A 141,887-nucleotide genomic window follows, 5' to 3' on the forward strand; every position below is an offset into this window, starting at 1 on the left:
CTCTGGCTTCTCCTGTGGGCAACCCACGTGTGTCCCTGGCAGCCCAGGGAGCACACAGCTCCTCCCACAGCTGGGCAGGCAATTTGGGAGGGACACATTAATACCAGGGCTTTTAAAGGATGCTTTAAATCCCCTCTCAGCAGGTGTTGCTTAGCTGAGACTCCCCAAGGCTGAGCCTCCACCTTCCATGGGAACAGCAGGATTTGGGTGTGAGGCTCTTGGCCTGTTGCTGCCACACTGGGGCTTGTGCAGAGTTATTCCTGGGGGCTGAGACTTCTAAACTTGTGCTCTGCCTCACACAGTCTCTGATCTGCTGTGGCAGGTGGGACAGACTGGCTTGTTCTCCATTCTCTGGATTCCCAAATTTTGGACATGGGAGGTTTCTGCTGAAGCAGACATAAAAGTGATGCACAAATCTCACACTCTGTGTGACCCAGGTACACGGAAGTGATACTGTTCAGCTCTTGGTGTAGGTAAAGGCATCAAGCTGAGCTCAGCACTAAATTAAAAATAAAAAAAATAATCCCTTCAGTTGGTGCAGTCAGGGGACGGTGCTGCCTGCAGAGAACTGCTCCCGCAGCCTCCCCATTTGGTGCAGCCAGGGACGTGTGTGTGTATTGCTTAATAAAATCCCAGGTATTTCTCAGTTGACCCTTTACTGGCAGCACCAAGCCTGGTTTCTGCTTTCCAGTTGTGCAATCCAAGAGGAAGCAGGAGCAGCGAGGCCTGGCTGCTGTGGAGAGATGCCCAGAGCTCTCCTCTGCTGTCACAGCTGTGTTTGAAGCTGCTCTTTCCCCGTGGAGCTTGGCTGGTTCCTGGCTCTTCCCCTGCACGTTTCAGTGAGAGCACAGCTGTGGCTGGGTGTGCTGGGTCACCTCAGTGCCTGGCACCTGGAATTCTCCCAGCAGCTCCTCACCCATGGAAGAGCTTTGGAGAGAGACGTGGTGAAACTTTTCCTTTCAGCTGCCAGGATCAGGTCACTGGATCCCTCTGACATTCAGAAAGCAGCTCTGCTGCAGCCTGGCTTTTGTTCCAGGTGCACTCGGGTTGCTCTGTATCCAAAAGTGCCTCTTTTCACACTGAATATTGCAGAGCATCAGGTGGGTTCTCCCTGCCCTGTCCATGTGGGCACCACCTGGCAGGACTCCCCTCCAGGAGGCTCGAGTGCCTCCAGCACATGGGATTGCTGCTGGAATTGGGAAGGGAGTTTGATGGGGCCATGTTTGGGCACTTCCAGCAGGTTTGAGATTGGAAGCTGGGTAGGATTCTGTGAGGAATGACTATTTTCCCAGAAGGGATCCAGTCTTGGTTATCTGGAACTGAGAGAAAAAGAGTCACTTCCAGGATGTCACATGGAGTTTCTTCTGTGCACGTTGGAGAGGTTCAGAGGGCCCATCCCTGTGTGCTCCTGGGTTTTGATGTGGGGCTGGAGGCTCCTTGTCAAAGTTCATCAGCTCCTTCTGGCTGTCTGAAGGGGTTTTTTCCCTTGTGCCAAAGGCTTCAGCTTTTCTGAAAGCTCCAGCTGCATGTGCCTCCCCCCCTGGGGAATACCTGAAATTTGGGGTGTCTGTGTGGTGAGGCCACCCCGCTCCCTCTGCATTCCCCACTCGGTTTCCAGCTGGCACTGCATGCTCAGATAGTCTGATAATGCTCTTCTGAAATGCTCCTTTTTGTCTGGCTGTAATTAAAGCCAGAATTTGCCCTTTCTGAGTTGTTATTTCGGGAGCTGGAGCTCGGCCTGTGCTGTTGTCACTCGTGGGTTACAAATGCCATTGTCCCGGGCAGCCGGGCCCGGCCGGTGCTGCTGGAGGCAGCTCTGGAATCTCACTCCGCTATTTTTAGTCGGTGGTGAAAAATTGCTCTTCCAACACTTTTGAATCGCTGTCAGTGCTTAAATAAACCAAAGGGCAGGTCCTGGCTGCTGTAAAGAGCAGGATGAGGAGGTGACCTGGAGCTGCTGCAGGGCTGAGCTGCCAATGGGGGAGCTGGGGGAGCCCTGGCCCTGCCTGGGCTGGGAAGGGGCTGGGAGGGGTCAGACATTGCTGCCCTGCCACTGCCCTGCCACTGCCCTGCCACTGCCCTGACACAGCCACAGCTCTGCCACTGCCCTGACACAGCCCTGACACAGCCACAGCTCTGCCACTGCCCTGACACAGCCACAGCTCTGCCACTGCCCTGACACAGCCACAGCTCTGACACTGCCACTGCCCTGACACAGCCCTGACACAGCCACAGCTCTGCCACTGCCCTGACACAGCCCTGCCACTGCCCTGCCACTGCCCTGACACAGCCACAGCCCTGCCACTGCCCTGCCACTGCCACAGCTCTGCCACTGCCCTGACACAGCCACAGCCCTGCCACTGCCACTGCCACAGCTCTGCCACTGCCACAGCCCTGCCACTGCCACTGCCACTGCCCTGCCACTGCCCTGACACAGCCCTGACACAGCCACCGCTCTGCCACTGCCCTGACACAGCCCTGACACAGCCACAGCTCTGCCACTGCCCTGCCACTGCCACTGCCACAGCCCTGCCACTGCCCTGCCACTGCCCTGACACAGCCACAGCTCTGCCACTGCCCTGACACAGCCCTGACACAGCTCTGCCACTGCCCTGACACTGCCACAGCTCTGCCACTGCCCTGCCCTGCCCTGACACAGCCACAGCTCTGCCACAGCCCTGACACTGCCCTGCCACAGCCACTGCCCTGCCACTGCCCTGACACAGCCACAGCTCTGCCACTGCCCTGCCACTGCCCTGACACAGCCACAGCTCTGCCACTGCCCTGACACTGCCCTGACACAGCCACAGCTCTGCCACTGCCCTGACACAGCCCTGCCACTGCCCTGCCACTGCCACTGCCCTGACACTGCCACTGCCCTGCCACTGCCACTGCCCTGACACAGCCACAGCTCTGCCACTGCCCTGTCACTGCCCTGACACAGCCCTGACACTGCCCTGCCACTGCCACAGCTCTGCCACTGCCACAGCTCTGACACTGCCCTGCCACTGCCACAGCTCTGCCACTGCCACTGCCACAGCTCTGCCACTGCCACAGCTCTGACACTGCCACTGCCACTGCCACAGCCCTGCCACTGCCCTGACACAGCCACAGCTCTGACACTGCTCTGACACTGCCACAGCTCTGCCACTGCCACTGCCCTGCCACTGCCACAGCTCTGCCACTGCCACAGCTCTGCCACTGCCCTGCCACTGCCCTGCCACTGCCACAGCTCTGACACTGCCCTGCCACTGCCACAGCTCTGACACTGCCCTGACACAGCCACAGCTCTGACACTGCACTGACACTGCCACAGCTCTGCCACTGCCACAGCTCTGCCACTGCCCTGCCACAGCCCTGCCACTGCCACAGCTCTGACACTGCACTGACACTGCCACAGCTCTGACACTGCCACAGCTCTGCCACTGCCCTGCCACAGCCCTGCCACTGCCACAGCTCTGACACTGCACTGACACTGCCACAGCTCTGACACTGCCACAGCTCTGCCACTGCCCTGCCACAGCCCTGCCACTGCCACAGCTCTGACACTGCACTGACACTACCACAGCTCTGACACTGCCCTGACACTGCCACAGCCACTGCTCTGCCACTGCCACAGCCCTGCCATAGCCACCTGTCTGTCCCCTCTGTGCAGGTGTCCCATGGTCACTGCTATGGTAGGGTGGCGCTGGGCTCCTTGCTCATCTCACTGTGCCCCTTTTGGGGTCAGTTCTCCCCCCTTCCCTCTGTGTCCCCAGGTGTCCCCATTGGCGCTGCTGCAGCTGCAGCTCTGTGGCCATGCCCTGTGTGCAGCTCTGCTCTCCCCAGAGCCACCACGGGGCCCACCCTGGACATGGAAGCTCTTGGACAGCTGGGATGGAGGCAGGAGCTGCTGAAGGACTCTGTAAATCTAGGCGAGTGTCCCTTGTGTGGGAGTCTCCCCTTCCACCCCAGCCACCTCCAGAGCTGTGAGACAAAAGCTGTTGCTCGCCCAGTTTCTCCTTTTCAGTGCCAGGGCAGGAGTTTCCTGAGAAGCTGCTTCCCCTGTTTGGCCACCAGGTTCCCACATGGGCACAAACCCCTCCTCCCCAGCTAAAGGATCCTCACAGCTGAGTTTCCCTGCCTGGTTGTTCCCTGCCATGTGCCTGGAGAGCCCAGGTGGCTGCTTTGCTTCCCTGCTTCGGCTCCAGGACTTGCTTGGAGTGGGGAACCTTCAAATCAGCTTGGCTGAGGCTCCTGGGATCTCCAGTGTCCCTTGAGCTGCTCTGCTGCCAGCCTGTGGAGGGGCTGTGGCAGTGGCTCCTGGAAGGACCCTGGTGAGACTGGGCTTGTCTGGGCAGTGCAGCTGTCAGGGAATCTTGGCCAGCCTCAGGACAGCCCAGTGTGGGAGGGTGTCAGGAGAAATAGTTCAGCTCATTATCCAGAAAAGATGTAGTGAGAGAAAATCCAAGGGCATCACTCCCAAAATCCTGCCCCAGGTGTGCTGTGGTGGTGCCAGGGCACGTGACAGACAGACAGACAGACAGAGCCTGTGTGGGAATAGAGGTGGGGATGACCAGGGAGCAAATCCTTCCCTGGGACAATGAGTGGGCAGAAAACATGGACAGAACCGATGGCTGAGTCCCACTGGAATCAGCCCAGGGGAATGGGGGTTCCCAGGGTTTTTCTAAGCACAGGATTACTTTGCTTCCATACAGTGAGGCTGTGGTGACCCTCCAGGAATCCCTGCCCTGTTGCACAACACGAAGATATCTCCAGGTTGGTGGCGCCAGGACTTTCCCTTCCACTCCCCCCCCATCCTCATCCTCGCAGGAAAACTGGCAGAGCAAGTTCTCTGGGACACGAAACGGCCCCACCTCCCTGTGTGCCTCCACCTGAGCAGGGGCCTCATTAGCATTAATTAGCAGCTGTGTCCCTGCACGGCTGCTGTGCAGATGTGACACAGATCTGTCACACACTGGCACAGCCTTGTCTGAGCAAGGCACACCCAAAGACTGCTCCTCAAATTCCTGCAGCCAGGTAGGCATGGGAATATTGTGCTTGAATCATGGAAACATTTAGGGAGGAAAAGACCTCCAGGACTGAGTCCAAGCTGTGCCTGATCCCCTCCTTGTCCCCAGCCCAGAGCACTCAGTGCCACCTCCAGTCCTATCCAGAACCCCCCTGGGCAGCCCCTCCCAATCCCTGAGCCCCCTTTCCATGGGGAAATTCCTCCTGGTGCCCACCCTGAGCCTGCCCTGGCCCAGCCTGAGGCCGTTCCCTCTGCTCCTGTCCCTGTTCCCTGGAGCACAGCCCGGCCCCCCCGGCTGTCCCCTCCTGGCAGGAGCTGTGCAGAGCCACAAGGGCCCCCTGAGCCTCCTTTGCTCCAGGCTGAGCCCCTGCCCAGCTCCCTCAGCTGCTCCTCCTAGGACTGACTCTTTCCCAGTGAGTTTCTATCTCAGAACAAATTTATCAAAACCTGTTTTTTCATCTTATTATGCCTTGGACATGTTGCTCAGTCCTCATGAGGTTTTAAGTTGTGAGTTGGTCAGAAGCAATTTTAATTTACAGGCATAGGGGTTGATATCCTCACTCTTGCTTTCCTTGGTGTTCCACACTAAGGGCTAAATATTTGATATTTTTATAATGCTTTCCTTAATTATTTTCTGTGTTTTTCTCCTTCTCACATCATAGGAATTGCTTTTATTAACCATTAAGAGCAGATTACAGGAACTCCAATTCCATCTGACATCTCCTGCCAGAGTGAGGCCCATCCTGATGTGCAACATCCATTGCTGTGCTGCAGGAACCCTCGGAACTGCCGGGGTGGCCACAATGATTTACCCTTTGTACAGAATCATGGAAGATTTCCCCCCTCCTTTTTTCTCGATTTCATTTTCTCCTCATTTCCTTTGCCCTAGGAATCCTTCCCATACTCAGAACACCAGGCTGTGCTTGGGAAAGCACTGGGAGCCTTGTGCTGTCAGCAAATCCCTGCCCTGGGTATATTTAGACTGAGACATGCTGATTTTTTACTTTGGTGTCCCAAACAAATCTCTGCTGCCTTGGTTGATGTCCAGAGCCAGGGACAGCAGAATGGAGCTGGATTTTGTCCCACCTTTCTCAGTGACACCTGTGTGGGGGTGTTACACAATGGGTATAATTCCACTGCAATCCTTCCTTCCTTAGGGGCTCTGATGGGAAGGGGAAGGATCCAGCCCAGCTGCCAGCAGGGCCCAGTGTGGCAGGAAAAGGAAGGATTGTCCCTGGCAGGGGGGTGTCAGGGTGAGGGGCAGTGCTGCTGGGGGCACCCTGGGGGGTTTGGGGAGCCTTGCTCGAGGCACTTTGGGCAGTGGCATCTCTGGGTTTGGCTTTGTCCCCACAAATGGAAATGGGGCAGCTTTTGGGGCACATCAATTTGTTATCCCCAGTTGAGCAGCAGCAGGGGTTTGATGCAGAGGGGCATTTGCAGTTCTTGTTTTGCCTTTTAAATGCTCTAAAAAGAGTTTAGACCTCATGTTAAGTATTGTTCTAAGGGATTTTGTGTGATGAAGGACATTTCTGACTCCACTGTCCTGTGGAGCAGGTGAACTGTCAGTAAGAAAGGACTTTGCACCATTTCCATTTGTTCATCCTCCATCTCTTCACCATTTGGCAGAGATGTGAACAGGTAACAGAAAAAAATGCTTAGCAGGAAGCTGCAGGTCCATTTTCATGGCAAGCCCAGTGCTGTGCTGTCAAGCAGACTGCTGCTCAGCACAGGTTTGCTTCCCATTTCCAATGCCTATGGCTGCAGTTGGTCCCTGCTGCGTGGCCAGAGGGCAGCCTGGGTGTCCTTGGTCCCCAAAGCACCTGAGCTCTGGATGGCTCCTGGGTGCTCTGTGGCTCCTGTGGCAGAGGCACAGTTTGCCAGCAGGATCCAGACCCTAAAGGCTGAATAAGCTGCTCATTGCCAAGGGTTGAGGTCAGCTACATGGAAATGCTCTGTGGTGCCAGCAAGACCAGGCCTAAGGCACAGATCAGGACTTGTTAAATAGAACTGTTTATTAAGTGAACAGTACAACATGCAGAGCCATCTCGTGAGTCCATGTACCACAGAATCCCAGACTGGTTTGGGCTGGAAGGGGCCTTAAAGCTCATCCCATCCCACCCCTGCCATGGCAGGGACACCTTTCATCATCCCAGGCTGCTCCAAGCCCCATCCAGCCTGGCCTTGGGCACTGCCAGGGATCCAGGGGCAGCCACAGCTGCTCTGGGCACGGCAGGAGCCGATAGGGGCGAGTCCCAAAGGCGCTTTCCAAGCTTCCGATCCCGCAGCGTCTGGCAGCAAACCCGGCCCTGGCCGTTCCCACACGGCTCTGCCCGCTCGGCAGCCCCGGCAGCGCGGGACAGGAGGCCCCGGGCGCTTCCGCCGCCCACGGAGGCGCTCGCTGCCACTCCGTTCTATTCCTGTTCTGTTCTGTTCCGTTCCCGTTCCTGTTCTATTTCTATTTCTATTTCCATTCCCGTTCCATTCCTATTTCCATTTCTGTTCCCGTTTCCGATCGGGCCCCTCAGGCCGCCCCCCCCCCCGCATTCGGCGGGCGCGCGCCGCTCCCGGCACCCCCCGCGGGCGCCCCGTGGCCAATGGGCAGCGCGGGGCTGCCCCGGGGGGCGGGGCCGGGCCCCCGCTCTTTCCGCGAGCGCCGTGACATCACGGCGGACGCAGCGCGCGTGCGTTTGCGCGTGCGCGCGGCGGGGGCGGGCGGGCCGCGGCGGGGCCTGGCGGGCGCGGGGCGGCGGCGGCGGGGCCGAGTCGGGCCGGGCAGGCGGAGCGGAGCGGCCGCCGCCGCGATGGAGCCCGACTCGGTCATCGAGGACAAGACCATCGAGCTCATGGTGAGTCACCCCCGGCCCCCGCGCACACCCTCCCGCCCCCTCTCCCCCCCCGGCTCAGGCCCCGCCGGCGCGCCCGGCCCGCGGGGTCCGACGCCGCCGCTGCGGGGGCTGTGCCGGGCCCTGCTCGGCCCCGGCCCGGCCGCGCTCTCCCCGCGGGGGGATCCGCTCGCTCTCGCCTCAGCCGCGGCCCCGCGGCCCGGCCGGGGCGCCACGGGCGCCTCCGTTTCATTGAAAATAAATAAATAATTCCAATTAACCCCCGCAGCGGGCAGGGCCGGGCCGGGGCACGAACCGAAAGCGAAATGCCCCGGGCGGGGGGGGCTCCGGCTCCAGCCCCGGCCCGGCCGGACCCCTCCGCGCCCCCGGGGGCGGATCAGACCCCGCAGGGGGGGTTCGGGGCCCCGGGCCGGGGCAGCACCGGTGCTGCAGCTCCGGTCCAGCACACACGGAATTACCTAACGAGACCTAATTGGTGTATTGGTTATACTCCTAATTAACGCTTACGCCGCTAAATTCGCGTTAGTGGAGAGGCAGCCAGGTGGGAGCAGTAGAAAGAGGTGTTGATTGGTTTTTTTAAAATATAAACAAATAAGGTTTCTATGGGCAAATATCGGAGGCCTATCGTTTTACTGTTTTTAGGCATGAATAAAATTAAGTTAGGAGTTGAGATAAAATACTAATCGGTAAATATATCCTAATTTATTTGTTATAAACATAATTGCTTTTTCTCCTAAGCATAATTTGCTCTCATATACAAAATTTCATACAGTTCTCCAGAACTGAGGGGCAAAATGCAAATAATTTCCCTTTAAGGCACTCTGAAGGTGAGCTGGGTTCAGTGGAGACATAAATGGGTTTTTTAGCCAGTGGAGTTGTTGCTAAACTACCTGCTCCAGAATATATGAACTTTCTTTAAGTGTGCCATCTGGTCTCAAAAAGCAGAAATAAGATGAAAAAAAAAAAGGGGAACCTACAAAGCCTTTGTGTATCTTTCATTCTTTCTGCTGGTTACTGAGAGCAGGGGCTTAAAAGTCATTCCTAGGAGCCTCCTCCCCCGGTCTGTGATCTCACACTTGCCCTGGGGGACATCAGAGCCATCAGTCCCCTCAGCAGGAAGGGCAGGGCTGGGGCAGCTCTGTGGGCAGCCGGCTCAGGAGCAGCCTCCCAGAGATGCCTCCTAAATTCCCGAGGTGGGAAGTGTGCTCTGGTGGCTTTCTTCTTCCGTGGAACAGTCACCAGCGCTCCTCAGCTTTGGGTTCTGTGAGGTGTTCAAATAGCATTTGGAGCTGGAAGGTTTGGCTTCCTCAGTTTTCAAAAACCCCCACTTCTTTGTCTTTTCACAAGTGCTCTCCCATTTTAGTCTCTCCTCTTTGCGGCCAGGTTGTATCAGGAGGAAGCAAATGGGACTTTTGCTGGTGAGTGTTGTATCCTCCACTTGCTGGAGCTGGGAAATGTGCTAATCCATGCAAACATCAGTGGGGCTTGTAGGAGTTTTAGTCTGTTGTAGGAGGTTTTAGAAATACACTTTTCTCTCTTTCACAAGAAATGGATAAATGTAAAAATTGAATAAGATGAACAATTAATTCTGTCATTTCAAAGAGAAAATGGTGCTCTCTACAATGTAATTATTAGTTGAATTTAATGTTAACCTTAGTAGAGGCTTGCATGGGATCACTTGTGTTTGAGTGGAGATGTTTCCCTAAAAGCTTTGCAAATCACTGCTGGATGCAGATGTGGAGGTTTTGCCTTCTGGTGTGGTGCAGAAGGGGAGATTCTCCAGGAGATTTGTTTGAATCCACAGGGTAGAAGCTGTTTGGGCTGAGTTCCCTGTTAGGGATTTCTGTGTGATCTGGAAACGTGGGAGTTGGTCTGTGGGAAACATCCCAAACCCAGGATCATCCCTGGCAGACTTAGGGGGATGCTGCTTTTATAAAGTGTTCCACATTCCTAAAAGCAGATGTTTTATACCCCTCTCTGATCAGGGAGATGGGGTTTGGTGCATTGCTTCCCTCCGGTGCCAGGGATGAATCTGTAGTAAATGCAGGAGCAGAGTGTGATCTGAAAGTTCTGAGGAGCAAATACACCATAATTCTGAGGGGCTGATGGGCATGAGGTAATGTGTCAATATGTTAATTGCATATACGTTTCAGAACATGCTGCTCTACCCATCAACTGTGCCTTCCCTGGATTGATCATTTGCATTTATTTAAAGGAAAATCAGTCATGGAAATAAAACTGTTCTATTTTTAAGGCTGGAATCTCAGAGAAATATTTCAAGGTTTCAGAGTGACAACTTTGATTTGCTGTGTGAAGTTTTAGTGAGTGTTCCAAGCCACTGTGTCCCTCAGGACAGCTGAAGGCTTCCCGTGCCTTGTGCTGCTTCTGTGGATGCTGTCCTTAGTCATTTCCAGGGGGATGAGTGTTGAGTGATGCCAGTCCAGGTGCAGGTGGTGCCCACCTGTAGGGTGGGATCCCCAAGGGTAACTGGGGCTGACTGGGCTGCCCAGGCTGAGCTCACGGTGTCTGGCAGGGTTGGGGCTGCTTCACTATGGGCTCAGGGAAATGCTGGGTGTGAGGAGGTAATCCAGAACAGATGGAGGGTCACTCACTGAAAGGGCTCTTTCTGCCCCTGGTTTTGGTTTTCTCAGTGAAATTAGATAACTGTGACCTTTTTGCTCTTTTAAAGAACCACCTGCAATGCTTTGTGAAATAAGTTTTGTTGCCTGCAGATTCGAGTTGTGTTTAAAATCTGTGTTCAGTTGCATCAACCCTGTGATTTGCATTTACCTTCAATATCTGCTGAAAGCCTTGTGCTCTTCATCTCCCCAGGACCCTTCCCATAATTGTTATTTAGTCTTACCAGCAGCTTTCACAGTGTGGAGGGTTAGCTGCTTAGGTTGTACTGAGGTGGTTGTAACCAAATACATCAGTGTGGCGAGTAGTTTGGGGGGCTTTTTATACATTTGTGGGGTGAACTGTGTGCACCATGAGATGTGGATGGCATAACAAAATAAATCTGCTGCTCCCTGGCTCCTGTACCTACCAGCCACCTACGGGAGATGGCTCCTGAGCAGGAATCCAGCTGTGTGGAAATTCTCCCACTCACTGAGCTTATGCCCCTCATGTTTCACTGTGGCTTTGCTGCCCAAGCCGCTCTCCAAACACAGGTCCCTGTGCTGGCAGGTTAAATTCAGCATTCACTGCTCTGTGGTAGGAGCATGAAAAGGTTTGGGAAAGGCCATGCCTGGCAATAAAATGGGCAAGCACTTGTTCACACTGCTATAATTTGTATCTTGAAGTTGTCTGTACGGAAATAATCTTCCTAACACATGGCCTTCAGTGTCTAGAATGCTTCTCTGGCTCTCCTAAAAGCATCCAGTGTTTAAGTACCTTGGTAAATAATAAATGAAGAATTATAATTTATTATCTTGCCAAAAATCTTTCTGTTTCTCCTGGTAGGACTTTGATGTGAGGTGGAGGTGTTCAATTCAGAGGTACCAGTCTGGGAAGGAAGTGTTTCACACAGGCCTGCTGAGCAGCAGCAGCTCCTGCTGTAAATCACTCCAGGGGTACCTGAAGTTCCTTGGGTCACTGCAACTGGAGATGGTTGTGCCCCCAAACTATTTAAAGCTAAAGTGCAAAATAAATCCCAACATTCTGCTTGGAAGCTGAAGTACAGCTGCTGTGTATATATATATATCTATCTCAGTAGGGCTGTAGTGCTCTGGCTTTTTTCTTCCCTGTCTCAGTCATTGCAAGGTAAGCAGGCAGTTGGATTTGTGTGATTTTTTTTTTTTTTTTCCGCATACTCTTGGAGGAATCCTTCATAGAGTTGACTTTTGTAGCGACACAGATACAGGAAATGATCATCTTTGCAGCTGAAACAAAGGAGATACTGTTCTAGCTAAAATGTGACTGGTTCTTAATTGAAGCCTGGGAGTAGATGGAGTGTTAGTAAGGTATTTGTAAACCTGTGTGTAACTTGGATGTGCTTTCTTCAGCAGGATAACAATCCGTTTGCTTTGCTGGCATCTTTTTTAAATCTTCAGGAGCTAAATGAGCAGAGTTGAGAGCTGCATGTTGGACAGTAAAGCATGCAGGGTTTTATACATGGGGAAATAAGCAATGGCTGGAGCATACAGCTAAAGAGGTGGTGGTGGGATGGATTTGAGGAAGGCACAGCCTTGGGATTAGCCTTGGGGCAGGGGATGTGAGGTATGTGCTGCTGCCAGGCTCTCAGAATGACAGTCCCGTTTCAGAGAGTGCCTTGCAGAGGAAGGATGCAAATCTGAAGAGAAGAGATTGCTGTGACTTTGGCAGCAGTGCAGAAAATGGGAAGGAAGAGCTTAAGAACATGAATTAGAGCAAGGCAACTGCACTCAGAGCCAGCGGAGTGGTGAAAGGAGGGAAGTGGACAAAAGAGTGTGGAAAGCTTTATCTTTTGGGAAGGGTTGGCTGGAGCAATGGCCTGATTGGGGAAATGAGATGGCAGAGAGAAGGAGGCTACAGAGATGCAGAAGTGTGTAAAGTTACCTGAGGCTTCTGATGATGGTGGCAGTAGCCATCAGATAAGTCAGGTGAAGGAAAGCTGCAGATGTGCCCATTATGGGGGAACTTCTGAAACTAAATTGCTTTTGGTTCTTAATGAAAGGAAGTTACCAATTATTGTGGAGACTAAGTCCTGGTGTTTAACCAGAGGCTTTTTAAATCTCATTCCAGACTCAGAGATTTCTCACTTCACATTGCAGTTACATTTTCTGACATAACAAAGTTCTCCAAGCTTTGCCTGGTGCTGAGCTAGTGAGGTGCAGCAGAGGAAGTTCCCTGCAGTCTGGAACACGTGCAGGGCCCATCTGGGGGAGTGTGACTGGGCGGCTGTCGGCTCCACGGCTGCCCCAGAGCTCTGCCTGGGGGCCAGCAGCTCCCAGAGTGAATCCCTGTCCAGGTGTCTGTGTGGAACGAGGTCCTGTCTCTGCAGGCAGCTGCTGTGGGTGCAGCTGCCCTCTCTGAAGTGCTCTGGGGCTGCTGCTTTGAAAAACCCATCTGCCTTTGCTGCGTGTCAGACAGTGCCGGCTGTGTCCCTCGGGATACAGAGCTTTGAGCACTGCTAAGATTTGGGTCACTGAGGAGTGTTGTGAGCAGCATCGCAGCAAAACAACCTGCCTTGTTACAAGCTGTACCCTCAGAGAGACCTGGGAATGTTCTTTGAAAGATGGATGTACCTTTTCATTTCATGTTTTCTAAAACACCTCTGCTGCTTGTTAAATCAGCTTGCCGTGTGTCTCTGGGTCTGCTGGGTTTATTGCCTCGCAGTTTAAAGGTCGCTGGTGCTTTGGCATTTCCAGTTGCCCAGCCCTGGGCAGCTTGGAGTGCTTGTGCAGCAGCATGCTCAGGGATATTGCTGATGGCTTTCAGATGAAATGGATGTTGCAGCAAATGTGCCAATGCGAGAGGAATGATGTGTGGGAGAGAACAAGAGGCCGTGCTTATGAGAGGGCTGCTCCGTGACAAGGAATTTTTTTTTTGTTGCAGGGCAGAAAATGAATTGAAAGGAAATGAGAATATTGACTGAGTTGTTTAAATTAATGCTGATGGATAACAATTCTTTCCTTCTAGCTTTTTCCTTGGGCGACGTCTTCTTTATACAGATGCCACTGTTTATGTTGTTACATAATCTAATTTTGTGGTTTGATTTTTATGGCATCATTATTCACAGAAAATCCACTTTTTCTGGAAATTCCCTTCCTTCCCCAGTTTATTGATGCATTTATGAGCTCAGTGGTGTGACATCTGACAGCCTACTCCATTTTCCTGTACCACTTCCATACATTTCCCAATACAAGCAATGCATGACCCGAGAGCAGATAATGCAAAAATAATGCAATGCCATTGGTGTTTTAACAACGAAAAGCATTGACTCTTTCTGAAAACTCAATTTGCTCCTCATGCAAGCTAAATTAACAGTGGTAACATTTGAAGGCATGTTGTTTCTTTGGTGCTTTGTTAATCCACATCCCCGCAGGACTTGCATCCTTGTACTTCCACCCCAGGAAATTAACAGTTTTGTGTGGGATCAAAGAGTAGTTCAGCTTCCTGGGCCCATTTGTAGGGTGAATACAGATGGAAATTTGTAAGATGTAGGTAGGGACCCATTTGCTAGGAATAAGGAGTGATGTGTTTTCTGGGTAAAATGACAAAAAAAGCTTTTTGGGTCAACTTCAAGCTGTTGGCAACACTACAGAATTTTGGTTTACTCACTGACTTAGAGGAGAATCACTATATATATATATAAATATATATATTCAGTGTTACAAGTTTGCTCTGAGTTTCATTCTGTTGAGTTCTAGAATGTGGAGTTTTGGTACAAAAGTTGTGCCAATCTGCACTGTTTGCCTTTTTGAGGGGTGTGAGCTTGTGTATTTCAACATGGTTTGCATGATGGGGCTGTTTTCAAGTCTTCCAGCCTTTGCAGTGAAACCAGTTTTTGATTTTCAGACAAAAATGCCTAAATCTCTTTGAAAATCTATACTCAGAATTTGCAGAACTGAGTATGTTCCAGCTTGGACTTGATAGAGAATCTCATTGGCAATTCTCTTAGGGCAGGGGAGGACTAGCCAGGGAAACTTGTTATTCAGGCTGTCTCCAGCACGCCAGGCCTTCTGGAGACAAAAATCAGACCTGTGCTGTTGCACTTGCAAATAATGTTAAGGTTTGGCTTCCTGGAGAAGTGCCTCTCCTTCCAGCACCCTGCTGGCTCTGCAGTGACTTGGCAAATCAGTACATTTATATAATTTGATAGCTGGCTTCTTGCTGAGCTATATTGTACTCTGAAAATTCTGAGTCATATGCCTTGACATCCTAGCACTTTCCTTGGCAGCCTTAAAAATCATGCATTGGACATGGTACTGGGCCTACAACGCTGCTTTGTCCTTGAAACACTGCCCTGGGATTGACTGCCTTTGCCAGTGGCTGAAAGCAGGAAATCACCCCACCATGAAGATGCTCCTTTCTTTAAGGAGCTGTGGGCACTCAGGACAGTCCTGTCCTCATGGGGACGGTTTCTTGGCACACCTGGAGACAGTGGCATTTTTTCCACCCTTCTGTGACTTGCTGGAGCTCGAGATGTGGGGCACAGCAGTGGAAGCTGAGGTTCAGCTCTCTGGAGGGGCTGCAGAGCAGAGAGGGTGAGAGGTGGTGGTGATGTGTTCCTCTGGGGATGTTGCAGCATTTTGTTCTCACTGCTGGTAGGGGAAGCTCCATAGGCCATGGCCTGAAGTTTTTGAAGGTCTCGGTGCAAGTTGCATGGTTTGGTCTCTGCAGGCTGAGCTTTCTGTTGCACGTGGAGTATGAGTTTTCTGTGGACCCCATCTTCTCTGAGGTGTCACTTCCTAGCTGCTTTAAAGTAGTCACACTCTCACTGTGCTGCTGGCAGGACTGGCTGGAGGCCTTTTATCTCCCTGCTTAGCAAGAGGTGACTTGTCTCAGGAGTAGTGTACAGTGTCTTACTCTCTTCTGGTTCTAGATTGTTTTCCAGAGACACAGCAGTACTGCAAATGTACTGAATACAGTGCTGTGTTCCCATCAGGAGTGTCTTGACAACTCCATCTTTGTGCTGCAGACGTGTAAGGCAAATGAGGTCATTTTGAGCCTGGAAACGGGGAAATAATCATTGGAGTAAAGTGCTTTAGAGGATGTTTATGGCAGACCAGGAGAACTTCATTGAGCTGTCGTGCAAACCTGTGTTCCTGGAGCAGGCCTGTGAGGTGTGAGCTGGTGGTTGAAGCTTTAGGACTTGGCTTTGTTATTTGCATTGTAGCTTCTTCTCATCTTCCTTAATCTTAGCAAAGTGAGCTGTACCCAAAACCACTTGTTTGGGTGACCAGGGTAAGGGAAGGAGCAATTTCTTGTCTGTAAATGCGTTTCTCTGTCTTAGATCCACCAATCCAACAACCCCACTAACGTAGTCGGTCCCGGGCTGGGCAGGTGCCTGGGCTGCCTTGTCTCTAACAGCATTAGCAGTAATTGGGATTTCGTTCAAGAAAGAAGTAGATACACCAAGCTGAAGATGATTGGCTGCTCTCTTTTAACAGACAAGTCTGAGAAGGAAAACCCATTCGAATCCCCTTTCATTCTGGATTGGTGGATCTGAAGCCCAGAAACAAAGTTTCAGGTAAGAAGTCACCCTGTACTATATCTTGCTGCTTCTGCTTAGATGAGTTTGTCCGCACATTCAGTCCCTCGCTTTAACTGCTTCATGTCCCCAAGTGTTAGGGCAGAGTCAGACAGGGCATGGCCCAGAGATACAGGAGCAATACTGGAGGGCATTGCCAGTCTGCTGTGGAGCATCAGTCTGGGAGCACGAGGTGAACTTCTGTGTGTGCAGGAACAGGCACAGAGCCATTGGCTGCCCCATCCTGTTTCTGGAAGGGGAGAGCAGCCTTGTCAGTGACTGTCTTGGGCTCCCTGTGAAGTTCAGGGAGCTCTGAGTTCAGTCCCTATCCTTCTGATGGATCCATCAGAACTGGAGAGAACTTCTCTGGTTATTCCTAGGACAATTTCCTGCAGCTTTTCCTGCTAAGATACCATTTGAAATCCTGTTGTGGGCAGCACTTGGAGTCAGTGTCCTAAACCCTTCCTGAGCTGTCAGTGTGAAGGTTTGGCCTCAGCTGTTTTGGGACAGGTGTAGGGCTGGGGTGGCAGGAGAAGTCTCACAGTGACAGTGGGTTTATTTCAGAGTAGGGGTGAGCCATTTTACTTGGAGTCACATTCCTCTGAGATTTGGGATGGCTACAAAAAGTTATCTTAGAGATGGGTTTGGAAGGTGTTTCTGTGCCTCAGGAAGGCAAGCTGGGTCCCTGGCTGGCAGGAAAAGAAAATTATGTGGGTTCAATATCATATCTGGTGTGAATGGGAGAGCTGCACCTCCCAGTGCCCAGCTTTACTGTAAGCTGGTGCTTTGATGGACTTGGCAAGTTATTTCTAAAGTCACTGTGAAACAGTGTACCTGGATTCCTGTGGACAGTAACAGCAGTAATGCTCAGCCTTTGTGTGTTCTCCTTTGTAGGCAGTTACTGCAGTGACTGGTGAGGCCTCTGTATTTAACCTCCTGTAGCAGAAACTCTGTACGTGCTGTCGATCTCATGCATGGTTTGAATTCTGCGTTTGTTTTCCTGGTGTGGTGTTTTGTGCCAAAGTTATATTTGAATTTAATTGATAAGTACATTTATAATTAATTACTTGTGCAAAGGTTTCCTGGTTTGATTTTTTTGAGTAGTTGAATTTTATTTGGTTAGGGTGGAGAAGTCTGTTTTAATGTGACTCTATTAAATAAACCAGAGGGAGAATGTATGGGCAATACTTATTAACCTTAGACTGACACATTTCTTGCATTCTCATCTATATCAAATTGAATTTGTTCCACACAGCCATCAGACTCACTTTGGAGTTAAAATTGTAAAATAGTGTCTCTCTGTGGAATATTTGCTGTTCAGGGTGTGCCTTTTTCTAAAAACGAGAGAACAGGGAGGCAGAAGCAAACTTGGCATCTTTAGTGATGAAAACTGAAAAGAGGAAATAATTTAAAATACACTGAGCAGGGAAAAAAAAGAGGAAGCATAAATGAGTGCTCCTGCTGATCAAGATCCTCAATGTTATTTAATATTGCTTAACTTTTGGAAACATCAGCCAGCCCTACAAAGGCAGCAGTTGAGCTGAGCAGGTTGGAGGCTTTGCTCTTGCCTGTGTTTTGAATGTTACATTTCAGAAAGTGCCATGTGAGGCAGCTCTCAGAGCTGTGGCAGTATTCCTGTGCAGCCCTGCCTGGCAATCCTGGGTGGTTCTGGCAGCCCAGCCTCCACAGGCATCAAAACTTGAGTGCTTCTACCCTGCCTTGGCTGTCGTAGGATTTATTGTTAGCTCTGTTAGGCCTCAGCCTTGAAAACCTAAGGGTCTGAGACAGCTTTTAACATGTTAGACAAGCTTCAACCATGTTTTTCTCTGTGTTTGATGCCCTGCAAGTTTCTCCTGTGTGATGGGCAGTGCTGGGTCTGTGTTGCCCACTCAGGATTTGCCCTGAGCTGCTGGCTGGAGATGTCTGCAAGTCCCTGTTCTGCTGCAGGGGAGCAGAAGAAAGTGTTTTGCTTTAGAAATGGCCTTTTTAATGTAACACAGGGGATGTTAGTGCAGAAAGGTGTATCATACAACTGTGGGAGTTGGGGTGTATGTACATGAAGGAAGCAAGGGCTAATCTAAATGCTGTGTTTTGGAAAATTGAGATTATTTCAGTTAATGATCAGAGTGGCTTATGCAAACATCTTAGAATTTCTTCCCAGTCCTTTGTATCTTCTTGAAAATGAACTGCTGCATCTCATGAGTCTTATCCTGATTAATAAATTATAATGGAGTAAGATGGTTATTCTATTCAAAGAAAGCATTTAATCTTCTCTCCACTGAACCCATATTCCTTTTGTAGCATTGACTGTGTGTAGCAAACACACTTTGATCTTCAGGAGCAGAGTGGGACAGCGTTATCCATCAGCCTCCTGTGAATTCAGTGTCCTATCTAGAGCATCGCTGTGGTAATAAGGAGAATTTCTCTGGTCAATTCTTTTCCCTTGTCTTGCTTTAAATTTCCTGATTCCTCACTTAGTGTTTTTCCCCAAATGCAAGAGCTTACGTGCAGATCTCGAATGGCTGTTGGAAGGTTATTCCATTGAGCAGTTTGAAAAACTATTGTGAATGGCAGTGATTTGGCTAAATTGATTTTCCTAGTGGCACTGTGACTCAGCTATTGGTTACCTATTTTTTTAGAATTATCTAATAACAGAATAATAAAAGAATAATAAAAAAAATTCACAAGTTAAAATTAGTTTTCCACTCTGTGGGTATTCATTTTTGAGAAATTAATTTTTGCATTTGTAGCTCATGGAAAGAGAGAAATAAATGCAAGAGTAAATTACGTCTGAAACAACTTTGTTGACCTGGGAGTCCAGTTCTGCTGAAATTGAAGCAGATTGCTGGAATGCACACGTAAAACTCCCTGGAGTGTGGAAATGTGTTGTATGGATGGTGCTCCAACAGCCTTCCGAATCCCCCAGGCCCGGTGGGGTTGCATTGGCCGTGGGAAAGGCAGTGATGTGATGGCACCGAGTCCAACAGACTCGCGTGGAGCACGTGGGCACAGGGCACGTCCCCGGGCACAGCCTGGCTGTGGGGCGGCAGCAGGAGGAGCCCAGAGTGCTCCTGTTGGTCAGGCAGCGGTGTCTGTGCCTCCAGAGGTGTGCAGGGATGTCCCCTGCCAGCCGGGCTGTCCCTGGGGAAGCGCGTGTCCCCACTCCCTGCATGTCCCACCCAGTGTTCACACAGACCTTGGATGTTCTGCTTCCCCACCTGTGCACACTCATTCCCAGCCCAGGGCTTCACCACTGCTCTGCTTGGCACTGTTTGAAGCCTGAACAGGAAAAGCACCAGGTAAGATCTGGAGGAAATCCCAGCCTGCAAACTGGGAGGGAGTTGGAGTTGGCTGCTGTTCCTGCCGAGCATAAAATAATAATGAAGGCCTTGAAACAGTGTTACTGCTCATATTTTTTATGTCTTAGTGTGGTTAATGCTGATTTTTGAGGAGATCTGAACTTGCCATTAAGTTGGAGGTGGGAACATAAGGCTTTCCCAGACTGTCAGACTGCCCTCAAATCCAAGTTGGCTTTTCAGAGCACCTCTTGGGCTGCATTAAAGTGAGCCCCCAGCCATGGAGAGGGGTTTAATTAGCACCACTTACCCATAAAATTATCAATATTAAATGTTGGTGGAAATAGATACCAATTGTGTTGGTCCAGGCCAAAGTAAACTAGCCAGGAAGTCACCATTGTTGAGTAGCATGTGAATTTCTTATAGCTAAAAAGCTGGAAATAATTGACAGTGAAGGCTGAGGTTATTTGGTTCTACCTTTTTTGCATGTTTTTGCCTTAAGACCAGAATTTCCCAAGCTGTAAACACACCAATAAATTTGGATTCTCTAAATTATCTTGTATAGATAAAATTAATGCAGTGAAAAATTTCGAGGTCATAATTTTAATATTTTATAAAACTTGCAGCATAAGTCTGGGTTATATAAATGCTGTCATTCTTAGTTGTGACACTGCAATATTGCCATGCCTGGGTTGCAAAGGTGTTCTAATTCCATCAGAAATACAGGCTATAGGCATTTCTTGGGCAGTTTAAAGGGCTTTAGAGGATAAATATATGAGGTTTTTATAAGGGATACAAAAGTGTGAGGATTTCTGTGTTACAGTATCAGATGCATTAGAGGAAATGATTTCTGGGCATGTTACACTGCTTTAACCAGGCTGTGCTGTAACCTGGGAGAAGTCCAGAGTGAAGGAAAACTTTAGGATAGGATAGTTCAGGGCCTGAGGAGGTGCTTTTTATACCTCCATCTAAAAGTTCCCAGCTACAAAGTTGGTTTATTGGATGCACACTGCTGTGTGCTTAATTAATATAAGAAGTTCTTAACATTTGAGTTTTAAAGACATTGAAGCATCTCCCCTTTTTACTGAGGATTTACAGGTTTCTCTGGGAATGCAGCATTTTGTATAGGCTGCTTCAGTTTGAGATTTAAGATTGAAATGTAAAGCTTGAAATGTAATTCCTGGGGCTAGACCACCAAAGCAGTTCTTTGTGTATGGAATTAGCATCAGTCGTCTAATAATAAAATTAAAGTACAGAATCTTTGCAAGCACAAGGCATTGAAGTGATCAGAATGAGAGTTTGTGTCTGTTCCTGCCTTGCCCTGGGGCTCAAAGCCCCTTTCAGCTCTGCAAATAGGACCTCCAGGTGATCCACTGCCCTCAGAATGTGAGGCAGTTAAAGCTTGCATTGCTAATTACCTTATTCCTTAAAATCTGAGTTTCACTTGGCCTTACCTTAACCTGTGCAGTTCTGAGCTCTGTGTTCTCATTTAATTCTGTGCCTGTTGGCCACTGGCACTTTCTCCTCCCAGACTTTATTAAACAGTGCTGCACCTCCCTGGGCTCCTGGTGAAAGAAGGGCCAGTGCAAAGTGAAGCCTTTGGAACACTTTTAAGCTTTTATTCATGACAGGGTCAGGCAATAACATGTCAGGGAAGCACACAAATATTTGCACGTTGCTGTTTTGGTGTGAAGTGGGACACAATATTTAATTTGTAGCATTGTGCAATAGCAGTGCTGCAGCTGAGTGTCCAGGGAGTTTTTGTAAAGCCTTTCATGCAGGTTTCGTAATGCTGTGAAAAGGTTTTTGTCTGGCTTAACCTTGGCATGGAAATGGCCTGTGTCTAATGCATTTTGAATTAAATTTTTTAAAATGTTCTCAACTTACCCATTTTTCTCTTAAGCACTTAAAATTCAGTTTGTTTAGCTAGAGTAGTTCCTAAACTCCCCCACATGATAACCTCTAAACCAGTGATTTTTAACTTATAATTTGTGGACATCTACAGGTGTAGATTCATTATAAACATTATCCTCAGCTTTGTGTACCTAATCTGAACATCTCAGGAGAGGAGTTTGCTGTGATTTTTATCAATGACTTTTATTAAGTCTAGTGAGCAAAGTGACTTTTTTTGATCAGGCCTGTATGTTTAAAAATGTTTTTGGGCTTTAATGAACACCTGCAGAAATACCCTGAATTTTGCTGGTTCAGTGTTGCAGAATAACCATGAAGGTATTGTCCTAAATAGGAACAAAGAACAAAACAGATTGGAAAGGGAGTTTCTTGAATTATACACTCATTTTTGAGAAACAGATCTATAAAAGTATGTATCTTCAATCAGTGGGTTCTAACAGTACATCCCATCTTTTTTGAAAATATGAAAACCTCTTTTTTTGTGTGTCTTCTTGAAGTTAAGGTAGTTTCCCTATTGTCACTGATTGACTGTCTTAGAAGGTGTCCTGCAAACTAAATTTCCAATGCTAATGTGAGGACATGTCAAAGTTAAGTAATGCAAAGTAATGACAGATACAGTGGAGTAATTACTTAATAGCTAAATCCTATTTCTCTATAAACATTAAATAAACTTAAAAACTTTTAGTAATTGAAAACTATGGATTTGTTTTGCTATTAATGAAAGAATAATACAATAAAACATAGATATGACTATTTTTACCCCTGTCCATAAGAGATATGCTCCCACTCTTGCCATTCCAAGTGTGTAGCACAGGACATCCCTGTGGAATCAGCACCTTCCTGCTGGGTAAGAGAGGGAAATTCGATGTGTTTTGGTGCTGCTAGGGCCATTCTTGTGCTGGTTTTGCTATAATTTCTCTCCTTGGCATGGATGAAAATACGAGTCTTCCTTTTGTTTTATTCATAAGATAGGAAACAAAAAAAAGTTTTTTACCCTTCAGGTGCTCTGGGCTCTCTCCCCCTCCTTGATCCTGGCACAAACTGCTTTCCATGAGGCTTCTCCTCCAGTTATTCCACTTTCAGCTTTGACCTGTGTGGGGCTTTTCTTTCAAAGTTTTGGTGTCCATTGTAACTAAATTGGAAGCCTGTGTGGAAAATAGTGAAAGCTCAGTCTCTGCCAAATATTGCAGCTGGGTTTGTGCTCTGCTTGATGCTGAGAAATTGAATCCTTTTCCCTAACTTTATTTGGTGTATGTACTGCTCTGTCCTTAAAAAGAGCTGGGAAATAATATTGGGGAGCTACAGAAGTTTTGGGGAGTCTGTCTGCATCAAATTTCTTTAGCTTTCTCCAAACTTTTCCTAACTTCTCATGTCAGCAGTGGGGAATTTGGTAGTTAAGCTTTGGTGGCAGGAAGAGTATTAAATGTAGCCAAGGGATGATTTGGCTTTAGGATATCTTCAACTCTAATTCCAACATTTTTCCCCAGGTCATTAGGATTCCTTGATTAAGCAGAACTTGGTAATGTAATTTGAGCTTAGTGTGGTTCCTCTCTAAAATGTGCTCCCATTGTCGGGTTGTCTGTCCCAGTGCAGAATAAAGAACCACAGTTTGTTTGAGAAAGCTGAGACACTGGGGAGTGTCAAACCTTAATTCCCAAAGCTCCTCCAGGTGGATTCTAAAGCCTTGCCACCCCTGTGGCACCTCCTGGCCTCGTGTCCCCAGGGGGACTGTGCAGGACACAGCTGGGCAGGGATTTTGGCCAGGCTGGGTGGCTGGGTGGGCTCTCTGCCCCAGAAGCTCTGCTGTGGGCAGCACTGTGGGTGAACTAAAACTCTCCTGCTGCTGGGAGTCAGTTAAAGCATGCAGCTGGGCACTAAAGCCATGGGGTTACAGAGGGGGAAAAGGAGCTCAGGCCAGAGGGGTGGCTTGTCCTTGATCGCTGCACAGCATCTTCAGTGGTTGTTTTACCCCTGGCCGCTAACTATGGTGAATGTAGAAATAACATAGATAAGTACCCACATTAACATACTAATGAGTTGCCTGCCTTGAGTGATTTGTTGTGGCATCTAACTGCTTCTTCTCTTCCTTCCTTTTTGTCACCCTGCAGTGTTCTGTGCCAAGGTCTTTGTGGCTAGGCTGCTCCAACCTGGTAGAGAGCATGTGCGCACTGAGATGCCTGCAGAGCATGCCCAGTGTCAGATGTCTCCAGGTGCCTTTCTTCTTTCTTGTTGTAAATGTTATGCTGTTGAACTTGTGTTAAACTCTCAGGACTCTGTTTAATCAAATTGTTTAGTCTGCTAAATGTTTTTTGTGCATCCTTTTCTGAAATCTTCTACTTAACTGCATTGTAGGAGTGACTCTTTAAGGGCTTTCTGTGCAGTAGGGCTGGGGGGGAGCTGTTGTGTTTTATTGCCTGTTTACTGACGTTGTGATATCAGTAGCATAGTTCTGCATGTTGCCTGCTACGTTTTGCTTTCTCGTTTAACTTAAAAATAACATAATGAGCTTTGCTGTTAATGAACTGACCAGCCTGTGATATTTGTGTGATTTGATTTAGAAAGGATAAGCTTTTTATTTGCTCCTAAGCGTGGGCCTGGGTGTAGCCTTACCTTAGTCTTTGCACGTGGTTGAACGCAGAATAGTGAGCATGGAGTCCTGGGCTCTTTGGGTTGCCCTCTTAACTCAGTTTTTTAACTTCTAAGAAGTGGAGAACGAGGGATGGGGGTGGGGGGTTGGTCTGCATAGAAAACCACTAAATCCTAAGTTGTCTGTTATTTTTCTTCTAGTAAGCTGTTGGAGCTAAGCCTGCATAACTTATAGATGGGGAATTGCTGCTTCATTGGTTTGGGAGGGATTGAAAATGATAAAAAGGGAACTTTTGGGACCAGTTAACAATTTTTCCCAGGGTATTTACCTTGGAAGGAAAATGCTGAACATGTGGAGTAACTGTGTGGCACTTCCCAAAGTGTTTCCGAATGTAATATTTTTTTAGCAGAAAACAAGGATTATTTAACATAGTCTGTTTGCATAAGAGCATCATTCAGTGGTTCAAGTCTTTCATGTGTATAAAATGAGTAGTTAAAAGAAATTGCTTTTTTGTGAATGAAAATGAACAATTGAGTTTTGTGTCACTCCATTTGAGGTCAGCCACTGGAGAACATCAGTGACTTACCTTAGAGAGTAACCAGTTATTTTAAAACCTCTCTTCTCACCTGCAAAATATGGCCACTTGAAATTCAGCAAATGTGAATTTCAGAACCAGAAATTCCTTCAAAATTTTTGTTAAAATACAAATCTGTTTTTCCATTTGAATGCTTTATGTTTCCAATTTTGAAATAGTATTCAAAGAAAGGACAAAAACTCATGTCCAAGACAAACTCCTAGATGGGTAATTCAGTTTTATAGAAATGAACAGTCTCATGGCCAAATCATTGCTTATAGAAGAGTGCCTACAGTCATGCCAGGGCAGAGTCCCAGAGGTTTGGTGTCTGTCTTGGCAATTATCACAAGCTACTTCTAATTTCGACAGGGTGGGATTGTTGGGGTGTCTGCAGGGCCGGGGGTTGGACTTTGATGATCCTTGTGGGTCCCTTCCAGCTCAGGATATTCCATGGTTCAGTGAAATATTGTGCCAAAATAAAGACTTTTTTCTTATTATTAAGGTTTGATTGTTTCTGTAGAGCTGCAACCGAAGAGGCTTTGAGACTTTTGGAAGTGTCTGTGAAGGTTTATTTTTTAAAAAAAAAGTTCTTCTTTTAGGTGTGTGACTCAGTGATGTCGTAAGGGGAACTTGGAAGCAAAAGTGACACCAGCTGCTTTCCCCATTTATTATTTTTGGCACTGTGACTTGCCCTTCATAGTTTCCTGAACTCTTAAGCCCACATAGAAATCAGGTGGGGCACAGGTAGCAGGAGCTCTTGGTTCCGTAGCACACATTAGTTAGAGTGAAATGATTAATAGGAAGTGCTGGGAGGGAAATACAGAAGCTCTTGGTGATTGACAGAAGTTACCTGAGATTGTGTCTGTTGTGTGTGGTGTGTGTAGAGTAACCAGTGAACAGGCCAGAAAGGGGGAAGAGCAGTCTTCACTGGAGCCTTGGAGAATCTCTTCAGGAAGCTCTTACTCAGTCCTGGGGGTTTCCAACCTTTAGGCTTCAGCAGTCACCTGCCATCCACCTAAAGGAAGAAAGAAGGGATGAGGTTTGTTCTGCCTTTCTGTGAGGTTGTTAACAATCATCAAACCTAACAAGGCTGTTTAAAATCAAGCTGCAGCATTTCAGCAAATCCCCTCTGCCCATGGATGGGGAGGTGCTCCAGTTCTCAGTCTGGGTGTGTACTCTGTGCTTTTCCTCATGCAGTAAAATAGCCTCGCAGTATTTTAAACCTTAGTATTTTAAACCTTGCAGTTTACTGGAGAAGTATTTGCTTTCTGTATTCTGTGAGCTGTTAGTGAATGCAGAAGAGAAACAGGTCATTTATTTTTAAAAAAATTATTCCTGTTTGTGGTACTTGAGGTTTCTTCTCATCTACACTGGCTTTTGGTTTAATTGATATTATTAGGAAATACAGTCCCTGGCACTTAACACTTGTTTCTGTTGCATGGAGAAGTACATATTAAGTGCCAGTTCATATACTTGGAGCTGCTGCAAGGCCTTATTTTTAACTGCTTAGTTACCTTTAATGATGTTTTTGTACATGAACACACTGGTATCGAGTAGCTCCTGTTTTCATTTGCTTTGATACGGATTTCTCTGCAAGATTAAAACCAAAATTCTTGTTTAGGTCTTTAGAGAAACTGGTTCTTGTTAGAGAAACTTGTTAGCAGGTGTGTGATGCAACCCTGTGGGTACAGCACCTTCCATGGCTCCATCCTTGGAGCAGAGCAGGATTTTGAGAGTGTTTTGTGGTGCTGATTTGGGAAGTGGCTCCAGCAGGGCTGCCAGGCAGAGACAGGCAGGGTTCTGGGCTCTGTGAGTAAACATCTCCAGTGTGATGTGAGCACTGCTCATTAAGCAACAGAAGATAAGAGCCCAGGCATCACTTTGAATTATTGCATAATGTAGGAGATGATGAAATAAGTCTTGGGAAATGAATTATTAGAGAGATATAAATGAAATTAACCCAGTAAACAAATACTGCCCCACCAAGTTTCTTCCCTGTCTTCAGTTATGCCTTTCTTCTGCTTCTGTTTTTAAAAAAATAATTTTATCTCTTTTAAAACTCCACTTAGGTTTTGTTTGGCTTATTTACACCCTCCCAAGGTCTTTGGGGTTCTTAGAAAAGGTTCTTTGTTACACTCTTCCATCTATGCTTGAAGTTTTCAGCTTAATTGCATGCAGTGCCCTGCTCCTCTTTGCCTCCGTGTTCAGACATGGCCTGTGTGGCCTGGAAGCTTTAACAGAGTTCATTCACTGCAGGAACAAGAAATGTCTCACTTCCCAAGCTGCCAGTGGGAGATCTCAGCTTGTTCCTCCCCAGGCCAGGTTGTAAAGTTCATGCAGTGGCATTTTCAGACTCCTCCAAGCCCATTCTCCCAAGTACTCGGAGGCTTGGGGCAGCACCTCTGCCTTTCCTGTCCTTTATCCTTGCCTTCTGCCCAGTGGGGTGTCCAGCTCCAGAGGTGCTCCTGGTCCTGCATTTTCCTTTTCATGGAGTCCCCATCCCCAGAGATGGCACTCAGTGCTCTGGGCTGGGTATGTGACATAAGTTTCCATTCTTTCAGTTTAAACAAAAGTTTTCAGAAGGAAGTTTATTTTTTTATTTATGGATGTTACAATTTAGTATTAACTTGCTTAAGCTTCTGTTTGTTTTTCTTTACTAATTTTGAGCTTCTGTTTCTATTCTGATACCAGAGGGAAGCACAACAACAGAAAGTGTAGTTGGAAAAACTTGTAGTTGAAAGCTAAGAATTGAACTTGAAAACTACTTCATCCTCTTTTTCCAGTACAAATTGAGGCACAGACATGATGCAGTTTTCTTAAAACCACAGAGTGCTGGAGATGGGCTCTGCTCAAACCTTCTCCTCCAGAGCATGAAATCACAAATGGGAGATGATGAGTGGCCTGTTGCTCTGGAGCTTGCATCCCTTTGGAAATGTTATTCTCTGTAGCTGTTGAAATGGGTTGTGATAACCAGACAACTGCTTTGCTGCTTCTGTTGGGTCTGAAGTCATTTACAAATACCTTTTTGACATGTTTTCTGGTATTTTGCCTCAAAACAGTGGAACTGTTACCATTTCTTTTTGGAAACAGTCCAACAGCTCCATTAAAAAGAAATACATATTTGATTCCTTTTCTTTAAAGGAACAGAATGTTCTGTCCAATATCTGAAATATTTCTGCTTGTTCCCTGTGTTTAAACAGACTTTTCAGAGACACAGAGCTTTCAAACCAAGGCCAGCAGTGTAGAAGCAATTAAAACTACCCATGATGGGTCTGGGGGCAGTGTGGCAGGGGGATGGCCTGGGTTCCCCAGTTCCTTCATCTGAGGTAAAAATGACCAGTTTTCCCTCTGGTAATCAGCAGTGGTGCTTTCCAGTGTGGTTCCTTCTGGCTGGAGTCTCCTCTCAGTGAAAAGTAACACCAGTTTGGGGTTTGTTTTCAGCAGTTTCTTGTAATAACTTTTCTTTTTTAGTTCTCAGTGTGGGTGTTACAGATTTTGAGGCCTGATCCAACAGCTCAGTTTGGTGGCAGTTGCACATCCTGCAGGCATTTGCAAAGGGTAGCATTGCATTTTATTCCCCCTGGTGCTTCAGTGCTTGGCCAGCCTTGTCATCTCCACCATATCCCAGCCTGTTTCCTTTGGAGAGCCTAAACTGGGATGAGCATTCTGGATGCAGTCTGGGCATCCCTTCCAGTCACAGCAGCTTCTTGTGGTGCTTCCAGGTGGTGTGGCCAGCCATGCCTTGGTGCTGGATCCAGATACCTCTGCCCAGGAGGATGGGGAAATGTGAAGTGCAGGGATTACTTTTTCCAAGTGTGATTTATTCTCCAAAGGGAAGGGTTCTCATAAGCAGTTCTCTGGTGTCCTTCATGTATCTGAGTGCTTTGGGCTTTATGACTTCAGGTTTTAACTGAGCCTGTTCATTCTTAGGGGCAAGAAGGGACCTTCTCTGTCTTGGGTCAGTTCCTAGTGTTTGTTTGGAAATGGAAGTGAGTTGTTATTTACTGGAGTGGGTCCCAGGACTGAGCTCTGAGCCAGAGCTTTGCTTTCCTCAGCTGAGGAGCAGAAATGTGTCCTTGATGTGTGAGAACCAGCAAAATGAAGTAAATATCTGTGAGTTTTGGTTCCTGATTTGCCTGGGACATGACGTGCATCTGTCACTTGGAGCTGGCTGTGGCTCCTGCTGAGGATTCCAGCTGTATTCCCTGTGATCAGCAAGAGGGGGTGAGGATTCCAGCTGTATTCCCTGTGATCAGCAAGAGAGGGGTGAGGATTCCAGCTGTATTCCCTGTGATCAGCAAGAGGGGGTGAGGATTCCAGCTGTATTCCCTGTGATCAGCAAGAGGGGGTGAGGATTCCAGCTGTATTCCCTGTGATCAGCAAGAGGGGGTGAGGATTCCAGCTGTATTCCCTGTGATCAGCAAGAGGGGGTGAGGATTCCAGCTGTATTCCCTGTGATCAGCAAGAGGGGGTGAGGATTCCAGCTGTATTCCCTGTGATCAGCAAGAGGGGGTGAGGATTCCAGCTGTATTCCCTGTGATCAGCAAGAGGGGGTGAGGATTCCAGCTGTATTCCCTGTGATCAGCAAGAGGGGGGAGCAGCCTGAGAAACCTCATGGCAGGTTGGGATCACCTGTGGTGGCCTCCCCTGGCTGGCACCATTTGGGTGCTGCCAAGCACTGACCTTTCTGCTTGTGGGGAAAGAGTTTTGCTGCTACAAACAATCTGATACACACGAGTGCTTTTTTTGGACTTTGTTGTTTTCAGTGGTTTTTGGAGAGCACTAAAGGTCATACACTTCATCCCCAAGCTGCCAAGTGTGCTCGAACAGAAGAGTGACCCCTTTCAGGAGCCTGCTCCTCTTGGTGGGGAGTTCTCTCATTGTGGTCTTCTCTTCAGAAGCTGCCAGTATTCAGAAGTCAGTAATTGACTTAATCACTGATCTTCATGAGCCAGATGAGGTGGGAGTGGTGAAATGAGTCCCTCTGAGGTACATCACTGCAGAAGGGACTTCTGAACACAGCAAAAGTGATGGGAGCTTAGAGATCCAGTCCTTACTCCTTTGGGTGACTTGCTGGCCTGCCTTTTTTGTTGGTGTTTCTCTCCTGTTCCATTCAGAGATCCCAGTCTGTCCACTCCACACTGGATAGGATATGTCCCTGTGGAGGCAGGTTCTCCATGGTGAATTCATGGATCACCACAAGGTACTGGATCGTGCCCTGGCAAATCCAGTGCCCGTTGCTCAGAGCTACAACAATGAGTGCAATGTCAGACATTAATTGTGTCCCTCAGAAAGCACAACACAGTCCCACTAAGCCTGAGAGATTTCACAAGTGGTGGGCAGGAGCTGTTATTGCTGATGGCTCTGCTGAAGTGTCTGCAGAAGGGATGCTGTTAGCCACAGCCTTGTGTTGGTGCTTTCTCAGCCTCGTGTGGAAGAGAGGATTTTTTCTTTCTCTGATCCTGTTAAGGTGGAAAGAAATGTGTTAGGAAACGTGTCTTGCTCCCTGCCTGCCTTCTGGCAGTGCCATGCTCGTGCTGGGAGGGATGGGGGAGGGAAATCTGCCCAAGGAGAGGAGGAGATGCAAGGCAGTCTGTTCTGGGTGTGTGTGTGACAGTCCTCTTCCTTGCAGGTCTTGTCTGTTTCCCGCAGAGGAATTTTCTAGGAAGCAGAAATGTATAATCAAAGATTTCCTACCAAGGCTGAAATATGGCATTTGTGCAGTGTCTTTGCACTGCAGACTCCTCATCAGACCCCCCTGGCAGGAGGGTGGGTCCCTTGCTCAGGAGAATTCAGCAGCTGTGAGTACCAGTGTTGATGGTTTTGCTGATACTGATGGTGCCACTCTGAGTCTCCATCAGAAGGACACTTATCCTCTCCAAGTGACAGACTCCTGGGTGCTTAGCACACTGCCCATTCCCAGCTTTCCCTGAGCCTCTGTGATTTGCATCTGATGAGATGTTCTGTGGGCCTTCAAGACTCACATTTAAGAGTCTTTACATAGGTGGTTGGTTTCTTATGGCAGGAGAATCCAAATACATAGGGAGGCATCAATACAATACAAGGGAGGCATGCGAGTCAAGGGTAGCACAGCTGGCTGTAGACACAGCAGGGGATTGAGCAAATTGTACCAATCCCCACCTGGCAGGCCTGGAGGAAGTGCTACAGCAGAGAAAGGAACTATAAAGTGAGCTTTTTACTCCTCTGTGTAATATTTCTGTGGCAAAATGGTCCTGTTTGCAAAGCCTCACTGCAGAAAGATTTGGCTTTGTGGTGCAGGATGGTCTTCCACTGTTCCCAAGTGGATTTTGGGATTCCTGAGAAGTTTGAGGTAAAGCTGTTGCCCTCGAGGAGCAATGCTGTGTGTTGTCCTGAAGTATCTGTGAAATCCTCTTACAGCCTTGCTGAGTTACCCTTCCCAAAGACCCTTCAGACTGTGGGTCTGCCCCAGGAAGCAGAGCTGGGACTCCTGGGGCTGTCCCTGGGTTCAGAAGCGAGGGCCTGCAGCTTTCCTTCCTCTGCCATCCTGGCCAGGCCCTGGGGAAGGGATTCTGCTGACACTGCCACGGGCACAGGGCTGTTTTTGGGGTGCACAAGGTGTCAGCTGGTCCTGGCTTTGGTTTGCCCTGTGCCACAGCTCTGCCATCTCTCTCACACAAGAAGCTGTGCTGTGACACCAGGCACTGATGATGTGGTGTGGATTGAAAATAATCTTCCCAATCCAGGAACCTGAGACCTGGGGCAACTGTTCGTGCTGTTCTCAAATCCTCTTCTCTTGAGTCCCACAGTGAGGTGCTTTTGTATTCATCAACTGGATCTTGAAGTTGTAGAGAGAGAAGGGGTGCTGACTTTCCAGGTCAGGAACATTTACCATCCATTATATAAATCATGTGAAATCTAAATTATGCAATTGCACATGCCTTTGAAAAGCCAGATAAAATCAGCACTCAAGTGCAGTGTCTGACTATCCCCAGGCAAGGCTGGGTGGATATATTTAAAAAGTATTTTGAGTATTTTTTTACAATTTGTATTACTGAAGGCCTTTTCATTTAGCTGCAGTTAGGCTGCGGCCCTCATGGATATAAGATTTTCTCCACGTTCTGGATTGCTTGGATATCAGCAGTTCCAAACCCACACTGAACTTGTGCATAAATGAAAGCTTGTGTTTCAGGCAATTAGTGAGTGATTAGAATTTCCTGAGGAGTTGTGAAGATTGATCCATTTCTGTGGGCTGCCAAGTCTGGAATACACTGCTCTACATCTCTGGAGGAAACAACTGAACTTCCAACAGGACAGGATTCTTCCTTGGGGTAGCTCACTGGTTCTTGGCTGCAGTTGTGTTGAATTTTCATTGTGGTGGCTGCTTTTTTCTGTATTTCTTTTGTGTGCAAATACCATCTATTTTGTAAAAGATGAATAGTCGAGGTTTACTGCAGGTTTAGTATTTCAGACTGTCCAGTGGCTTTGAGTAACCTTTGTGTAATTTTCAGTGTAAAAGTTTGTGTAGAAGCCTGTTCAAAACCTGCTTAAAGTTTTGCAGTGTCTGAGGCCTTTGAGTGTCCCCTCCCTCTCACAGCTCTTCAAACCCCTCGTGCTGAGGGTTGTGCTTTGGGCTGACAATTTGAGGTAACTCCCTTTAGTTTGATATGGAAACAGCAGGAGAGATCTGAATCTAAATTCCCTCTGGGAAACCAGGAATAATCTTTGAAGTATTTTAACTTTGCACCAGGCAGCCGAGTTGCAAATGTGTAGTTAATCTTAACAGAGGCTAATTTATTTTTGATGAATTTGAAGTGATCTAATTGCTAGCTTAGCTTGAAATTTGCTTCCCAGATGTTACTTATCCTACCTTGAATATGGAATACTGTTAACCTTTATCAATTCTGTGGGGCAGAGTGCTGTCTTCTGCCTTGTTTACCCATGAATGTGGCCCATAGAGAAAAACGTCCAACTTCTGGAGCTTTTGGAATTTGATTTTGCCTTGCCATGGTGTGGAGGTGTCCATACAGGCCCTGGGTTTTGGGAAGGATGCTCCATGGGAATGGCAGAGCTTGTAGGAGGGGATTGGCGGGTTCTGGGCTGTGAACAGCAGTGCTGATGGAGCAGTTGGTGTTGCAGGGATGCATCAGCTGCCTCTGGAGTGTCTTGGCTGCTCCTGGAGCCCTGGAATTCAGCTGCTGTTCTGTGCTCAACCCTCAGTCAGATGTGCTAATCTGAGCAGTCAGCAGTCAAATGCAACTTTAAATAGTTTGTTTTCCTTTTACAAGTCCTGTAAATGATGAGATGAGTGGATCTGAAGAGGTCTCTCTGCATCTGCTCTAAAAGGAAGAGAAGTGATGATAATCTTAAGCCAGTATTTTCCCTTCAAGTTTTCTTTTTTGGATGCTTTTCTAATACAGGAAATAAAAGCTAAATCACTTTTTTACTAGACATTGAGACAGTTTCTAAGGTAGTAAATATGACTTAATGTTTTCATTATATATATAAAAAAATCCCAAAAGCTTGACATACCTAATCCTCCTAACTGTCTAACAAAATCCAGTTATTTAGAGTGGCTTTTGATACAGTTACAGGTGCAGATATTCTGAACAAGTGTGTAACATGGTGTAGTCAAAGCTTTGAAAACTTAAGCTCTGCTTTTCCTTCAGAACTTTGAGTGAGTTTGCTGTATAAGGGACATGGTTTGAAGTTTGCCCTGAGTTTTAAAAGTACAGAGGAAAAACGGTTCTGCTTTGGGATGGATTAAGAGTGAAAGTGCAGATTCTGCCTAAATAAGTTTATGTGAATAGATAAGTTTATGTAATAGATGAACCATTAATGCCAAACTACTGCTAATAATTGTAGCTGAGAACTTGTGGTAACTTCTTTATTTAAAAATATCAATTGAAAAAGCAAATCAATACCTTCCTCCTGACATCTATGTACCTTCCTACAGCCCCTTTGTCAGGGCCATGTTTCTGGTTTAAACATTTTACTTTTAAGCAAAAGTTATTCACAGGCAGAAAGGATTTGTCTTTAGAAGTATTTGGCCTGTAGGGCAGTGAAAGTTAATTGTGGGATGTTTTAGGCAAGTGACTGCAAGTGTTATCAGTGATATCAGTGATAAGCTTGATGACTGCTTTGATACACATTTGAGTATTGAGATTTGCTGCTCTGCCAGGAATGGATTGGGATTCCTGCACACATCAGTGTCTGCCAAGGAAAGCTGAGGGACTGGACAGTGAAAGGAATGAACTGAGACACCTGGAAAACAAACACCACTCTAAGCTGAAGGTGGAATTAAAGCTCCTGTTGGGCTGGGCAGGGGTGGGAAAATGAATCCAGTTTTCCTCTAGGTGAGCCTCAGGTGAGGCTTTGCAGGGAGCCTTGATGGCTCCTCTTATTGCTGGCTGCTCTTGTGCAAGCTGGGAGATGATGATGATTATTATTGATTGAAAATTTCCCCCTGGCAGCACAAGCTGAGCTTGTGGGCACCTTAATCCCCAGCCCTGGCTGAAGTGCCAGCTGTTTTTGCCATTTCTCCTGCCTCAGTGGTACTCTCTGTCTGAGGGGCAGGTGGACAGACAGTGGTTTTTCTGTGTTTGGGCTCTGGTTTCCATCCAGCACGAGGGTTTGCACCATGTGCAGTTTTGCAGGCCGTGCTTTGGTGCTGGAGTGGTGCAGGGATGAGTCATCAAATTGCTACAATTACACAATTCCCTGCTCATTGTCCTTGTAAATACAACGGATGGGCACAGGCAGGTTTGGGTTACTGACTCTTTACTCCAGACACTCAGAACATTAAATGAGAGTTTAGGGTGTCTTTGAAACAGTCCTTGCAAGGAAGGTGTTGTTCATGTGATCCTGCAGTACCTGTTGAGGTAAGGCTGTCCTTAAGACCTAACCAGTTACTGCATATTTAAAACCCAACCAAACCAAATCAAACCCCCACTGGATGTCTCTTGGGATTGCAGTAATTACATTGTTTTTCTGGTGACATCAGCCTGCTGTGTGGAAATGGAGGCATGCTGGAAAATAGCTCTGAACTTGGACAGAAGTGCAATTGTTTTGTTTCTTATGACGACCTACCCTGAACTAACTAAGTCAGTCGGTGAATATTTTTGATGTAAATCTTTCTGAAAACGTGTAATACGTTATTTCAGAAGTTGGAAAAGCCCCAGAGTGGTTTTCTTGCTACAGTTCTCCATCGTCTGTGGCCCTTCACAGGCTGGGATAAGGATTAAACCCTGCCCTGCCAGGCAGGCTCAGGCTGCAGTTTGGGCACACAGCTGCCTGTAAAAGGATGTGCCATCACCAAAGGCTCACTGGTGCAGTTGGAGTCCTTGCTGAGTGTTTCATGGAACTGGATCAGAAAAGTAATCCTGAGCTGCTGAGCATTTTCATGTGTAATTTCAGTTTCAAAACAAGTAATGTGCTGTGACTCTGGGTACTGCCCCCACTGACCTGACTTCTGAGGGCCACCAGGGTGATCAGAGGGGGGATGGAACACTTCTCCCATGAGGAAAGGCTGAGGAAATTGGGATTGTTCAGCCTGGAGAAGGGAAGGCTCCAAGGAGATCTAATTCTGGCCTTCCAGGAGCTGAAGGGAGAACTGACTAGGAACATGGAGAGAGATTATTTACATGAGTTTATTAGTTTCGTGTGAAGTCAGATATACTGAATACTCAGAGATACACAGTTTTATGTGTTTTATAAAAATATATATATAAATACACACACACACACAAGATCAGCGAGTTAATTTGTAATGAGTTTAGGGTGAGGATTGATACTCTCAAAAGAAAGTTAACATAGTGGTACTAATTGCCAGTCATCAAAGCATTGGTGATTAAGCAGCATGATCTGCTTAGTGACTGCTTGTGGTCTTTGGAACCTGCAGAAATTACTGTTCTGGAACATGTAGGTGAGAAATGGCTTGAGGTTTTCCCTCTTTGAGCAGGGGTAAGAGCAAGCAATTCTAGTTTTGGGAAACTTGTTGCTCTGGCCAAAACCTCGTGCAAAGCAAACCCTTGAGAGGTGTCAAACCAGGGTATGGAAGTGCATTAGGTATCTCCTAAAAACTTACCATCTGTAACTTGTCGTCAAACTTTAGTTTGTAGCAGCTTGAAACACAAACTGGGGAACTGTGGTGCTGAATTCAGCATGTCTTCCTTTTAACTTTTTGGTGGTTAGTCAAAGGCCAAATAAAAATTGATGCCCTATTTTCAGTTACGAGGGTTTTTTTCTAATTTTGCCTTCAGCTGTTGGCTCTTGGTAGACTCTTTAAGTATTTTAAGTATATTTTTGTCTGAACTTCCAGCAATAGCTGCACTAAAATTAAACCTGGCAACTGGGAGAGCAGCAAGCTAGGTAAGAATTGAAGCATGTTCAGCCTAATTCGTGCAGATCCCCAGTGCTTACATAAATAGTTTAGTTTAAGCTGAAACAAGCAATTACTAATACAGATATCAAATATAGACCTGGCTATGGTCAGCAGTGTAAACCTTCATGTTTGGTGGACAACCAACTGTCCCTGGGGGCCAAGGAGGCCAATGGAACTTGGGGACATCAGGATTTTTGCATTTCTTCGCAGACAGATCTTGAGGAGGGTGAGAAGGGAGAGATTTGGTCGTTGCTGTGAGAGACGTTCATTCCCTTGTTGTGCAGTCTAGGTTAGGGGTTCTCCAACTTAATTTCGTATTTGTGCTCCAGAACATTTTTACTAAGAGCCTCTCCATAGTTAGAAGAGGAAAATCCCCTTTTATCCCTGATCAAATATGAAGATGTTGTTAATAAACTTTGTTTAGCAGGTTCCTGGGTTAGCAAATGCTGCCCATTTCTCCCCATGGAGATGCTCATTCCGTTTGGAAATGCTCTGAAGCGTTTGGCAGTTTCTGGCTCTATTAAAAGCAGGAAGCCATGAGGGGCATGTGCTCATCACTTTTAGCTGGTGCAGATGGCAGCCCAGCTTCCTCCCTTGCTGCTGGCTCCAGCTGTCCCAGAGGATGGCAGATTCCTCACTTGCCCTGGGAGATGCGTGCTGGGACCTCCGGCAGTCCCTGTGTGGCAGAGCTGGGTTCAGGAGGGGATTGAAGCTCCAGTGCTGTGTACTCCACCTGCAGAGTTTGAGGTATCCAAGTATGTATTTGTTATTTTGTGTTGGTTCTTCAGCTTCTTCAAAGTCAGATGTGGTTTGTTAAAGGACATCAGAACCTGTTTAGCTGAATTGTTTTAATTCGTTTTGCTTATTTTGTAACTTTAACTGAAATTTCCTGGTGGTTTTTTTTCCAGAGAGTGGGAATCTTGTGAAAAGTTAGACTGTTGAAGACTTAGCTGGGTCTTTAATCTTTAACTGAGATGGGAATTACTGGTGTAGTTTCAAGGGCAGTGAGACACAGAAGTTCTTACTTCCTTTCCCTTTGATTAAAGCTCAAATATAAGACTCTCTTCTTTTTTTCAGGGCAGCACAGCTGTTGTCTTGTTTTGTCCATCCATCCTCTGTATCCTGTGAATCCTTTCTTTGTTAGGGAAAGCTTTATTATCATCAGAGAAACTTAGCAGTGTTGTGAGCCTTGCTCAGTGCTGAAACTCGTGTGTCCTGCCCCAGTTCCCAGGATTTCCTGCTATCACTTCCATAATTGCTCTCCCGATACTGGAGCTCACAGTGGCTGCAGAACAAAGCTGCACCTGGCTGTTCTCCTGCCCAGGCAATTAAGTGACTCAAGGCACTCCCAACTCCTGGAGCCCAGTGCAACCCAGGCTAAGAGCAGCCTGCTGGAAATCTGGAGCAGCCTCCCCAGGTTTGATGGATTTCTGCTGGAAAAGGTGCAGCTTTTCCTGCTCCTTCTGAGGGAGGGGAGCCTTGCAGTGCCACTCACCTGCAGGAAAACACGGAGTGCTTTTGCCCCTCACAACCTCAGATCTGTGGAACTGCTGTACTTGAGACATCAGTTGCTGCCTGGTATCCAAGGATCTGAATTGAAGCTGTGATTTATGGAGTTTTAGAATACCTACAATATCTTTGCCTTTGGGGATCGTTCATGGTTCTTTGTATTTCGGAAGCTTTTCGTGATCTCCAAAAGGAATTAGCTTGATGTAATCAGGCTTGTCAGAACCTCTTTCTCTCCAAGTAACTTGTGAACCTGGTTTTGCCACAGTTTTCTGCACCCCATAGAAATCCCATAAACTTGAGGTATTGTGGAGCAGAAAGACTAAGGAAAGCCTGAAGTTTCTGTGGGACTAAGCAAGGAATGTGGGATACAAATCTCCAGGAAATGAGCTTTTAAACTTGCCCAGCTTGTGGAGCAATGTGTGAATTTTACTGCCATTTCTGGTTACAGTCAGTGGAAATAGAGGCTGGGGCTTTGCTCAGTGTAACTCAATTCAGTTGGGTTTCAACAACTGTGAGGCAGCAACAAAACATCCCAGCTTGGACCCATTGTTATCTCTTGGCTGTTGCTGCTGTTCCCAGTAGGGATGGAGAGCACTTACTCCAGGCTGACTAATTAAGGAATGACAGCTGGTTGGAAATAATCATTCTACTTTTGCAAGAGCCATGAGCAACTTCACAAGAATTCCTGGAAGAAATGAACCTATAAACAAGATGAATTGACAATATTTAGAAGCTCTTGCCCTGTGAGAAGCTGCAAGGCTCTTGTGGGGGTCAGAATCACGCCTGGAGAATGTCTGCAGGGGCAGCTCAGCCTTGCTGGGATACTGGGATGAGATGTCAGTGCTTCCATCAGGCCTTGGAGTTGTTCAGCAGCAGAGCTGGGGGAATTGGGGTGAATTCCGTGGTGATGCCACTTCAAAGCCACCTGGGAAACTGGCTGTATGTGGAGATGGGTGGGGTGAGCAGAGGTGCTGCTGAGGGGAGGGAAGAGCTGCACTTGGAGATGCCTATCAGTGTTCTTGCACAAGGGCTGGAGCCCAGGAGCCAGGACTGGTGACACCATCTGTCAGGAATTCTGAAATCCTTCTTCTACCAAGTGCTGGGAATGGACAGGACAGATCAGAGCTGTCTAATTGCTTCTTCCAGCCAACAGGGCAGGATCCACCCATCACCTCCTGGTCTCCAATTAGTAGGCTTAAGTGTTGGAGAGAGAGATTGGAGTATGAATTGGGATGTGTGTGATGGGGGGAATGACCCCAAAATGAAGTGCTTTAAGAGAGAAGCAGAGCGAGTTTATTAGAAAGAGACGATATAATAGGGAAAACAAAATATGTATTTGGGAGCAGAAAGGGAAAGGATGAAGGATTTAAAAGCTCTAAAATACAGTAAGAAAGTGTGGAATGAGTCAGGGTGGGAAAAGAGTAGATGTAGTAGTAGATGCCATTAAATGAATGCAGCTGTCAACTTCCTGGTGAAATATCTGATTACCATGTTCATTTCCAGCCTAAAAATCAAGCTGTGTTATCTGCCCCCACAGTCATGGCTCAGATGGTGACAGGACATGAGAGTGTCTCTGGGCAGCAGTGCATTTGGAGTCCCCATCCCTGGAGGTGTCCAGGGAACACCTGGAGGTGGCACTCCGTGGCACTCAATGGTCCTTGTGGTCTTTCCAGCCTTAATGATTCTGTGGTCCTGTGAGATTCCAAGGCTGTAGCCTCTCCCCACAGCCTGCTGCCCAGGTCTTTCCCTGGGCAGCAGTGGAGCCACAGTGGAATTGAGTAGGGGCACAGCACAGAGGGAAAATCACTTTTCAATCTGCTGGTGTGGAAATCTGATGGTTTTGGTGACATTTGTGTCCCTGCAGTCTGTGTCACAGTGCTGCTGTGCTGTAGTTCTATTGGATGTTTACAGAATGACATCATGTTTAGGAGGCAGTTCTTAGTCTCCATCCCTGGGAAAGCTAGCAAAGATCTCAGATATTTTCTGATAAAGGGAGAAATGCAATGGCAGAGACCCACCATAGCCTGCCGAAGGAAAGTTAGGGCATAGATGGATAAAATGTGGGATTTCTGCTGAATTTGCTAACCCAAGCCACCTGTTTGATATTCTCAGTGTTCTTGTTTGTAGCTCCCAGGATCCATGGGTTTATTTAGCCTTCAGCTGCCAAAGGACATGAGATGTTCCTTACTCGTTTAAGGACACACTAATTGGATGCACAGTTAACAACATATAATCACACTAATGAGTGTTTTTACATATTCATATTGAAATAAAATAAAATCAAAGACACCCTCCATAGCTCCCTGGTGGCATGTTTGCTTTCCAGAATGGTGTAACTGGTGTGGGCTGGCAAGGTCCCAGTCAGTGAGGGGCTGCTGTGTGTTCCCTCCTGGGGAGGAGCAACCCTTGCACTGGTTTGTGCCCCAGTGAGAGGGGCTGGTTAGGACTTGTAAATAACTGGGATGGCCCTGCCGAGACTGTGGCTTCAAAAACTATGAAAGGTGTGGCTGTCTGTTCTGTGGGTGTCCAGAAACACTAAAATCCATGTTTTTGTAGAGGCACCCCAAACATCTCCTGCCTTTATTCCTTCCTGGATTCCCCTCCAGCCACCTCCTGGGCTTGTACATGTCACTGCCATGTGTGTCATGACCAGGCAGTTGAGTCTTTCCATCACCTGTGGGCACAGTTTTTATCCTGTCATCCAAAGCCCATGTGCCACGTGTTTTCCACACCTTCAGAGAGGGCTCAGGGTAGGCTTGAGCCAAGGCAGCTGGGCAGGGGAGGGAGCGTTGCTGTAGGCAGGACACTGCTCATTTGCCAGATTCTCTCAGTTTGTGCAGCACATCCTTATGGAGGAAAGAGGAGGAGATGAATGCTTTTGAGATGGAATTGTGTTTTGAGTGGGGGTGGATGTAGTTTCTAAGGAGTTATCCATAATCCAAGATGGTAGGAGTAAGGGAATTATTTGACTTACTTCATTGTATGTTTTACCTGAGCTCCTTGTTCCTGTTGAGACAGAAGGGAAGAAGGCTGAAATAATTACAGGTGTTTGAGGACACTCAGTTTGTCCTGGTAACCCTCTGCCAGTCCCATGGGGATGGGGATGGGGAGGGCAGGGCTGGGGGAAGCTGGAACTGCCCGGGAACGAGGGACTTGGGGGCAGGGAGGAGGAGGTGGTGGGTGTGCCATGGACAGCAAAAGGGAGCAGCTCATCAACAACGGGCAGAAAAGACACAACTACTTTGGGAGACAGGTGAGCTCAGAGAAACATTTGCAGCTGCAGGTTTGTAGAAATGCTTCCATCTTTTATTGGTGAAGGAAAGGGAGGAAAGCAATAGTAAGGATCAATTCTGATGTGGGGAGAGCATGCAATAAAGGCAGGGGTGACTGCCAAGGGTTGTAGACACAGCCTGGGCAGTGAATTGCAGAGATGTTCTGCAGAGAATGATCACTATTCCTAGACCTGGGAAAAAAGCATATTCTGTTGCATGTAAGTAGTGTATAGTGATTTTTTTTTTTTTTTTTGCCTAGCTGTATGCAATTTAACTTTGGCAGAAAGTGCTGGTTGAATACATTGACAGGTTTAATTGCTTTGGCTTGAGTAGGATGAAAGTGAATTTATTTCCCAGTGAGAAAAGCGTTGAAAGGCTGCATGAAAACCTGTCAAAGGAAATTGAAGCGGGGTTGGGGAGTTATCTTTACAGTAAATGGAATTGATAAACATGTCAGTTAAAAGGGGAATTTATTTATAATACTCAGGTTTTGTGGCCAGAAGTCTTTGAGAATTCCATTCACTGGGAAAATGAATTTTATTTATTCAATTGATTTGCTTTTTCGTAATGCTTGTAGAGCAAGAAATTGTCACAGAGTAAAAAGCTGAAGTAATATTTGTTCTTTTTTTTCCAGAACACGTCAGTAATGGAGGATCAGAATGAAGATGAGTCTCCAAAGAAAAATACCTTGTGGCAGGTAGGACTAACATGGATGTAGAAGGAGAGGTGCCAGGATTTTATATGTTCCTGCTTTTGAGAAATGGCCAAATCTTGGGTCTGCATAATCATCCTTGGATGTCGTTGGCTGTATCCTCCTAAAATTAGCTCAGCCTTCAAGTGAAGGATGATGCCGGTGGATAATCCTCAAGAAATTATCATTTTTGCTCAGATTCTGTGGTTTGTGCTGACCTTGGAAGGACAATGCTCTGTCAAAGCATCCTTGGGAATAAAGTTAATTTATATTTCTGAGCATGTGACTGTGTTGTTTAGAATGAGAAGTTCAACATGGCAAGGACTCACAACCTGTTTGCTTTGAAGAAGTTTGGGAATATTTTGGAGCTGCCAATTGCTCCCCAGCAGCCCCTTGGCTCCTGAGGGGCTCAGAGGAGCTGGCATCACTCTGAGCTGTGCTCAGTAATTAGCAGTGGCTCCTGCTGGGGTGTTCTGGGCCATCCTGATGTGGAGCTGAAGCTCCTGGGATTTTAATGAGGTGTTCATGTACATGTCCCAAACATTGACAGGAGCAAAAACAAACCAAGCCCTTGATTCTCAGTTTTTATTTGAGGACAACCAGTGCAACACTGACATGAGGGTCTTGAGTTCTTATTTTAACCACCAGAATCTGAGCAGAACATTTGTGGAGACAAACTGCAATGTGCCTAGAAACCACTGCTTTGAGCTGGGAAAGGTAGTTCTAAAAACAACTACATCCGTGGGGTTTAAGTGGTAAGAGATGTAAGGGAGGAATTCAAGATTTTCAGTGTAAGTAATAATTTTGGGAGCAAAGGCTATGAAAGACTTTAAAAAGTCTTTGAAATTCATCTGATGTAACTCATTTCTTGAAGAATGTGTTTTAAAATTTAGTTTTGATTATTTCTTTGCATCTTCTTACATGTTCTTCCTTGAGAGAGATTTTATTAAGCTGTTCCTATAGCTTATATATAAATCTCAATATTTAAATATACACTAACATATAAATAATGTTCCTTTTCCAACCCCAGATAAGTAATGGAACTTCATCTGTGATTGTCTCAAGAAAAAGACCATCGGAAGGAAATTACGAAAAGGAAAAAGACTTGTGTATAAAATATTTTGACCAGTGGTCTGAATCAGATCAAGTGGAATTTGTGGAACACCTCATTTCCCGGATGTGTCACTATCAGCATGGACATATTAACTCCTACCTGAAGCCCATGTTACAGCGGGACTTCATCACTGCGCTGCCAGGTAAACGCAGGGCACAGAGCAGGGACTGCTCTGGGCTGTGCAGCCCCTTGGGGACATCTCTGCATTCCCATTGTCCCTTAGAGAGCCAGCGCTGCTTCCTGCTGCAGAGAGGGGCAGCAGGGTGCTGAATCCCTTCTGTGATTAATTGGGTTGGCCACTGGATGCCAGTGTTGTTCCACGTTAAAATAGTCGGACTGGTGTAGCCCAAAGGATTTGTGCTGGAACTGGAACTGAGTTGTCACAAAAGTTGTGTATCTGCAAGCTTTGGTCTGAACTCTTTTTTCTTACAGAAACTGCTACTGCAGAGGCATTTTAGTTTAGGAATTCTTACATTTTAGTGTTGTTCTGAGTTTCTGCTTAGATGAGTGCATCTAGTTTGTCTACTCTTGTTGCTGACCTGAGAGCAAAAACACTTGTGGATTTTTACTGTGTTGCCCAGCCCTGACTCCTCCTTTCAGTTACTCACAACCTCTTCTGACACCCACAAGTGTCAGCCTGTGTGGATATGTTCAGATATGAAATCTGTTTTTACACTTGCTCAGTGATTTTTTTCACAAAAGCACAGAGCAGCAATAGTGGATATACAGAATCTCTAGGTTGTAATCTGGTAAAGGCGTGGTTTTCTCAATAAGTTTTTGGAAGAAATTGTATCTCTGGATTCTTGCTGCTAGGGGCAGTGATTCATATGATTCTTGGAAAGGGAAAAGTGTGGACATTGTTTGCAGAGTGGGAAATCAGCCTGGGTAAGTGGTCAGTGTGTTCTGTGTGCCCCTGGCAGCCCACTGGCACAGCTTCACCCTGCAGTGTGTGAGCAGTCTGTGGGGTTATCCCAGGAATGCCAGGACAGTTCTGAACACTGAGGGTGGAAGAGGCCATGCAAAGCCTAAAAGCTAAATCCTGAAACTGCAAATCAGCTGCTCCTCCTAGGACTGACTCTCCAGACCCTTCATGTGCAAGTTTGATCTTCAATTAAAATTCTGTTTTGTTTGCTTTTATACCTCAGGGCTGATAGAGAATTATACAGATCTTTCATTTTATATATTTCTGCCTAAGAAAATGTTGGGAGCTTTGTAAGGTGACACTTGTTTACACCACATTTGTATATACCAAAATACATCTTTACAACTTCTGTTGCTTGTCCCCAATGTAAATACTGGGAATTGTTCCCATGTTCAGCCTTCCTTGAAGGTGCTGTGGCGTGCGAAGAACATCTGTCTGAATTTACCCAGGAACTTAATCCCAGCTGGTTGAAATCAATCCTGTGTTGGGCTGCAGTCACATTAAAGGAGAGCTGGAGTACCACTCTCAGGCACATGGAGGGATTTCTGGGGTCATTCTGTGCAGGGCCAGGAGTTGGAGTTGATGATCCTTGTGGGTCCCTTCCAATTCAGGATATTCAATGATGCCTTTTTAAAAGATGGCTTTGCTTGTCTTGAAGTCAAATTCTTTTGTTGTAAATAGGAGTAGTTTTTGCTCTCTGTCCTGACCAATTTTACACCTGTGAGACTGTAGGAAAAATGGAAGAAGAGTTAGATGGAATTGTTTTCAGTGACAGAGTGGTAACTGGCGTGTTTCCTGATCTAAGTGACTGTTTTGTATCTAATGTTGATCACATTTAGAGAGTTGACAATCCCACATTTGGATTTCATTTTCACACAAAGTGATATTTATACGCAGACCTTTGAAATCCCTGTGAATTTTAATTGTTTGAATTTATTATTGAAATTCAACCAAACCTTCAGCTGCTCCCTCTAATCAACAACAGCTCTTTTTCACCATTTTCTGTTAAACTGTAAAGACTCTGTAGAGTCATAAGGGATGGGTGTCATATTTTCCTTTGAAAAGTCTACCAATAGATGTCAAATTCATTTTACTTCAGAAAATGGAAAGGCTTTAGTACCTATTTCAGAAATTTTCTAAAACAAATCCCTGTCTTTTAATCTAAAATAGGGACATACAGCTATTTCAGGCCTTAATGTGTCTTAAACTTAGTCCTGCATGTTGTCTGACATCAAATCTAGTCTTGAGATTTTTACTGCTAGCAGAAGTTCACAGGTTTAAATTGCTGCATCCAAAAGAGATGTCAACTGAAATATTTACCCTAATTAACGTAATAGGATCAGGTCCAAAGCACAGACACAAAGGACAGGGCCACTAGACATATGTTATAGTTACCTAAATTATGTAGAATAAATCAATAAACGAGTAAGACTCACATGTATTAGTTTCTGCTTTCTGCTGCTGTTCATTTTTATGAAGGCCATGTGAAATTCAGTGTGCAGTGGAGGACTGTATGAATATACTTTCTTCATGCTCTAAAAAAATAACAGTAGTTCCTTTGATTTGTCAGGACTATTTGAAGCCCAAAGTGGGCTGTCATGAGATAAAGTGGAAAATTAAAAAGGTCGTCATCTCCTGGTTTGAAAGATTTTTTTCATGCTTGGCCAAGGGGTGTATGTTACTCATGAAAATTGAGTTATTCAACATCTCAGGTTCAGGGAAATTTTGTGGAAAGCAAAATTGCAGGTCTTTGAAATAAGGAACAGACTTAGCAGTGACTTTTCCACAGGGAAGAATTTCTCTCCAGTATCCCATCAAAGCCTGCCCTCTGGCAGGGAAGCCATTCCCCCTGTCCTGGCCCTGCAGTTCCTGGTGAACTTTCCTGTAGCCCTTTCTGACACTGGCAGGGGCTCTGAGGTCCCCACACAACTTTCCCTTCTCCAGGCTAAACATTCTCAGCTCTCCCAGCCTGGTTCCAGGGGGAGCTGCTCTAAGTCCCTCTAGCAGCTCCAAGGCCTCCTCTGGACGTGCTCCAACAGTTCCATGTCCTTGTGTTGGGGACACCAGAGCTGTGATCCCTGCTCCAGGTGGGATTTCAGGAGATCAAGAGTGCAGGGGAGAATCCCCTCCCTGGGCCTGTCCATGCTGCTTTTGCTGCACCATTGTGCTGATTCTCCCTGCAGGGCAGAAGAATGGTCCAACAGGCAGGAAAGACCAAACCTTGGAGATATTTTGGTGCCTCTGTGTGCACTCACCTGTAGCTGGTGCCCCTACCAATGGCAGTGTTCTCACATTGCTGCCATGCCCCAAAGCTCTGGATTCTCAGTGTCTTGCAAAGCTGGTTTGGTTGTTTCTGTGCACTCACTGATTGCTCTTCATTTCTTTGTAGAGCAAGGCTTAGATCACATAGCAGAAAACATCCTTTCCTATCTCGATGCCAGATCCCTGTGTGCAGCAGAGCTGGTGTGTAAGGAGTGGCAGAGAGTGATCTCGGAGGGGATGCTGTGGAAGAAGCTCATTGAGAGGATGGTACGCACGGACCCGCTCTGGAAGGGGCTCTCCGAGAGGAGGGGCTGGTGAGTGCCTCACTCTGCTTGGTAATTGTTGAGGTGTCGGGGGTCCCAGGAGGAGGTGAGAGATGAGAATTGACTCCAAGTTCTTAGAAGGCTGATTTATTATTTTATGATATTCTATTCTGTTATATTAAAAGAAAATTATATACTAAAACTATACTAAAGAAAGAGAAAGGAGACATCAGAAGGCTAAAAAAGAATGATAATAAAAACCTGTAACAGACTCAGAGAGCCTGACACAGCTGGACTGGGATTGGTCATTAAGTTAAAACAATTCACATGGAACCAATCAGAGATGCACCTGTTGGTAAGCAACCTCCAAACCACATTCCAAGCAATCAGATAATTGTTCACATTTCATTTCTGAGGCTTCTCAGGAGAAAAATCCTGGGGAAGGGATTTTTCATAAAATATGACAGTAACACCTGAGCTCCCCTGCTGCTGCACGGCCTCCTGCACACATCCTCCCATGAGCTCTGCCCAAAAGGAAGGTTCCAGGAAATGGGTATTGCTGAGCTCCTGATCTCTGCTGGGGCTGGAGGCCAAAGCTGTCAGCTCCCCTTTCTGCTCTGCCTTTGTCCCTGTCCTTTTGTGCTCCCATGTCTGACACCATTTTTTCTTGCTTGAGTCTGTGCAAATTTGGAATTTCTATATTGCGAGGAGAACTATCAGTTCCATCAGCTCACAAAAAACAGTGCCAGCACATTTGCAGGGCTTTTTCTCAAGTGAAGTATTGCCAATTGGACTTCTTCTGTTTGGTTTGGTTTTGGTGGGGTGTTTTTGGGGGTTTTTTTTGTGTGGTTGTTTGTTTGTTTGTTGGGGTTTTTTTTTTGTTGTTTTTTTTTTTGTTTGTTTGTTTGGTTGTTTTTTTTCTTAAAGTATAAAATAGCAGCTTGGGCTGCGGAAGCCTCTCAAAGGGGAAAACCCTTGTTTTCCTGTCCTTCCCAAGTTTCTGGAGAGCTGTTTCTGCTTCAGAAACCTGTTTCCCTGTGCTCTCTAGTGGTGTGCCTGAGCAAAGGCATGTACAGAGCAAGGGGATGGCACAAGGATGAAACCTTGTGGAGCAGGAAATCAGAACTGGAAAGCACTTTTTATCTTTTTAACCTTAGACATTCTAAATATTTGTCAAATTGCAAAGTCACAAGAGTTTTAATAGTGATACTAAAAGTTCTCCCAAGTATTTCTGAGAATACGTGCTGAGGGTTTTGTTCTGGGCAGGCTTTGCATTCCTGTCAAGTTTGGATTCTTTGTGGTACATTGAAAACTGTTTCTCCTTCTTTCTAGGGATCAGTACCTGTTTAAAAACAGACCAACAGATGGGCCCCCAAATTCGTTTTACAGGTCCTTATACCCAAAGATAATCCAGGATATAGAGGTAGGTGTTCTGATCTATCCTGTCTGCAGGACAGATAATGGTGCTGATTTTGGGGTTTCAGAGATGGTGAATGTTGGAGCAATGAATCTGTGTCACTGCTGCTCTTGGGATGATGTGAAAAACACCCACAGCAGGTGCATTGGTTTAGGTATTAACACTGCCTTTTTTGCATTTAAAGAGTTTTGGAAGTCTTCTGAGACTATGGATTTTAATAAAATAGCAGGTTTAGGACACACTACTCCAAGAAAATTCCCTGTGTTGCTGAATGTTCAGTATATTGGTGATACACTCACTTAGAAGGTGATCTGACATTGATGCCTTAAACAGCAATTATTTAAAATGTAACTTATCACTTCTAAAGCAGTGGCTGACTGTTGCAAATACAGCTTTGGTCCTCATAGGGGATTTTTCCTCTCTGCAGTGGTTTGCTGGGGAGATTCATCAGTGCTATGGTGATGAACCTACAGGGCCATCAGCAGTAAAGAAGCTTCAAATATAAAATTTTGCTTATCTTGTTTTGAGATTTACAGAGCTGGGCTTGCCTTGGTGGTTTTGAAATATTTCTGATAAATCAGGATCATCCCAGCTGTTCTGCCAGCAGGAGAAAATGTGTCTTGCTCTGTTTGCTGTACTCACCACAAAGCTCTGAAGTTACTCCACAGACTGTCATGGATTTATTTCAGGATGGGAAATTATTGGTCTGAAATTCATTAGCGAGGAAATGTGTTTTGATGTTGAAGACAGATGTGAACTAATGGAATCACTGTGTGGAACGGCAAATGACAATTTGTGCTTCTTGGCACTCAGGAAACAAAATTATCCTCAACTCTGAACCCAGCTGTAAAGTGGTTCTGCTGGAAGCCATAATGTATTTTCCAAATATCTTTTTATAAACCTTGCTACATTATTTATAGACATTTAAGGAACTCAGCATGAAATACACCTTAGGCAAAATATGACCAAACTTGATATTTACCTGTGAGCTGAATGATCACTTAGTTACAGGAGGGGAGATGTATTTCCCTGCAAGGAATGAGAGTGATGCTGCAATGATAAGAGGCCTGTGGGATTAAGAGCTTTTATTGTGGTATTTTCTTGCTTTCTGCACAATTCTGGCCTAGTTCTGTAAAGAAAATGGGCAAAAAGCAGCATGAAAATGTTTGCCTAGAACACTAAAACAGTTTGGCATTACTGTAACTCACACTTTCAATGTTATTCTTCTGAAACTCATTTGTATAAGTGGAACATTTGTGTAGGCACTGTTGTTATTAGAAATGGAAGGACTCCTTGAAGGTGTTCTGAGGGCTTTTGAATTATCCCAATCTACTCTTTAGTGTTTTGGTTCTTTAGTTGCTGTGGATTTGCTTTCCAGTGCACAGAAAGAAAGCTCCTGAATTAAATACTTCTTGCTAGGGTGAAGCAAGTAGGAAAAAACCCAAACCCTTTGTGCTTTTCTCATCCCCAATACCAATAATAAATAGAAAAAAATGCCAGTATTTGAATAGCTGCGAGTGGGAAAAGAGTAGGGTTTAAAAATGTATTGTAGCAATGAGTGTTTCTGCCACAGCAGATTTTCCCCTGCTTGCCTATTCCCTTAAGCCCTCTGAAATATTCCTGTTTGCCAGGTCTCTGACCTGGAGTGGGGTTGGTGCTAATAGTCAAGGGCCCAATAATTCTTCCACTTCCAAAAGTCTATTAGAATTTTTCAAATAAATCACCCTTTAAAGTACTTTTCACAAATTGCTTCCCTAAAGGGCTGTGAAAAGAAGCTTTCAACACTGTTTAAAATGTAGAGAGTGAGTACCAATAACAACCAAACCTAGCTTTAAGATTAACTTTTTCCTCCTCTTCCTGTTTTTGTTGCTCTTCCACAGTTTTGTATTTCTCCATTCTTCCATGTTTCACAGCAATGTGTAGAAGCTCTTGAATAAGACTTTCTTCTTAGATGTCATGAAGAATTTTTTTGTCTCTGAATACCAAAATGTTTTTTCTTCAAATATTTGCCTGGATCTTAAAGATTTTCCTGTTTCTGTCAGAGGGTCAGAGTTTAGGGAGCCATATTAGCATTTATAGAATTATATACCTGTTGTTAAAAACAAATCCAAAGGATGGGATTTTTTAATACAGTTAAATATATTTGATGTAGCACAAAAATGTTGTCATTTGGTATTTTACCACAAAGATTGACCAAATCCTGCTAGATTGTTTCCAAGGGTGAGAGTTAGGAATTTACTGCAGCTGGTGCTAAATTGGGTTGTGGGCAGAGATAAGCTCAAAGCAGAATGTACTCTCTGACTGTCAGAATTTGAAAAATAATCCCAAACCTGAATTAACAATTGGACAGAAAAATGAGGAATGATAAACAGCAAATTTGAATTCTTTCCCTTGGGCTCTACTTGCATTGTGGGTCAAAAGTTCGTGCAACCACAGAGTGGTGGGAGCTGAAGGTAACACAGGCAGGGGTTTGGCAGAGGGAGCTTCCCTTGCCTCTCCAGAAATGTGGTGGTGCCAGTGTCTGTTTACTTCATGCCAAACACATTTTAGGAACATAATGTCACTTCTAAAGTCATTTGATTTGAAAATAAGAGGACATTTAAAGATCAGAAACTAAATTCTTGGAAAGAGATGGTTATTCCCCACCTCCACTGTGAAACCAAATATTTAATTAGGTTTCATTTCACAAGAGGTGGCCCAGTCCCTCCAAACATCTCCAAGTCACACGTTGAACTGCCAGGGTTCTTTAGGAGCTTTTTTTAAAGGGAAAACCTTTTTTGATTTGAGGGTTTATCCTAGAAAACCAGACTTGGTGTGAGCCCCTGTTTGTGGAGAGCCCTGGCTGGCGTGGGGTCCCCATTCCCATGGGGCCCTGTCCTCGGGCACAGAGCCAGGCTGGGAGCTTTAATCCTGCCCACTCCAGAACCACAAGTCCCTGGAATGTTTCCATATTATTTGTGAAGCTTGGCCAACTATTGTGTTGTCCCCTCAGGATTAGCACAAGTATCTGTTTCTGGTGTTGAGTTGAGAAGACTTTATTTCCTAAATGTTCTCCTTATCTTGAAGCACATGGTGAGTGCCCTCAGTTCATTTCCATGGAGACTCAGATCCACCTAATTAAGATGAAAATAAAAATGTGGTTTATTCGAAGACTTTACAAAGATGTGGTGCCAGGCCATCAGATAAACACTCTGTGTTCTTCTGATTTCTGGAAAAGTTCAGGTTTTAGGACTGGAACATAACTTTTAAAGCCTTGGGACAATTTGAAAAGGGAAAGAAGTCAGTTCTTGCCCTAAGTCCCTGCCAGCATTGGGACTTGGTTGTTTATGAAGATTTCAGGGTATAATTTCTGAGGGAAATGGGTTTGTTTAGTACGGCTCTAATTATGATGCTGGAGAAATTTTATGTGCGTGTGTGGGGAGAATCTGGTCAGCATTAGATGCCTCGACATTTTTTCAGCCAGCCTTTGAAATCTCTATTCCACAGGCTCTTTCCAAAAAGCATTTCTTAAAAATGAAGCTGGCCAAGGAGAGGGGAGGCTTTGGAGCAGGAGGGACCAAGTTCTCGTGGTGCATGGCACAGATTGCAGCTCTCTCTTCTGAGCAGGGCAGAATTCCCCCTTCAGCTGCCCTGGGCTGGGGCCCTGCCTTGGCTCCTTGGGTTCCCTTTGCCCCACAGCACTCCTGCTTTTGAACACAGAGGGGCTGGAGAGCAGCCCTGGAAGGGGACCTGGGGGTCGTTGCTTATCAGACCCTCTTAATTTGATCATGAATGAATTATTAAGTCTTCATCTACCCTGGTGACACAAGTTCATTTATTTGTGCCTTCCCTCTGCCATGGTCAAGAGGGATTTTCCTTTTTCCCTTTGAGGAAAGCATGAGAAGAACAAAGGGTTGGATTTTCATGGCCTAATGCGTCAGGAGAGATCCCTACATTCGTAACAAATGTGGATGTTCCTTCTGCTTTTTCCTGCCCCACTTGTCCTGCAGGAGAATTGTGTATTCAGAGGGAACAGAAACTCCTTGGTTTATGGGATTAAGATAAACCCACTTACTCTGCAATAACATTCACAAGGATTAAAATGCAATTGTTAGCCAAGGAGCTGAACACAGTGTACATTATCCAATGGTAAAAAACCCCTGCTCCTAGTAGATTATCCTTAACACTTCCAATGTATAGTTAATGTTCCAGCTGTTAATGCAGATGAATTGCATTTTTTTCACTGTGCATCTTTGCACCAGAGAATGTATTCTGGCATGGTCAAGTCTTGGCTACAGCTCTACATCTTGGACTATGTTCTGTTTGTACTTTTCTCACTAAATGCCTTTTTTTCATTCAAGCCATTTGTGCACCACTTGAGCTGCCAAATGACTCCTGCTGTGGCAAATGCTAGGTCTTTCCCTTGTATGTCCAGATTTTGTTGGTTGTGCAGCATTTGTGAGCTCCTCACTGCTGTTGCTCTGGTGAGCTTTTAGGAGAGTGTGAGAAGCTCTGGGTGTGAACTCAGAGACTGTTCTGCCTTTTACTGGGGAAACCTGAGTTCAGAGGCAGAGAAGATTTTTGAGGGCATCTGTAGAAAATGCAGTAGTGGCTTTTGGATGTCTTGATGTTGGTTTGGAACCATAAATACACAAATAAACTGTGGGATTCTTCAGCCCTCACTCTCTGGTGCTCGTAAGAGCCCATAGACACAGTGGTGTCATACCTGCTGTCCTCCCTGCTCAGTGTATCCAGTTAGGATCTCTCCTGGCAGGAGGGTGCAGATGAAGACTTTCACTCCCTGCACCATGGAGCAATGACCAGAAATTCCCTGTAGCAGAAGCTTTCATGTGGTTGGCAGTTCTTCATTAACCATGTTCCTCTCAGAGGGTCCTCCAGTTGCCCACCCACTCAGTCTGTTCAGTCATCCCAAATGTTATTTCTCTGGATGTGCACATCTGGTTTCACTCCACTGCCCAGGGAAGTGCTGCTGTACATTCTGTGTGTCATGGCTGCTTTCCCAGCATCCCAAGAATTAAGGCAGCGTGAGGGGATTTTACAAGTTCTCCAAACACAGGCACTGTTTTCCCACAGTAGCCACACCACATAATGCCTATATGGAATGACATCTCCTCACAGAACTGAAATGTGCACTTGTATGTGCCTTACTGCCCTCACAGAGGTACACAAGACTTTAGTTTCCTTTTTCTGAAGCCAGCATTTTCTTATGGGGAGCAGCTGAAGTAGCTTCCTATAGTGAACCCATGTGAATTGAGCCAGCTCGTGTCCCCAGTGCCTGGTGAGCAAACTTCCACTGTGTGCTGCTCTGTCTGGGGAGCTGTGACCAGCAGAACACTGGAGGGTTCCCAGTGTGTTCTGCAGCTGTGGAAGTGCTCACAGATCCTTCACAGCTCTTCTGGCACACGCTTGGTGCAAGCTTAGTGCAGACCTTTCCAAGAACAGGGCTTTGGGGAAGCTCTCCCTTAAGACTATTCAGAACTGAGTATCTGAACATAAATAGTTTCTAGAAGTATTTAAATTGGCTGACTGGGATCTCTGATGCCTTTTCTCCTGTGCCTCCAGTGTTAGTATTACATATTTAAATCTGCTGCCTTCAGATCTATAATGATATTGGTTCCTGCTGCTGATGCCTGCAGTCCTCTCCTGTTTCTGAGGGTCAGAGGAGTTGATGAGCTGCAGTCATGCCCTCCTAGCCCAGATGAGATAAAGCTTGGGAGCTGCCTGTCCTTCCCCCCTCCCAGCCTGCATTGCATGCTGAGCAGGGAGATGAGCTGGGCTGACCTCCCCAGGGCAGTGCCAGCTTTGGGCCCAGTTCCCAGTGTGCCAATCAGCAGGGCATTGGCTGGCCAGGAAAGCTGATCCCAAACTGACACCCTCACTATCCTGATTTTGTTGGTTTCCCCACCAAACTGGAAGGGAATGAGGGGGCTGAGTGATCTGTCAGCTGCTCCTCTAGAAGCGTCTCTTCATATTTGTGATTTAGACAAAGTCCTGGGGCACATCAGGTTTGTATTAGGACTGGGTGTGATTCTCTCCAAATTGCATAATGGGAGACAATTTAAGGAGCAAACAAGTGGAAGACAAAGTGGAAAGTCAGTTTTCCCTTGAAGCAGACATGTTTTCCTAGAATTGGGATGTCACAGTCATACTCCATTTCTGTCTTTACTGCGGGTTCAGTCAGTTTTAATCTTGGAGGAGCTGCAGAGGTGCCTGCTACTGCTTTGGAAGTTAGGATTACATAATAAATATGCTTTTCCAAACAAGCTGCCAGTCTGTCAGCTTCTCCCCAGGTTTCCATGCAGTATTTGGGGAGAATCCCAGGGAAATAGCTAAACAGATGGCCTATTCTGATGAAAGCATCCCAGCCTGCCCAGGTGCTGCAGGTGTTGGCCTGGAGTTCTGGGCACACATTCTCTTAGGGTTGTGTTAGGATCTTCCTGTCCAAAACCCCACATTTCTTTGAATCCAGCACTGATTTTCCAACAAGGAGTAAATCTGATTAAGACCTGAAAATCATGCTGGTTCTGCTGTGAAATAGTTTGCAGCTTTTTAAGGCGTGTTAGGTCTCTCTCCTTAAAAATACCTCTCCGAATGAAAAAGTTGAGAATTACTCTTCACAGATTTCAAGTTGGGGGGAGGAAAGCAAGTTTGGATTATTTGAAACCTTATAGTTCCCATCCTGAGCTTTATTTTTATCAGGATTTTAGATACTTTCAGGAGTGTTTCATATCTCAACACCTCTTTCCAAGGTGTGTAAGTACAATTAATGGGTGATACGGCTGGGTAGGGGAAGGGAAGACCCAGGAAATCCCTTCACCCACATGTTGGAATCAGCAGTTCTGTAATGTTGATCACCCAGGTGAGGCTAGACAAGGCAGCATGTGAGCTCCTGGTCTCATCTTTGCAGCTTTTGTTGGTTGGTCACATAAATGTGGGAGGAGATGGTTCTGGAATGCATCGCTCTAATGGCTCCTTGTGAAATTATCATTAAGGCTGATTGACCATGATTTCCTCCATAAACACAGCTTTTGTCATGACAAATGACAGAAGTGCTAATGGTAATTCATTGTGGTTTGTGTGTCTTTATTGGGAGCAGGAGAAGAGATTTGTTTTATGTCCTTCAGATTCAAGGGTGGTGTGTGTGAAAGTGGGAAGCTGGGGGTGTGGGACAGTCCTGCTGCAGCCTGAGGCCCAACTCCTGTTTTTGCCCTCTGGTCAGACTATAGAATCCAACTGGAGGTGTGGGAGGCACAACTTGCAAAGGATCCAGTGCCGCTCTGAGAACAGCAAAGGGGTCTACTGTTTACAGTATGATGATGAGAAGATCATCAGTGGCCTACGAGATAACTCCATTAAGGTGAGCACTTCCCTTGGTCCTTGCCCTGGCTGTGACTGGGGTTCTGCCCTGGAAGCTGCCTGTGCTTCTTGGTGTCTCTTCATGGGACAGTGTCTGGTTGGTGAGGGTGGGAATTCTGAGCCTGGCAAAGTCCTCACCTGCGCTCTGCTCTGGAAGCCTGGGGCACTGCCAGGGATCATGTCCATTAACCACAAAGGTTGCCCTGAAACCAGTGTTCCTCCAGGAGGGGGAGGTGTCTGTGTGCCACTGGCCTTGGCTGTGGCTGTTTCATTGCCAGGAACTTGCTTCCCTGCTCATCCTCCCTGGCACTTCTTTGGCCGGACAGGATTTGATCTCCTCATGGTGCTTGGTTATTTTTCACTGTTCTCTCAAAAACTTACATCAAAACTCGCTAAAGCTAAAGGAAAGGACAAACCCTACTGATGGGACAGACTCACCCCTCATGGCATCTGGTTGTCCTCCTTTCTTTGCAGCTGTGACAATGTTCAAGTCTTGATCCATGTTCTTGATGTTGATAAGCCATTTACCTTTCTTTTTTCTAACAGATTTGGGACAAAACAAGCTTGGAATGTTTGAAAGTATTGACGGGACATACTGGCTCAGTTCTTTGTCTGCAATATGATGAAAGAGTTATTGTAACTGGATCTTCAGATTCTACAGTGAGGTGAGTGTTAAGTTCTTGTACAAAAATAATTTGAGTGTCAGGGCTGGGAATATTTTCAATAATCTCTAAATATCAGAAAACATCCCTACGATTAATGTGATATTTGTATTCCAGAAGCAAGATACTCATACTTGGCAAAGGATCATATTAAATAATTTTTCTTCAAAATCTATTTTGTTCTTTTAGCATTAGGAATTTTGAAAGAATATGACCTGAGGGATTCAAGGCATATCCTGAAGTTTTGGAGTGGCTGATGGCCAACTATGCAATAATTTCTTCAGTTAGGGTTTCTTTAGTGCCCTGTGACATGTTGCAGTCATGACTCTTACTGAGGGGGTGTTCAGTACACATGGAGCACTGCCTGACGTGCAGTTCTGCTGGCAGTGAGGACATTTCAGGAGCTGTCTTCCTGCCTTGCACAAGCCCTGCCAGGGGTTAGCCAGCCAGAGCTCTCCCGTGGAGACTGGGGCAGGCTTGTGCCTGTTCTCCCTCCACAGAGCCATCACTTCCCTTGGGATAACACTGCTGTCTCCCACAGAGTCTGGGATGTAAATACCGGGGAGGTTCTGAACACGCTGATCCACCACAACGAGGCCGTGCTCCACCTGAGGTTCAGCAATGGGCTGATGGTGACGTGCTCCAAGGACAGGTCCATCGCCGTGTGGGACATGGCCTCCCCCACGGACATCACGCTGCGCCGCGTGCTGGTGGGACACCGCGCTGCTGTCAACGTGGTGGACTTCGATGACAAGTACATCGTGTCAGCCTCGGGGGACAGGACCATCAAGGTCAGTGGCAGAGCTCTGCTCCAGGGCCTTGCTGGTGTCTCTCAGTCAGCAGTGTCCTCTTGCTGGCTCTTGGTGACTTTGGGCACACAACTGCACTGGAATATTTTCATGGCAAAGCAAAGCCCCTTTGCTGTTTGAACTCTTTGTCTCGAGATCAGTTGCTCTGTTCAGTGTGGCACATCCTGTGCCTTTTTCCAGTGGTATTTTTAATTTCACTTGGCAGTTCTGTCTAGACATGAAATTCCTCAGCAGTGCCTTTCCTCACCATGCCTTCCCAGCAGCTCAGCCAGGCTGTGCCATGTTTGAAGGATTCAGAGGCTGAATTTGAAGGCTGTGACATACCAGAAGATTTGAGTTACCCAGAGTGCACTAATATAACAAAGGCATTTCCACCCTGCCCTCTGTGAACCAGAGCTGCCTTAGCCTGGGCCAAGAAGTTCTTGGCAGTCCCATGTCCAAATCTCTGCCAGAGATCCTGCTGCACTCTGTGTTGGAAAATGAGGCACTTTATACTCTGTGGTACAATTTCAATTACAGTTCATTAAAAATGGGTGAAGTTGATTGAATCCTTTAAGGTTAAGACCAAGCTTAAAGGCCATTTGGACCTTCTCTTACTAAGAGCTTCCTAATAATTTCTTTGGTAAAAAAGTGTGAGGGGTTTGTGTTTGCTAACTCCAGTTTTAAAAATTATTTTTAACTTAGGAAGTGTTATCAAGGTTTTGAAATCATTTGGAGCAGTCTTTGCCCCCTGAAAATATTTTAGACACAACCCCCAGCTCTTCTCAGTGCCATAGCAGTGCCTGTGTCTCTGTCCCTGCTGGGTCCCCACTGGTGCCCTGGGCCCTGCTCTTGGCCTCTGAAGATGCTCTGTGGGTTTTCCCTCCTCTGTGAGCCTCAGGCCCCTCTGTCTGTGAATTCCTCGTGGTTTCTCGTGCGGAAGAAGGGCTGTTTGCTGCAGCTCTCAGGGGGTTTGTCCCGTGTCCCCAGGTGTGGAGCACCAGCACGTGCGAGTTCGTGCGGACCCTGAACGGGCACAAGCGCGGCATCGCCTGCCTGCAGTACCGGGACCGCCTCGTGGTCAGCGGCTCCTCGGACAACACCATCAGGTGGGTGCCACCAGCTGCTGGCCTGGGCAACAGGGGCCTTCTGTCCTGAAAACAGCATTTCCCTCAATTCTGATGCTGCAAAACTTCCTTGGCATGGCTTGCCATTGGAGCAGATGGTTTGTGAATGGGGCTTACCTCAGTGTGGGAGTAAAGTTTCACAACCTTGTGAAAGAGTGGGACACTGAGGCTTCAGAGTGAACAAAACCTCTTATCTGCTGCTGTATCGCCTTGTCCTCTGCTGGGAGAAATGGAGAAGACATTGCTCCCTGGTTTTCTTATTTTCTGAACTTCTAATCAATGGCTTACAGAGAACAGAAAAAACTGTTGGAATTTCCCAGAATAACACACATCTGAGCTTTACTTGCATGTGATTCTGAATGCTGAAAATAATTTTAATATGTGTACTGTAGCTGCTCTGAATGACACTTTTTAAAGAAAATTGCATATTTCCCCCCCCCATAGCAAACCAGGCAGTAGGTGCTTAACCCTGGGTGTGGGAATCAGCCTTTCTCCTATGTTCTCCCCAGGCTCTGGGACATTGAATGTGGTGCCTGTTTAAGAGTATTAGAAGGCCATGAAGAGCTGGTTCGGTGCATCAGGTTCGACAACAAGAGGATTGTTAGTGGAGCCTACGATGGGTAGGTCTGAAAGCAGTTCCCAAAATTTAGCCTTTCTCTTGTGGGGTTCTCAGGAGTCTGCAGACCATTTCTGTGGGCTGATGGCAGGATGGCAGGACTCCTCTCCAGAGTACTTCTGGCTTGCTCAGTGTCTGCAGTGCTTTGTGGATTCATGGCAGTTACATCCATATCCAAATTCTCTATTTCTTTCTCTGCCTGGAGAGTTACTGAAAACAATTCTGGAACTGGGTTTGGCTGTAGCCTTTTATTTGGGCTCAGTGTCTGCCTGGGGTTGGTGGGCCCAGCTTCATTCCCACATTGCAGAGGGGTCTGTGTGTGCATTGTCAGCTTGTCTGTCATAGCTGTCACAGAGCCATCACTGGAATGGCTGCTGCAAAGAAACTCAAAACTACCTGGCTTTTACAAGCTTGAGCATTAGTATTTCTCACAGTGTCCTTGATCCTGAGGAAGTAGCTGTAGGGAAAACATGGCAAGCTTTCTGGGGCTTTGAATGTTATTTTCTATGTTTACATAATTTCTTTCTTCTCTTACTTTTAGGAAAATTAAAGTTTGGGACTTGCAAGCTGCTCTTGACCCTCGTGCCCCAGCAAGTACGTTATGCTTGCGTACGTTAGTGGTAAGTAAAAATTAATTAATTTGGAGCAGTCAGGGGTGTTTCAGTGCATTATTTTGGGATAGGTGGGAATGTCAGGGGGGTTTATGAGGTCTATAGTGCTTAAGAATGAAGAAAAATTTATTATCATATCCCGAATGATTTGCATCTGAGCTTAAATGAAGGATCAAATTTTTCTGGTTTTTGAGATTCTCAGATACTCTTAAAAGAAACAGAAATCATCATGATACTGTATCAAATCACTCTGGTTATTGGTGTTTCCCTAATATCATTGTAGAGCTGCTTTTAAATTTCCTCCTATTAAAAAAGGGCAAGAATCTTGTGACCCTTTTCCAAACTTTTTTCCTAACCCTTCACTTTGGAAGGAATAGCTGGGAAGGGGGAGGGAGGCTGAGTCTAACAGATTGCCACAGGAACTCTCAGGCCTTCAGGGGACAGTCACATTTAAAGCTTAAGTTGCTTAAGCTATATTTTTCTTTGTAATGAGGGCTTTGGTTTATGACAGCAGACTTAATTAAAAATAGATGGGGGACTGAATTCCTTATTCTTTCCACCCAAATGTGTGTGGAACTTTACTTCAGGAGTCAGTTTGACAAGCCCATAGCAACTCAGAGTCCTTGACTGTAGGTGATGCATGTGTTTGGCCTTTCCAGCACCTGGAGAAGGGCTTATGTGGCTGGACATGCTTCTCCTTTTTCTTTTTCTTCAGTAGTCTTGGTACAGAGATGAGATTTAACTATTCATTTATTTAGTTTTAGTGAAAAAGTTGTTTGTTTCTATGTTCTGTAGGTATCCTGTGGCTTAGGTTGGGGTTTGGGATCACTCTGCCAGCTTGGCTTAGTTCTCCAATAAAGGCAGAGTCCTCACTTTAAATTTAATGAACATGGATAAGCTGGACTAAAGGGAGGGCATTTTCTGGGCTTCTTGGGCCACTTGGAGATTTGTTGGAAGAGCTGCTGGAGCATGTGCTCCCCTTCTTATGGCAGAGTTTGAATTCCTGGCTGCTGCTGTGTGAGGTGAGGATCCTCTCAGCAGGGTGGAGCTGTGATGTGCTGTCTGGGGCTGCACAAAAACAGACTCAGCAGAGAAGGAGCCCTGGCAGAGCATCAGTGCCAGCCAGGGGCCAAAATTGCTGCTCCTTGGTGGACAGACAGCTTCCATCTGGAATAATCTCAGCCTGTGGCTGGGCTAGGCCCACTGAGGGAGGCTCAGGGTACAGCACTGGATTTGGGAGCCGTGTGTTTCTGTAAAGAGTTTACATACAAAAGCAGCTTTTCTTGTATCTGTGTATAATTATGAAGGTTTTTTAGTCAGCATAGCAGAGTTTGAACATACCTTGTGTGTCCAGATCCCTGTGTGATACCAGTGCACTGCCATGTTTTCCTCTTGCCTTGCTGACTGCTTGCCTCTTGCCCACAGGAACATTCAGGACGTGTCTTTAGGCTCCAGTTTGATGAATTTCAGATCATTAGTAGTTCCCATGACGATACAATTCTGATTTGGGATTTCTTAAATGTGCCACCGAGTGCCCAGAACGAGACCCGCTCTCCATCTAGAACATACACCTACATCTCCAGATAACAGTCTGCACTTTACTGCCCTCAGAAGGTAAGGCTCTCTCATTGGCTGGGGCTGGGAAATGTCTGAAACATTCCCTCTGCCTGCAGCTTGGCTTAGTCAAACAAGCTGAGGTTTTCCTTAAGAGAATTAAACCTTTTTATGCCACTTCTTTCCCCATCTGGTCTTTGTGTGGTCATGCTCCAGCATGTCTTGTTGGCTTCTCCCTTCTGTAAACCCTCATGGTTATAATTGGGTGTTCAGGCATGTTAGAGAGAGCTGTCATGTATTCACAGCATTGCTGGCAGTTGAGGAGCCTTGGTGTATGGCACAGACATTCCAGCTGTCCCATGAAGTGGGAGCTGGTGGGAGCTCTGCATGTACCTGCTGGCTGTGGGGAGCTATGCAAGGAGCAGTGCAGGGATCTGAGCCTGGGGCAGGAACAGCAGCTCTGTGAGGAGCACAAGTGGCAGGGAGAGCTCTCAGAGCTCACCAGCACAGCTCAGAGCTGTCTGAACCAGAGCCCAGAACTCGCTGGAGTTTGGTTCCCTTTCCCAGTCACTGCAGTCAGTGCTCAAAGCCCTTTGTTGGGAGTGTGGATTCTTCTCTCTGCCAACAATTGCACTTCAAACTACACCTGCCTGTGAGTGCTGGGGCTTGGAACACAGGCACTGCCTTGCAGAGCACAGCAGGCTCTGCCAGTGCTTCCCAGGAATGGAGACACCACAGCAGGAGGAGCTGGGAGTGACATTGCCCCAACAGGAAGGATTTACTTTATTGGAAGTAGAGAATGAGTACTCTGTTTAAATGTGGTGTGGAAAGCCTTCCTGTAAGAAGGGATTTTTATTATCTCTCTGGATACATTTGTCCCTGCTGTGGCAATGTATTTCCCAGGTTTTTGCACTCCTGCAGGACCTCTGTCTGGCTGGGAAATCCCTTCCCTTGTGGAGACACACTTTGAGGTGCTCCTGCTAAAAGATGAGTTTTCTTTCATCTCAGGAAGGGTTACTTCCTTCCCTGCTACCGCACTCCTTTTAAAAGCACCAGGGCAGCCTCCTCTGTGGATCTGACACTGGGATCTGTTGGCACATTGCTTTGCAGGGTCTGAGCCAGCAGCTGGCCATTGCCAGGCTGAGTTGCCTCTCAGCATTCCTGTACTCAGGCCCTGGAATAAGAAAGAGCTGTAGTGCTGTGAACATGGGCCCTGTGCAGAATCCCAGCTAAACCTTCCCTCCATAGCAGGTTTTAAGAACCCTGCTGCAGGGGTAGCTTAGTGAAAGTCATGGAGTGGCTCATCCTGCCTGGGGCAGGACAGGGACACCTGGAAAAGCTGCATTTTATAAACAGTCTCCATCTGCCTTCCAGTCCTGCATCACTGCTTGCTTCTGTTAACTAAAAGGATAATTTGAGATGGACAAAATCTGTTTTTAAAGTACAGATTGGGCATAGGTCTTTAAAAGCCACATAGAGGGTGTCTTAAGCACAAAAGAAACACAGAATCATGGACTATCCTGAGCTGGGACCCACAGGATCATCAGTCCAGCCCCTGGCCCTGCCCAGACCCCCCAGCAATCCCCCCTGTGCATCCCTGCTGTCCAAAGGCTCCTGGAGCTCTGGCAGCCTCGGGGCTGTGCCCATTCCCTGGGCAGCCTGGGCAGTGCCCAGCACCCTCTGAGGGAAGAAACTTCTCCCAAAATCCAGCCTGGCCCTGCCCTAGCTCAGCTCCAGCTGCTCCCTCAGGTCAAGAAATGAGGAGTTGTATAAAATTCCTGTCACTCCTGAGCAGCACCGTGCTGGTGTCATTTGGCCACGTGGCACACACAGCTCCACCTTTGGGGTTTGCCAGGGCAGTGGGAGATGCTTTTGGCAGGGGGTTCTGCTGCTCACACCCTGCACACTTGGCAGCTGAGCACAGCTCAGTCTGCCTAGCCCAGGAGGCACAGCTGGGACCACACAGCCCCCAGGTCCTGTTGTTGGTAATGACAGTCCCTTAACAGCTATTTCCTCTACTGCAGAGATGCTGTGATGTCACTTTTTGACAGGTTTGTCTGACTTCAGAATCCAAAACGCCTAAATCTACATAAAATTATGGTCAAACAGCTAATATTTCATCATGACATTTAATGAAACAGTTTTATAAGCTTTCAAACATCACAGTCTTGTGAGTTTTGAAGCAGCCCTGCACACGTTTTTACAGGCTTTGTAATGTGAGGCTCTTCAAAGTGGATCAATTTTGACAGTCCTGGCAGTTGGCTGTGAGAGTTTTATTGCTTTCTGTTGAATTCCTGTTGTTTATTGTAACATGATAAAAATTGTTACCATATGATAGTTTAATATTCTGGTATTAAGCATTAGGCCCTGGGCTGAGGGAAGGGAAGTCAAGAGCAAGTGCCTAAGGATGTTTTAACCTTTCATGGGAATGTCAGATCAGAAGAGGGAAGTTCTCCCTAGTCCATTGAAGATGGTTTTGGGAAGTGGCAGGTAAAATCAAAGTTCAGATTTAATTACACTCAGACCTTACACTGCCTCCAAGCTGATAACAGAGCCATCAGGCTGGAAGTGGGATTAACAAAGTATTTGAGGGTTTTGTCTGTTTTCCTAAAAGCTGCTCATGTATTAAAGTAGCTGAAATTGCCTCTTGTGCAGAACTCTTCCTCTGCAGTGTGAGGAAGAAAGAACCATCCCCTGGCCATTTTGGGCTGGGTTCAGGGGGCTGAGCTGGAGGGTCCCTGGCTGTGCCCACCAGGGCTGGGACTGTGGCTTTGGGAGAGGAAACTGCCTGTGGGTCACTGCCAAGGACCAGAGCCATGCAGAGCCTGGCTCTTGCTGCAGTGGGGCTCAGAGGCCTGGCCAGCAGCCCTGGCTGTCCTGCATGAGTGTCACCTCCTGCACGTGCTCTGCCCTTCCCCTCCTAGACTGGATGCAAAGGATGCTGTGGGCCTGAGCACCTGGGGATGCTGCTTGCTCTGTGCCTCCTCTCAGTTCACTTGTCTTTTGTCTTTTTCAGGGTTCCACAGTCTTGAACTACTGGATTTTTGGCTACTACATGCCTGAAGATGATTGACAGCTAAAGTCAGAATTGGTTCTAGATGCTGTGTAGATGCAAAGCAGCACAATTCTATATCTAAATTTCTTAATCTTTCCTGCTCTCAATGGTCGTCTTTGAATTTGCTACAAATTCACTGACTTGGAGTAGATGAGTTTCAGAAGCCTATCCTTCCCTGCTGTGAGAAATCCAAAGCTTCACATGTAAATTGTCCGTAGAAACTGAACTCTGATGGCTTGTTTTTCAGATATAAATCAGAAGTCAAGAAAGGACTTGGCCTAATTTATATTGCTTTGCACTTTTGTCTGACTTTAAAGGAAAAAAAAAAACATTCTCCAGTGAAATTTGGGTGCCAAACACATGCCCAGAATGTACAGAGCTTTGCTTTCCAGTCACCACTGTCCTTTAGGCGTTCCCCATGGCAGGTTCAGAGCCCGTTCTGTTCCATAGGTGTACGTTGGACTCTTAGAAATATTTCTGAGTTGCTCAGTAATATTTTTGGATTACAGTTTACTTGTTTCTGCACCAATAATTTCTTTTAAATTAAAGATTCCCTGTAATTCAGGCTAGGTTATCTGAACTAGTTGTATAGCACTGTCTTTTCCTTTGCCCTGTGCTCTGTACTCCCCGTCCTGCGCTTCCTGATGTTTGCTGTAGTCCCCCTCCTTCCCTGTGTGCTTCCCTCATCTCGGATACTGTGTAAGCATGTAGATACCTTGTACATACAGCAGAGCCTCTGGTGCCAGCCTCAGGGTGTCCTGACACTACACACCTAACACTCAGCGTGGTGGCACTTGGCAGCAGGATGTCCTGACCCCTGGCACTGGTGGTGACATGATTACCTAGACACTGTCTCTGCAAAAGGAGGTTTTCAGTATTCATTAGTTGGGGTTTTGGTTTTGTTTTGGTTTTTGTTTTGGTTATTTTTTTTTTTTTTTAATGGGAACTACATATTTTAAAATGTAATTTCTAAACTTTTTAAAAATTAAAAACTGTTTAATTTATGTTCTGTATCTTATATTTTTGTGCCGCGGGATTTGCAGCTTTGTGTCTCTGATACCAGTGGGGCCTCACAGCCCCTGCTGATGTCCTCGGTAGCATTAGTTTGGCTGCTCAGTGGAGAAGATACCATGGGCCAAAGTTCCATTATTTATGTTTGATTTGTGACACTTGGTGACGGTGAGAGGAGCTCGTTCCAGTCACCGCTCTGCTTCCTGTGCCAGTTCCGTGCTGGTGTCCCAGGAGGATCGGCTGCCGTGTCCTGGCTCCTCCATGCTTTTGTTAGGGAGCCTCCATAGCTGCTTCTTCAGTTCTCACAGTGTCCCCTGTCATCTGTGTGGTCACACAAAACCCCTGCGTTGTCCTGGGGCCAGGAGGAGCCGTGGAGCAATGCCAGGTGGATTTGCTGTCGCGTGCGGGGCCGGCGCGGTCCCAGCTGTGCGGGAGGGCTCGGCTGGCACGGGCTGTGCTGCCATCCCTGTCTGTTCTGTGCTGTTCTGTGCTGGCAGCAGCTCTTGGCTCTGTGGGGTTGTTGCCTTTCCCTGTGCAGTCCCGGGGCGGGCCAGGGGACAGCGGGGGAGCTCGAGGTGTCACCAGCCCAGCCCCTCGCAGGGGGCACTGCAGGGGCTCCCCTCCCCACCCTCCCTGTTACTCCAGCTATTTATTCATCCAGATGAGCGAATGTGATGAAGTCCAGAAGAGCAAACTCGCTCCTGAGCGTCCATAAGGTCACTTTTTGGTAAGCTTGACAGTAGTTCGTGCAAGTGTCTTACTTTACCCTTTCTCATCTAATAGCTTTAATATTAAACTGTTTAAAAAAGATCTGTTGCAGCCCTGAAGAAAAAGGTTCTTTGTTTCTGAAGAGCGGAGTCCTTTTTTTAAAAATGCATGTGTAAGATTTAAATTCCTGTTTTTCCTTGGGAGATAATGGTATTTGGACATGCAGTCTAAACTTCTTTGTGCTTTGTGTAACATAGCAGTGGACTTTTGTGATTGGCACCCAAGGAACTCGACTCCTGGGATTCATGGTAGTGATCCTGGCTGCACTCTGGACTTTGTTTTGCTAACCATAATTGAGCAACTGTACATTACTGCGATATTAATGTTTCAAAGCACTGGGATAGTCTAATTCTAACTTGTAATTATGTTTGCCAATTATCTGTTTGGAAAGTTGATGTATGAACAGCTTCTTGAAACTGTTAAATTGTACAGATATCGTTCATGATCTAAAGCTTTGTACTGTGGAATGTGCTTAATAAAAAAAAGTTTGAACTTAATTTGTCGCATGAATGGATGAGTGATGTCACCTCAGCAGAGTTTGGGTGTGAGTTAAGGATGGGTTGGAGCAGCCTGGCTGGGGGGTCCCTGCCCAATAAATGCCCCTCCAGCCCAACCCCAGTGGAAGACACAGGGCATGTGGAGCCCAAACCCATCTGCCACAGCCCAGCTCCTGCTCTGGCACAGGGGCTGGCAGCTGCTGTTCCACCCTTCCCTTTCTTCAGGACAAACTGGGATGAACAGTGAGATATGGAGCTGAGCTCATTCACCCATCACAGAGGTCTGAACCCCACTGCCTCTGCAGGAACATCACAAGGAATTTTTCTTACTTTACCAAGAATGCAGATAGAATGTTTAAAATACTCCCCATCTCCTGGCTTGTTGAAGCAACCTCCATGCCTTGAGCTGTGCAGAGTCTTCCAGGGCTCTGACTCAGGAAAAGCTTTGCCTTGGGCTTTCCTTTGCTGTGCAGTGACTTGTTCAATGCTGGGTTTGGTGGGTGTTTCTGGGAGACACTGCCCTGAAAAGGTTTTGGAGGTGCCAGAAACTCCACTGTAAATATGAGCAGTTCTGGCTCAGCATTGGCAAATCCAGGCCTCAGGAATGACTCCAGTGCAGGTGACTTCTTGCTCTCCTTGCCCCACTCTTGATTCTGGATAGGAGTGTTGGAAGCAGCGTTGCTGCTGTCAGGCTGAGGCTGCCCCTGCAGCTGAGTGAGTCCAATCCCCTCTGGTGCCAGGAGTGCTCTGTGGAAGCACAGCCTGGCCGAGCTCGTGACGGGGCTCTGAAGGCCTTGCTGGATATCATTATCCAAATAAGCCACAAAAGCTCTGGGATGGATCTGCAGTGTAAACCTTGAGGTCGGGCTTTAACATTCCAGCACACCTGGGTGGCCTTTGCATTTGGTTGTTTTGTGGGTTTTCCCTTGCAGCCTTTCATGGTTGGCTGTAATTCCCACCAGAGAACTTCCCAGGGAAGTCGGGGAGGCCCTGGGTGCTCCCACCCATCCTAGGGGGATTTGAGGCCCCTTTGGACTCTCCCCACACACTGTCCTGAGCATGGAGTGCCCATGGGGCCGGGCAGTGCCCTGGGAGGGTGGGCAAGGAGGGCAGGGCTGGACCCCAGGGACCCCCACAGGCACTGGGGTCTCACTCAGGCCCAGCATCTCCTGCCAAGTCCTTCCCAAACTGCCTGTGGATGGGGCTAAAGCAGCACAATTCCAGAGGGGAAAACTCCATCCAACCTGGCCTTGGGCACTGCCAGGGATCCAGGGGCAGCCCCAGCTGCTCTGGGCACCCTGTGCCAGGGCCTGCCCACCCTCACAGGGAACAATTCCTACTTCCCAATATCCCATCCATCCCTGCCCTCTGGCACTGGGAGCCATTCCCTGTGTCCTGTCCCTCCATCCCTTGTCAATTGTCTCTCTCCAGCTTTCCTGGGGCTCCTTCAGGCCCTGCGAGGCCACCCTGAGGTCCCCCCAAAGCTTCTCCTGTGCAGGTGAACAATGGCAGCTGTGCCAGCCTTTCCTCCCAGCAGAGCTGCTCCATCCCTCTGCTCATCCTGGAGCCTCCTCTGGCCTGGCTCCAGCAGCTCCAGCTCCTGCCTGTGCTGGGCCAGGGCTGGGGCAGCTCTGCAGGTGGGAAATCACCTGAGCACAGGGACACAGGGAATCCCCCCTGCCCTGCTGCCCACGCAGGGGAGATGAAGGGAGAGAAAGGACCTTTGGAAAAGACCCTTTTCTGTTCTCCATCCCAGCAGAGCTTTTGCTAAAAATTCCAGGAATTTTCCAGGTTCAGTCTCCAGGATCACTCCCCGGCCTGGCTGTGCTGCCAGACACAGCTGTGCCCGTCCCTGCAGTGGGAATTTCTCCCGTGGGAAGCTGCTCTGGCACCCAGGCTCTCTGTGGTGTCTGTGTGGGCTGTCCCTGTGCCACAGTGACAGGATTTGGGGCTGCCCTGCCCCGCAGCCCCCAGCTGCTGCTGTTCAGCAGGGCAGGGGGATGGAGCCAGCATTGGCTTCTCCAAGCTCCAGCTTTTGCCTGGATACTTTAAATACATTTGTGCAATGCTCTGTGGTGCTGAAACAGAACTCGAGTCACTTGTTAATCACTCACACGCCAGGACCAAACTGTTCAGAGCTCCTGCCCTCTGCAGAGCTGTTCTGCAGCAGAACTCAATTCAGGGCAGGGGATAACAGAAATCAGCAGTGATTATCCAAGCCTATAGGTAACATCCTCTTGGAACACCTCTGGGCACTGGAGCAGGGTGAGGAACTGCAGGGAGTCAAGGCCTCTCTGGTTTAGGCTGTCTGAGCTCACTCTGTCTCCCTGAGTGTTTCTATCATCACCAAACGTGTGGCACATGCCCACTAAAATCTGTGAGCACTGACTGAAATGGTTCATTTTTGCCCTTAGTACTTTTGTTTTGTTTTAGTAATGAGATTATTTTCTGAAAAATGTTTAAACAGTAATTTAACAGATAAAAATTGCAACTGAACCAGAGATCCCACAGTATTTTCCTTGGGCTTTGAACATCTCAGCACAGGAGCTGGGTGCATCCAGCCAGGCTCCAGGGATGAGAACCTTTTGTCTTCCCTTAGGAACGGCCCCGCTGCCTTCCCTGAGCACCAGCAGCGCTGTGGGAGCGCTAATTGGGAACCGTAAGTGGTTACGGCTGCCTCTGGGAGTGTTTGCAGGGACCATCCTCTCTCCCGTCTCGTCTTTCCCAGCGTCTGCTCGCGGCTGAGCCCGGAGCAGCCCCCGGCCGGATAATCCCCTTGGCAGAGGAATTCAGGGATGCTCTGTGGGGTTCCTGTATCAGCACGGGGAGGCTCTCGCAGCTCTCTCTCGCCCCTGACGAGCTCTGCAGGTCCTGCAGTCCCCACCCTGCAGCTCTTCGGGGATGGATTGAGTGGGAAAAGGCACTGGGAGCGCTCTGCAGACACCTCGGCGGCTCCCAGTGCCGGGGCTGCTTTGGACGCTGGCAGGGACATCCCGCAGGGACATCCCGCTGGCTCCTTCCCAGGGCCCCGGGCACCCCGGCTGGCTCCCAGCCCTGTCCCCAGGCCCAGCGGCTGCCACAGGAAGGTCCGAGCCAGCAGCGTCTGGACACAAAGCCGCCCCCCAGACCGGGGCTGCCAGGAGCGGGGAAGAGGAAAGAGGCGCCGGGGGTTGCCCCAAACCTTTCCTTTCCCTTGGGTACCGATATCGCTCCGGGCTCCGCATGTGGAGCCTCGGTTTTAGGGGGGAGGGGGGCAGCGCCTGCTCCGCCCGACCCCCCGCACTTCCCCAGTCCCGCCCGCTGCTCCTCGGCGGGGCTCCCGGCCCTCTGTGCTCTCTGCTCCCCTGATCTCGGCTCCAGGGAAGGGGGGAAAGGCAGGAGCAGCCCCTGGGCTGCCGCAAGCACGGCAGGGCAGGGAGATCCTGACTGCGCCAATTCCTTGGCGAGGTCGGTGCGGCTCTGGCTCAGCCCCTCCCGGGTGGCGAAGGCCGGGGACAGCGGCAGGGACAGCCCGGGCGGGCGGTGCCCCTTCCCGAGAGAGCCGGGCCGGGCTGCCGAGCACAGCACAGCCCCTGCCCGGCCCGGCCCGCCGAGCACAGCACAGCCCCGGCCCGGCCCGGCCCGTCGAGCACAGCACAGCCCCTGCCCGGCCCGTCGAGCACAGCACAGCCCCTGCCTGGCCCGGCCCGCCGAGCACAGCACAGCCCCTGCCTGGCCCGGCCCGCCGAGCACAGCACAGCCCCTGCCCGGCCCGCCGAGCCCAGCACAGCCCCTGCCCGGCCCGGCCCGCCGAGCACAGCACAGCCCCGGCCCGGCCCGGCCCGTCGAGCACAGCACAGCCCCGGCCCGGCCCGGCCCGCCGAGCACAGCACAGTCCCTGCCTGGCCCGGCCCGGCCCGGGTCGCCGAGCCCAGCACAGCCCCTGCCCGGCCCGGCCCGGCCCGGCCCGGCCCGCCGAGCACAGCACAGCCCCGGCCCGGCCCGGCCCGCCGAGCCCAGCACAGCCCCTGCCCGGCCCGTCGAGCACAGCACAGTCCCTGCCTGGCCCGGCCCGGCCCGGGTCGCCGAGCACAGCACAGCCCGGCCCGGCCCGGGTCGCCGAGCACAGCACAGCCCGGCCCGGCTGGTCCCGACCCCCTCAGGAGCTCCTGGCTGCCCGGTCCCGGCCGTGGCTCCATGGAGCGAGGGGAATCCCTTCCCTCGGCGGTGGCGCTGCCTCTGCTCCCCCTGGATGTCCCTCGGGAGCGAAGGGACCAAGGCCGAGCCCTGGAGCCACCGGAGCGCGGCCACCGCCGGGCGATGCTCTGCCCCTAAATCACAGCTCGGGACGCATAATCCTGACTTCACACTTTTTCCCAGACAATATCTTTCCATATAATCTTAATGATTCCTGCTGCAATAACAAATAGGCAGCCCTGAGAATAACTTCACACTTAATTGCTCGTGCCAAGAATCTCACCACTTGGCCCTTCTCTGGGTGTTTTCCCTCCAATCCATCTGCACAAACAGAAGTGGGCCAGTTCTGTGCCTCAGGAATGAGGAGATAAAAAGGCAATAATTTATTTTTCCACCAAAGCTAGAAGTATTTTATAGAATTTGCTAAAGTTTTTGTTTCAGGAAATTTCATCATGTCTCCAGGAAAAAAAAAAAGCGCCTAATTGGCCTCAGATTTTCTAACTCCCTTTTCATTTTTGTAATATGAGGAGGTCTAGGTCATCTCAAGGTCACTGCAGTTAGTGTTGCTTTAGTGCACCTCTGTGGATACCTCGTTTCTGCAGCAGTTTTTCCTTGAAAAACAGCCCCAGCCTGCTGCTGTAACAGCCACTTTCCTTGGCAACCAGTTGCATTCCTTTAGCATATGGAAATATTTTTTAAAACACATAACATATAGGGGTGCTTGTAGGTGAAATTTGCCAACAGAAATGGAGCAAATTCTTCTAAGCCCGTTGAATGGTGCTGTAAAAAAAAGCTTTTAACAGAAAGCTGCCATTTCCCATTATCTACACTGGGATCTTGATGTCAAAATAAAATGCTGGTGGTTATCAAATTAATAAAAATGTTTTGCTTGGGAAAAATTTAATTTTACCACCCTCCCAAGGCTTCCTGCTGTGTTGCCATGTTGGTTTACATGGCTTCAGGTGGTGAGGTCATTCCAGCCTGATTTTTTTGGTCTATCTCGGTAATGCTGTGGATTCCAAATCTTTTGTTTTAGAAAAACTTATGTGGTATCTTGAAAATGTAACAAATGCTGAGTCTGCAATACTGGAGAAACAGAATTCAAAAGAAAGAAGTGTTTGTACCTGAATGACCAGATTTTTCTGAACAGGTATGGCCAAAATGAGAGGAGGCACCATCACAGAATCCCAGCATGGTTTGGGTTGGAAGGGACATTAAAGCTCATCCAGCTGAGCTGGATCCATGCCCTGAGTTACTGCTCAAGGCTTTCCTTCTGAGGGACCAGCCCAGGCTGGAATTACTGGAGGTTTCAACTGCAGATTTAAAGCAAATCTGATGCTTTCTACAAGTACCCCCACATTGCCTCCATCTGGGTTGGTGCCTTTGTGCTGCTGCTGTCAAAACCTGGCAAAATTTTGCAAATTCAGCAAGGAAAAGCCCAAATGCAAGTGAAAACTGGAGGGCAAGCCTGGGCAGGTGTGTGGAGGGGAAAGCTCCTGGTCCCTGATCCTTTACACAACAGAGTATTTTAAATTTGCTGAGGAAGGGCAAGCTGCCTGGATCTGAGGGGAAGATAAACAGAGAGGATGGAGCAGTGAGATCCTCAGGGATCTGCCACAGCCCTGGTGCATCTTCCCAAGCCTTGGGAGGGCTCAGGGAAACAGGGAGCAGCTCCCAGAGCTGGGCACAGCCACAGGGCTCCCACAGCTGGGCCAGCTGCTGCATCTGCCAAGTTCCTGGTGGCAGCTCCTGGCCTGCCAGGCTGGGACAGGACCCCAGAACTCGGTGATGTCACATCCAGGAAACTAATTACAAGCAGGATTCCGAAAAAGTTGTTGTGGAAGTGGTTGTGTTCCCATTGGAGATTTTTTTTCCTGGCATACCTGCTTCAGCAGAGTGCTGGGCTGGACCCTGGGGCTGAGGGATATCTGTGTTCGTGGTTAAAACAAAGGGAGAGCCTGTGCTGCAGCTGGAGTCTCCTGCTAGGGGTTCCTGGTTCCCTGCTCTGACCTTGCAGCCCCTCTGGCAAGGGTGGGGTGTGCCTGTGCTTGTTCATCCTGAAAAACCCCAGTGTCTTTTCCCCAGCAGCACCCTTATTGCTGTGGGAGGAACTGTGCCCAGTGCCTGGGACACCTCCCACTGTCCCAGGCTGCTCCAAGCCCCATCCAGCCTGGCCTTGGGCACTGCCAGGGGCAGCCCCAGCTGCTCTGGGCACCCTGTGCCAGGGCCTGCCCACCCTCATGGGGGAATTTCTTCCTCAGTAATCTCAACCTACTCTCTTTCAGTTTGAACCCATTCCCCCTTGTCCTGTCACTCCAGTTGCTGATGAATTTGTCCCTCTCCAGGTTCCCTGCAGCCCCTTCAGACCCTGGCAGGGGCTGTGAGGTCTCCACACAACCTTCCCATTTCCAATCCTCACACCCAGTTGGATTTTTGGTGAGCATAGCACAGTTTGCTTGCACCTCCTGCTTCATCCTGAACACCTTTTGCCATATTAGGCAAATAACAGAACTGGAAAAGACACCAGTAACAAATCCCAAGTTTTTCTGTGGATGATTTCCTGCAAACACTCATTTCTAGGAGTCTGCTGGCCAGCACTGGCTGAACACCCAGCCCAGTGAGCTTCCTTCTCAGAGTGCAGGTGAATTATTTGCCATGACTTGCCCTTGGCTATTTTTTGAGGGTGATTAATGATGTACCTTGGGTGCTCTTCTCTTGTTTTGCTTTTTGTCTCCATGACCAGAGAACTGAAACAAGAACAGTGAAATGTGGAAATTCAAGTTGCCACTTGGACTTCCAGCAGGAATTCCAGAGCCAGCACACATCCATGTGAGAGCTGGCGAGACTCCCTCCCTGCAGTGCCTCTGTGACCTCCTGGCAGCTCCTCAGCCCACTGCTGAGTGTTTAACTTGTCCCCTGTGGCACAACCCAAACATGCTGGGCCATGCTCCTTCCCAGCTCCTGCAGGCACAACAGGCATCCAGATGATCTTCCTTTTTAAGGAAAATCAACACTTTCAGGAGCCTCATGGACTGGACGTGTGTCCCTTTCCTCAGCCAGGGCTGTGGTGTGGTGTGAGGAGAGCCTGGAATTCCTGTGGGCCACAGGACAGGGACTGAGGGCAATGGCAACACAAACCCAAGGCAGGCTTTAATTCAGCTTATTCTGAGACAGTTCATGGTCACCTGTGCCACAGCAGGGCATTCTTTCTGCAGCCCTGAGAGCAGCTCAGCACACATCCAGCCCCATTCCCCGGAACCCAACCCCCAGGGGCAGCAGGGTAGGCTGGGATGTGTCTGGGCTGGGAATTCTCCCCAGCTGAGCCCCTCAGCCACACGGGGCTGGTGCTGCCAGCCCTGCCCAGGGAGGGGCTGGGACAGGTTTGACCTGCAAGGGAAGGCATTGCCCCCAAACCCAAGTCAGATTTCAGAGGCAGTGGCCAGTGCAGCAGTTGAAAGCCCAGCTCCCAGCAGGTTGCACGGCTGCAGAGAGGCCATGGTGGATATGGAAATGCTTTCCTTTTTCAGAGCTGGCAATGAGTTCCATGCCATCCCTTTGTGATTTCAGGGCTGGTAGAGATGTGGAGCTGCATTAGCTCCTGTCCCAGCTCCAGGCAAGGAGGAGCTGAGCTATGTCTGCTGCTCACACGCAGCAGAAGAGCAGGTGGGTTCTGGACTCACACATCCACAAAAATGGCATTTTGGTGCCACAAAGGGCTGTCACAGCTCCTGTGAAAAGCCTGGGCTGAACCTGGAATGGCAGAGCCAGGTTGCACATGGAGATGGGGGTGTGGAAACCAGACCCAAAGGAATGGATGTTGGGGATCTTGCAGCCCAGGCTGCATCCCTGTTCCAGGTGGAGACTTGGATCTATAAACAGAGCCACTGCAACATCTCACCTGTGGGAGCTGATTCTGCACCTGTTTGGTTAAAAACCATCAGCAATGCCCTTCCTGAGCCTTCTCTGTGCTGCTTCCCTTCCTGCAAAACAAACAGGAACTGGGCTGGTGGGAATGTTCTCGTGGCAGTTCTACACAGAACAAAAATGCACATACGACCTGGCATCTGCTTCTTTTCCCCAATAAACTGCAAAATCAACACACACAAATATGTTTATGTGAACGGGCCAGAAAAACAGCTGGTTCATCAAAGCAAAGGGGCACGCTTGGCTTTGCTGGGCCAGTGTTCAGCGGGCTCCCATGTATTTATAAAGTGAGAAAGTGGAGCATATTTGAACATGCAGGTGTATAAATATTCCTGCCAGACCTGCTGGAGTGTTTGAAGTCTCCCTGAAGCCGCTGCTCTGACTCACCCCTTCCCAGGGAGTGCTGCCCTGGGGGGAGCTGCTCTGCCAGCCTGGACTGGCCCCTCTGGCAGCCCTGGCAGCCCTGGCAGAGAGATTGTGCCAGGACAGCCCCAGCTGTGCCCTCCGGGGCCAGGGCAGGGGCTGAGGCTGCCCTGCCTGGGAGGGTTGGGGTGGCTCCACGGAGGTGCTGCAGGCAGATGTGGGGCTGAGCATTTGTTTCCTTGGCCTGGCACCCGTGGCAGAGGCTGCAGCTTCCCTGCCAGCGTGGAACATCCAGCTCAGCTCTGCAGCCTGCACTCCCAAACCAGGGGGCTCAGGGTTGGAACCCCCCAGTGATCCTGAGCAGGGAGAGCAGAGCAGCAGCCCTGGCATGGGGACACAAAGGGCAGATGCAGCACAAATATTCTGTCAGGTGCTTCCCAGCCCTGCCTGCCTCTGGATGCTGTCACTGCTGTGCAGGGAAAAGTAAATCCTTTCATAATAGAACACATGCACACCTCCAGCCCAGGCACACACCTGCACAGCCAGAACCCAGCACAGCCTTCCCCACAAAGCTCCTGGAAGCTTTCTGTCACTGTGGAGCAATCTGGGACTTCATCTAAGCTGCAGCCAGCCCAGCACAGGCTGATGTGCTTCTACAAAATGAGTTTCCTAAAATGTATTATCCTTTTCTGTGGGTAGCTGGAGTGTCCAAAGCTAAATAAAACAATTTTTAAAATATTTTTTTCTCAGTGAGAGCTTCTTTTCTTTTCTTTTTTTTTTTTTTTTTTTTTTTTTTTTTTTTTTTTTTTTTTTTTTTGTCAAACTGGTCTTCCACGTGGAAAGTTTAGACTAAAATCATAGAATGGTTTGGGTTGGAAGGGACCTTAAAGATCATCCAGTCCCACCCCTGCCAGGGCAGGAACCCCTCCCACTGTCCCAGGGTGCTCCAGGTTCTGTCCAGCCTGGCCTTGGGCACTGCCAGGGATCCAGGGCCATTTGGGTGTAAATAGCCTTAGACTGAATTTTGCTGTAGAAAGTTGAGAATAATTGCGTCTGTGGTTCCTGGTGAAGGCACTCCCTAATGTGAACAGTATTTCCACCAGGATAAAGAAAGTCAGGAATTTTACCTTATATTGCGAGCTGAAGAAATGACCCATGGGTGTTACCTGAGTGGACTTTCCAATATTAGAGTTTATTTTCATTATATTATCAGAATTTTCTAATTCTGGTAAGCTCTATGGAAGACCTTGTCCAGCTTCCACTGACTCTCAACAATGGAATAACAACCCCTGACCTGGATCCATTCCCACATCCTGCCAGTCCCACCTTCACCTCGCTCATCAGGACACTGATGAAAGCCACTAGATGTCACTGCTATATTGCACTAATGAAGTTAAAATAATATTTTTCTGGCAATAAATGTTCTGACTCATAAGGAAGTTGGTTTATAAAAGCTGTGGATAGTTTGGATTCCTTCCAGTTACAAAACAAAACAAAACTTCTTTTTCTTTTCTTTTTTATTTCACTAAAAATATTGGATCCAAGTTCAAAACTCTCATTTCACAAATAACATTGATTTGTATTTTAAAAGGAGGAATACTTTGAAGTTAATACCAAGTAAAAAAACGTGGTCTGTAGCTCTGTGAACTGAGATGATGGGAAAAAATTATATCTGAAGGTCTGCAGTGCTAAAGACAGGGCTTGACTAAAGGCAGGGCTGGAGATGGTCAGGAATACTCCTGTTCCTGTGCTCGGCAGAGAGGGAGGCAAAGGGCCTGTGAAATAACATAATAGCAGCAATAACATTGTATTAATGTGCCTTTCATGTCCCAGGCTTCCCAGTGCAGGGCAGGACAATCCTCCCCTCACTCAGAAGCAGCAGGAGCTGCCCTTGGCAGCTGTCAGAAATCCCTTGGGAAGGGCTGCTCCAGCCCCAGACACCAGGAGGGCCTCTGGGGAGCAGGGGAAGCGTTTCAATGGGCACCTCAGGCTTTGCCCACAGTGCTGAGGCTCGCTCCAATTCCTTCATCTGGTTCTCTCTTCTGCAAGGGAAGGTGCTTTGGGCTTGGGTTTCGTGTTTTAAGGCTTTGGTCATTGAAAAAACTGGCAGGTGAGCTCAAAATTTAACTGCTTCTGGGAAGAAATTCAATGTATCCCAAGTGGCCACCTGAGAATTCCTTCCCCAAATGAATCCTTGGTTTTTTCTCCTGAGGTCACCTAGACAAGAACTGACTGCTGCAGGTAATGAGATCTTCCTGAACCCCTGATAGTGGAAGATGCAGAGAATGTCCTGAATTCTGCTAAGAAAATGCTCACTCTCATCTGTCATGGGAAGCTCTTTTTTGGAGATGAAGAATGAAAAAATGGGATGGGATGGGATGGGATGGGATGGGATGGGATGGGATGGGATGGGATGTGAGGGGTATTTTTGTCCCATGGAATTTCTTTACCTTCTCTCTACCAGTAAGTGAGCTGGACACGTTCATGCCCTTTGGGAACCAGCATTTGGGTGTGGGTATAAGAACACAAATTAGAAGGCCATTTTTGGGCCTGTCCCCACCCCGTCATGATTTCTTTATCCCAGTAGAAGGAGCTGAAGTTATTGGCAATTTACTGAGAACTATTTCCTACTGTGAGGAGGAGCCTGAGTGCAGCTGCAGCTGAGCAGAGCCCGATCCCTGTGCCTGGGAGCAGGAAATGTGGCTGCTCTGGGATTCCTGCCCACGAGGATGGAGAAGTGCCATGCTGTGGGTACCTGTGGGAAGGAAAACAATTGGGGTCCTTGGCAGGAGTGGGTTTAGTCTATGTCCTCTGTGGAATGTGGGTGTGAAATGAGTTTACCCCATGCTCTGCGTTTTGACCACACAGCAGCAGCTCCTTGGCTGTCTTGGACCAGCACCAAAGGGGGGTAAGGGGCTTTCTGAAGTGGCTGGGCTGGGCTCACAGCCTGAGACACAGCCCACTGTGCAGTGCTTCCTGTGTGCCTGCTCTGCCCCAGGGATGCCTCTGTTTTCATGTAATTGGGACAACTGGAGTGGGTGAACTTCTGTTTTGGGAAGCACTTGGGGACTGATGGTGCTGTATCACTGCAGGTTCTAATTAATCACCTGACATCCAGCAAAAAACTCATCCAGAGCCGTGCCCAGACACCCAGGGTAACTGGGACTGGAGGGAAATCTCTCCTGATGGGCAGTGCTACAGAGTTTGTGTGTTCCACGTCCAGGTAAACTCCCAGCTGGAGCAGGACTGAGACAGAGAAACACAGAAAGGCAAGAATAACTCACTTCCCTGGCTCAAGTTACTGACAAAGGCATGAAAGCCTCAGCCTGGAGGATAAATTATGAGCTATCAACCCAACCAGAGCCATAATAAGAAGGGAGGAATCAGATGAGTAAGGCAATAGGGGAAAAGCAAACACTGTGAGTAATGGCAAGACAAGGTTGGTTCCCTAGAAGTTGTCTGACCACATTAGATAGCACAGCTCAGTGGCTGGGGCTGGGCCCAGTGTCTAGAGAATAAATCAAATGGGTTTTTTGTTATTGATAAAACATTCTCTCCACAGCAGATGGATTTAATATTTCCTGGATCCATACTGTTGAAGCCCAGCAGTGGGGATGCCTTTCCAGGTCTGCACTATTGATGGCTTTGTTTCCAAGGGGTGCAGACTCCCAGAGTTCTCCCCAGGACTCGTTGCTATAAACTGTGAAGGGAGGATTTTTGTCTCTCTCTCCTTTGATTCCTTCCTCAGTTTATTGACTTTCTTTGCTCCTGATCCACTTCACTTCCCCTGGCCCAGTTAATTCCTCCCACTTCCTTCTCTCCCCTGCTCCTTCTTTCCTGGCACTTCCATGCTCTCCCTGCTCAGGGTGTGGGGACCACGGATTGGGAAGAAATCCTTGACTGTGGGAGTGTAAGGCACTGGCACAGGGTGCCCAGAGAGCCTGAGGATGCCCACTGGGTTCTGTGCAGGAACACATCCCGCTGCCATGAGAGCCTGTAAATCCACAGGAACAGAGGTACAAGCACTGCCAGCTTCCTCAGTGGAGCTGTGAGATCTGACCCAGGCTCTGGAATGCGGGAGGTGCAAAGGGCCTGGGCTAAACCCCCACCAAAAGCCTTTTGCCCATGGGAATTTGCATTCTGCCCTCTCTCCTCTTTCAGCACTGAACCCAACCTTCCATTCTTGGGACAAGCTGTGCAGGCTCTCCCTGTTCCCTGCCAGGTGGAGTCTGCAGGGGCCCAGAGTGGTTGATTTGGTCTGGGATTATCTTCAGATGGAGACTTTTAATTGAGGACAAGTGTAGGACCTGGGACAGCCCATGAGAGTGAGAGCTGCCCCCTGGCCTGGCCAAGGGCACCATTCCCACCACAAGGAGCTCTAATTACACAAGCAGTTAATTGAAATGGCAGGAGGACTGAGTGCCTGGGGGGCAAGGTGGGCGCTGGATGTGGAGAAAATACAAAATGGTCCTCAACTAGCTGTGAATCTTTCAAAGCCCATCTTTACACACAAAATATATTGACCATAAATAAGTCAAGAAAAGAGCAAACTCTGGGGCCAAGTGCCTCGGCAGTTCTGTAGGACCAATTCTGCCCCCATCGTGAGCCTAAGCTTAGATTATATTTTTCAGCAGAAAACCTGTATCTACAATTAAGAATCAAGTTTATCCTCCCATGCTTTTTGCTGACCTTCAGCAGTAGAAAAGAGAATCACTGCAAAATTTTTTAAGTAACAGAAAAAAACTTAGCTGCTAGGGATTAGTGGTTTATTTATTTTCTCAACTAATTCATTAAGAGAAGCTGAATTTAATGTCTTACTCAGCCTGTAAAGCCTTCCTCCTCGTCTCCTCCAGCCCACTTCCTCTGAGTTCAGCACTTCCTGCAGGTAGATGTGGTGCTCACTGTTGTTCCACAATGACTAAGATCTTTAATCGTGTTATGGTTTAATAACAACAGGAATTAGGTTTGCTGCTACCAAAACCATTTCATTATGACACATCCAAAGACACAAAACCCTCTTGTGCAATAATAAGGGGGAAAAAAGAAATCTTTCCATCCACTTGTACAAAAGAAGCCTCAAGAGATCAGTGCTATAATAAGAAGAAAACAAACATGATTCAGTTTAGAAAAATGCAGCTAATATGTCTAAAGGAAACTGCAAGTACTTAATCAAACAAGGATTTGGGAAGCAGTGTTGTTAGTCATGACCTGGGAGTTGTGGGAGACAGCAAATGAGATATTAAACAGATAATTAGGCTTTTTGCTGAAATGGTACTGTCAGCATGGGATTTAGGGTCTTGTGTTCAGCTGTGTGCATCCCAATTGGATGGGAGGTACAAAGGTGTTGTGGGGATTGAGTAGCCATGAAATAAGCACACGAGGGACACAAAAGAATTGGAAAAGAAATAGGGGAAATAATTCATAAAAAAGCAAATACTGAGGGTTTGACTTATGGATGGCACAAGGAAAGGTGAAGGAGTTCAAACCTGGGAGAGCCCTAAAGGGAAGAGGAGCCACACAGGGAAACACATGAGGGAGAATCTGAAGGGTGTGAGGAAAGACAGTTATAGGCTGACAAGCAAGAAAGGACTGAGACCTCTTAGCACTCATAACAGCTACTCCATCCTTTCCTTTTATTTAGAATAAATATATGGCAGGACCAGGAAACACTGGCCTAGCAGCTGGAGTAACTTTGGGCAGGAAGAGGAAGGAGGCTAAGACAGCAGAAATGAGGTTGGCTCATTTGGCTTCTCACAAATGAGGAGTCCTAGGTTGACTGTATGATGCTTGTATTCCCAATTGTGTGTTCTGTTTATGCTGAATAATAAGTTTTGCACCTTTAAGACTTGTTGCAGAGAGTGAAGGGGGCAGAGAAGAAGCAGCAGTTTGTTTTCAGACACTGCACTCACTCCTCCACATTCCTGCTCCTGGACTGAGTTGTCTGTGGATGGACAGACAGCGGGACAGAGCTCTCCTTTGCTTTTAGTTAGTTTAGCTAGTTGAGGCAAAGAAGTTCCCTGGACTGTGGGTTTTCCCCCTTTTCTTTGGCCCTGTTTAAACCTGCTCTGGCCTGAACACCCAGGGGAGCACTGGCAGCTCCACCTGTGCCCCACCAGGCCGGGCCTGGCCCGCGACATTTCCAGCACTGAGGGACTGATCAGAGACTGAGTGAGCTGAACTGCAACCCGAGGAAGGGACTTCACAGTTTGTCATCTCTTTTGGAACAGCAAGGGGTTTTATTGTTTAATATTGTTTAGGTTTTATTGTTTAATAAACAGCTTTTTTCCACTTTTCTCCAAGGAGGTATTTTCTCCCAGAGCGGTTGGACGGAGGGGCCGATTGAATCTGCTTTCCTAGAGGAGCCCCTTTGGGGGTTCTCTCCACATTTGCCCTGAACCAGGACATGAGGTCAGTCTGTTAGCTCAGGGCTGATCCAGTCTCATCTCACTGATGCACTTTGGTGTTTTCATGTCCCAGCTCCAGTGGGTCCAAAGGCTGGGCCAGGTTTAATGGGGTTTATTCAGTTCTCTTGTGGAAGTGCTGTGAATTTCCTAACTGGTGCGGTGGCTGACACTGGAAAGATTCCGATTTCCTCCAAAGTTTGGAAGACAGGGTACAACCTCCCCTCCTCACCAGTTCTTCCAGTCTTGAGCTGCTCAGAGCTCTTCAGGGCTGCTGCTGCTCCCGAGGGAGGGATTCCAAGGTGCAGGGCACATGTGAGCACAATGTTTCTTCTGCAGCCCCTCTGGCCAGAGATCAGAGATGAAGAGGCAATCTAAAGCTCTTATTGATAGCAAAAAGTTAAAGGAATCTTTTCAAATCTTACAGTGAAAGGTTCACTTTGATTCAAGTCTGACTTTCTCCAGCCTATTTGCACAGCTTTCCCTATTACAGAGGGTATCAGATGAAAAATAAAATTACTGATACCTGGGAGGTTTTGGGGCAGCTTGTGACCTCTGTTTGACCTGAGTGGGAGCCACAGATAGAAAACTGAAAGTTTGCAAGAGCTTGTGGAGCATGGGAGCAGAGTCATGACCTACAAGTTCCTCTTGGTGGCTCCTGGACCTGACAGTGGAGCAGAGGGAAGAGAATCAACACATCCCCACACTTCCCTGGGAAGGGAGAGCTCCCTGGGAATCAGCACCTCCCTGCCGGGTGCCAGCCTGAATTCCTGACATAGCAGCCTTCAAGCCACAGGCAGCTGCCAATGGAGCTCTGGCCCAGCCAGGCCAAACAAAAAGTTCCTCTTGAATATTAAAATTAGAAATAAGATCTTGCTCAGTTGGACATCACATTGAGAGCTGTGGCTCACACAGGGGTGGGGTGGCTCTGACAGGTTTAGGACTCTCCCCCCTCCTTTCCAGGGCTGCAGGTACCCGCCCTGTTCTGACCTGTCACACTCAGGACTGGCAGCTCAGGACTGCCCAGCACAGGGGCTGCCACTGGGGAGGAGCAATGCTGGCTCTGCTGGGGCATGAAAAAAGCAAGAGGGAGTTTCATTTTTACTGAAAAGCTTTTTTAACAATGCTTTGATGATGTGCTGAACCTCTAAATGTACATGTTACTTCTATCTCTCTGGGGACAGAGATATAAAGGAAGGGGATGAGGATCCTGGGGGAAGCCAAGCAGCAGAGCCTGGTGTCCTGTGGAGTTGTCCAGCACAACAAACAAGTAAGTGACTTAGAGAAGAGTAAGTCCTGAAGTTTAAATACTGTTTGAAGTGCAAAAAGAGTCTTTGTTCCATAACTCCCATCAGCAAAATGGAAAAGTTCTCTGCCTGGATGGAAATCCCCTGTGTCCTCACGTGCAGGATTTTGGGAAGAGGCAGAGGGTGGCAGGCACATGCCGAGAGAGGCCCTCGGTCTGTGCCTTACCCAGCTTGGTCACAGAGCTCTCTACAGGATTGGTCACCACCTACCTACAACAACAACATGGCTTGGGGAGGGCAGACAGTGGAGTCTGCAGATGGAAATAAAAACCAGACCTGAAGCTGAGGCTTGAGTGACTTTGGCTGTTAATGACTTGTCCCCAGGGCAGGTGAACTGTGATGTGCACCAACAGCAAAATTTGCTCTTTCACAGTTCAAGTATTTTAGCTTCGATTAATAAAAATGCAGCAGATTTTTGCATCCCAGCAGAGCCTGATTTCCCTGTCACTGTGGAGCAGTGAGCAGTTAAAGCCTCATCATCATCTGAGCCTGGCTTGGCCAGGGAGCTCTGCAGCTGCAGCTCTGAGAGCAGCGTTAGGCCTGGCTCTGAGATACAACTGCAGTGGGACTTTGTGGGGTGGGAGGGGTGGTTGTTAACTTGAATTGCAGACTTCTGGGCTCTTTTCTCTTTGATTCTTGGTAGTGAAATGTTCTTTCCTCGCTAAACCTTCGCACTGGTCCAGTTCAGCCCCATGGGTGTGCAGGGAGCTGCTCTGCCCTGCGTGGTGCCAGCTCCCTCCTGCCACAGCTGGGATGCTCCTGGGCATGCAGAACCAGCAGGGTTTGCCACTGGGTGAGACTTCCACATCAAAGAGCTTTATAAGCAGAACCTCCGATGTGTTTGAGGTTTGCCCATCACTGCAGGATCCTTCCCAAGAGCATATTTGCTCATTAAAAAGCAGCCAGACTTGTTCCTGCCGGCGTTCTGGTTTGTTTGGATCCCAGGCTGCCTCCAGGATCAATGGGAGTGTGCTCTTGGAAAGGGCTGTGCAGTGATGGGGAAACCTCAAACATTTTGGAGGTTCAGTTTGGAAACCTCTCTGGTTTGGAAGTCCACCAAAAGCATGTCATGAGATGGTTGGAAGACTGGGTGGGGTTTACATCTGAGGATAGAGTGCAAAAGTGAGAATTGTTTAGCTTGGAAGAAGAAAGGGTTGGAGAGTATGTGAGTGAGGTGTTTAGGAAAGGTATTCAAGAAGCTAATCCACTCCTCAAGTTAACTTTTGTCTCTAACATGAGAGCAACGGGTCATTTAGCAAAAAATGAAACAAAAATTATTTTATCATGGACCATTTAACTGGACTACTTAGAAGTCCTCATCACCAAAGGCAAAGACAAGAACTGGTACAAACAGCTTGATTTAACAGAAATGCTATTGATTTTGAGATGGTTCTGTTCCCCTAAGCGGTTTTCCCTCTGTGTGATTTGCCTGAGAAGGTTTTAAATTAACTGGCCTCCTCAGCACAGCAGGGACAGGAGCTCCTGGAGCTGAGCAAGGGCCTGGAGCATCTCAGTGCCCAGGAAAGGCTGAGGGAGCTGGGGCTGCTCAGCTGGAGAGGAGCCCAGGGAGAGAGAGGGGCCTTAGCCCTGGCTGTCCCAGTCTGTCCCAGTCTGTCCCTGTGTCCCCAGTCTGTCCCAGTCTGTCCCTGTGTCCCCCAGTCTGTCCCTGTGTCCCAGTCTGTCCCTGTGTCCCCAGTCTGTCCCAGTCTGTCCCAGTCTGTCCCTGTGTCCCAGTCTGTCCCTGTGTCCCCAATCTGTCCCTGTGTCCCCAGTCTGTCCCAGTCTGTCCCTGTGTCTCCAGTCTGTCCGTGTGTCCCCTGTCTGTCCCAGTCTGTCCCTGTGTCCCCAGTCTGTCCCAGTCTGTCCCAGTCTGTCCCTGTGTCCCAGTCTGTCCCTGTGTCCCCAATCTGTCCCTGTGTCCCCAGTCTGTCCCAGTCTGTCCCTGTGTCCCCAATCTGTCCGTGTGTCCCCTGTCTGTCCCAGTCTGTCCCTGTGTCCCAGTCTGTCCCAGTCTGTCCCTGTGTCCCCAGTCTGTCCCTGTGTCCCCAGTCTGTCCCAGTCTGTCCCAGTCTGTCCCTGTGTCCCCAGTCTGTCCCTGTGTCCCCAGTCTGTCCCAGTCTGTCCCAGTCTGTCCCTGTGTCCCCAGTCTGTCCCAGTCTGTCCCTGTGTCCCCAGTCTGTCCCTGTGTCCCCCAGTCTGTCCCAGTCTGTCCCAGTCTGTCCCTGTGTCCCCAGTCTGTCCCTGTGTCCCCAGTCTGTCCCAGTCTGTCCCTGTGTCCCCAGTCTGTCCCTGTGTCCCCAGTCTGTCCCTGTGTGCAGGGCTCAGGGCAGCCCCAGGCTCTGCTCCAGGCCCAGCCATGGCCCCAGAGCCACGGGCAGGGCCTGAGCCCAGGAGCTGCCCCTGCCCAGGAGGCAGAGCTGCTGCCCTGGGCAGTGCCAGCCCTGAGCAGATGGTGCAGAGGCTGTGCAGTGTCCCTGCCTGGGGCCATGGCAGAGCTGTGAGCACACCCTGCTGTGCCCTGAGCTCTGGGATGGCCCTGCTGGAGCAGGGAGGTGACACCAGGTGAGCCCTGGGGTCCCTCAGCCTGACCCACTCTGGAATTAGAGAGGAGAATCAGCCCTCATTGAGGACTTTTACAGCATTTCACTCCACAGATTTCAATCCAAACTTCAGGCTTTTCCTCAGTATCTGACCTAGCCCAGATTTTTATGAGGCTTTGACAGAAACAGTCTTGGGACTGTTCAGACATTCAACAATGAGTTTTTTGAGTCTGATGGGATTTTTGAAAGTACTTACATGACAAAATCCATCATCGATGGATGGAAATGGTGACCAGGTGGGTGTTTTTATCTCAGGAGTTTATACACCAAAAATCCCAAAGTCCTCTAATTAGCCTCCTGATAACACAACAGGTAACCAGCACCCGCTCCTCTGGAGGGGACCTTGTTCATTTTTAAGATTGTCAGGCAGCAAGGACAATGTTAAAGTCTGCCAGGGCTGGTATAGCACATGGGGACTGGATACAGCAATGGAGCCCCTCCTTGGGACAAGTATGAGTCGGGATTTCCCGGGCTCATGGAAATCCCTGTGATGAATGAACTCACCACTGGATGTCATTGTTTCTCTATAGGAAAGCGTCGGGGACACTTATTTGGCAGTAAAATTGTTTTTATTGTCTGGGTTTTTTTCTCCCCCAAATAGCAAACCCCACATATGGGACATTCAGGTGTTTGGCACCTCTTCCACTTGGCTGCAGCCAGCCCAGGACCCAGATTACGCCTCTTGTTTTGCTAGGGCGGGGCGGGTTTGCAGCCCTGGGATGGATTCGGTCTCTGCTCAGCCCCGCAGCCTCCGGGCCAGATCGTCAGCTGGTGTAAATTGTGCTGCTCGCAGGATTCCAGCGGCAGTGCCAAGGCAAACAGCCGGGATCCAGCCCGTCCTGCTGCTCTGAGTCCCCTCCAGCCCAGCCAACCCTTCCTGCTCCCTGAGCACCTCCCGCATGCCCCGGCTCCCACCTTCCTTAATGTTCTCTACAACAGACCAAATCCTTTTTTTCTCCTTCCTAGCTCAGTTCACCGTTTGAAATATCACCCAAATTATGACGTCAGTCGATTTTCCATGTTCTTTCGGCTCTTGGTTGTGTTATCTTCAAGATGCTCCTTCCAGGTGCAAATCAGCCTTAGGGAGAAGTGGTCAGCTGGAAAGGTAAACAAGTCATATAAACATAACCCAGAATCTTGTCCAATTTAACATCCACCTTGGCTTTTTGGTTGTTCTGGATTTGTTTCTGATCCTGTCTCACTGTCAATTTTCCACAACAACTCTTTCATTTTTTTAAAATCTCAAAATATATCATAGAATCATAGACTATTCTGAGCTGGAAGGGACCCACTGGGATCACCCAGTCCAGCCCCTGTCCCTGCCCAGACCCCCCAGCAATCCCCCCCGTGCATCCCTGGTGTCCAAAGTCTCCTGGAGCTCTGGCAGCCTCGGGGCCGTGCCCATTCCCTGGGCAGCCTGGGCAGTGCCCAGCACCCTCTGGGGGAGGAACCTTTCCCTGTGTCCATCCCAAAGCTCCCCTGCAGCCGTTCCCTCCTTCCCTGAGCTCTGCCCTGGGCTCCTCTCTGCAGCTGCACCAGCCCAGTGCCCTCAGCCCTCCTCGGGTGCAGAGCCTTCCCCAGCCCTGGCCCCTCCTTTGGGCCCTCTGGAACAGCTTTGGGTCTCTGATGTTGTGGCACCTGAAGTGCCCCAGCCCTGGAGGTGAGGCTGCCCCAGCCCAGAGCAGAGCAGGACCATCCCTCCCTTTTCCCTGGTGTCCCCAGGACAGGGATGTCCCTCCTGGCTCCAGGGCACTGCTGACTCACATTTGTGCAAGTATAACGAACACAGAACATTAAAACTGTCTGGTATTTAAGTACTTACATTTAGTGTATATATATATATATATAATATTTATAATGTAATATATATGTTTATAATAGGTACATTTAGTATTTAAGGAACATGGGCTTTTACCTTATTAGTTCCTGACCTGAGTACATATAAGGGCTGGCAGAGGTTAATTTTAATGCAGGCACGAGGTGATAAGGCTGCCATGCCTCCTGTCACCTGCTGTCCCCATGCTCTGTGCCATTCTCCAGGACAGAGGGGACATTTGGGACATCTGCTTCCTGCAGGGTGAGGAACCAAACACCACGGGCAGAGCATTCCTGAGCAGGATCAAATCTTCCCTGTGCCATTCCCCGCCATCCTCTGCCAAGGTTCAGCCTTCAGCAGGAGGCTTACAGAGCTCTCATCTCTCCTTACCTAGAATGAAAAGTGAATTAAGCCAGTTAATTATTCATGGAGCAACAGACAAGGAAAACACCTTTGAGCATCACTCTGCTAAACCAGACCAGTTCTTTTTACTTCCTTTGTATCTCTCATGTGTCCGGCAGCTCCGGTGGAATGTGGGAGGAATTTCAAACACTGCTTTTCTGGTTTCAGGTGTGGCCTGCAGGAGACTGAGAGCCTGCTTGGTCAGAGGAGCTGTCCATTGTTTGTTAATAAATTATATTTTTAGCAAACCCTGCCACTTCACATTGAGCACTGTTTTCCTCAGAAGGGTGCATTCCAGGCTCAGGGCTGTCTGCACTGCAGTCAGTGATGGATCTGAGTGCATCCTTCTTTCTACACCAAACCAGGAGCTGTTCTGTGAGCAAAAGCATGGAAGGGAAAGGAATTGAAGCATCTTGTTTCACTCAGGGCTCTGGAAGAGATGGAGAGCCTCAAAAAGGGGGCATAGAAAATAATCAAACAGTTCTGTCAGACAGTCTGCATCCAATCCATGAGAGATTGTTGGTGTAAGTGAAGGTAATTTGTAATTAAACAGAGAAATGATGGAGCTGTTTGTGGGCTACAGGAATTTAGGAGATCTGTGAGGTAATGAACCATGCAACTTCAGAGTTGTAAGGATAGATGAATTATAATGAAATTCTTAATTTCTGTGCCAAATAAAAACAGAAGAACACACAGTCTTTTGGGATGGGATAAACTGGAATTTTTTTGAGTTTTAAGATCAAAGTGTGTTATAATTTCAAATGAGGCTGCAATGACACCACATTCTTACCAATGAAATTGCTGATTTGTGTGGGTTTGGGATCTTTGGGTTAAAACCACATGAAAAAATATTCCTAACTCGTGCTCCTGTTACCTGACTTTGTCATGAGGGCTGCAGCACAGAGGGGTGTACTCTGCTCAGCCTTCACCATGGGGATTCATTTTATATCCTTTTCATAATTTTATCTTCTATCTGGACAAACGGTGTCTCTGGCACTGGGATGGATAATGAACAAGGGGCTGCTTGGAGTGTCTGATGGAGCAGAAGTCCTGAAGCCTTGATGGGTAAGTCTTTACCTCAGAGTGACTCTCTGAGGTCATCTTGTGTAACAGAGGAGCCCCATGAGCAGGACATGCTCTTGTCAAAGCCATCTGTGCCAGGCATCTGAAAAAATTCATGCTCAGAAGCTCAGGATGTCTCACTTTGGGTGCTGTGGGTCTATTCTGCTCCTCCACAGTGCCAGGGAGGAGTTCACTACGAAATTACTTTGGTTTTTCCATAGGAGTGTGACATCCAGCCCCTTTCAGGTGCCTTGAAAAATGCCCCTTCATGTCCTGCTGGGGCTTAATTAAAGGCAATTTGTTAATTAAAGGCAATTTGTCTCATTCCATGTAGAACAGCTCCCCTTGCCTCAAAGCCAGCTCCAGGAGCCACAGTCCCTGCTGGATGCTTTGAGGGAATGTCTGATGTGGGAATATGCTGCCAAAGGGAACAACAGCTCAGAGCCTCAGCTTGTTTGGTAACAAATTCAACCCCTGCCTGTTTCCCCAAATTGCAGCTGTGACCAGGACATTTTGCAGCTGCTACACCATTAACTAGGAGTTCATGGTATTGTCAATGAAAGATATGAAAGAAATAATTTTCAAGTGGTAGATTTGACTTATCTTCTTGTTCTAGGGACTCTAAATGGATTTCTGGCCAGTTCACTCACAGCCATGCCAGACTCAATCACCCAAATTAAGCCTGTTCCCAACTGCCTGAAACTGTTTCAGTGTCAGGAGGCCTCTGTAACACTTCTCAGAGCTCTGACCTAGCAAATGTGCCCTCTGGAGCTGCTCTTTTGATTTTTTCCTAACACCTAAAATCCAATTGCTTGAAGCAAGTGCTTGGTCAAAGACTCAGTGAGCAGCACAGCGTGGGGGGAGAGGCCAGAACAGACCAACCACTGCAAGGACTTGAGGCTTAAGCAAAGCTGAGAGTAGCCCCAAACATGCTGAGCAGTGAAAATGACTGTGCCACTCTTGAGGTTTAAATCCAGATTTTGATAATGACTAGAAAAGGCAGTGGTAAATTCCTCTTAGATGTAAAAGGACCAGACACACAATGTTCTCTGTGGCTGCTCTGGAAGTGTGTAGGAGCTCTCGTGTTATGTGGAGGAGCAGGAGGAGCAGGAGGTGCTGGAGCTGCACCTCTCAGGCTGCGATCCCTCACCAGCACAGACCCCTGAGCCCACGGCTTTCATTCAAATCACAAAGTGTTGCTCAGACTAATTCAGAATTGCCAGTGCTTGATCCCAAAATCTTGCTAACAGCCTTCATCCAGGAGGCTCTGGCAGCACGCTGCAGGCTCCCAGTCAGGCTCCCTGGCTTGCCTTTCCCAAGGGAGTCACACATTTTTTGCTCTTCAAAGCCCAGCCTCCAATTTAGAAAATGTGCTTTTTCATTTAGAAATTGTGCTTTTTCACTGAGCCAGAGAGTGACTGCTTTGCTAGCAGCAGCTGATAGCAGAGCACCAAGAGGGCACCAGGTGAGCAGCATCCCCTGAGCGCCCTCAGAGCCTCGGGGCAGGTGCCCAGGGGCTCCCCTGGCAGCCTGGGCCCGCTCTGCCCTGCAGTGCTCTGCCAGGGATGGTGCTGCTTTTCTTTCTGATGTGGTTCCATGCTTGACACTCCCCTAATTTGTCAAGTTGGACCTCCTAGGTCATCTCTGTGCCAAATAACCTGCAGGTGCTTTGAAGGGCCACCTGCTGTGTCAGGGGATGTCTGAAGGCTGGCAGGTTGTATCCCTTTGTTAAATCTCCCTTCCTGAGGTGCCTGGATGTGCTGCTGTGTGTGCTGGGAAGCAGCAGACCTGGACAGCACGGAGAAGAAATGATGCACAAAGCCTGTGAGTTTATAAACTCCTCTTTGGGCCAAAGACTTCTCTGAGGGGGATTACTGTGAGTTTTAACTTCTGCAGCTGTTTCTCTGTGTTCGTAAAAATTCAAAGCTCCGTCTCATGTTACACCAGGCTGAAGCAGCTGTGTTCATGTTTCAGGTACTGCCCACTGCAAATTGCTCCTGGTTCACAGCAGCAAAAACATTGCACAACTGGGATGAATTTGTCTTCTAGTGAAGCTCCTGGTCCTTATCACTCTGAGTAACCAGTCCAAAACTCCTCTGACTATCGGATCCTCTGTGATACTCACTCCTTCCACTATTCCAGTTCTCACAGTTTCATTGAATCTCTTGGAGCTAGATTTGAATTATGATGAAACTCATCAATCATCACACCCTGCTCTTGCCTGGGGGAAAACCCTGCCTGGGTTGGATCCCTTTGCTGCTTCCTTCTTCCAGGTGGGTGCTGAGGAGAGCAGGCAGTGCTCTGACCTTCCCTGGGGAACCCAAAGGAAATGTCAGATAGAGAGGGGGCAAGAGGGAAAAAGCCCAGCTTCACACCTGCTAAAATACCTTTGGCTCTCTATGGGCATCAGGCCATTCTGCTGAGTGTTGTGAAGGAAAACCAAAGGTGTCTTAGAGGGACAGTGGCTTCAGCAAAACAGAAGCTCAAAGAAAAAATATTGGCAAATGATAGAAGATAATTAAGCAACTGTGAGTTTTGAGGACAGTAGCAGTCTTGTATCATCAGACAGCACCTCATGCCAAACCACAACCCTTCCTCTGTTCCAGTGAGGCTTTCTGTGAGTCTGGGAGAGCTGCCTCAAACTAGAGAGGAAACAAAGAGTCTGAATGTCAAAGTGTAGGGCACCAGCTGTTTTGGAAATGCCTGGTTTTCTCCCAAGCACAGCAGTGCCAGGAGGGAGCAGCCTGGGGACATCTCCAGGAGCTGTGTGGGGACCTGTCCAGCCCTGCCCCAGGCCCAGCCTGCCCTGAGGGACCCTTCCCTTCACCCAGTGCTGGCAGGGGACAGGAGCCTGCTCTGGGCTGCTGCAGCCAGGGGCTGATTGCATCTATTGGAGCTGTGCAACCCCAGAACTTTCTGTTCTCTGTGTCCACTGGGGTTTGCAAAGCTGTTATCTTGTACTTAGTGATAGCAAATTAGTATTTTATGCAGATTTAGCATCATTACCCAATTTGTGTGTAAGAGCATCTGCCTGGGTAGACCTAACTGAGGTTCTGTTTTATAAAAATGCACATGCCTTCCTTTCCTCCTCCATTCTCCTCTCAGACAGTGCTTCCCTGTCTTGGATTTTTATTTCCTTGTCCTGGTGCCAGGGTGGCATCACAGCCATTCCCTGTGCCTGCCCTGGTGGATGCTCACCAAAATCTTCATTGCTGTGTTTGGATTGTCTTCAAGAAGGAAGCCCAGAATATTCTCTGGGCTTCTACTTATGGAATCAGCAGATCCAAGGCTTGCCTTAGTTTTCTCTTTGCTGTCATGTTTTACATACAATGCAGGGTCCTGTCTGCACTTCAGGTGTTTCAGCCACTCTCAGCTTCCACCTCAAAACCTGCTGCTTTTAGAAATCTTTCCTACCCACTCTTTTAAAAAATATTTTCTGATGTAATGTTTCTTTTCTCCATCTTGCCAATAATTTCTGCCTTGTTGCCTTTATTCCTGCCACGAATTTGACACCTTTGTAATTTAATCTTGCAGTCCATGTCTTGGTTTGCTCATGTCTGGAACATGCCAATGACATTACCCTGCTCCCTCAGCACATGTGCTTCTAATTCCCTGTATTGTCACACACCAGTTCCAGGATCACACTAAGGGTTCAGCCCTGCCCTGTTTGCTGCAAGGAGGAGAGGGCAGTGAGGGTAATTTCTTCACCCTCCCTGTGGTACCAGGACAGGGCAATTCCTGCTGGACTCTGGGGCTTCTGTGATAGAGTCCGTTGCTGATGAGCTCCTGTGAGGAAACCAATCTTCCAGGAGTGTGTAATAGTCATGGAATCAGCAAGTCAGAGCAGCATAAAATGATAGAACAGTTTGGATTGGAAGGGACCTTAAAGCTCACTTCATCCCACCCCTGCCATGACACCTCCCACTGTCCCAGGCTGCTCCAGCCTGGCCTTGGGGGATCCAGGGGCAGCCCCAGCTGCTCTGGGCTCCCTGTGCCAGGGCCTGCCCACCCTCACAGGGAACAATTCCTGATTCCCAATATCCCATCCATCCCTGCCCTCTGGCACTGGGAGCCATTCCCTGTGTCCTGTCCCTCCATCCTTTGTCAATTGTCTCTCTCCAGCTTTCCTGGGGCTCCTTCAGGCCCTGCTAGGCCACCCTGAGGTGCCCCCAAAGCTTCTCCTGTGCAGGTGAACAATGGCAGCTGTGCCAGCCTTTCCTCCCAGCAGAGCTGCTCCATCCCTCTGCTCATCCTGGAGCCTCCTTTGGCCTGGCTCCAGCAGCTCCAGCTCCTGCCTGTGCTGGGCCAGGGCTGGGGCAGCTCTGCAGGTGGGAAATCACCTGAGCACAGGGACACAGGGAATCCCCCCTGCCCTGCTGCCCATGCCGGGGCTCAGCCCAGGGCTGGGGGTTCTGGGTCAGGGCAGGTCCAGCTCCCACCCCCAGCACCCCCAGGTCCTTCTCCCAGGGCTGCTCCAGCTGCTCCTCCCAGCCTGGATGACCCCAGGGTTGTCCCAGCCCAGGGGCAGTTCCCTCACTTGGTGTTGTTAAACCTCATGAGGTTCCCTTGGGCCACCCCTGGAGCTTGTCCAGGTTCCTCAGGTTGTCACCCCATCCTTCAGGGTGTATGAGTGGGGTCACAGGTGCTGCCTTGTGTGGATGCACCCCTCAGGTGTGGGTTGTATTCTTTAAGCACTGACTCCTGCAGGGATTGGGGGATTCTGTTCTGCTGCTTGCACCTTTTGGCTGCCAGAACCCCTCAGGCTGCTGCTGGGAGCTGCTTTCTCAAAAGGGGCAGGAGATGGCAAACAATGAGTCTGCCTCTCCTCCCCTGTCCTTAGTGCATGTCCTTAATGCATTGTATAACATGGAGCATTATCCAATCCAGGGCCTTCAGGATTTGCTTCCAAGGGCTGGAATTTCTGCTTTGTCAGAATGGTCTGTGAGTGGGAGGTAATAAAGGCTGCAATGTGACTTCATCCCTCTGTCACAAAAATAATCTCTCCTTTCTGTCAGGCCTTGTGCTTTTCTGCCTTTTGCAGGACAGCCTGTTTGAAATGAATGTGATAGAGATGTAGCAATGAATGACACAGGTTGTTGGGTGGAGCAAGCAGACTTTGTGGTTGCTTAAACCTTGTTTCCCTCAGGAAACAAACCTAAAATCAAATGCCTCCCGGCATGGGAGGGCATATGAAAAATATTTGCATAAGGAATATACAGTTCCCCAATTGTGGCATTTTCCATGTCTCTCAAAACCATTTAAAAGTTCCTTCCTAACCACCAGCTCTGTGGCTGTGGCACACTGGCTGGGATTTTTGGCCAGCACTGCTGCTCTGCCTGAGGAGAAGGTCATGTTTCATTCCCACAGCAGAATTACCCATCCTTGAGAGCCTCCAGAATGATCCTGACCATGGAAGCCTCTCTTGGCTTCTGAGCTTTACAGAATCCCAGAATCACAGCACGGGTCAGGCTGGGTCACCTGGTGTCACCTCCCTGCTCCAGCAGGGCCATCCCAGAGCTCAGGGCACAGCAGGGTGTGCTCACAGCTCTGCCATGGCCCCAGGCAGGGACACTGCACAGCCTCTGCACCATCTGCTCAGGGCTGGCACTGCCCAGGGCAGCAGCTCTGCCTCCTGGGCAGGGGCAGCTCCTGGGCTCAGGCCCTGCCCGTGGCTCTGGGGCCATCTTGCTTTTATAGCATAATACAAATGAGCAGAATTCCTTTGTGCTTCAGTGAGCAAATGTAATTGCTGGCAGATGTGAGGTTCAGGTTAGCACTCCCAAACTGCCCCACATTTACAGAGCTCCCCCAAACCAATCTGCAGCCCCTGACTCTGGTTCAGCAATGGGAGAGCAAGGGCTGCACCACTGCAACTCAAACGGGCAGTGGAGCCAAAGCTGCTGAGGATCAGGGAATATCCTGAGCTGAAGGGACCCAGCAGCATCATCAGTCCAGCCCCTGTCCCTGCCCAGACCCCCAGCAATCCCCCCTGTGCATCCCTGGTGTCCAAAGGCTCCTGGAGCTCTGGCAGCCTCGGGGCCGTGCCCATTCCCTGGGCAGCCTGGGCAGTGCCCAGCACCCTCTGGGGGAGGAACCTTTCCCTGTGTCCATCCCAAAGCTCCCCTGCAGCCGTTCCCTCCTTCCCTGAGCTCTGCCCTGGGCTCCTCTCTGCAGCTGCACCAGCCCAGAGCCCTCAGCCCTCCTCGGGTGCAGAGCCTTCCCCAGCCCCGGCCCCTCCTTTGGGCCCTCTGGAACAGCTTTGGGCCTCTGATGTTGTGGCACCCGAAGTGCCCCAGCCCTGGAGGTGAGGCTGCCCCAGCCCAGAGCAGAGCAGGACAATCCCTCCCTTTTCCCTGGTGTCCCCAGGACAGGGATGTCCCTCCTGGCTCCAGGGCACTGCTGACTCACATTTGTTCCCCTGGCACCAGCCAGGACCCTCAGGTCCCCTCTGCTCATTCCATTCCCACTGCTCTGCTGGAGCCCACCCTGCAGCATCCCCAGGGCTGGCAGGCAGCCTTGGTGCTCCTGAGGGAAAATGCAGCTTTGGCATTTCTTTATGGCTTGATCATCTAGAGATTTGTCTGGCTTTCTCTGGATGCCGTGCTGGTGTATTTTTGGTAGTTCAGGATCACAGTAAAGTTTTCTGCAGAGCCTTACTTGTTCCGGGATGTTGAATCTTATATTGAACTGTGGCTGTAAGAAAATCCTGTTGTCACTGAAGCACTACACAAAAAGAGGTCTGATTCAAGACATTGTTACCCCACCATGTATAAGCAAATTCTGAAGGAATCTGTGTGTGTATGTACATCAGATATCAAGGATAATACTGTACAAATTCTTAATTCCAATTGAATATTTTAAGACCCCTCTGGACATTTTGACAAAATTGGGTGCTACAGCTCTTGTTTGTCTAAAGCTGGGTCAGGTCTCATTCCTTTAGAAACCTCTAGAATTCAGGTAGGGAGAAATGACCACTATTTGAATTTTCAGAGCAGTGCTTTGAGAAAAAGAAACGTGCTGGGGTTCTGCAGTAAAAATAGGATTAGCACAGATTTTTAGGAGGGAGGGTAATGGTTACATCCATCAACCAAGGAAAGATCCATATGTGTCTATCTTATGTATAAAAACACAAGCTGGAAGGGTAGTAAGAATGTGTCTAATATCTTAGTGTTAGATTGAAATGAAATGAAATGAAATGGAATGAAATGAAATGAAATTAAATTAAATACTCTGTGTTAGAGACACCTTGGCTGCAGCTCTTGCCAGGGTATCAGAGTGGCTCTGCCAGCTCAGCTTTCCTTGGAGGAATTGCACTTCTGTAATATTAACCCATGGTGGTTCAAATAACCCAAAGAAATGTGGATGTTTTCTGTCATTTTTCATACAGCTGGGGGTTTTCTCTTCTCTGAAGCACAGCACATGCTCCTTCTCCTGCTGGAACTGAGCCCTCACTGTCAGCTACAACTCTGGGGCAATTTTCATGCCTGCAGTGAGCTGCAGGAGATGCTCCTGTTCCCAGTGGCTCACTCTGGTTTGGGCAGATACCAGATGGACTTTGCTGCTGTGAACAAAGCTCTTCCACACGATTGAAAATAAGGAGGATGCTGCAAAGCACAAAGCTCAGCCTCAGCAGCAGCTTTGAACAAATCCCCAAGGTGTTTATATGCTGAGGGCACCCTCAGTGTTCCACACAGGCCAGCTGTGAGCAGCTTTGTGCCATCCCCCCAGCAGGGGTGATGGATGGAGGAAATTGTGTGCAAACACCACCACGATGTGGTGACACTGTGAGCTCCTCCTGGCACGGCCCCCGTGGAACAAACCTCCCTGGGTTATAAGGCACAAATATGAAGTCTTTAGGAAAGTTGGAGAAGTGCTTTACAAGAACCTTTATTTTTCCTGCCGTGGATGCCTTTCCTCACAGGATTCCTTTATGTCACTGTGCTCTGCTGAGGGGAATAAAGGAGTCACTGTGTGTTCAGCTGGGCAGAATATTTCATATAAATTTGGAGGCGTTGCTTCTAGAGAGGCAAACTGAAGAAGCACCAAATAAAGTAGAAATGCTTAATTAAAATAAATAGGGCTTAAATTTTGCTGAAAAGAAAGCATTTAATCAGCTGAGAACACTGAGAGCTGGGATTTAGTTCTGCAGCAGAAGAACCTTGAAATCCCCCTGGGATTCGCTGCCATTGTACAGGTGGCAGAAGACGGCGTGCAGAATGAGACAGTGCCTGCCTGGAGGAGCCTCCTGGCCCTCTGAAAAGAGCAGGAGAATGGGGTGATGGTATTTACACCTGAAACATGGGGAGCAGAGGCCCGGAAGATGGAAAGGAATAAATCAAAGTTTGTAACCAGTAAAGAACTGGGAGCAGATCTCCTGCATCTCGGGATGCTGCAGTGAGCTTAGGCCAAAAGCTCATTCAGCCACTTGGTAAAGGCATTTGGATTGCTGGGAGAACAAAACATCACTTTCAGTCATTTATAGAAGATTTATTTTTGTGCTTTTAGGAAGTTAATAAATCAGGCTCCTTCCCTGTCCAACCCTGGCCTTGGGCACTGCCGGAGACCCAGGGGCAGCCCCAGCTGCTCTAGGCACCCTGTGCCAGGGCCTGCCCACCCTCCCAGGGAACAATTCCTCCCAGATATCCCATTTACCCAACTCTCTCTTGGTTTGAAGCCTTTCTCCCTTGTCCTGTCACTCCAGGCCCTTGTAAAAAATCTCATGTGATGCCAAATCCTGAGACACCAGGATGTCCAGCTGTCTGTTTTGAAATTAGTTCCTTTTGAAATTCTGAGTATTAATTATTGAGCAGATCAGCTGAGAATTCTTTATTAATAATGTTTATTTATTTTATATTTATTTAATTTTAATAAATAATTTAATATTTATTTGATTTTATCTGGAAACCAAGGCCTTGGGGAAAAAAACCAAAAAAACCCAATCAACCAACCAGCCAACCAAAAAAAAATCCAAAACAAAGCAAAGCAAAACAAAACAACCCATCACCTTGGATCAGCTCTAGAGCTGATTGAAACATGCAAACTAAAAAATGCCCACTGAAATCTGAACCTTGCGTGGGTACTGGGATCTTTTGAAAACATAAGGCTTCTCCTAGTTCATATCAGACAAGTGAGACCTCTTTTTCTAAGCAATGCCTCCTATTTCTGAGGGTTGATGCAAAGAACTGTGCTGGAGTTTTGTTGCAGACCCCAAACTTACAAACAGTCTGAAATGTAAAGATATATAAGAAGGTTCAAATACTTATGTACAATATTCCTAGAAAAACAGACAGAGCAAAGCCAGTATGAAATTTTAGTCTTAAATACGTTGTAAATGTTACTGGTAGTGCTGCCTGTAATTAAGCTTGCCTCACATTTCCCATTATAAGCCCCAGTTTTCAGTGGCATAAATCTGTGCCAGCTTTTAACTGTTTGGGCTGAAACTTTCCATGCTGAATGTCTGCCTCAGATGAATTGTTTGGAAAGCTTCAACAAAAAATGGTTTCACCATTTCTGGGAATGAAATTAAGAGAAAAATATTTTCTTTTGCCCATGCAAACTTAATTCTGGCATTTCCTAAGCTTTGAGTGCTGGGGCTGTAACCTTGATGTTTTTATATATGTATGTTTATGTTTCCTTCAGAAAGGGAAAGTTTATAAAATAATGCCTACCTGGGTATATTTGGATAGCCAGGCAACTTTGAACTCAACATGAAAACTGTCAATAATTTAATTAGCTTGGAAACAATCTAATTACATTGATTTATTGTTTATCCCCAGGCAAATTGCTTGAGGCCTGACTTCAATGGGTCTATCTTTCCTTAGGGGCTGGACTATGGATTATTGGTCTCTTAATTTAACTTTGAGTTCAGTTCTTAGATATGAAGTGTGGAGAATGCTCTCTTCCTCCCTGGCTGTCAGGCTGATTTAAGGCTTACAGGCCATTTTTGAGTTGATTTGTTGGAATGCACCCTCCTCTCACCAATTCTAGCTCAGCAGAAGGCTCAGTTCCTGGCTGTTGAAGGGACATTGTCCCTGACATTGCCCCGCGTGTCTGCAGAGGCCAACCAGAAACCCGAATTTATCTGCATCTCTGACGACTTCCACCAGCCAACTTGCTACTCCCTATGAGAAACAAGAGCACCCCCAGCAGCCAGGACTGCGAGAGAGGAGTTTTGCACGGTTTAGGGAAGGACCAAAGGCTGAGGAGGCTGAGCCTTAGAAAGGCCAAGCCTGGCTCATGCTCCTTAGCAGCATCCCTGCCCCATGCCCTGTGCTTGGGCTGAGGAGAGCCAGGGGGCACTTGGGGTGGGGAAGGGCTCGTGCAGGGGTGTGTGGGTCTGTCCTGCTGAGCCTGGACATTGGGGCTGCAGGGAAGGTGCTCAGGAGCTCCCAGAGTGACCTGGGCCACTGACAGCCAGCTGATCCAGCTAAGGACATTTATTGTAGTACTACCCTCAAGGTCACCTTTATTTTTCTTGCATCTTTGACTTCACTCACTGGATAGAAATTTTTTTTATGGAAAAAAGAGACTTTCATGTTGAAGTGTTCAAAAAGCAATTAAGATGGATTGTGTTTTTTGAAGAGGAATCAGACAGGTGTGAAAATTATATCACTAGTTGTGTTAACATTGTTATTGCCAGGGATTTTTGGTCAAACTGCCCAGGAAATTATTTTGAAAAAAAGTGGTGCCAGTTTGATCCATTTTTCTGTTCTATTGACAAGGGCTGTGACAACGATGAAATAATTTTCTGTCTCTGTGCTGCAGGCCCAAGGCAAGACTTTCTTCTTTTCACAGCTTCTTGTGTAATTGTCTTTAAGTAAAATTAACTGTAAGTCGCTGTAGTTGGAGCAAAAGAACATCTCTATGAACAACCTTATCATCCCCCGAGGCTGATAGTGACTGCCCTCAGCCACAACTGCTGCAGCCCTCCCTCTGATAGTGGGGCCACTGTCTATCGAAAAAAGAGGAAAAAAGACTTTGCCCCAGCCGGTCGAGCAGGAATTACCAGAACAATGAACGGCATTCCCACTCCAAAGGCTCTGGAGCTGCCCGGCTCACAGTCGGTCCTGCCGGGCAGGGCTCTGTCCAGCAGCCGAGCTGCTCTGGGCTCTGAGCTCAGGGCAGGCAGCAGGGATGCTCAAGGGAAGCTGTGCAGGGATGCTCAAGGAGAAGCTGTGCAGGGATGCTAAAGGAGAAGCTGTGCAGGGATGCTCAAGGAGAAGCTGTGCAGGGATGCTCCAGGGAAGCTGTGCAGGGATGCTCAAGGGAAGCTGGGCAGGGATGCTCCCAGGGAAGCTGTGCAGGGATGCTCAAGGGAAGGTGTGCAGGGATGCTCAAGGGGAAGCTGTGCAGGGATGCTCCAGGGAAGCTGTGCAGGGATGCTCAAGGGGAAGCTGTGCAGGGATGCTCCAGGGAAGCTGTGCAGGGATGCTCAAGGAGAAGTTGTGCAGGGATGCTCAAGGAGAAGCTGTCCAGGGATGCTCCAGGGAAGCTGTGCAGGGATGCTCCAGGGAAGCTGTGCAGGGATGCTGTAGGAGAAGCTGTGCAGGGATGCTCAAGGGAAGGTGTGCAGGGATGCTCAAGGGGAAGCTGTGCAGGGATGCTCCAGGGAAGCTGTGCAGGGATGCTCCCAGGGAAGCTGTGCAGGGATGCTCCCAGGGAAGCTGTGCAGGGATGCTCAAGGAGAAGCTGTGCAGGGATGCTGTAGGAGAAGCTGTGCAGGGATGCTCTAGGAGAAGCTGTGCAGGGATGCTCAAGGAGAAGCTGTTTGCAGGAATTTCTCTGGGAATCTCCGCCCTGGTCCCAGAGCAGCTGCATTCCTCCTCCCACACCGCTGGATGTGGCATTTCCCTGAGCTTGCTCTGCCCAGGGGCTGTTCCTGGGCTTTGTTCTGTCCCAGAGCTCCGGGATTGCTCAGGGTCAGGAGACCTGGAAAGGTCCTTTTTTGGGTACCTGCTTGGCAGCGTTTTGGTCCCGGCTGAGGGATCCCTCCTGCAGCTCCTGTTCTCCATCCAGTGGAATACTGAACCAATTCCATGCCTTCACTCACTGCACCTCAACTCCTTCTGCAAGTGAGAAGTTTTGTTTTGGATATGGTAAAACACATCACTTGAAGAGGGGCATGAAATACTTCACAACACTCATTTGTTGGGGGAGAAAAAGTGAAGGAAAATGATTTTGTAAGGGAAAGAAATGTAGGAAATAATTTTCAGCTCAACTTGAGGTTCATGTCCTTCACTCACAGCAGACCTCTAACATGAAATGATGGGAAAGGTCCGTGCTCCCCTGCTCACCTGGAGGGGCTCCTCCTTGAAGCTGCTGCTCCCATCATTCCACCCACACCCCAGCAGCAGCTTGCTTGTGTCACTGAGTTCCCAACCTCCAAAATTCACCTTGCCCTTCTCAAACCAAGCAGGAGGTCCCTGCCCTGAACTGTCACTGATGCTGTTCCATCCATGACAGCCTGGGTGGGGCAGGACCGGCTTCCCATGGGTGTGTCCCATCTGGTTTGGGTCCCCTCTGATGGAAATCCCTGCACTGTAGTCCAGCCCAGTGCAGATCAGCCTTTGCATGTACACCAGGATGAAGAATACCCTGGAAGGCAGCATCAAAACGTTATTGTAGGAGGTTAAAGCTCCAAAGGTTCCAGCAAGGGTTCCAGAATGCAAGGGGCATTTGGACAATGCTCAGGGTGGGATTGTTGGGGTGGCTGTGCAGGGCCAGGAGTTGGGTTTGATAATCCTGTGGCTCCTTTCCAATTCAGGATATTCCATGATTCTCTAATCAATGGGCACCTCCCATGCCTGTCCTTGTGGTGTGTCCACTGCTTTTGGGAATTTAGGGCACGGACTCCAGGTGCTGCCCTTCCCCAGTGTCTGTCCCCTGCCTGTCTGTGGTGAGGGAGCTGCACTCCTTGACATGATTTGCTCTTGAGAAATGCCTGTTGGTCATCAGTCATCTCTGCCTCTGGCTTCAAATGTTTGTGTAGTGATTTGTTCCAGCATTTTTCCAAGAACTGAAGCAAAGTGAAAAGGCAATTGCAGCAGTCTCTGGAATTTTCAGATGCCAAGTACCTGTGACACAACGCATCTGGGGCGGGTCAACTCCAACAGTGGATCCATTTATGTGCCCTCAGCTCTTCTCTCCAGTGCTAAACTGGACCTCTTGTCTCTCTCCTTTCTCAATCTTGTCACTTGAGTGTGTGGTGAGATATTTAATTGACTAAAATGTGACCCAACCAACAAAAGGCTGGGACTGATAGGAGTAGTTCAGTGTTTAACATGAAGTGTACAAACCTTACTGTAAATTAGGCTGGTGCAGCTTTTGGCCTCTTGTCACTGCTTATTATTGTTGGTTTGTGTTTAAAAACAATATTACAAATTGCAAACAGAATGGACTTGTTAATTAAGGGTTGTTTTGTGGAACCAAACATCAAATAGCCTCCCCGTGCAGGCTGTAGCTGTTCCTGAAACCCATCCGTGTCATATTTCTCTGCAGAGGTTGAAATATGTCAGGCAGGTGTTTCAAAAGTCCTTCTGCTGCAGGGAAATACACTCTGATGTAATCTGCCTAATTTGACTCTTTGAATTACTTTCAGGCACACTTGCTGTTTGTAATGGAAATAGCTCCCCAACCACTTCAGAGAGCACTTTGTAATGTGAGCTGGTAAAACTCTGCAGGTGGAGTGGTTTTTTATTTTATTTAACATCTTAGGTTTGTTTACTTTAATGTGTTACTGAAAAAGTGGCATAAAAGTGGTTTAACAAGTCATTTTTCATTTGAAAAATGTTTTCTTCTTAACAAATTTAACATCCAGTATTCTGCAATAGAACTACTGACTCCAGGAAATCACATTTTGCCCAAGAGAGTTTGTTTCCTGAGGCTGAAATTCCCCCAAGACTTTTGTTTGGGATTGTACATACCTGAGGCCTTTTGGCATAAGCATCAATTAAAAAATGGGAAATGGTGTTTTCCTTGCTAATTCTTGGCTACTGAATGGAGGCTACTGAAAGCCCTGGGTTTAATTTAATTTATTTTTTGCTTTGGTTTACTCCTCTCCCCATACCCACCCTCCATCCCCTCATATGAGTTTATGAATTAACCGGGTTGTCTCAGGAAAAAGGCACTGAGATGTCAGAGTTCATCATCTGAGCTATGGAGTTCACAGAATCCCAGGATCACTGAGGTTGGAAAATCCCTCCCAGAGCAACGAGTCCAAACCCTAATCCCCACCCTGTCCCCAGCCCAGAGCACTCAGTGCCACTCCCAGCCCTTCCTGGGCACCTCCAGGGATGGGGACTCCAAACCCCCCTGGGCAGCCCCTCCCAATCCCTGAGCCCCCTTTCCATGGGGAAATTCCTCCTGGTGCCCACCCTGAGCCTGCCCTGGCCCAGCCTGAGGCCGTTCCCTCTGCTCCTGTCCCTGTTCCCTGGAGCACAGCCCGGCCCCCCCGGCTGTGCCCTCCTGGCAGGAGCTGTGCAGAGCCACAAGGGCCCCCTGAGCCTCCTTTGCTCCAGGCTGAGCCCCTGCCCAGCTCCCTCAGCCTCTCCTGGGGCTCCAGCCCCTTCCCAGCTCCGTTCCCTGCCCTGGACACGCTCCAGCCCCTCCAGGGCTCTCTGGCCATGAGGGCCCAGAACAGGACACAGCCCTCGAGGTGTGGCCTCTGGTGCTGAGTACAGAGGGACAATTGTTAACAATGGAGTTCATCAGTTATACCTGACCAAAGGTTGTACATTTTAAGCAAATTATAATTTAGAGAAGTAGAAAAATGCCTGTGATGTTAAGTTTATGTTCAACACACAATCCCATTATAGTATCAACACACAGACCCATTAAACTGGAAATAATCAAATGAAAGCTGATAATGAGCAGCCAGAGCAGCCACTGGTGTCCAGGAACTGCCTCATCTTGACAGGGAAAATGTATTCCCAGGATGATCAGTTTATTAACTTTATTTTCAGTCACACCTAAGGCTGTTTTTCAGTGGAGATAAAAAGATGAAGAAAATCAAGTGTGATGTTTTAAGGAGATGCTATTTTGCCCTGATATTTCGTTGTGGGACTTACCATGGTACCAATTTCAGTACATTATTTTTAAAATGGTCCCTTGCTGTATTTCATAGCTGGGATTGCTTTGAACACTCCAAGTTCACACCAACATATTCTAATATAGCCTTTCCAAGGCTGCCTTTGCACCTGCCCAGGTTCAGTGCACTGTTCTTTCAGGCTCAGGAGTCAGCTTTAAACATCCATAAGTTGGTTATTTCAGAACTTCAAGCACTGCTCTTGTTTTTCAGTCAAGGCTACCATTTTGCCCTTGCCAAGTTTGGAGTTTTAAATCAAAGCCATTTTTGAATTATCCAAGCACCAAAAAAGAAAAAAGAAAAATATCTGAAAAATAAAGTTGACAGCTGTGAGGTTTTTTTTCCACATTCATCTCCCTCAAACAGCTGAATGGATTTTATAAGACTTTCCAAAAATATCCCCCTCTACGCTAAGGGCAGAGTTAGTTAAACAGCAGAAAAACTTAGTAAATCTACTACAACTCACTTTCTGTTTTGACAACTCTTGTCTCTTCCTCGCTTGCCCACTGAGGTAATTTACGCCGGCGTGTTTGGTTAGTGCTCGTGTTTCAGGGGTGGCTGCTCTCCCTCTGAGGATCTGTGTTTAGAAAAAGGTTCCCTGCAATCCATTATTTTCCAGAGCAAGGAGCAGGGTGTTAGTCAGAGGTCAAAGCAGTGACTGGAGCAGTCACAACTTGTGAACATTTTCTAGCTGAAGTTAAGCCTCGAGGAGTGAGCCACAGACTGAAAAAAATACTCAGCAAATAGAAATTGCACCATGGCAGCTGGAGAAAAGCATTTCTAAAAAGGGTTCTCTTCATTTTGTGAACAATAAGTACAATTATTTTCAAACATGATGCAGAGGGAATGAAGAATAGTTCCTATTTCCCAAAGAATTGATTTGCCAGCTCTGAGTGTGCCCAAATGAGGGACAATTCTGTCCCTTCAGTTAATTTAATGGGGAGTTTACAAATGGGTCCCAATCAAAGTTCCCACTTTCTTTGTATTCAGTGACAATGTGGGGTGTGTGAGAAGTGTTTTCATCCCTGGGAGCTGGGTGTGCAGAGCCCAGGATTGCCTTGGGAGGTGGAATTAGGGGGAATGAGGAGTTCCCAGCAGGCAGTGCCCCCATCACCCCTGGGAGGAGCCACGCTGTGCCCCACAGTGAACACAAGAGGGGAAGTTCCACGGAATCAGCTGGTCCTTATTCCTGCAAGGGTGCATTTTATGGCACCAGGCACATCTGGGGAGCACCTCATGCTCTGCAGCATCCACAGGGAAGGATCTGCATTCCAAGCCGGGCTTGTTTTGACTTGTAAATCTGTTTTTATGAGGTGTGTGTGTGTGCCTGCCCCAGGAGGGGGAATGCTCTTTCCAAACGGGCATTTGGATACCACATGTTTGGAAAATACTGGCCATGGCTCAGGAAAAGTGAAGTTCTTCCTCTGTAGACCTTCCTAGTGACAGGTTTATCTCTAGAACACACTTCTGAGCCATGATGAGCAATAGAATAAAAGCTTCAGTAGCTATCTGTGAGCTGGGCTGAAATTAAGCTGTTCTTTAGGTCGGGAAACTGAGGTTTGGGGCTGTCTGAAGTATTGTCCTTCCTTGTGTTCCATCAAACCTACCCTAAAGTCAGCAGAAACATTCCTGTGTGGTCAGGTGATGTGGATTTGGGATATATGGGCTTGGTAACTGCATGGCAGCCTTAGTGTGTCCTTTAGTAATGGAATGCAAGAGTTTCATTTGTAAACTAGAACTCCAGCTGGTCTTCAACTTGATTAGGGACTGTGGGATCTCAAAGAAAAGTCAAAGTCTATCTTGGGTTAAACACACTTAGACCAGGATTTGAAATTTGCATTTTAGTTCCACCAATATCTTTTCTGTCTCTTTTAACAAGACCTGGTAACTTGAAAGGTTTCAGCATTGAGACTCATCAAAGCAGATTAATAACACCACAAATGTTTTATTTTTATATGTGGGCAAGATAATATCATTAATATCTGTCTGTCTTTGTCTGGGTCAGTGTGGATTTTGCACAGAGGACTACATTAAAAAGAGATTACCCTGCCATGACCCACCGAGTTTCCCTTTCCACCCAAAAAAACATGGGAGAGAGCCAGTGTGCTTCAGTTCAGATAGAAATGGATGTGCTTCACCAGTGCCCTGGAATGCTCTGTAGCTTTCAAAAGAAAATCAGAATTCAATGGAAACTGTCTGCTTTCCTGCAACATCAGGGCTGTGGTTGCCCTGGGCTCATCTCCCCCTGCTGAGCCAAGGCTCTGTGAGCCAGGCTTAGCTCCTGCACCATTCTTAGAAAGGAACAGTCTGCTCCAAAGCAGGGGCAGGGATGGCAGCATTCCCGTGCCTTTCCAGGGGCTTTGGATCCAGTTCTTCCTGAGAATGTTCAGGGTGGCACTTTTGAAGGTTTCTATGCCAAGTTGAAAACCACAGCCACACAAATTTGCTGTATTTGCCCTGAAGCCCAGGGAGGGAATCAGCCCTGGCAGGTGAGCAGCTGAATTCCAGGCAATGGGACACAGAGGGATTTGCTCTGGGCTGAGCTTCATTCCTAAATATTCCCGTGCAGAGGTCTGCCCTTTGTCCTCTGCAGCAGGGGGAGCTTTGGGGAAATCTAAGTTTCCCCAGCTGAGAGAGGCTCTGGGGCCTCGCCTTTTCCCCGTAAGCAGAACCAGTTTGCTCTGGTACTTTGAGCTGTTTCTAGTGTCAGAGTTGTGGGATGGGTGGTGGGGACCAGAGCTTCTCCCAGTGCTGGGGCCACCAAACTCATCCACAGGATTCAGGAAGGTGCCATCTTAGAGCTTTCCTGGCCATGGCAGCTCCTGGTGTTGAGTGGTGGCTTCTTATCTCCTTTTCTCTTTGTAAAAATCTATTTGTAAAATTTCTCTTTATAACATTTGTCTTTGTAAAACAACATCCTGTGTTCCAACAGCCTGGACAGAAATGGCAGAAGGTTGAGGGGCTGCTCTGAAGTGCTTGAGAGCCATAATAAATCAGGGACAATTAGAATTTAATATACCAAAATCCAGCAGCAAAAAGTGAATTAAAATCAGCTTTGGAAATCATTCCCCAAAACTTGTATTTTGTGTCTGATGAAGCTTTTTTTACACAGGACATTGTGCTGCATTTCTGCCTTGACTATATAGAGAACAGTCACCCAGCCTGCACCTTTCTGGAAGCTGGATTGGACCTCAGACATTCAGCAGATCCAGTTTGGAGACAATCCACTTCATAGCTCTCAAGAGCCAGTGTACAGAAGACCCCCAGAGACTCAGTGAATTTCCCATTTAGGGAGAACACCCCAGGTCTCTGCTGCAGGGCTCTGGTTCTGTGGATGTTCTCTGATTTGTCTTGGCAAGGGAGTGGGGGGAATTTGAGAAGGTAGCAAATTGCAAGATTATGTGCAAAGCCTATGATTTCAGTGCACTAGAAAGGTTCTCCTCGTTTCCTTTCCTGCTCTGCTCCAGTGCCTGGTCCATGCTCTGCTGGCTGTGTGCAGGGATTAGTGTCACACACAATCCATCACAAACCCAACATGTGTTCTCTGGGATGTACCACATTTCCTTGCTTATAATCACACTTTCATTGTGCTCTCCAGTCAGAGGAAAAGCTCTTCCTCATCAATATTTGGTTGAGCAGACTTGTACCAGATGTAGATTAGTGTGGGCTTTTTTCCATCTGGGATCAATCAATGAGATACCAGTTTAGTTTTAAAGACAATGGACAGATTGTATGAGGTATTTTGTACCTGTGGAGGTTGTGAATACCTCTGGTGCTGTTTATTCATCTCATCTCACTGGTTTTCTCTCTGCAAACTGCTTTTCTGTCAGTTTGAATATTTTTAAGTGGATGTGGAAGAACTCTCGTTCTTCTTGCCAAGGAAAAGGCACAAACCCTAAAACTGTGCATGGCAATCACAATTCTGATCTGAGAGTATAGCCCTGGAGATCTGCAAAAAACAAGGTGAAAGCCATAGCTCTACATTCAGCACTTCCTTGGAGTCTACAACTCTTGCTCCATGTATTTGCCAATGTATTCTGAAAAGGCCCCCCCGGCTGTCCCCTCCTGGCAGGAGCTGTGCAGAGCCACAAGGTCCCCCCTGAGCCTCCTTTGCTCCAGCTGAGCCCCTTCCCAGCTCCCTCAGCCTCTCCTGGGGCACAAGTGACCTCAGTGCCTTTGGGAGAGCCATCCCTGTGCTGCGAGCAAGAGGCACCTGGAAGAATCTTGCAAGGAGGGGCTGGAGAAGAGTCAGATTCCCACAAAAAACCCCAACCAAAAACCGATGTTTTCCCCAGTTTTTCATAGCATTTGGACTTGTGCTTTTAATACTCAGAGTAGGAGAGGGCTCGTCCCAGGGCAGTGGAAGCTGTTTCCTCCATAGGCAGGGGATGGGTGTGTTTGCAGCCTGAGGATTTGGGAACTGATGATTCCTGCCTTCCTCCATGGGGAGCAATGTCCCCACACATGGCAGGAACCCTCTCACTGATATTTCCACACAGTGAGCTGGGAAAGGCATCCCTGGGGTGTGGATCAGCATGGCTGGACAGGCAGGACAGGCAGTTCTGCTGCCTGACATGTTCCAAGACATACCCAGACATCCAAATTGCCTCTTCCTGAGAAGGCCAAATGCTCTTCCAGGGGCTGTTCTGGGAAGCCATGCCCTGGGTGTATAATTCCGTTTGGAATTTCAGGATCAGACATAACACCGTTATCCACTTCAGAGGAAAAGCCTTAGAAAAAGGAGGGAGGAAGCCGAGTCAATAGTTGGAAAAATGAAAAATGTTTAAAATACTTTTTTGGGGAAAAAAACCCCAACCCAAACACTCAGTGAATTCCACTGGGCTTCTGGCCAATGTTGGAGGTTTCTCTTCCAGAACGTCTGAGTGCCCAGGAATCGCCACATGGCCCTGGGAGCTCCGCAGCCACACGTGGGGTTCTGTGCATGGCACCACCTGCAGATGGAATGGCTGGAGAACTCTGCAGTTTCTAAAGCTCACCTCGTTGCAGCACAGAGCACAATTAGAGCTGGACAGACAGTTCCCTGCTCCCAGGAGAGGGAATAAACCAGCGGCAAATCCACACACGGCACCACTGGAGCTGTCTTGGAAAATTGATGTATGGACTGGGTTTTGGAAGAGGTCATGGCCCAAGATAAGAGAGAAGGGAGAAAAAAAATGCAAAATGAGCAGTAGTGAGCTCTGTGGATTTGTTTGTTTGTTTTTGAAATAATCAGAACACAATTGAAGTCAATTTTGCCATTTCCAGCATCTCTATCTCCCTGTGGACAAACATCTGAATCTGCCTAAGTACCTCCTTTTTTAACATTTAATATCAAATTCTTTGGGTAAAATTGCCTAAATACAACCAAAACTCTTTTAGAGGTTGAGTTCTTTTCCAAGGAAAGCTTGAGCAAATCCCTTTGATAAAGGGATTTGGCCAGGAGCAAGGAGGAAATGTGCTTTCTGGGTGACAGCATGAGCAGAAGGGTTGGGATTCCAGCCCTCTGCTCTTCTAAGTTATAGGGTTTTTTTTCTGAAATTAAAAAGAATTTTGTGTGTCTGTCATGCCAATCCCTTCTGAATTTGAGTGGATGTAAATGAAAACAGGAATCGTCTTATTTATCATCTGCTTAAGCAGATTTGAAATGATTGGCTATTGTTTAATCCCATATATGGCATTTTTCTGGATTATTGGAGCAAGATGCAGAGCTTTTTGTCTTGCTAGTCTCACAGGCCTGGCAGCTGGCTGGTGGACATTGTTGATAAATGAACACTGAGGAGAACGTGAAAGCCTCAAGAAAAACACATTCTCATTTCAGCCCCTCTTCTCCCCCAGTCTAACTAAGAATCCTAACCAAAGCCTTTGGGACAGCCTTTGAATCCAGGTGGTAAAAGGTCCTTGTGCTTTAATGCATAACCAGAAATGTTGTCAAAGCTCAGAGAACTCCGGCCCCATTTCAGAATCCAGCCATAGGATGTCTGCTGGATGCAGTTCTGGTGATTAATTGTAGGTTATTTGAGGTATAATGGGTTCTAATATTAAAGGTTCATCAGCTGTGGAGCTCTTGGAGGGGTTTTATACGTTCAGCACTATGAGCTCAGAGAGTTTTGAAGTAAACATTGCCTAGGACAGAATATTGAAGTAGAACCTCATAATCATTGTGGAATTTGAGCTATGAGCTATGTCACCTTGTATGTGCCTGTTCCAGGGGAGTCCTTCCTCATCCTCACCCTCCTGCCTGGCTTCCCCACCCTGAAGGAGCTACAAGGAACATGGAGTACGAGGACAAGGGGGAATGGCTTCCCACTGCCAGAGGGCAGGGCTGGATGGGATATTGGGAATTAGGAATTATTCCCTGGCAGGGGGGCAGGCCCTGGCACAGGGTGCCCAGAGCAGCTGGGGCTGCCCCTGGATCCCTGGCAGTGCCCAAGGCCAGGCTGGACAGGGCTTGGAGCAGCCTGGGACAGTGGAAGGTGTCCCTGTCATGGCGCAGGACAAGATGAGCTCTAAGGTTCCTTCCAGCCCAAACTGTTTGGTGATTCTGTGATTCAGATGAAGAGGGATGATAAATTTTAATCACACTGTGGAGCTGAAATCTGCCAAAGCATTTCTGGTAAGCAAATGCCTCTGGCAGATGTTTTAAGCCATTTCCAGTGAAACCAAACATCTGTTTGTTGTTTTGTGGAACAGTGTCCCGAGAGCCAGGTTCTGCCTGGAGGAAAGGGTGTGTTTGCACACCTTGTGTGCTCTTCAGCAAGGAATTGTTCACAGTTGCTCCTGGATGCTCGAGGAGGGAGCAGCCAGAGAGAGGCAAGCCCAGCCCGTGGTGGGGTCCTGAGCCAGCGGGTTCCTATAGCTCTGTCTAGACTGAAAAGGTTTGGAAATCTTCAGATTAGCTTTGGATAAGCCTCTGAACTTCTGGATGTTTCTCCCAGCCAGATCAGACCTCTAAAGAGTTTGAGGTTTGTCCATTGCTAATTTTCATGTGCATTACATTAGAAGCTCTGGAATGAAAATATTTCTTATTTTAAAAATAGAAAAATTAAACCAATAAATTAGAAGGAAAAGCATGCTGAAAAAAATGTAGAAAACAGATGAAAAGCAAAAGGGGAAAGAGAACTTCGTAAAAATACCCTAAATGCCAGGCCTTTCAAATACGATTTCCGGCATATTCCACTTTAAAAAGCACGATATTGCAGCACGGTCTCACATGCAGGGCCAAAAATATGAAAGAAAAAAGCCTTGTTTGATCTCGAGAGCTGAATGGATGTCATCTGACCCATCCCAATCTGCTCGAGAGCCGGCCGTGTCAGCTGATTTTCCACTCGGTGTCCGCACCCCTCCCTGCCCCTCCCCACCCTGTTTTTGGGCAATAGTGCTGACAGGCTTCCTGCCCTGGGCTCTGCAGCATCCTGGCACCCGAGGCCTGTGGCTTGGGCACAGCACTTCAAAAGCAGCTTCTGGCACAGGCAGGAAGTATTTTGAAGTGAGCTTGGAGGCTTCCCAAAGCGACCTGCTCCAAGCAAGCCCAAAGCTTACATTATCTGCTGTAAGGGACCCAGCTCCTTTCAGGAGCCTGCCAGGGCTCCATGGAATGACGTGTGGCTGCTGAGAAACCCTGACAAATGCAGTGGCTGCTGACGAAAATACAAAGCACCAACACGATGCAGAGGGAATGGCTCAGTCTGCTCCTCATTGCCCAGAATCTGGAGTGCACCCGCTGTGTGCTTTGCAAATGGCAAAATGAACTCGTCTGGTGATTGCTCAAAGCCAGTGAGTCTGCTGGGAGCTACAGAAGACAAAAGGGAGGGAAACTTTAAAAACAACATCTGCTTAATATGAAGAAGTTGCAGCCACTACTAGTGCATCTTCTGGAATTAATGTGTCATACAATTTCTCTCTGCTTAGTGAAAGTTTGTTAAATTAGAAGGATATTGGGAGCTTAAAAAAAGAGAGAGTAAAAAGGAGAAACACACTGTGTTTCAATGCAGAAGCAGCACTTGCCAGAGTCCTTGAGCATATAATCATGAAATGGAGTAGTAACTACTTTATTTTCCTCCCAGTGACTCTCCAGATGCCTCATTTGCAGTTAGAAGCTGATTGGTTTTCTGCTCAGTGGCTCTTTTTTCACAGTAAATCAGTTGAGAGGTGGCTGCTCGTGACTCTGCAGTTCAGTGGAGTCAGAAACATCCTGTGCTGGAAACCATCAGGACAAGAGCTCAGGAACAAACTGAGCTGCCTTCCTCCTCCTCAGAGCCTGTTTGGCTGAAATGCCCTCCCGGGGCTGGGTTCCAGGGCTCACCATCATTCCTGCTGCTGGGAATGGTGACATGGGGACAGGCCACCCTCCACTCACCTCACCTACTACTCAACACGTGAGCAGCAGCAGGAGAACTTGACCCTGCAGGGCTGCTGCCTCAAGAGGTTGGGTTGGTTTCTTTAAAATCCCTCAATGCACTCATTAGTTTGCCTGCTGTAAATGAGCCTGGATAAACGATTTGGGAAAAGTTGACATCTAAGTAAAATTGAATAAAAAGCAAAGTACTTTCCTCAGTCTTCTATTTTCACTCCATGAGTGGTGAGTGGGAGAGCCAAAGTAGCAAGTTAATAAGGTTCTCTTACAAAGTGCAGTGAGCAGCAGGTCAGCAAAGCTCCAGCCCTTCAGAGCAACAGGGAGCTTTATGAAGGTGAGGGATCATGTGTCACCAGGTGCACACGTGAATTTATCTGCTTCTGAGCCTGTGTTATTTGAAAAGAGGGAGCAGCCAAGGGGAAAACAGCTCATGGCTCTTCACCTGCCAAGGAAAAGCACAAAAGGAGAAAATTCAGCAGCCAGTTGTGAGTCCCTGCTCTAACAGAAGAGATGAGAGTGGAAAGCTCAGGGGATACCCAGGGTTGTCCTTTATCCCTTGATGTGCAGGTCCTGACTGTATTTATTGCCAGTGTGGGGCTGAATGGATATAACCAGGTTACCAGGCTTATCTTTCTTTCCAGGTCAGAATTTCCCCCCACCCATCCTTATGACCCCTCCTGTATCTGTCAGATAAACTCAGCAGACATCAGTGTGTAGTGAGGTCTCAGCTTGGGATACTCAGCTTTAGCATGGTTTAAATAATAACAACTGTTTGATCACATTGCTGCTCAAGTGGTCACTTGGAAAAAAAAAAGTGTTTGTGGGAAAACTCACACTTCCTTCCCTTTGTAGAAATTCCACCAAAATGATCTAAAAAATTACCTGTGCCTACAGAGGCTGTACTGTTTTGGGGTTTTTTTTGTTTTTTTGGTTTTTTTTTTTTGTTTGTTTGTTTTTTTTTTTTTTGTTTGGATTTTTTTGTTGTTGTTGTTGTTTTTTTTTTTTTTTTTTTTTTTGCCAGGAAACTTCAGCATGGGAATGGCTCCAAGTGTGTGTGCACAGTGGGATGTGCTGGCTGCTCCTGGGCTGAGGGACAGCTCTCACACACTTGTGTTTCCTTACACAGGGAACCAAACCCTCTCAGAGCACAGTTACCAAAATAACCTTTCCTGACTTCCCTTTACACTCTCAGGGCTTGTTTGTGAACTTGCTTTCTCAATATTCACGAAAAATTGTCATTGTCCCTGCACTGACAGGAGCAAACCACAGCAGGGAGTTTGTGTTGAGCCTCGGGCAGTTTCCTGCACCACATTTACCCTCTGCTGACCTTCTTGTCCACGCCCTTAATTTGTGTCTCTGCCAGGAATCCTCTCCCAGTCTCTGCTGCATTAAATGCACCTTCCCAGCCTTGTGGCACTTTTAAATAGCCCAGCTTTGCCTTCCCTCCTTTAAATAGCATTTTCCATTTGTTTCTTATAAAAATCTGTCATATCCTGCTGCTCCATTCATTGCCTGAAGTGCCTTTAACACACACCAGACCTTCTGACACTTTGTTTTTCTTTCTATCTTTCTGCTTTAACATGGGGTGACCAAAACTGGCAGAAACAGGCATAAATCTGAGCAGAGATGTGCCCAGTGGAGATTTGTCATTTTTATTCTCTATATATAAACAACCCCCCTGAAATCCCTCCTCTTTTTTGAGGATAACTGAGGTGTGATTTTTTTGCCCTATTTCATTGTTTCATTAAACCATGAGCAATCCCTTCTGTGGGATCTTGGACCAGGAATAAAAGAGATGCTGAGCAGGGCCAGGTTATCCCATTCCAGCTGGGATTTCCAGCCCCAGCTGGATCCTGTCCTGGTGTGCCCCAGGCAGGAGCAGCACAGGCTGTGGCTGAGCCCTGCTCACGTCAGGGGGAGACACAGTGACCCAGCCTGTGTTCCTTTGCCTTCAGTCACCAGTTTTGTACAGGGAAAAACATTTCACACCATTTAGTTGGTGTTTTCTTCTGACTTTTCAATGAGGCTTTAGGGCAGATTAAATACTAATTTTGAAATTAAGAATCAAGGTCTTAATTTTCAGTTGACAGAGATGGGGAAAGTATAATTTTACTCAAAAAGTCAGTTTTGATTCTAAGGCATGGGGGCACTTTAGAAAATTTTGCTGTTATTCTTTTCAGTGCACTCTCTTCCTGCTCCTAAAATGTGAAAACCACATTTTATTCTCTGCTGTATACATTAGAAATTGCTTCAGATAAGTGTAAATTTAAATTCTTTTACTGATTTGTGTAGTAGTATTTTGTCTATCAGTTCTTTAGAGGTGCTTTCATTTGGTAATTCAAAATGCCTAACTGATTGAACATGTTTTTGTTAAAAAGAACATAATTCTCAATGTAAAATCCCCTTTCTATGGACACACAGCAGTGTTCTTGTTTTTAATTCCCTTCAATATTTCTGCCAATAGAATACTGTGAAGAAACTGGAGGTAGATTTATTAATTGTTGTTTGATAGAGTCAGGTGAAGCTTTGTGAAAATGCTTCCTTCTAAACTTGTCCCTCACTTCAAGAAAGACCTCGAGGGGCTGGAGCGTGTCCAGGGAAGGGAGCAGTGCTGGGGAAGGCTCTGGCCTGTTTGCTTTGTGCAGCAGGGAGGGAATAGGGACAGTAAATCCCTGAGCTTTTCCTGAGAGGAGAGCTGGCTGTCCTGAGGGTACACCAGGAGGTGAAGGAGCTGTGGGGCTCTGCCCTCTGCACCCAGCTTTGGTTACAGATCATCTTTTGCTCCCTTAGTGCCTGAGAAGAACAGCTCTGCTCCTGCATCTTTTGTTACCCTGCATTGCTTTCCAGTGAAAAAACCCCACAAACAACCCCAAACCAACAACCCATCCCCATCCATCTGCCATGGCATGGCCAGTGCTCTTACAGAAGCTCAGCTTGAGTTTAAAGTGCCTTGTTAAACTTTTCCCCTGACTCTCAGAGGTCTAAAATGAATGTTCAAAGGACACGGCAATGGCAGGGAAAAGTGAGCTTATTTAGATAGTGGGAATGTCTTTCCTGTGCTAACAGCAGTGAAAAACCACAGATAAGGCTGAAAGTCTCAATGTTAATTAGACAGGAATTTCCTTAATTTGTCAATCTGTTTTAAAAGTTGTAAATCCAAGAAGCAACAGATGGCTGAGGAAAAATGAGAACAGATTAGGACCTACATCCTCTCTGTAATGCCAGGTATTTTGGAAAATATTTCTGAACACAGAACTTAAGCACTTTGATTGTTTGAGCTGTAGGGTTTTTTATCTGCTGTCTGTGCTGAGAGGCACTGGAGCACACACACCAGCCCTAAATGGATGTGTAATCCCATAACCATTCCCTGCTCTGCAAAGCTCTTAAGCGTGTCCTTCAGTCCCACAGAGATCAGGGGCTTTGAACACATGTTCAAAGTTAAAGCACATGTTGAAGTGCTGGTTAAATTGCTGTGCATCCCTTGCAGTGTGCATTTGTTTCTGCTTAACCTCTGAGCTTTGTGTCCTAAGCCAGCCAGAGAGAAGGAATAAAATGTTTGTAAAGGTGATGTCAAATATTCTGTCTCTACTCTGAGATAAATAGGACCATCCCCTAAAATGAGCTCTGCTCATTTGCTTGTGCTGCTTTAGTGATTCCTCAATTTATATAATTTTTCTCATCACTCCATGAATTATGCCTTTGCAGAAACTGAAAGGCCAATTCAGAAAGATAAAAAACAACTGTTGGGGTCAGTGAGGAAATCTGTGAAGTTCTGAGAACAGTTTCTGGGGCTTGCCAAATTTCCCACATTTGAAAAATATGGAGAAGGAATTTGAAGAAGTTCTTATCACTTCTGCAATCAGAGTCCCTAATGCTGGCAGGTTTTTTTAACAAGTTCTCATACACTACTGAAGGCACGGAGACAGGGGAACACATGGTGTGTTTTTCAGTTGGGGGGAAGAATGCCTTTCCTGGCACTCAAAAAGAAATGTGAATAGATGAGAACATATTACAGATTGCCAGCATCAGTGAGGAGCTGATAATGATCTTCACTGACTGAAATAATAAAAATGAAACATATAGAAAAGAGACAAAGCCCTGCATTTTATCGCATGAACAAAAGTCCTCTGAGATATTTGTGTGCCATGGTGAGAAGCTTTTGAATCAAAATTTTGAAAAAGAAAAAATCTACTATGGGGAACACAGGCAGGTTTGAGTGGAGAAATATTTTGGAAATTTTTGTACACCCTCCTTGCAGTGAAATGCTTCACTCAGCAAGTGGCCCCAGCAGGTTGATCCTGCAGGAACCCAGGGACTGCAGTGAGGTCCTGGTGCATCACAGAATCTTGGGATGGCCTCAGTGAGAAGGGACCTCAAAGCTCCTCTGGTCTCCTCTGCAGGTTCTCTCCACGGGTGCAATGGACACCTGTAAATACCTGCATCTGTAGGCTGCAGTGGGACTTTCACTGAAGGGAGGAGAGAGGGAAAATCAGAATCTTGAGGTCTAAAACCCCAAATCAAACAGGATGGTCTTTTTAAGACAACCCGGTTTGGTTGTAATGGTCTCAGAAACCTTAATGATGGAAATATTATAAATGTATGGCTGCATATAAATGCTTGACTGGATGGCTCCAGCAAGGCTTGCTGTTGAGGCTGTTCTTTACAGGGACTGAGCCTCCATCCAGGGAACACAGGGAGAACATCCAGGCTCCTGTGGGATCAAGCAGGGGCTCATATTTTGTCTTTTCTGCCTGCTCCACCACACCCCAGCCTGAGGTGGGACTGGAAAGGAAACTTCTGGAATACACGAGGAAGACCATTCTTGTGGGATTGCCATCCCAGCCAAAACCGGGAAGCTTTGGAAAACTTGCCAAGGAGGAAAAAAATCAGACTGCTCGTGGGAGTTTGCCAGCCTGGTTTCCAGGCCAAGGGGATTTGGAGCAGCATCTGGATGTTTCAGAGGTTATCCAAACCAGGCCAGGAGACTCTCACTCCCTGTTCACGTAGGAGTTCAGCCCTCTGAGCTGGGCTGTCAGTGAGGATGTTCCTGGACTGGAATGCTCAGCAGTGGCTCCAGCCTTCCAAGAGCAGTGGCTTATTTCCCATGACCAGAGGAGCTGCTCTACTGCTGTCCAGCCGACCACAAAGTTAAAAAGGCTTCTCCCTGAGAGAGGAAAACAATGCACCAAAAAGCCCTTCTTGGCATTCTTCTAGAAATGTCTCTATCTCTCATCCTTTACAAAGGCCACATAAAGCCAAGCAGCTCCTGTCCTTTCTTCTTCAGCTCTTAGTGGGATGTAAATTAGCATCCAGCCTAGGTGGAGGTGTGGCAGCAGAAGATGTGATCCTGTGTGGTTACAAGGCATTGTATGAAGCCATGAGCTCAAATCCAGTAGGAATTTCTAGTCTTGCTGTAATGTCAAAGCAGAGGGAATATACCTATTTAATAAATGCATATACACCTATTTATCCCTCCTTTTACCATCTGGATGGGATCATTCTTTGGTAGTCCCAACACAGGCTAATTACATTCAGTTTTTTGCATGTTTTGGGTCTGCTGCCAGTCGTTATAAAGACACTGAGTGCTTGGTTCATTGCCTTCATCTCCTGCTGCACACTGAGTAAAACAGCTGTAGTGCTGCCAGCTGGAGTTAGAGAAAACTATTGAAATTTAATAGGATTATAAAATAGTCTACTTTTATCCATGTTTACTAATATCTAGGGTTTTTTTCCCCCTCTTTAACAACGATTCAGCAGGACTGTGTTGTTACTGGAAAGGAAATATGGAGTGTATGGACAGGGAGCCTAGCAGAGAACTCCTGCCTGCTAACAGGATCTCATGGGCTGGTACTGAGGGGGCACTGGGTAAATGGATAATCCCAATCTGCCACAGGGGTGTCTTGGGCTACTGCCATGACTAAATTAAGACATGGAACAAAATGCACTTGTGAGAGGAGGCTCAATTCTCACACAGACCTGATTTGTCCCTTTTAAACTCACCAAATGTGTTGCTAAGGCTGAGCCACAGGGAGTTTATCTGAAAACTCTACTGCATTTAGGAGAGTGGCTGGGAAGCTGAGCTTGGTGGTCTCCCAGGAGAGTTTAGGCATCCTGCATTGGAGAGGTGACACCCTTAGAACCTAAGACAAGGCCAATATTTAAGGCCCCTAAGCATGTACTTAGTTTCCTCTTTATTAATATTTGAAAGCCACTGAGATATTCTTGTTGGATTTCAGGAACTGGCTTTGGAGTTCCAAGAAGTTCAGTGAGGTTTGGTTGACTTCAGCATGAGAAATGGAGCAGCTTGAAGACTTGACCTGGAAGTTTTCTCTGTGTTTGTGACTCAGAGATGGAAAGAAAGTGTTTATGGTTTTATTTCCATTTAATGTTCCGTTGTGGTTCTTGCATACTCCATGGGCCTTGGGTTTAGAGTGGAGCACCTATGGGCTCTTCAGAAGGCTCTTCTGGCCAGGTAAAAATGTGCATTTCAGGAGCAAAGCACATCTGTGCTGCAGCACAGGGTTCAAAGCTGGGGAGGAGTTTTTGGGAGCAGCTGCAGGTTGTCTCTGGTAATTAGGAGCAGAACGAACTCCAGCACTTGACACAACAGGTTCACACAGAGTGATTGGGTAAAGAAACTTAATGTCTGCTTTTAATAACAACAGCAAGTAGCAGAGGTGGCAAAGTATTTTTAATGACATCATTTGCCCAGCTGTTTTACACATCTGTAATGTGCAACGTCGCTCCCATTCTGTAACACTTCATCCTTGCTCTTCCACACCTTGGGGATGAGGGATAGGGTTACCTGGCTGGATGGAGCAGCCTGGGAAACATTTGTGTTTGTGGGTAGCTATCAGCAGTGCTGCTGTGAAAGCCTTGGCTGCAGAGCTCTGCATTAGGTGTGTTTTTTTTAACGTGCTAATTACTTCACTGTGAATTTGGCACTGAGGCATAGGGCCCCGTGCTCTGGGCCAAGCTTACAGCTAGGAATGAAACATTTGCAGCAGCTGCAAAAATGTTTTTACTTATTTAGGGCATGCTAATGTTTTATAGCCATGAATAATGACAAGCAAATAAATCATTCATTAATTTGTAATGCTGGAGCTTCCCCTCAGATGTGATGTCTGCGGCAGTGATGGCAGAGGAGGAGGAGTTTGGTGGCTGCTCTGTGTTTATACAAAGGGACAAGAATTGACTGCAGATAGAGAATCTGTTCCAGCTCTGGTTAAATCCAATGGGATTCCCTTTTGAGGTCCTTTCTCTCCATTGTAAGGATAGAGACACAATTTACAAGAGGTTGCAGTGAGTGGACTGCAGTGAGGGGGGACGTTCAAACTGAAAGAAAGTGGGTTTAGATCACAGATTAGAAAAAAATTCTCCCCTGGGAGGGTGGGCAGGCCCTGGCACAGGGTGCCCAGAGCAGCTGGGGCTGCCCCTGGATCCCTGGCAATGCCCAAGGCCAGGTTGGACACTGGGGCTTGGAGCAGCCTGGGACAGTGGGAGGTGTCCCTGCCATGGCAGGGGGTGGAATGGGATGAGCTTTAGGATTCCTTCCAACCTAAACCATTCTCTGATTAATTCTATGATTCTATGAAGAATTAAATTTCTAAGTGCATATTTCTCTTTTATAAACCTTAGTGGAAAACTCCAGGAAATATTTTTTTCAAAATAATTTTGGGAATTGTCATCTCTGAGGATCAATGCCTCTCGTGCTCCTCAGCCCAGGAAGGTGAAAAATGCAGCACTGTGAAGCTCAGGTGTGTTCCTGTCAGTGCAGCCCAGCAGAGCAGGGGTTAATGCCCTGGAGTGTTCCTGCGGCAGTGCCTGGATCCATCCCGGGGTGCAGGGGCTCAGGGATCCATTCTGGGCTACAGGGGGCTCAGGAATCAGGGATCCATCCCGGGGTGCAGGGGCTCAGGAATCAGGGATCCATCCCGGGGTGCAGGGGGCTCAGGGATCCATTCTGGGGTGCAGGGGGCTCAGGGATCCATCCCGGGGTGCAGGGGGCTCAGGGATCAGGGATCCATCCCGGGATGCAGGGGGCTCAGGGATCCATTCTGGGGTGCAGGGGGCTCAGGGATCCATTCTGGGGTGCAGGGCCTCAGGGATCCATCCTGGGGTGCAGGGGCTCAGGGATCAGGGAATCCATCCCGGGATGCAGGGGGCTCAGGGATCCATCCCGGGGTGCAGGGGCTCAGGGATCAGGGATCCATCCCGGGATGCAGGGGGCTCAGGGATCCATTCTGGGGTGCAGGGGGATCAGGAATTCTCCTGCCTGGAATGCAGCAGTGCAGTTTGCAGAGCAGGGTTGGCTGCCAGGCCATTTAGCAGGCGGCTGGTTTTGGTGAAAAGGCAGCTTGAAAAGTTAAAACCTCCTTATTTTTGAAAATCAGCTGGAGAACATTACAGTCACGCAGAACTGAAGGCAGACAACTCGTTAAAATTAGCATGGGCTGTAATTAAAAACATGCTGGGGAAAAAGACCCTGAGAAGAAGCAGACTCTTGGAAAGCTCCTGACGCTGCTAGATGTTGAAATGGAAACGAAACTCGCTAATTGATTTCAATAATTGCTGGGTAACTTCACCCTGCAGGAGGTACCAAAGGCCGTGGTCAGCTCTCAGTCTGGGAACAAAGGGAGGACTTGGACAGGGGAGCAGAGACTCGTGCTGGGACCAGAGCCACTCCTCCTTCCTAAAATCTTGCTGGGCTTTGCTTTTCTGTGCCACAGCTTTGCTTCTCGTGCCAGGCAGTGCTGCCATGGCCCAGGAATTTGCTTGGCTGTTGGCATTCCCTCTCCAGGAGTCCTGTGCCACCTTGGAGGGCAGGCTTGGCCCGTGCCAGGTGCAGGGTCACACCTGGGCCACATTAAAACTCCAGGTTACACCCAGGGAAGGGATGTTCAGGGGGAGGAATCTCAGACCTGAGTTCAGCCCTGCTGTGGCTTCATGTGCTCACCATGGGTGATGCTGACAGGCTTGAGGGAAGAAAGTGAAGAAAAACTGGGCATTCTGGGCCTTTGCCAGCTGGTGCTGGGATGGGATGGGTCTGGGGTGACCATCCTAGCATGTTTTCCATCTCTGCATTGCTGACTACAGCACTGGAATTATGATTTGCCAACAAAATGTCATAAATTCCCTCTCAGGCTGCTGCTCTCACCCCGTTGCTGAGGGTCAGCCCAGCGAGGTGTGGGGCGAGGAGCAGCCCTGGGGTCCCCAGCAAAGGCAGGGCTGGCAGGGCTGTGGGGTCTGCAGGCAGGCAAGTGGGAATGCTGCTCATGGCTGCTGCAGATGGCAATGCAGATGCAGGATGGAGAGCCAGAGGGCACATCTGGGAGCACATCCCTGCTCCCTCTGCAGCTCCCTCAGGCTCAGGTACCTCCAAGAACAGGGAGTACAGTCAAATCAGCTGTCAGCAGGTGCATGTGGACTGTCACTGCTAAAATAATGGGCTGCCAGCATTTATACCTGCATGAGGAATTTCTCTCCTGGGTAATAGAGTATTTTTCCATGTGCTCTAGAAAATACACTTTACTTTTACAAAAATTGCCCTCAGAAGCACCAGCAGTAACCTTTCCTCAAAATAAACACCATTATGACTGGAACACTCCCTCAGACCCTCCTGCATTCTGCCTTCAGATGAACAAGAGCACAAGTGAATCCCCTCCTCACTGGGGCCTGATTTTGGGTTGGACAGCTTGGACTCGATGGTCCTGGAGGTCTTTTCCAGCCTCTGGGATTCTCTGACTTCTCCCCACAGCACAGGAGGGAGCAAAGGGCATCCCAGGGCTCCTGGGGTACAGACCAGGACTGTACTCAGCAAACTTTGTCCAGATCTTGTAGAAAATAGAGTGATGGAAATGAAAAATAAGAATTAACTGCTGGGTGGTGTATTCCTGTCTAGGTAATTTGTTGTTTAATGAGGGATTTCTGGGGCAATGATTTTTTAAATGAAAAATTATTTACCTAGAGCTGGTAGATTGTAGGAATCCAGAATGGTGACTTGATGAGATTGCCACCTTTACGTGGTTTGCACTAGATTTACACAAAACTTCCCAGTATGTTATAAATATAAATAAATTCCCTTTACTTAGTGTGTTGGGACTGTTATATTGCAAACAATGGGTAAAGATGTTGAAGAGAATGTTTGAATTTTCTACGTTGGGAAGACATTTTGTGACCCACTCAAGGCAGAGAGGGGTTGCTGTTTCCAGTTTGATCCATGGTAGGAGGTCTGATGTAAAAACAGGTGAATTAGGCTTCAAAAGCTTCCAATCAGATAAAATGCGGAACAGATTAAGTGCAGTAGACTGGCACTGTTTATTAGAAAATGGCCTATGAAGGAAAATTGGCTGAACTTTAAAGAGGTGCTGGAGTTGGCTCGGGGGGAGTGAATATAACTTTACATAAAACTAAACATAAAACTTTAAGCCCAATGTGGATGAGTGATAAGTTGTTAAAGTTAATTGTGAGTGAAAATAGAGCTCCAAAGCGTGCAGGGGCAGGGGAGTCTGGGGCTGGGGGATTGTAGGGACAAAGCTGCTACACAAATGGAGCATCTGAGGGGCAAATGGAGAGGGAGCAGTTCAGGCCATTCAGCTCAAGAATATTCTGGTGGACAAAGATGTGGAGTGAGGCACAGGGATTGCTCTGGGGATACTTTGTGTTCTGGGAAAAAGACTCCAGCAGCTCCTAGGGATTCAGTTCCATTTATGCTGTGCCACCACAAGGTGCAACTCTTCCAAGGAGCTGCAAACAGAATAAATTCAGTTATTCAGTGTACGTACATATTGCTAGTAATTAACAGTAATTATTGTACCGTAGCATTTCTAGAACTGGTCCAAGGGTCCCTGTGTGATCACACACTGTGTGCTTTGGGCACTGCGGGTGGGTTTGGGTTGCTGGGTGGGAGGAGGAGGAGCAGAGCCTCCCTGAGGGCAGTGCTGCGGTCAGGGGGGACTGGAGGCACACCCAAGCACAGTGGGTTTATAGCATCCAGAAGTGGCAGGGTGATTTTATGGAACACTTGAGGGACAGAGGTCATAAAATGAACCATCTTCACCTCCCAGCTCACAGCTTCTTTCTCCTCCATTAGACAGGGAATCATCAACTTTGCAGAGCAGCTAATAACTCTGAGCAGTTGCCATGGGATACTGGACAGCCTCTAAATGCTGCAGCTACACAGAGCTGCAAAACAGACCTGGCTGATATTAAAAGGTGCTTTGGCCAAGTTTCTGCAGCATTACAAAAATAAGGAAAATAAAAAAAGACATCTTAAGTGAGGTTCCAGGAGGAGGAAGATGCTAAAACAACTGGAAGAAAATATGTCTTTAATAGCAGTTTTTTCAAGAAATGTAGATAGAAAATAGCTGGAATATAATCATATTAATTAATTTTTCCTGCCACTATGTGATACTTTGTCAGCCTTTGCTACTTCTGCTGGGTGTTTTATAATTATTCCAGAATCAGAAATCCTTTTTGATGAGACTCAGTTACACAAAAAACTGTACAAATAAACAGTGGAGATGCTCAGCAGTAGCATCAGGGATAGAAAAATTTTGTACTCTGAAAAGAGAGGAGTTCCTAAAAAATCCCATTCATTTGTGAGACAGAAAGGATAAAACAGATGTGTATTTATTCAGTATTTATAAGACATGTTATCCTTCAGCAGGAGCTCATGTTCTGCACACCAACTGCTCAGAGAAGTGCCTGGTTGGTATCCTCAGAGGGAAAAGCTGTGTGAGAATTTGCTGCTCTTTCCAACAGAATTCTTTAGTGCACAAACAACTCTTATTGTAATTTATTCTTTGAGGATACTATATATGCATATATATATATAGATATATATATACAACGTTTTAATAAAATCAAATTAATTAACAAAATAAGTGTATTGATGACATGTATTTCCTCCTAGTTTTCTCCTCTGTGGTGTTTCCTGAGACACCTGCACTGGTGATGCTCTAATGTGGCAAAGTGCAGGGGCCTGGTTTGAGGAGTACAGAAGGGAATATTTTTGGAGTCCCCTTTTTAACACTTCCTTCTTTTCTCAGCTCTATTTGCCCTCAAATTTCTGCATATAATGTAATGTAATTCCCTTTCCGAGTAATTTTTCCCCTTTTTTATTTTTTCTCTTTTTCTTTTTACTTCAAACAAGAAGAACTAGTGATTTTTTCCCCCTTAATGCCAGGTACCCTGATTAACCTTCAAAATGAACACGTTAAACATGGATTTGGTTGTGTTCTGGTGGGTGATGAGACTTTGGCAAGGGCTTTCAATGGTGTCTGCACTAGACTGGAACTATACTGGATGCTTCCTGATGCTCTTAATCCATCAATATTTTCCTTCCAGGTCTTTGAATCAACCATTGCCCTGCTGTTCATTCTTTCTGGCTGCTGGAGGTGAGGAGACTACACCAGACCCTGATTTACAAATCAGTCCCAGTGATTTTCAATAATTCAGATTATTTTTGCTTTTAAGCTGAATAAGAAGGATAACCCATTATTCTGTGTTATTATTCTGTTTGTCTAGCTTCTCCTTTGTGTAAAGCCAAGGGATGAGGAGTGAGGTGCTGCAGGCTGGGGGGAGACCCCAGAGCTTCCCACTCAGTTCCTGTTCCTTGTTATGTAACAGGAAGTTCTGAAACGTGGTCAAAATCCACTTTCTAACATCCTGGCATATAAATGAATTGCCTTTGCTTCCAATCCAGGCAGGATGGTCTCACATATGTTTTTTGTCTCATATTGAAAGGATTTGTGCTAATTTGGCTCCATACCCCCACCCATGTTTTTGCACATTGTCTTCATCTTTATGGTGGGGTTGGCCTGTGAAGGAGGAAGACAAAACCAAATTTGGGTTGCAGGAGCAGAGACATCTTAGAGGCTCTGTACAGGGCAGATGTGCTGAGGTTTCTGGTGGGGTGTGATGGTATTTGGGACTCATTCAGAGCCACACATGGGTGGGGGTGTTACAGACCAGGCTTTTCCCCGGGATTGTTGTTTACCTGCTGCCAGGCAAGTCCCCTTTTCTCTTCTCTCTTTTCTCTCTTTTTGCTGTTCATACAAGTCAGTATCACAGAATTTCTAGGCTGATTTATTTATTTATAGTACAGCTCAAACTGAGGGGTCTGTCTGTGGTCTGAGCACAGATGTGCCAGGGCAGGGGTGGCTTTGGGGTCATGGGCCAAGGTTTGGGGCTTTTTTGGGGTTGTTTTCCTTTGTTTGGGTGTGGGGTTTTTTTGAGGAGACTGGGGTGCTGTGGTGTTTTTTCCAACTAGAGAAATTTCTCTCTTTATGCAATTTTCTTTGCTATGTTTCCACTAATGTGCAAGATAAGATTAAATGACTTCCCAAACCCTCATGTCCAGTCCTTTACTGGAGAAGAGAGCACACAACATCATTCTCTACTTAAAATCATCAGACTTTGCCTTATAATAAATTATCTTGGGTTTTTTTTTATACCTCCTATTCGATTATAGCCCCTTTATCACAGCAACTTTGTAAAACCAGAGCCAAATGTAGCAATCAGTCTTGATTTTACCTGGTATTTGTTTCAGCCAGTTACCTGCCACTCAAGGCTCTGTGCCACCTGCTGGGGCAGTGGAACAGTGGTGACAGTTTTCATGCTGGCTGGTGCAGGACCTTTCACATCCACAACCTGTCTGCTGTGGATGGTTTGCTTTAGCTGGCTTTTATCACCAAGTTAGGAAACACCTCTGCAGGTTTTTCTGACACCTTATTGACTTCTTGGTGTCCCTGTTCAAGCTCTGTTGTCACAGGAAGGTTTGATTTGTTGCTACTCTGCCAAACAGAGATATCCCCAGGAAATTTCTGAGGGATGACAGTGTGCCTGTCAGAGGGAAGCAGTGCCTTGGCCCTGCCCTGTTCTGAACTCTCTCCTGTGGCAGGAGGATGCTCAGGATCCACGGATGTGGGAGCCAGGGCTGTGCTGAGGTGCAGCTCTGCTCTTTTCCTCAGCCTTCATCCCTGCTCCTTTCCTTTGGCCTCCTCACCCTAGCTTTGCCATCCAAGCTCCCTCCCTGGCCAGGAGGTGCCCTGGCCGCTTTTCCCTGCCCAGCTGCTCTCCGATTGCCACCTTGGCCTGTGCCTCTGCTGACACCTTGACACTTTGTCCCAAGCTGTGCCACTCCCTTTTCTCCTCAGCTGGCTGTTCCCTGCCTTTCCCCATGATGGATGGAGGAGCAGGGAGGAGCCCATCTGGCGGGGCAGCGCTGCCCGGCCTGGCCGCGATTTGTGATGTGTGGGGGGGTCCAGCTGCAGGGCTGAGCTCACGCCTGGCCCGCAGCCAGGGCACAGCCTCAGCAATCCAAGCAGGTGTTGGGGACAGGTTTGAAGTGCCAGGGGCCTGGGCTGTGTTTGGTTTCTGCACCAGGACTTGTGAGGGGATGGAGCACCGCGGGGCCTGCTCGGAGCCCTGGGAGGGTTTGGCCCCTGGACAGAGCAGCTCGTGCTGCTCCGAGAGCAGAGAGCTCTGGCCAGCAAACCCCAGGGTGCCTCTGCTCTTCCACTCTGAGACAAGGGCTGAACTCAGCCCTGCTTGGTCAAAAAGCCCTCATTTGGTAATGGTTTTAAATCTATTGTACACTTTGCCTAAATGAACTTCATCTCACCAAAACAAACCAGAGCAATTATTTCAACAAAGCCCACAGAAAACACTGGCATTCACTCATGGAAATCTCTTCTGATGCCATTGGATTTGGAGGTGATGTGATGTGAGAGGTGTTTTTAGATGCCAGGTCCCTCCCTGCAGAGCTGCTCTCCAGCCTGTGCTGGTCACCCTGCCTGGGTGTGGAGCCCCTGCCTGGTCCCAGCCTGTCTCCTGCTGCTGGCACTGCTCCCTGCCAGATGTGGGTTTCAGCCCCACTTCAGTGAAGGTGTGTGCTTTACAAAATACCCTTTTATCCCTATTTGGGAAGATCTGAAGGCATTCGCTCTAGCCTCAGCCCTTGTGGAAGCCTTGTCAGTAGTAGAAGCTTGTTCTAGCAGGTTTACACAAGTAATTGAGGCCCCTTCATCCCTGGCACAAATCCTTGTTTTGGCTGAGGTCTAGGGGGAATCTTTTCTATGCAGGAAGAATCTGTTCTTTTGGCACAGACTGACGGTCCTGGAGTGCAGAAAGGGCTCCAGCCTCATGCCATGATATCCCAAGAGATCCTCTTTCCTCCCCTCCGTGTCTTGAAATGGTTGGAGCTTTTACCCTTCTGGGTGATTTTGCCCATTTCCTCAGATGGTGGGTGGCAAATTAAACAGGAACTAAGAGCTGGGGTGAAATTCAGCAAATCATTTCTTAGTCCACAGAGAAAAACGTGGTCCCAAAGGAATCATTTCCTTACGAGAAGCGGGAGGGATTTTGCCAGTCCAATGCTTTGCTAAAAAATCTGTTTTAAGAGAACTCCAAGGAATTATTTTTGCATTTTTCTTTATGCAGTTGTATTTACCTGTTGCTTATGTGTGTAAATGCTCATTTACTCATCTAAGAAGCTGATTTTTCATGGGAAAAGCTCTGCTTTTCAGTCTCAGCTCTTAGAAGCAGTGGACTCAGGGGCCATACCGGTGCATGCCCTTGCCACTGCTATTTTCTGCCCCTGCTGTGGGTCAGATTTTCACTCTGTGCTGGCTGAGGGACAGCTCTGGGCTGTGTTTGGTGTCAGGGCTCTCCCAGCTCGCTCCAGGAAGGTTTTGCTGCAGACACAGCTCAGGGACCCAGGGCTCTGAGCTTGTTTCAACGCAGCTCAGGTGCCCTGGAGCTGCCCCCTCCTCCCGTGGCTGCTGGGCTCTAGGAGCTGCAGAAGAGCCCAGCAGAAATGAATCCATCTCTGACAGAGCTGGATCCAGCCCAGGCCCAGTTGGCTGCATGGTTTTCTGGCAAAGGCTCCTTTCCCATCCATATCCATTCTTACATTGTGAGCTTTCCCCATTCAAATGTTTTGATCTCACGGAAATGTTTCAGTTCAATATTTCTTTCACAATGCCATTTTCTGAAAATCAGTATGCTCCCCTGGAAATATTGGATCGTGCCTAAAATACATTCTCAGCTGGAAATACAGGCAGAGAAATGTCAACCAGCTCCTCTTCAGAGAGGTTCCATTCAGTGTCCATGATCTGCAAAGCCTTCTTCATTCTCAGAAGAATCTACTTTGGAAATTGGACACTTGATCTCCATTGTCACCTGAGCACCCCAAAGCTTTGGAGTTTCCTCTGTCCCTCTGCCTGTGCTCAAATGAAAGCCAAGCAATTTGTTAAAATATATAAAGGCCTTAAAAATACACATGCAGATTATCCATGAGGTATTTGCCATCTGAAAGCTCAGTCTGTGCAATCAGCAGGCTGCCACACAAACTGGGAACTCTGGGATGCTGCTGGAAGTCTTTTCTTGTGGAAAAGTCATAATCCCTTCTTAAAGAGGTGAGTGTCAGGATGGAGACAAGAAAGGAGAAGGATATAGGAAAGGCATCAAGCTGAGAAAAGAAGAATGAAATGGGTCCAGGACAGAAAGCTGGGGAGGAGAGAGGGAGGAGGAAGCTCATTGAAGGTTTGTTGCACTTAGCATTAGGAACTGCTACAGAGCACACAGGTTGTAGTGATTTTCTAATACTGAGTAATATGTCAGAAGGGCTATTCTGGATTTAGACCAATATATACAGTTTCTTGTCTAAGCAGAACCATATGCTCAAATGAGAGATTATTTTATTTTACTAGGATGGACAGTAAGTAGAAACACATTCCAGATTTCAGGAGGTTTCTTCCCCCCTTGGCAGCCACGGTGCTGCTTGTGCTTAATCTTTGGTTTTTCAACTGTTTGATAAGTGCCTGTTGCTTTACAGGGTCCAATTCCCCCTCCATCCTGGTGTCTGCTGAGCTGTGACTAATGACTGTGTCAGACAGCTCGTTCAGCAGGTCACCCTGCCTGGAGCTGGTAATTGTTGGTAATAAAACAAATCAAACTGATATGCACAATATGCAACACGCTGCACAGTAGAGATGTAGCTTTTTTGTCCTTCCTTCAGTTGAGACTTAATGTTCTGTGTTCAGAGACTGACCTCATCCAAATCTTTTCCTTCAGCCCAGAAAGCAGGAAAAAATCCCCAAACCTCTTTGTGGAATGTGCAAGCTGGTGTTTAATACATGAGCCCATGCACAGCAGGTTGAGCAGTAAAAGCACACAGAGATTTCTATAATTTGCCATTGGGAAACAGCCCCACCCCTCCTGTCACAGGCACTGGTGGTTATGGCTGCAGCTCTGGGGCTCTGTAGGTAAGGTGCCCCACTTCTCCTGCCTTGGTGCTGACCTATCCCTGGCTCTAATGAGACATTTTTGGTCTGACCCAGTCTTGGGATGGACCCTCTGGCTGCTCCTCTGGGATCTCCCCAAGGAGAAGAGGACCTGGTGCCTGCTGAGCTCGCTCAGCTCCCAGGTGCAGGGGGTCCTGTGCCCAGGGCTGTGTCCCAGGGCTGTTCCTGCCTTCCTGTGGATTCTCCAGCAGGAACTGCTGACCATGGAGTGCTCACACCCAGGGACTCTGGTCAGCCAATCTGGGGCATCTACTGACATTTTTTATGAAGGGATGGTGTCCTAGGCTGGACCAGCAGCAAAGCAACTGGTTTAGCTGAAAAAACCTGACTTTTTTGGGGGGTCTTGAAAACAAAGGCCTCATCTGTTACATGTGTTGTAAAGTGAATCATCCCCCCCTACACACACACACACTTGCTGTTCTATCAGAAGCAAGGATGATGGTATGAAAATGGCTTTTAAAGGGATTTTGTAATTGAAAAAGAAAAGCAAGATAAATCATGGACATATTTGCCTCAGTCAGGAGGATAAACAGAACCATCTACAAGGATATTCACAGGGTAAAACCCAATGTCACACTAAAGCTCTTTTACAACTTATCAGCTGCTCGGTACCATCTGCTTTGGCTGTCCCCAGCATCTCTGAAGTTATTTGGGTGATATTCTCTGGAGATGTCTGTTTCCCACTGACCTGCACTGAGGATGATCCCCTCTCACCAGGGGAGATGCAGAAGCCTGGTATTTGCTGATTTAGCTGCACACAAGCAGGGAGTGTCTGTATCTTTTTCTCATAACTTAAGGACATTTGGCTGCTGGTCTCTGACAGCAGAAATACTCCAGAGGTCACTGCAGGCAATTTTTCACCTTCCCATACTTCATCAGCCTTTCCAATGCTCAACCTCCTGAACGTGGGGGGAATACAAGGGTGTTGGGGAGGCAAATTTGTGTTTTAATGCTACACCCACCTCACTGTGGAAAGGAGATGGAAACAGGTTAATTTAGAAATGCTGCAGACTCATTTCAGTTTTTGACATGAATTGCCAGGTTCCCAGTGCATTGATGTTCACATTTGTACAGACACGTAGAGCTGTGCATTGTGTACATTGTGCATTAATTCTTGTGTACAGTGAGACAGAACAGTCAGTGCCAGCACAGAAAAATCCCCCGATGATGTTGAGGCTTCTCAGTGACAAATATCACAGAACGTTTCTGAGACTGAAGGGTTAACACAGGGAGCTGCTGGTCTGGGCTGTTCCTTGGAGCTCCATTACAAGGCCTAACACCCTCTTGAGAAGTGGAGTGGTTTTGGAAAATGGCATGTGTTCTGTGGTGTGGGTGAGTAATTGTGGTGAACAGCCCTAGTACCTACTCAGGGGTTTGCTGCTTCCTTATGAGATTTGCCCTCCTTCTGTACCAGTCTGGGATCCTGTACCTGGGGCTGTGTGCGCAGCTCCGCTCACAGTGATCCCATGCACCAGAGCAATTCCCAGTCCTGATCTGTATCACAACCCACTCCAGAAAGATGGAATCTGCGGGAAAACCTGTCCAAAGCACTCATGTTCCGTGGGGCAGAGAATTCCGGGTGTTCCAGCGCGGTGCTCTGCCTCTTGTGGCGGTGAGGACCCGCCTGTCGGTGCCACTGGAACATCACCAAAGCCTGGCAGCCCGAGGGACGTGCCAGCCCAGGGCTGAGCTCCCAGCTGGGCTGTGGGCTTGGCACCCCGCTAAAAACAGCTCCAGATGTGCTGATAACAATAGCTCGAGATGTGCTGATAACAACAGCTTGAGATGTGCTGATAACAGCAGCAGGAGATGTGCTGAAAGCCCAAAGCTCCCGGCTCAGTCCAGCCGCAAACCGAGGGAACTGTCCCGGGAATTGCAGGATTCTCCAGGAAGTGGCTGCTGAGGATTTCGGCAGCACTCCAATCGGTAGGAATACTCTGTTTAAAATGGTTTCAGGGAAGATAAATATTTGTGTGTGCTATCTTGACGTATGGAGATAAACACAGTGGTTCTACACAAATATTGGTTTGACCTCAGATTATTTCATTAGCAGCAGCATGTGGGGCCCGTTCAACGTCCCTGCAAGCAGCTGCTACCTGTTGTGAGCATCCCAAGTTTGCTTTATGGCTGCTGTCGAGTGTCTAAAAGTAGCCATGTCTTATTCTGTGCATTTCCTGGCCTGTTCCAGCTTGCTTTCTTACAGAAGATCTGCTGGGATGGGATGTTCCAACCTGGGGTCCATGGGATTTTATTCTGGGTTTTAGAGCAAAGGGAAATGCCACATGCAGTGCATGAGGGTTGCACAAGGCGCTCTGCAGAAATAAAAGGGAATGCTCAGTTGTGGATTGGGTTGTAAGGGTCGTGGTCTCGGGGATGTGCAGGTGGCTGTGACAGGAGAATGAGCAGAGTGGAATGGGCTTGAGCCCACAGCAGCTGGGGGGAGCCCAGCTCCTCCTGGCAGCCCTTCTCCCCAGACTGCAGCTTTAATTAATTCCCAATCAGGCTCAGCATCTAGGCTGGCTTGCCGAGGGAGGGAGGCCGTGGACATTATAGCCTGTGGATATGAAATACTGTGGGTTTTACCAAAATTCCCATTTCCAACCAGCACGAGTTAACTGTGGACAGCAGGGGTGGATCGAGTGGAGCCTGTGCTGGGCACGTAGAGCCTCCCAGTGTTTTAAAAAGAACAGCGAGATGTTGTCCCCCACTTTCATCCCTCCTCATAAATTACCCTGAGATCAACCCCAGTACAGACAGTGGGGCTGTAACCCAGAGTCTGCAGGCAGAAGAGGCCAAACTTGACTGAGTCAGCGCGAAAAACTGAGTTAACCCATGGAGAATCACAATCTGCACAGAATTAATTTAGCTTAAGCTTTTCCCCCTGGATTTTTATAGTAATACCAGCAGAACATTGCAGCATTTGGACAGCCATAAAACAGAAATGCTACAGGTTGAAAAATACTTCAGGCTGCTCCTGAGATGAAAGCAAGCCCTGGATATCTGGGGAAGTGTCAGGCAACCCCCAGCATGGCACGGGCTGCTGCAGCACAGAGGGCTGGGGCTGTCCCACACACCCCAGGTGCTGCCCCACAGATTCCAGGGGCTGCTCAGGCCCCTTGGGAGGGCAGGTGGATCAGGAGCAGCTGTCCCAGAGCGATGGAGATGGGGATGGGCTGTCCAGTGAGCTCCTCAGCACATGGCTCCCTGCAGGGACCTGCAGCCTTGCTCCTCACCAAGTGATCAAGGCAGGAAAAGCAGTGAGGTGCAAATGAGAAATATAAGCTGAGAGCATTATTGATAGGGCAGCTGCAGTCCCCACACTGCATGAGTCATGTAATCCACAGGCTGCTCAGCCTCACTGCACAGAGAGGTGCGTGCAGGATGGTTTCAATTTCCAAGCAGGGCTTTCTGACCACTCATGCTTTTGAAAAGCAAAGCAAATATCTTGGCTCAGAAATGACTGCAAAGCAGAGCTATTCTGCTCTTGGCCCCTTGCCTGCTTGCCCTCTCAGAGTGGAGCTTGTGCATTGTGATGGAAACATAACAGTTCCCCCCTGCCAGAGAACAGGTCACTCCTGCTGCCTCTGGGAACCAGGAGACACTGCTGCAAGTACCAAACCTGAACCAAATGGAATCAACGAGGATGAATTCGGGAGAAATTTGCAATTTGGGGTTACACCTGAATTCCTTTTAATAGGAAAAATCTTTTGACTCGATTTCAGTTCCTGTCCTGGTGAAAACATACCAGAAATGCTTATTAAAAGAGAAATTAAACCTGATTTTGAGGCAAAATGCATTTCTTAAGAGATGCTTTGCTGGTGTTTTAACCACAAACCTTTACACTCTGAGCATGTTCTCCTACAACACTGGATGCTTGATATCCCTTTGTACCAGTATGTGAGGAGCACTGGGAATGAGGCCTGCAGGTTTCCCTGCTGGGCCACTGCCTGAACAGCAAAGCTCTGGTGCATGTAATAGAAAATGGAATTAATCACTTGATGCTGGATAAGTTGTGAGTTTTATTAACCACTGGGTTTTCATCAGAGTTATAATTTTGATGTGTTCATATGTTAGTGAGGACAAAAGAGGCTCCTCCATCCCGGGTAGTATCCCAGACAGGTTGGACAGGGGGGCTTGGAGCAGCCTGGGACAGTGGGAGGTGTCCCTGCCATGGCAGGGGTGGAATGGGATGGACTTTAAAGTCCCTTCCAACCCCAACCATTCTGGGATGCTGGGATGATTTCTGTAACTCTGGACTTGAGTGTAGGAGGAACCTTTCTAGACATACCCAGGCATGGCCCTGAAAGATTATTGCTGAACCTCTTTTTTTTTTTTTTTCAGTAGCACTCAAGTGGTAGAGCTGGACAATGAGTTAGCTCACCTGAAAGCTGAGGAGTTGTTCTGCAGCTGAGGGTGAGATTCAAGCCCAGTAAAGCCAGTTGGTCATTCAGTTGTGATTGGGGGATATTTTGTGAGAACCACAGAAGTTTGGCCTGTGGGTTTGGATTCTTTGCAGAAGCACTTTGAAGCATTAAGGGGAGGGGAGGTGCTGGAAAATGTGAGCCTGGAGAATACACACAGGGCAAGTTCTGCCTGTGTATCCTCAAGGAATGAGAAACCAGGAGAATGTATCTTTGAGTGGGCTCTGGAGATTTCAGTCCTGTCTAGGTATAAAACAGCTTAAGGAATGTCATGGACTTCACAGAAGGGCAATGATTTGGGGAATCTACTTTAAAAAAAAAAGTATAAAGTGCTATAAAACATGCCTTGTTTCAAGAGAGAACTATGGAAATAGAACAAGATTCACAAGTAATTCATCTCAGGCTGTGGACTGGTGAGTATGACTCTGCAGCAAGAACATTAATATCTGTTAAATTCTCCAAATTAGCTTAAACATTCCAGAGAAAGGATGTAATTCTCAGTTGTATAGGGAAGGAATTCACCCTTCCCCCAGTCTTTCTGCTTCCCAGGGACTCAAGAGAAATGCTAATATCAAGTCAACCTATTTTTGTTCCCCCCTTTTGTAATGGGGTCCAGATTGGTGGTGACTGAAAGCCAGTCCCATCAGAGGAGTTTTGTGTGATGGATCAGGAAGGGCTGGTTCCAGCCTGGTGGTGCTGAGTGCCCAGCCCAGGCTGGCAGCTCACTCAGACTCCACAGAGCTCCTGGATTTTGGTTTACAGAGGTTTTGTGGGACATCCTTCACCTCTCACTGGAGCAAAGCTTGGGAGCTGCTCGTACTGCAAAATAAGAGAGGTGTGGTACTACACTGAGTGAGTCTGATGTATCACAATTCATTCTCTTCACATTTATTAATCAGGGTATTGCCAGCCTTAATTAGGGAATTAAAAATTATTGGGGAAGATTTAAGCTTGTTTTGACTAAGGGGCTGTTGGAAGATGAAGGAAGAGGACAGATTTGTGTCTGTGACGAAGCACAGTGAGGGGTGGGGAGGAGAAGCAGCAGGAGAGGCTTTTCAGGAGCCATAAATGAGTTGAATAAACAGATCTAAACCTGTCCTGCGTACCTGGGCTCGCATTCAGCCCTGAGGTGGTCAGCGGTGCCATCTTGTGTTAAATGGGTGGTATTTTTGGAAAAAGATGGATACAGGTTCTTCAAAGTCCTTGGGAAAGGGGTTTGGAAGAGCCATTAAAAACTGCTGGTGTGAAGCTAGGAGAGCAGTGAAGCCCACAGGTCTCTGAGCCAGAAAGGCAGAGGATGCCCTGCTGTCACACACAGAATGATTTCAGCTGAGACACTCCTGTACAAGGAACTTCACCAGCAGATTTTTTATTTAGGTTGTGCCTTTGTTCATCCTGCTCCAATAGCAACAGTGCATGTGATGGATGCATGTGGGCTTCCCTGAACACAGGGGAAGTTTGAGCATCAAAAGCTGTTTAGAGGCATTTTGGGGGTTGAATAACCAGAATAATTTTCAGCAGAACTGAAGTGGGTTTGTTTGTTGTAACTGTAGACCAAGTTAGAAATACTTCTCTAGCCTGACCTGTCGTTAGTTTTAGGAGTGTTTTGACCTTGGAAGGAGATTTCAGAGCTGATGTCCAGTCCCTGCAGTAACTTTCAGCCTGGCAGTTTCCCTGAGGCAAAGCAACTCAGCCAGGCTCCAGAGCCAGAGGTTTCTGCACTGAGATCAGTCCCTGCACAAATGTCTGTGCAGTGAAGCCTGACTGCAGCACGTGAAGAAATCCATGGAATAAAACCTTGGGGAACATGTTTGACCTTCACATAACCAAGAGGGAAATCTGGAAAACACAGGGCCCTGCAGATGATTTGGGGTTTTTGGTTGAGTGGTGTTTTGGCAAGGAAAGTTTATAACTGTTCAGGGAAGGCAGCTTAGGCCATGGAAGAAGTGGGAAAATCACTAAAAGATGCTGGAGGATCTATGGGATTAACATTTCTGAGTGGGGAGGGTTATTCTGGATGCAGAAGTTGCTCTAGGTACAAATAACAAGTCAGGCAACAAATCTGTTGGTGGGAGCTGCCTCTCTGGGAGCCCAGCAGAACAGGATGCAGGCAGGGAGTAACAGGAAGTAAAGAAGTAAATAAACCACATAATGTTGTAATAATGGATGGGTGCTGCTGCTGCCATAGGAATGATGGGCTGCTGGGAATGGCTGGGCTTGGAAATAAGAGGGGTTTGCTGCTAGCCAAGCAACTGGGACCATTTGTTCTCTCCAAATCACTGGCATGAAAGGTTTTATTTCCTGTGGCACATTTAATAAAATTCGAGGCCAAATCTGAATTTTGGGGCACATGGAAGTAAGTATTTACAGTGTAAGGGGTCCACACGGACATTTGCTTTTGCATAAACCCACAGAGCGTCCTCCTCCAGCCTCCCTGGGAGATGTGCTGGAGCCCAGCCTGGGCAGGGGGCTGCAGGTGCCTCCTGCTCGTGCAGCTGCAGGGACTCGGCAGCAGTGGAGCAGAACTGAAGCACGAGGCTCCCAGGCCTGTGCATGGCTCAGCTGGTGCCTCATGGCCCTGTGAGCCCTGCAGGAAGGAGCAGCTCCAGCTCAGGGCTGCTGTCCCTGCCCCTGGAGCAGGCAGAGCTCCAGCTCGGTGTCCCCGGGGATCAGCGCTCCCGGGCCGGGTGCCAGCCCTGGCTGGGGCCCAGCTGTGGCCGCTGTGGAGAGCAGCATCCCTTCCCAAAGCAAACGCCCCGGGGGAATGCCCGGCTCAGCTGCGCTGGAGATGCTGCGATAGCGTCACCCTGGCTGCCGGCCAACCCAGCAGATGATTGATTATTTCTGTAGGAATCTGCTTTTAAAGCTTCTCCTGCAGTGTTACGGATGATATCACTCGGTGCTCGCACTAACCAGACCCGTTTCAGCCTCTGACTGTGTGCAGAGGTACAGCTTGGCAGAATGCTCAGGTCCTCTCTGGTTATTGGTGAGGGTTTGGAGCTCAAACCTCTCCCTGCTGGGTTGCAAGCGTAGAATTTGGGGTTTTCACTGTGTGTTCTCCTTTTCTTTTCCTGAGTGTATCTGGGAGGGGGGACCCAAGCATTTTTTGTTTGTTATGAGCTGTAAGTGATTGCAAGTAATGTGGAAGGATAAAAGATGGGTATTAGAGGCACAAAGGGTACCCAGGGAAGTCACTATTCCCTCAGGTGGGTATAGGGTAGAAGGCTCTGCCTCTGGGGTTACTGCTCTGCCCCAAAGCTGGCTCAGTGCAGCCACTCCTGTGTCTGAAAACAAAGGGGCTCCCTGACCCCTTGGGTGATGAACATCACATGAAAACAAGACCCTTCTTGGGTCCTTTGATCAGTGTGCATTGATCTCAGTGTGCAGGTTTGGACTCAGCTGCTGTAAGGACATTATTTGAATTTGGAAGCAGCAAATATTTCTTTATTTTATATAAAATAAAGAAACTCACTTATTCCTCCCAGTCTTTCCCAGGGATAAGAATATTATGATTACAACAGCATGAGCTGCTTGATGCAGACTTTAAATCAGTGTAAAGGTGCTGTGGACTAATCTGTTGATTTCCATATGGGAACAAAATTGTATCAGAGAGCATCTTCCTACTGGTGTAATTCCAGGCACAGTGCTGTTTTCAATAATGTAATGATGATAATTGGTGGTTTAAAACTGACAAGGTCAATTTGCTTGGCAGCCATTCATTTGGCAGCCAGCTTGACAACATGAAGGATTGACACAAAATAGGGCAGAGAGATCATGTCCTGTTCGCAGGTCGGGGAACAGCCCAGGATTTCAGTGCTGTTTAGTCAAGTCCTCTGGCACAACATGTCCTGACTCCCTTCTCCAGCCAGTGTGCCACATGGCAGGGCCAAACTCAGTTGCATCCCCAAATTGTTAAACTCTAGCAGCAGGTTCTGCCAGGCAAGGGAATCAGGCAATGTGCTGCTATTGTCATTCCAGCCTGTTTTACTGGATGTGTGCAGGTTCCCAGTGTGGAGGGAAGATGATAATTTAGTGGATGTTAATGTCTGGAAGAAATACAGCTCCCAGTTCAGCAGTTGTTCTGCTGGTGCTAGATGCTGAGTCCCAGACAGGAATGTTCTGGGAGCTTTCAGCTCAGAGCAGAGGGAAGAGAATCTGCCTTTTCCCATTTCAGCATTTCCCACCCTCTGCAAACCCAAACCATTGGCTCTGCACTGTTAACAGGGAGATAAGGAAGTAACAACACATTTATATCCCAATCCACTATAAACAAGGAGCAGGTCTTGCCATTACAGGGTGACCCTGAGGTCGGAGTATCTGTACAGCTCAAACCCCACAATCAGTAGAGATTAACAATAGTAAATCCTGCAAACCATGCAAGGATGGTCCTAAGTAGAGCACTACCCATTTAATTTACAAAGTTTCTAAAACATCTTTGAAATGAAATTATTTTCTGTTCTCTGCCCAAGAAATCAGCACACATTTTTATCCTTTTTGCACTTCTGTGCTCAGGAGGGGAAGTGAGCCCCCTGCTCTTGTAAGTAGAGATTATTTCATCCACAGATTTTGGCCAGTAAAAAGAGATTAATTCTATTTTTGTGTGTTAATTTGATTCAGTGCAGAAATCAGTGAAGCAGATGCAACTCTGATTTGTTTATGGGGCACCTTGGGGCAGGGGCAGTGCTCATACTGAGCATCTCAAACCCACACACCAGCACTGCTTCACCTCCAGGCCATGGGGCCTCTGCTTTCATTTTCCCTCTTAAAATCACTTCCATGAAAAGCCCTGGAGCAGCTCTGGGATTCCAGTGCAATGGAAAATGACCCCCAGGTTGCCCTCTGGCATTCCCTGGGATGGCTCAGCATGGCACTGCTCCTGCTGGGTGCCCTGCACACACCTGAGCCCAGCTCCTGGCAGGGAGGGCTGTGAGCCAGGGGCTGTGCCAGCTCCCACATCCAAACGTTTCCACGAGGGGAACCCCTTTGTGTTGCCCATCTGGTTGTCAAACAGGATCTGGCTGCAGGCCTGGAGCTGGCACCAGATGAAAAATGTGCACTTTAAACATTTCATACTTACACTGATGGGAATGGGCAATTCCTCAGCACATTTTCTCAGCATTTTTAAACAATAAATGTCAGCCTCAGGGCAAAGTGAGGCAGATTTCAGATTAAAGGGATGGAGTTTTCTTAACTTTTATAAATCCCTTGGTCCCAACCTCCTTCATGTTCCTCAACACAACAAACATGGAAACGCTGCATTGAATGCAACAGGCACTTTTGTCAACACAAGGTTTTCCTTTAATATTGTGATAGAAAGATTTCCAAAATAGATTTTCATGATGGATTCAGGACTTGGCATGCCAGGGAGAATCTAGTATTCTCCTCAGCAAAGCTAAAAGTTTGTGTGAGAAGACCGATAATGCCAGGCAAAAGAGCCTTTCGGTCCCAAGAGAGCTAAAATATTCCTTTGTTTGTTTTTCACCCTTAATTACTTTTCCTGTCCTGGTTTAATCTGTAGTGCTGAAGCTTGTCAGCACCTATAGCCTTTCCTTTAGGATTGATGTCTTGGGAACTGAAATAAAAGCAATTTCCACATGGTGTCTCCCTGCCATGGCTGCTGCCTGAAGCCCGATGACTTTTCTTTCAAAAGACCCAATTTTCTGCCCATATAAATGGAACAAATCTTAATTGGAGTCAGGAGCTTTATGTTCCTTAACACCAAAGCTGAAGCTTCCATCACTGAGCCTGATGTTCTGTCACTTGCAATAAAATCTTTCAGTTTCTGTTGGGTCTCTCATTTTCCAAAGAAGAAATGTCTCAGAAAGAATGAATGCCTCGGAACACTTGCCTTGATTTTGACTTAGTAGAATCTTAAGGCTACTTCAGATGTAAATTGTCGAGTTTACAGCTGAAGGGAGAAATTGTCCTGAGGAAGAAAATGAACCTTCTGTTTGGAAAATTAGTTCTCAGAAAAAAGCATTGCTCATAGTGCTTTTTCCAAGTGAAGTGATTTCTTGAAACATGCCCTGTGTGCTTTCCGTTGTGTCAGCTGGCACTGCCACACACCAGAGAAGTTTCTCAGGTGGCTTCCAAGAAGCTTTTCTGTACCATCTCTTGGAGAGGGCTGTACAGCCAGGTTTGCTCAGCCAAAGTGGGACTTTTAGGCTTTCATTTTTTCATGGTTTGGTTCCCTCTATTGTCCTTAGCAGAAGTTTCATGGTAACTTGCATTAGAGGGGATTTTCAAGCTCGTGCCACGTGCAGTTTCTAAAATGAAAAACTGTGAGCTTCAGTTCTGGAGAGCTCAGCTCAGCATCACAACCAGGGCTCAAGTCACTCGGGGGGAGAAGGCTCCAGGGAGAGCTCAGAGCCCCTTCCAGAGCCTAAAGGGGCTCCAGGAGAGCTGGAGAGGGACTGGGGACAAGGGATGGAGGGACAGGACACAGGGAATGGCTTCCCACTGCCAGAGAACTAGTGGGTCTGGTGCTCTTGAGTGTGGGAAGATACTTTTCAGGGAAACACTCGGAAATATTATGCAGATGTTCCTTTAGTTTTTTGTATTTCCCACTCCTCTTCACTTAAATACCCCTTTAGTTTATGCTGGCATTGACTGATGCAAACAGAAACAGAGAGAATATAACTCCTGGAAAGCTTGCAAGATGCTGGTGCCAGACATTGCATTCTCATAATGCTCATGTAATGTATAACCAGACCTCTGAATATTTTTTAAAGGCCATTTGTGAATAGTGAGGTGAGGACATTTTGCATTTGAGCAGTCAGAAGTTTTAGAAAGGTGCTGCAAGGGAAGATGTCAACAAAAGCTGCTGCAAAGTTGTGCTTTCACTTCACAGGGCTTTGAGGGGATGCATTCTTGGGCCTGGTTCATGTGGGCTCATTTCTCTGACTCAAATTCACTTTGAATTTGGGCATCAAAGGGATTTTCAAATTCTAGGTCAAACTCATTAAAAACCCTGAATCTCACCTGGTTTCAGCTCTGTAAATGACAAGAAACAGTAAATCTGCTGCTCTGCTTTGGATACCAATCCATAAATCACGGGGTGGGGTATTTGAAGCTTGGCCCAGAACCTCTCTGTCCAAGAGCCAGTTGTTGCTCCAAGAGTTCATGACTTTGTTCTAGGCAAGCTCACAGATATGGGGGGGTTTAGTGGCACATGGAACACGTCAGATTTTTTGGGAGATTGCAAACATAGCACCCAGTGTTTGGATTGGGGATTTTGCTAGCAGAAAGCTGCATCTCTGAGACTGAGCCCAGCTGCCTGACCAAAGAGTTTTCCAGAGGTAAAAATCCCAAGCATCCCTTCCCTGTGTCTCTGGGGAGCCAGGGAAGCACAGGGACCCCTCTCCCTGCTCCCCCCTGGCTCCTCCCAGAGGAATGGGGGCTTTCCCGGAATTCCTGCCTGCCTGTGGTTCCTTAGTCAGTCCTGCAAAAATGTATTTTTTATTGAATGTTATTCTAACCATAAAACCTTTAAGTTGTTCAAATACTTTCCTTTGTACCATAGACATCTGAGACTATGAGACATTAACAAGTAAATGTATTTTTTTTCCAACTGCTTCGATCTGCTGAGGAGTTTTCTTTGGACTGATCTGCCCTTGCCTTGTAGCAGAGGAAACAAGCCTGGGATCTGATATTGGATCTCCTCAGTAGCTGTCTGCCCAGCTTGGAGGTGTAGGTGTGTTTTACTTTGAATTCAAAAAGAGACTTTATTCCTTGGCAACTCCTTTGCTCACACAGGATCCAGAGATGTTCAAAGCCAAGAGATACCATTCTGATTCTCTTTGAATCCTCTAGTAAGCCTATAAGACTAGCAGGAGTAGAGCACATATTTTAGTAAGACTCAGCTGAAAGATTTCAGAAGATAGAATTCAGCCTTTTCCATAGTTATTTTAAAATTAATATACTGAGCTCTTTGATTCTTGCCACCTCATGTCTGCACTCAAGCCACTAGAGCTGACTTTATAGTCACTATATTTTTATTATTTTTTTTAATGGCCTCACCTGTTGAATTGCAAAATGTCCTAAATTGCAAAATGCAAGAGAGTGTTCCTGCACCAGATCAGTTATGAGAGACAGAAAAGGCACTGGAAGAACCAAATCCATTATTGCAGTTTGGGGTATGAGGGGGCACACCCCAAATTTGTTCTGGATCTCATAGAAAGACTGACCTGGTAAAAGATACACCTGAATGGTTCGGTGGTCCCTAAATCAGAGACCTGATTTTCTGATGTGCTGAGCCTCTTGGAAGGCATCCAAATCAGTCTTTTTTAGAAACCTGGGAGTGCAGGCAGGTGTTTTCAGGGGTCACCTCCATGGAGGACAGGTACACAGGCAGGAACTGGGGAACTGGGTGTAGGAACTGACCTTGGTTACAGCAGTGACAGAGCAGGCATTGAAAACTGAGTGTAAACAAAGTGACAAGTGATCCTTTTAGGATGGGTTACTGCTCCTGGGTATCACAGAGCTGGCTCAGAGTATTTAACAGGAGGCCTTAAGCTGAGTGTGGGAGTTTGGCTTTACCCCAGAAATCTTGGGAGATGATGGAGGTGAGAGAACTTCAGCAGATGCTGCACACGGTGTTCAGGGGTGGCCACTGCTCCTTTCTCAGACACAGGACAGGTTTAACCATGAAGGCCAATTTTTTCCTCCAAGAGAACTGGAAGTAGAGTTCTAAAGTTACACCTCAGAGGCCTTTGCAGTGTTAGATTTTCATTGCTTTTTATTCAACTGAGGTTTTTTAATATGTTGTCTAAGAAGTTCAGTGTGTTTAACACCTGATTCACTCTGTATAACACCTGACAATTTGCATTTGACTTTTTTTTCCACCTCTCCAATGGGAAGTGTTTGAATTTTTTGAATTTTTTACCAGCAATTTACTTACTCAAGTGCTACCATAACAGATAGAAACTATTACTTCCCTTTGATCCAGGGTGATGTTTTGTAAAGTCTGATTACAGCAAGGTCTTTAATTCCAAGCCCTACAGTCTAGGGCCTTTTACCACATAACCCTGACACAGATCTTGACACTAACCCTCTAATAATTTTTCATGCCACAAATGTTAATATTTACCAGGGAGAGTCAACCTCCAAACCACAGAGTGTGGTTTGCATTGTTGGTGGTATGAATTATACATCAGCTAAATAAAAATGTTAACCTTCCCCTAACGTAATTAGATAAACAGATCTCACTCCTGAGCACAGCTCAGACAGGTCTGTAAACGCAGAAATGTTTCTGAATCCTTCACACGAGAGAGAGCTCCGGGACCTGGAGCCCAAATCACACCCCAGGGTCTCAGTGAGCTCTGGGAAACCTCTGGGGCTGGAGAGGCACCAGCGCCGATCCTCTGTGCACAGGCTCCCCCTGATGGAAATTAAAAATACTCAGCACCGCCCTTCCCCTC

At 47.6% G+C, this 141,887-nt stretch overlaps 1 protein-coding gene across 4 annotated transcripts; it reads left to right on the forward strand.

The window, feature by feature from the left end:
• The first annotated feature begins 7,743 nt into the window (after positions 1-7,743).
• On the forward strand, positions 7,744-65,252 carry FBXW11 (F-box and WD repeat domain containing 11). Of its 4 annotated transcripts, XM_066560105.1 has the most exons (15): positions 7,744-7,857; positions 15,948-16,027; positions 23,343-23,444; positions 41,173-41,235; positions 42,260-42,485; positions 45,655-45,841; positions 47,123-47,213; positions 54,427-54,564; positions 55,110-55,228; positions 55,767-56,016; positions 57,004-57,122; positions 57,650-57,760; positions 58,298-58,376; positions 59,793-59,981; positions 62,938-65,252. In XM_066560105.1, exons 3-14 carry the CDS (start codon positions 23,394-23,396, stop codon positions 59,952-59,954), a joined length of 1,596 nt encoding a protein of 531 aa, XP_066416202.1. In that variant the 5' UTR covers positions 7,744-7,857; positions 15,948-16,027; positions 23,343-23,393; the 3' UTR covers positions 59,955-59,981; positions 62,938-65,252. The 4 variants fall into 4 exon arrangements, with proteins under 4 accessions (XP_066416202.1, XP_066416204.1, XP_066416203.1 ...); XM_066560107.1 differs by lacking the exon at positions 23,343-23,444; XM_066560104.1 differs by lacking the exon at positions 15,948-16,027 and having other exon boundaries at positions 7,761-7,857.
• Positions 65,253-141,887: the final 76,635 nt, after the last annotated feature.

Source organism: Molothrus aeneus, chromosome 15, assembly GCF_037042795.1.
Source record: "Molothrus aeneus isolate 106 chromosome 15, BPBGC_Maene_1.0, whole genome shotgun sequence".
NCBI classification, from domain to species: Eukaryota; Metazoa; Chordata; class Aves; order Passeriformes; family Icteridae; genus Molothrus; species Molothrus aeneus.

Coding starts and splice junctions, on each gene's coding strand:
- FBXW11 (XM_066560104.1), top strand. CDS start 7,813: ATGGAGCCCGACTCGGTCATCGAGGACAAGACCATCGAGCTCATG. Junction 23,445..41,172: donor CCAGTGTCAGATGTCTCCAG/GTGCCTTTCTTC, acceptor TTTTTTTTCCAG/AACACGTCAGTAATGGAGGA. Junction 45,842..47,122: donor CTCTCCGAGAGGAGGGGCTG/GTGAGTGCCTCA, acceptor CCTTCTTTCTAG/GGATCAGTACCTGTTTAAAA.